The sequence below is a fragment of the Cyprinodon tularosa genome, unplaced genomic scaffold (assembly GCF_016077235.1).
Source record: "Cyprinodon tularosa strain WSP-4 unplaced genomic scaffold, ASM1607723v1 ctg139, whole genome shotgun sequence".
NCBI classification, from domain to species: Eukaryota; Metazoa; Chordata; class Actinopteri; order Cyprinodontiformes; family Cyprinodontidae; genus Cyprinodon; species Cyprinodon tularosa.
The window spans coordinates 506625-650803 of record NW_024038210.1 but is presented as its reverse complement, the minus strand read 5'-3'; the positions used below and the strand labels follow the sequence as shown (position 1 = coordinate 650803).

Here is a 144179-nt window from a genome sequence, read left to right as displayed (position 1 = left end):
TCCTCCATTATTTGAATGTCAGCAGACAGCAAGAAGCCTCCCAGATCTCCAGATGCATTTGAGATATCAAAAAAGTACTCCAGAGTGTTGTTCAGCATGGGGGTGAGTAGAAAATGAAGGCTAATCATGTTTTGGGTGTACTATTCCTTTAAGGACTGAAAGTTGCACTCAGAGCATCAGTTTTCCACAGTACTTCCGGGGCCGCGTGAGCAGTCAGCCTGTTCCAACGGCTCCCCGCCCAATCTGTTTTATTCACACGGCAGCTAGAAAGCTACAGATAAACCCAATTAAATTTGTTGTTTTAACATTTTCCCAGGGTTTACAGCCACATTATAAATCGATGTGAATTAAACTGTAATCTTATGATTATGTATATTTTTTCCTTTAACTTGTATGTAAAAAACACTGACACCATAGCAGTTACCTTTAAACATCCTTTTTTGAAGATGCCGAGCTATTTTCAGTTTTAAAAACCACATGACACCTACAGCATTCTGAGTTTGGCTAGGGAACACCCACACATCACTGAATTCAAAAAGGCAGGAAACTTTTGCCATGTGAAGATCACTTTCTAACTTTCGTAACAGTGGTATGCAGTGACTTTATGTGATCTATGTTTTTTTTTTTTTACCTCTCTGTAGCTTCACTCAGCTGCTGTTATCTGTGTTGATCGATGCTTCCTTTTCTGGACTGGGATTCATCTGAGCTACTTTAGCTTTACAATCTCTATTTTCTCTATAGACTTACGCCTCCCCGGGTCATTATTTGTTAAAACTCATCTCTCTCATACACAAAGCCACCTCTGCAGCTGGTGCTGACATTATCTCTGTTAACCTCTTTGCTTTTCAACCCACAGTCTGAGTATTGATAAACTCCATATCCAAAGGTCCAATACTGATATATAGACAAGGTTAAAGGTGAGAAACAACTAGTAAAGATTCAGTCCCCTTTAACAGAAATGCTAAGAGTTTAGTTGGTGTTTTATACCTCTGACAGATTGTTTGCCGTCCTAAACTGCTCTATTTCTTAAAGTCTATAATGCTCTAACAATGAAGGTCAGCAAACTTTTTTGTTTTATAAAAAAAGTTTTACATAAAACTTGATTAGCTTCATTTGTTTTCATGAGTGTGAAAATAATTGGTGTTTCTATCAGCATAAGATAGAATATTACAAATAAACTGACGTGCAAAAGGAAGATAAAAAGATTGAAAAAAAATTATCTTTCTCCTTTCCAATAGTTCCTTTTAAACATCTTTTTAAATCATATTAAAACGTATATTTTGCTTAATCAAATCCTCGTTTTTATAACCTAAACACAATATTTAAGATTTCAAAAACATCTGCTCTTGTTGGTTATAAAAGCTACTAAAATTAAAATAGAAACGTTGTTCAAATCTAGCGGTCAGTTATCTACAGTATCTTTCTAATCAAATAGAACATTTTTTAAATATATAAATAAATAAAGCTTTATGTAAAAGGAAAAAGTCAGCTCTTAATCTACTATTATTCAATGTTTATCTAAGCAAAATTTTACTCTGCTGTGGTTTATGTTTTTGGAATCAGAATTGAAATATAAACTAATTGAAATATATTGAATGAGCTGGCATGATTGGAGCTGAATTCCACATTTCTGCTTATTTCTGATTAAAGAAAATCAATTGGTTGGGGAGTGGTGGCCTTAGGGTTAGAGCATCACATCCACTGGTTTGAATGCTACAGACAGACACTCAGGGTGCCAGAGTAAAACCCTGAACCCCAGAAGGCTGCCATGGCAACGGGTGTGTTGCAAGCACACAAAAACAGCTTCACTGTAATGTGCAATGTGGCAAAAAAAATGGAGATTACCGGTATTGTAAATCTTTGAATAGATAATGATCTGAAAGTGCCTTGTGATGCCATGTGTTGTACTAAAGCAAATTTTTATAAAATGAAATTAAGCTTTCCTATATTTTATTATAAATGAGGAAAAGATGGATGCACAGTGAAGGCATCCAGGCAGATGACCTCAACATAGCGCTCACAGATAAGGGGAAGAACTTCATACACAGCAGATAAGCTTCACTGTGAAGGACACAGAGCACCTCCTCAGGTCAAAACAGGAGATAGGCACGACAAGGCCCACTTTATACGGGCCAAGCAAGCATCTACGTCTCTGGTTTGTATTCACAGAAGCTGGAAGGTCTTCCCCTAAGTGTATGCTGAGTGCCAGGGGAGAAGGATAAGAGCTTTAAAGGTTTCTGACTGATGGAAACTCACCTTTATCTAATCAGTTCTAAGACTGTCAACAGTGGCATTTTGTAACTGAATGGGATTCAGCCTAACGTGACAGACAAGCTATGATAACGTTAGAGGTCATTCAATGAGTGTGTGCGCACATTCTCATCAGGACAGCCTCATAATGACTGTTTAACAACTGGAGTAGTGCTCACCTGTGTCAACGTGTTGAGTGAGTTAATTATTGGCCTCCAGACGTCTGCAATCCTCAGAGAGAAAAAGAGATTACAGAAGACAAACCGAGGAGGAGATAAACAGAGAAGCTACCTCTCAGGCTGACAGCGGCTCTCTGGTCACCAGTAACATTGGTGCTACCATCCACACTCTTTTAAAAAGAGTCCTTTTCAGCGATGCCAGATGTGTGCCCCTGTTGTTGGGGAGGCAGATGATTACCCCCTCCCCTACCAACAACAACACTCCAGTGTTGGACTAACCTCATGGTGATTTTACCGCAGCATCTGGCAAATGTTAGGCTTCACCTGAACCTGCAGTTTATGCTGTAACCTGAGCAGGGCGCTTACAGATGCGGCTTTACTTCGACAGGCTGTGTGTGACGGTGGATGTCCTCTTGCAAGGTTCTGCTGTCTGCTTTCGAAGAGCATTGAGAGACAATCGCTCAGTTCAGGCAGGGAACCAGAGAAGTTGGAGCGTGCTCAGCGGGGAAGCCCTTTTCACACAGGGCACAATAACCACCCAGCCCTGGAGAACACAGTGCCTGGCGAGCACACAGCGCTGACAGTGTGCCGTGCACGTGGTTCCTACAGGCCTATGTGTCTTTTTGTTAGCAAAGGAGATAAGAAGAAAAAAAAAGCAAAAACAGAGAAGATCTAAAAGACAATAATCCCACACTCTCTGCACAGCTGGCATATTTTCTGAGAAGCTATTTCCTGTAAAAATTCTGACACAGGAATAATGATGGCTTTGATTGGGCCCCAGTTAACGGGAGGCACTTCCTGTCCCTTTGTATTGGTTTCATTGTGAGACGATGGAGTGGGAGGGAGGGGGGGGTGAGGCAGGGTTAGAGGGAAACAGCTGCTGGAGATGACATAGTCAAGAACATCCCTGTGACCTCCTACCCCTGCACACACACAGTCACACACTGCCACCTCTTACACGGGGAGATCAGTTCATTTTAATGGGAAATATTAACTACTGCCCCTACTTCATTTCCATGTGAAAGAAAAAAAGTCAATTAGACTCTGTAAAAGGTCAGGCTATGGTTGTCAGCAATCAGTTTTTAAGAAAGATGATTTCAGACTATAAGAAGACTTAGTACCAGGATCAAATATCAGAAAAGATTTTTTTTTAAGCACATTCAAGTTAACTTTTAAACAGGTTGTTCCTTATGCTGATGCCAAAAAGGATGGCCTCTCACCGTATCTCAGGATATTTCAGAATATTTGTGGTTCTGGTGATAAGCTAAAGTGTTTCCTGTGATTGTTCTAACACTAGAGAACACGCTGCACAGTCTCAGATGGCACCGGTTTGTCTTTTAAGAAAAGTTAAAAACAAAAACTGAAATCTAGATCTGAATGAAAGGTTTTGACAGCTGTGACGATTCTTTTTATTGTTGCTGTGGCTTGAAAAAATGATTCAATGAAAACAACTAAAAAAAAAAAAAAAAAAAAAGTGTAGCCTTGATAAGCATCGGGAACCCCTGATTTAATAAACCTTATAGCTGCAAGTCTCCTTCTTTGCAAAATCACTCAAGCACAGTACATGGCCCTAAGTAAAGACCTAATACTACATAAGTTTCTATCTATCTATCTATCCATCCATCCATCCATCCATCCATCCATCCATCCATCCATCCATCCATCCATATATATATATATATATATATATATATATATATATATATATATATATATATATATATATATATATATATATATATATATATATATATATATATATATATATATATATATACATATATATATATATATATATATTTTTTTTTTTTATTATTTTAATAATGGCATAAAATTTAAATATTTTTTTTTATATATCTCAAGCTGTATCCTGTCAAGGTTAAAAAGTGTAATATGCTTTTTTTCCCCTCTCTTTCCCAATGTGACTCCTATCTTACCACAGAGACAAAGGCAGCGCTATAGGTAACTGCCATAAGATTGCGCCACTGGCAGCGTTCTGCAGCATGCATGGCCTCAGTAAATCCATTCCCCCTCTCAGCCCCCCCACCCGAATGTATGTGATGTATTGTGATGAACGGTTTGTATTGAGGCTGAAATTTCAATTCCAATGTAAATTGCAATTGACGATAAAGATTGATTGATTCTTCTTCTGCTTCTGTCATATTAAGTCAGGTTTAAGTTTTTATCTATTAAATCTTATGTGTCCATTGGTGCAAATGGCTTACTTAATATTTGAAATATTGCCCTGGTTTTTTTATTTAATTTATTTTTTTGTTTGTTTAGTGCCCCCATGAAAAAAATACTGGCCCTATCTTGGCTCCTCGAGTAAATCTGGTCTAGAACCGCCACTTCTTCTATGTTTGGATTTCTTTAATAATGCTGCCGCTCTTCCACAGAGATGTTTTACATTGAACAACTGTTGATCTGTCAAAGATCCCTCCTGAGCAGTGGATGTCTACAGTCCCTCCAGAATTACCGTGGGCCTTTTAAAAGCTGTTTTTCCTTTATAGTGCATTTGTCTGTTCTATCAGACTGTTGAACTGATTTAGTTTGAAGGATCTCTGTGCAACAATTTAAGTTTGTGTTTTTATTTTATTTTAAACCTTAAAGGACATGGCAGCGCCTCGTGGCAGTGGCCAGGAACAGCTCTGTGGAAATGTCATGAGAGCTGTACAAAACGAAATTCTGTTTGTATACACTTCGTGTATGACAATAAAGTTTGTCTAAGTGTTTCAGAATGTAACCCTGCTTTGAAGGTCTCCACAACTTTTTTCTTGACATGATTTGATATTTTCTCTTCTGATTCGGCATGGTTAATTGTGTTAATTGAACAACGCTATTAGTCTTTTTTTTTTCACATCCAACTTAAATGTTATTTAAAGGTTAGGGTTTGCAACCAAGCCTGTGCTGTTTGCAAAGCTTGACTTGTTATCTGAAAAGGAAAGACTGTGGTTCACACATGAAATGCTGCCAAAGCAGCCTGATTTTTGTTTCCAGTGTTATATTGGAAAGCCTAAGAAAACCTTGGTCATTTCAGGATTTAAGATATTTATATATGCATATATGTTTTGTTTAGTTTTCTTTAGAAATCTGTGTCTACCTGCCAAGTGTTACAATCATCCATCATTACTCTTTAAAGAAACTTAGATAATGAAAGCTTCCACATCTAATTTCTCTGAAGGATTAATTTAGGTTTATTTGAATGAATTTAGTTGTATTTTTGAAGCGCATTCATTTTAGCACACGCCTTTGTTGAAATGCGTGCAGAAACACACTCTCTCTCTTTTAAACACACTGGTGTTTTCTGTGTGAGCGAGGTTTTCCATTAGCATTTTTTTTGTTTGTTTTTTTGCAGAGATCACAGGTTGTTCTGTTTCCTGCCATGCTGCGTGTTTCACCACAAAAGTTAACCAGCCTTCGGTTGCTCTTTGCTCTGCAGTGAAGCTGATCACTGGAAAATCATCAGCACAACAAACACATTGCAGCTGCATGAGCACAGACACAGTTACTGTTCAGCCTGGTTTGAAATTTAATCTTTATTTGCAAAGTTACATTTATTTTTGGACAAAAAAATTGAATCTGGAATAAGAACAATATTAATTCACTTTTTTTTTTCAGTTTATTGTTTAGAGTGTTCTGCTGCTTTTATTTTGGTTCTCATATTCTTGGCTCCAGCAGTGCCAGTCTCCAAAGAGAACTGATGTGAGCTCCAGATGTTGGAGTAGACTATCTGGAGACAGAGAGGGCACAGGGTGCTTGCAAGGATACTCCTTTCCCTTATGTGTAAATAATATATCACTGTTTTACAGGGTCAGCTGCTGTTTTTGGCTTTAGTTATGCTCGACATCTTTGATCAGTTATTAACTTTAATTCTGCTTCTTAAAAACAATTGAGCTGTTTTTACATGAAATCTATTTGCAAACTACTTGATATTTGAGATAAAATGGCTGCAGATATTATGTATTTTAACACTTTTGAAATGGTTTGTGTATAGTGATAAAAGGTTATAAAATTATACCTAGAAAAATCCTGGTAATGCAATTTTCTAATCTCTACATCTGCTTTTTTGCCTGAATCATTGCCAGGCAACAAGCGTATATATTCCTGGCAACAGAGAAATCATTACTGATTAACTAGCCATTCCATCAATTAATGTAATCCAGGAACAGCACACTACTGTGAATGGGTGAATCTTAGATACTGAAAACAATAAAGAAATGCCAATCAATTCGATTTGTCTAATTTAACATGATAATGAAAAATCTTCGTTATGCTCCAGGGTGATCGGTGGAATACCGCAAGGATCAGTGCTAGGACCAATTCTCTTTACTATGTATATGCTCCCAATTGGTAGAATTATTAGACATTGTGGGATTCATTTCCACTGATCCTGATGATACTCAGCTATATCTGTCAATACATCCAGATTAAACTAACCCATTACATAGACTACAATCATGTCTTGAAGACGCGGATGACTCTTAACTCTGCTTCTGAATGCAGACCATACAGAAGTTGCTGCAGGTTTATTAATGTTTCAAAAAAATTTTAAAAGTAGAATGGGAGGCAGATCTTTTATTTATGAGGCTCCTCTCTTGTGGAACCAACTACCAGTTTTAGTCTGTGAGACAGACACCCTGTCTACTTTTATTGGTAGGCTTAAAACTTTCTTTTTTGATAAAGCTTATAGTTAGAGTGAATCACGTTATCCTGAGCTATCTCTATAGTTAAGAGCTTGGTGTGAGGGATTGTCTTCAATCCAATCAAATAGTTTTACTTAGATAGAAAACTTGAACCAATCTGACTGTATGATGATCTTGTCGAATTGTCTCAACTGCGTTGAGATGACATGTGTTGTAATTGGTGCTATATAAATAAACTGAATTGAATTGAACTAATTTGAGAAATAATAAATCTGGATAAATATTTTAACTGTTTTAAGTTGGGATGACATGTACATTTATTCATGTTGCGCCGATGCCATTTTTGGCCCCAATACCGATGCCCAATACCTAGCTGTCCGGTATTGTCCGACACTGATTCCATTGATACCAGTGTTGTGCCTGAATGCATTCATTGAACTAATTTTCCAGGATTCCAGTATTCCTTTTTAGTATGTACTGAAATGGGATTTCAAATGGAAAAAAAATTATTAAAATTAAAAAAACATTTGCACCTTAAAGACTACTTTCCTGTTTTTCTTTTAATAATTCCTCATAAAAAAAGACCATTCAAGCAGCACATTTTTCCTGATGTTTTTGAGAATATACTGTAGGGGTGAAAGCTGCAGCTGCTACTAGTGTGAAGTGAATGGACAGCAACAAAGCATTAAAGCAACAATGGGGAAATGCTGTCCCCTCAATGCTAATGTAAACCCTGGTTGGATAAGGATTCAAAACTGGATATGAAGATGAAATCTGACGCACAGTTTCAGTGTTACAACTGATAAAATAATTGCTGTCTGTGGTTCTTCAGTAGGCTATGGTGTAATTGAGCAATATATGAAAAAAAAGAACTATGAACTAGTTCATTTTTTGGAACTGTGAACTTAGTTCAAAATTTTGAATTATGAACTGAACTAGTTAATTTTAAAATGTGTGAACTGAACTTTGAACTAGTTCACGTAGAAAGAGAACTTTCCCAACACTGATTAATACCATCTGTTTGAAATTGATGTGTGTGTTTATATATGAAGAACTGCATACTATTTGGATGTAAAATAATTGCCATCATGGCTTTGTCAAGCTGCTGCCTACCTTTGTGAAGCAGGAAAAAAAGACTAATACAAAGTGAATCCAGTATAACTTTTTATTGCCTACCTGGAATGGGTGACAATTGACTCTCAAAATGGTATTGGTGCCCTATTTGTCAGTACTCTAATATACCGACACCACCATTTTAGTGCTGGATTGGGGCCCTCTATAATATTGTATCGGTATAGGTGCAACACTGACATTTATTTAAATAAATCTATATCATCTAGCAGAATAAAGGAAAAAAGAATAGTCACAAAACAGAGAAACTTCTCTAAACTAAAGAAAATGTATTTAGTTTGGATTAAATGTTACATAAATGTTTGAGATTAACAGCATGTCTGTTTTATATTATACGGGACTGCTTAGAATCAACTGATTTCCGTAATCAGCTCTGATATAAAATCTGTGGACATTTGTTTTCCATCAATTATCAAATGCATCGACTAAAAAGTCACAAAAGTTTCAAAACAGGAATGCATTAAACAACAGAATGCACATTATTATATTTTTCTGAGAAAAAAATCAAAGGACATAAATAGGGAATAATGTAATTCCTTCATATTCAGTTTTATTACTGCTCATAACAGTCTCTTTTAGGGTCTTTCATGCGTTAATATGTAAAAAAAAAAAAGGAATAAGTGAGTCAAACAAACCCAAATATCAGTGCAGTCTGGAAATAAACAAACAATAAAACTTGTAAAGCCACCCTAATGGTGAAACGCCAACACTTAAAATGTATTTCTGTTGTTCTTTTACTATATTAACCGATTCATATGCTAGATTTATTTCCACCTGGTTTTCTTGGATATTTTATAACATAATTAATACATAAGTCTTTTATACTGGAATCAAAAACAATACATTTCTCAGTATAAGATAACTGTCATGTAATATTTAAGCTGTATTTGACTGTTTAGACAGAGACAATTACAGCAGCTCGAACTGCATCATGCTCATGTATTTGGTAAAAAAAATAGATTGGAGCTTTCTTTAGCTCCTCTTTAAACTTTCACCCTTAACGCCCCCCTTTCTTATTTCAAAAGCAAATGCGGAAGTTGCTGTGCTCATGTAATACAGGCAATTATTGATGGGTAAGAGGTCATTAGCCTCCAAAGATACCATCTCTAAATCTCTGTATCCATCCATCACTTCGGCAACAGTGTCCCCTTCCTCACATCTCGTTTCACGCTCTTCCTCCTCTCCCTAACTCTGTTAGACCTCCTCGCCTTGGAGCCTCAATCTCCTGACTGGTGTTACCTCTAATTAAAATACTGTGGTGGAGACAAACAAAGTTTGTGGATTTTTGTCCTGGTTTTCCCGCACAAATCATTGCTGCAACAGGGAAGCTGGGATGATGCCAGCTGAACGCAGGGTCATCAACATGCATCGCTGCCCATGCATGAGAGTTAGCATATTCTAAAGCACTGATAAGACCTCTTGTGTACTTTGCAGCTAATTTGAAGTCAACTGACAAACTGACCAGGGAGTACAAAAAAATGTCAATGACGGTAGGTGTTACTGATTTAGATTACAGGAAAAGATCTTATCTGGTGCAGCTCAGGTCATTTTCACAGTTTGCTGCTATAAAAATCGCTGAAACATGTTGATTTCACTAATGTCAACAAATCTTTCAGTGCTTGGTAACAGTTGGTAACAACACAGCAGGCTGGAGATGGGATGCCGTGACCTACAGGCTGCCAGTGTCAGTTTGACCTCTAGTTCCTTAAATGTTGAAACTTTAATTTTCAGTAATCAGATTTGGTCTCCGTCTAAGAATAGATTGCCAAAATTATTTGAGTTGGGCCAGTAACAAGAGAGCTCACACATGCAAATGTATACTTAAAGGTCATACTGGGTAGGATATTTGGAAATAGCACACTGAATCCACTTTGCTTTAATTAGAGCTCTAATGAGAACATCAGCTTGTAACACATTAGTCTGGTCACTTCTTTGTAATTAAGTCGTACAGCTTCCTCTGCTGGATATCGCTCTGTTGCTATGAGAGGCTCGGGTCAAGAGTTTAGGCTCTCGCATTGCTTTGTGGATACAACAGTTTAGCTTTTTCCACAGAAGGGGCCTTAGCTGCAAGTGAAAATAATCTAAAACAGTGGTGTCCAATATCCGACCCTGAGGCCGTTTTAACCCTCAGATGATTGTTTTTGGCCTCTGAAAGCAATTCAACAGCGGTATAAATTTTTTGGCCCCCTAGAAATGATAGAAATATTTTCAAATCTGAGGGCAAAACTTCTACTGACAAAAAAATAAAATAAAAAAAGCAGCAAAACACAAAATATTAACGTTATTTTGCTTTCATTTCATTTACAAAGTAAACAAGACATTAATTCAACATGTTTGGTAAAGAACACATCTACCAACATCTGTTCATATTCAAGAGCTTTTCTGTATTTGATCTACAAAGATTTATGGATTTGTTTTCTTCATAGCTTGTTTTATTAGATTATGCATGTTTAGCCTATCATTAAGTGGATACATAAGAAAGTTCACTACTAAGTTACTATGTGCTTCCAGTTGAGAATAAAAATCTAATTTTTGTGGCCCTCAAGTAATTTCAACTAGTCAAAAAAATTCTGGATTAGCGATCCAGAAAAATGACAAGTAAAAATTATAGTTTGTGTGTTTTAAAGTAATATAATGTTATGGTAATAATGTTTGTTATTTTAGCAGATTTATAACCCTTTAAAAAATGTAACCTAAAATGTTGTTAAAGTCATTCACAGTATTCCTCAAAGCCTCCAGGATTTCTGTAAAGATACAGAGCAAAGGATAGTTTTGAAGTATAAAGAAAATATACATTGTTTTCTAAATTCTGATGCCTGCATACTCTGATACCCCTAAATAAAATCCATATAAACCAACTGAATTTCAGAAGATATGAAGACCCAAGAGCTTTAATGAACAAACAGTATGATGAGGTGATCTGACAGGTCTGGTGAGGAGAGCGTGAGTCAGACAAGCAGCCAAGGGGCCACTGACTCTGGAGGAGCTGCAGAGATCCGCATCTCAAGTGGAAAGATCTCATAACAGGAAAAACTATTTGTCATATACTAAAAAAATCTAATCTTCATCAAGAAATAAATGAAAGATGTTCAAAGTGAAAGCCAAAAGTGGAAGAAGGAAGCTCTCTTTTGATGAGATCAAAAGTTAAGTACAAATATGAAATGCTTTGCTTACCGTCACTGCACATACTAATGGTGTGTTAGCCCTGAAAATATAATTTATACTTGCAGTGAAGTTCTGTAAAGTCCTCAATCAAAAGGATCTGGCTAGTTTTAGTTCAATCAGACCTGTGAACCTTTTTATGACATGTTTTGTTTTTTTAGTGAGGCGTATAAAAAGAGCAAAAGGAGTTTAATAATTCAGGCTTTACAGATTTGTATTAGTAACTTTTTTAGAAAATCATCTATTATTTTCGTCACACTTCACACCATTTGGTCTTCCACATGAAATTCCAATAAAACCCACAGGAGTGAATGGTTTTAATGTGATGAAATGTGAAAATTAATGAGTTTGTAATGTTTCTACCAACAGCACATATTTCAAAATATGGCAAATTGACTCCAAACCATTTTCACTGTTTATAAAAGGCAACACACACACTCTGACATCTGGCTGCTGCTGCACAGTGCAACCGTTTTTTAACCAGACCACAGTGATGTAATGGCTCTATGCGATCAGCACTGATTGGAACACACTTTAGTCCATATGCTTTTTTTCAGTGAGGTGCTTGAAAGAGTAAGCATCAATTTCTTTTTTCTTCACTTAAACTTCCAACCATTTTTAACATCTGGACAGAAGGAGACATGATTGTTTTGACTGACTTTTAATTCATTTTTGTGGCTAAATTTGATTGCCCGACTATTCAGTGATTGAGTCAAGGCATTGTTGTATTCCCTCGTTGATGCACTAAATTGTCATTTTATAACTTATTATATTGCATGTATTCAGGTTATCATTCAAGTTTGTAAAAAAAGAGAGAAATATTTAAGAGTGAAATACATTTTCACTGCACTGTGCAGGAACACCCTATCAGAAACAGAAAACTAAAAAAAATCCACAATTCAATAGTACAAAACTATAGCATGCAATTGTAAATATTATGTGCACTTGAATAGGGTCAGCGTGGATTCTCTGCATTCTTTTCCCATCTGGATTGAGAGGTCAGGAGTTGCAATCGTGTTGACAAAAACATCTGTAAGACGTGTCTGGATGCATATCAGCGTACCATGATCTTGATACCCTTGTGCTCCTCTTTCCTCTGTTGCTGCTTTCTGTGGTTTGACCTTTGACTTGGCCATTTGGCTTTTCCACTGCTCAGGGCTCGCTGGTCATCCAGCTGCGAAACAGTCTCTCTGAACTCACCAGCACATCTGTTCTCTTAATGAGTCCTGAAGAAGAACGGTGGCCTTTGAATTAAACTTAAATCAAAATCTAATTAAACACACTTGTTTGTTTTCCTATTGCAATGCTTCTTTAGCAGTTTCCTCTTGTACTACTGGCCTATTTTTTTCTGGCTTTCAGTCTGCAAGGTGAAATCTCCATAGTTTCCCTTCAGATTCTTTGCTCCCTCTGCAGAGATTCAGAGGAACTGCAATTTTGTAGATGTAGCTTGATTTAACTTACTTGATACAAGGACAAAATCAATCATTTCTTTAAGCAAACTGCAGTTTCAGTTTTTTTTTTTAACAAAATTAATTATTAATTGTGAATCCCTGCTGGCAGAAAACTGCTTTATTTTCTAGTTAAATTATGTCTTTCTATCTATATACTAGTGTATTTAATGTCACGCTTCATTCATTTTATGTCACGCTTATCCCAAACGGGGTCGCGAGGGCACAGGGGAGACCCTGGACATGTCGCCAGTCCATCGCATGGCTATATTTAATGTATAAAAGTTAATTCATTTAAGTGACATAATTCATTAATTCAAATTTAAGTTGATTATAGAGTGGCAGAGATTTTAAAGCTTTTATTTATTTTAATCATAATGATCTCCTGATTACATCTGATTTAGGATGACAGTGTTTCTTTAGACCAATAAAAAAAAAAATTCTAATAGAAAAAAAAAGTGTAATACTACATTAAAGGATGTTATTTTTATGAGCTTCTTATGACTTGGCAATAGAGGCTCATCAGATTAGGTGTTCTCATTAATAAATACACCTGTGCATAAATAGACATGTATGATTTGGTGTTGTGTGAGATGATACAGAGGAAAATCAAAAAATTTAGACCTTATTCATAAAAATATAGGAGTCCATTTCAGAATTGGTTAAAAGTGTGAAAGGCTTTGTGTCAAAATCATGGCCCCAGCTTTAAAACCCTCCAATTTCTCCCACCACCCTTGATTCTTTTTGAACTTGTCGGGTCCCCACTACAGCACACAGGGCCCCAGTTTTTGATTTCCTCCCATCCCTCCTTTTTTTCTCTCTCCTTCCTCTATCTCTCTCTCTCTCTGTCTCCCCCCTGCTAGGATCCCCACAGCTGCGTGGACCAGGTGCGTTCCGCCCCGACACACTCACACATACACACAACGAGCAAATCGACACACATGTACACACACACCAACACACACCCTTACACTCGCCAACGGACGCAGCAGGAAATGCCTAATACCAGTTTTAGAATGATGCCACTATGCCAGCTTGACAGGGAGGCTGCAGGATCTGTCACAAGAGAAGGCGACAAAGACCAAGTGAGAAAGCGAGACAGATGGAGAGTAGTGTCTCGCCAAAAACTGGGAAACTCAAGGAATACGATTAAATATTTGAGTACTTTTAAGTCCAAAGACTCTGTAACATGTTCACCGTTTTACTCTCTATCCCAAAAGGTGTTCACATGAGGACAGTTTCTCTTCTGTCCAGCATCCTTCAGCTCTAGTGGCTCGGCCAGAGTACATTCAGCTACATGTATCTCCTGAGACCATTACCAAAAGGGACGTCTGTGCGCGTAAGTGTCTGTCTGAAGCAGGCCACGCATGTGTGACTTTATGTGTGGGTGGATGTACGTGTGTTTTACAAAAAAAAAAAAAGTACCAGTTATTTTGGTCTGTGGCTCACCACAGCTCACACTCTCCTCTCTTTTGTACTGAGCTCACACGGCCCTGAGAGCACAAAGGGGAAAAGTATGTGAAAGAAAGAAGTCAATGAACAGGGCCAAGAAAGAACCCAATACTTAAAAGAGATAAAGAGCAGCTGAAGGACGGGGCAAATTTTCAATCAAGATTTCAAACAAATCTAAATTGGTCCCATTCATGCTTTATCTCCTTTATTTGTTGTCTTTTAACCCTCAGGGACATTTCTTTATAGGTTAATAGGTTGAAGTGTTGGTGCAAAGAGACAGGTTTTGTTTAGCGGGATTTATTTGAATATTTTACAATTATTCCAAGTCTTTCATTTGATATGTATTACTGTAGATATATTAAAATTCTGCCTTTGGCGCTGCAGAGCATTATTATTGTTAGCGATATTCCAACTCTTTTGGCAATCAGGCTCTTTCAAAACAAGACTCAAAAAGGTCTGGGACATATATTTTGGCTAAAAAAAGTAACTTCGTCTTAATTTTGGTCCAAAATAATCGTGCTCTACATCCCAGGAACGCCTTTTGATCGGAGAAAGTGAGCGTGATGCTTCTTGGGCATCTATGTTCAAGGTGGGAGCTTTCTTTAATCATAAAACAATATAAGGACCAATTGTTTTTCAGGGACAGGAAGGCGCTGCTGAATTCATGAGGTTTACAAAGACATGCATGAAACAAGATAAAACCACTTTAGACAGGACTTTGGTGAGGCATTAATACATTATAACTTCGTTAAAAGATCAAGTTGAGGTCACTCAACTTTTTCTTTTTTTCTTTTTAACAGTGTCCTCTCTGGTGATGTGGCAATAAGAATAATTGTCTTGATGCCAAAAAAGAGCCTAACAGATTTTACTTTTACAAGTGGAGCAGTACGGCTATCGCCATAGTGTTCTGCTTAATTCATGCATATAAATTGCTTTATTATAATTATGCAGGGAGTTTTACAAATTATATGGACACTGCAATGTAGGTCGAGGTCACTTAACTTTTAAACTCAGTATAGGTCTGAATTCTGATACATGAGATCTCTACGGTAATCCTTAAAATAAAATTAATTATTACAATATTTCCCATATTAACTCAATTTATTTCAATTCTAATTAAAGTTTTTTGTAAAGAAAAAAAACATAAAGAGATTGCTCAGTCCCCATTGAAATCATCGTAAAGAGTATTAAAGTCTTACTTCTTGCTTAAAGTCTTGCTTCTGACTGCTGTGAGACGTATTTATTTATTTAAACTTGCGTTCGCTGGGGGAAACAGTCTTTAAAAGTTTGGTCTCAGTTGATGGAAAAACAACACTTACGTCAATACACATGTTTTAAATGCTGATGTTCAATGATATGAAATTCTCACAAGATGTTAGATCTACAAAGCTTAACCCTTTAAAGCCCGATCCAAGAATAAAACAAAACAGAAAATTACTTTTTTTGGTTTGAAGTCCTTATTTTGCCTTTTAACAAAATATGTAAAAAGAAAAAACAGAAATAAATTTTTGATATTAATAATTTATTACTATGCGATAAGTCAAGATTATCAAGATTATTTTTTGTGTAGTATTTTGCCCTCTGTTATCAGGTATCTCTGATTGTCTACAATAGGATTTTGAGCAAAGTTTTTACCATTAAATTATGCAAAAGGTGTCAGACGCAAAAACATTTCAGAAACCGTATGTATCAAATATGATACATTTGGCATTATAGGGTTAAGTCCTGCAAATTCTTATAATAAAACGACTGGAGTCATAATCTCCTAAAACTAAACACATCTAACTTACCCAGTTAATAAATAACAGCATCTTTGTCTTTGCATAATATAGTTGAAATAACAGAAGGAAAGCAAACTATGAGGAAACTAAAATTATCAACATATTTCAATCTCTAGAGACAAATAGAGCAACAGTTCATTATGTTTAAATCAGCTTTTCATTCAAATAACCAGGATATTTATTACTGTAAGATAAAGAAAAGCTTCTAAGGTACGGCTCAGATAATAGAGCTATAATATCAGCACTAACCAAATCAGGCTCATAACGCCTGAAGCATGAATCCTTTCCATTCCAATTGAATGATTTTTATTACATCTTTATTACATTTTAAAAGAGAATTAAGAGGATTTTGGGGACCGTTTCATAAAAAAATTAACTTTGCAAATGGTTATTAATTAATACTGTCAGTAATTTTTAAAGTTATCCACATTTTAGATCCAAGTATTGAACAGCTATTGTGCAAGAGCAGGAGGAAAGATCATCAGTGTCTTTAATACCATTGTCCAAATTGCAAGTAATTTTTTTAATCTTCTAGTTTATTATCTGTGGCTTACATTGAACATTTTTCTTACATATTTAGCATAATGGAGTTTTGTAAATATATTAGGTTACTGATTGTTATCAAAATACAATGATGAAGATGTAAAAAATACGTTAAAAATGAAATAAAAGATTGAAATATGAAAGGATAACAACAAATTAATCCAACAAAGTTTTTGAAAATGTCTGAATGTTTAAAATGATGAAATGTGTTAAATGTTGTAGCCATAGTTTACTAGAGGCACAAAATATCAATGATGTTTCCCTCTTGAATTCTGTGTTCAGTCCCGTTCAGATCTGCTATCTGAAATATTACTGAATATAAAACATGTGGCTGAGCTTCTTAAAACAAGCAGAAGTTTAAAATGATGGATTTCAGAATGTTTGGGCTTATACGTTCATTAAATGTGTATAAAATGATTTGATTTGATCCTGCAGGATTAAAAAAGGGCTATGTTTGATTAAAATATTTTATTTTTCTTTGCCTTTCCATGGCCCCTGGAGGTGTGCTGGGCTGGCTGGGGCCCAGAAATGCTGCGATGGGCTCTGGTGGGCACCCCTGCTCCCTCTGTGTTCCAGCTGCATGTTTGGGGCTCTGAGGGGGTCACCTTTGGTTGGTGTCGGCTGGTCTTGCTGCAGGAGTGGTGGTTCCCAGGCTTGGCCTGCCCGTCTGGGTGGGGTTCTCGCTGTGTGCCTCTCAGGCCTGCAGGCTGCTGCTCGCTGGTGACCTACTTCTGTGCAGTGCATATGACCGCCCTCAGGTCATGCTTTGTGTCTGGCTCCCTGCAGCCTTTCAGAGCTGAGTTTATCTATCTCTTACTGCTCTTAGATGGCAGGAATCAGGGATTTGATGATGTCCTCACTACAATTAGAAATATACACCTCCAAACACACACTAAGTAAACATAAACTCTACAGATATGCTCACGCACCCACACTGAAAAAAACAATGCAACCACTTTTGGTATTTACTTAAAGGGGAACACCATTTTTTTTTTTACATTGGGCCCTTGATTTTACTTTATCACATCATGTTCTACTCACCCATATAAGTTTTGTGTCATTTGGAGCCGTTCTGAAGATATTCCGTTAGGTTATATCCAAGTAACGTCTTTCTATGGGCAACGAGTTGAAGGCACAAAATAAACTGTTCATAATCTGTCATTATCATTTGACGTTACTTGGATATAACAAAACCGAATATCTTCGGAACAGCTCCAAATGACACAAAACTTATATGGGTGAGTAAAACATGATGTAATAATGTAAAATCAAGGGCCCAATGTAAAAAAAAATGGTGTTCCCCTTTAAGCCTATTTAGTTACTTTAACGCAATTGTTTCATTTCCTACCCTACCTCAACACAGATACTTAGAAGCTTGAGCATCATAACAACAGGTTACTCTCTTATTCATGCTTCCGTTCTGCTTTGATGCTGAACTGAATCAGGATATCAAATGTTCAGACATCCTGCAAGTAGACAAGAACTGCCCTGACAACTGTAGGCAAACTTCTCTATTCTGTATGCCTGAAACGGCACAAGACACCCACTTTTATTCATTAATCTCTTAATTCTATTTCAAAAACTTACAATTTTACATTTCTATGTTTTGACAAGAAGCTTTATTGTCTTGCATTGTGTTTAAGACCCCATCCGAACACACTTTGTTATAGATCTGTAAAGTGCCTTGAGATGACTTGTGTTGTGAATTGGCGATTGAATAGAATAGAATAGACCAAGCCTATAAATGCTGCAGCAGTGAGATTATGAGTAGCTGTATATTATCAGCCATAAGAAACCTACTAGAAGGTAGAGGAGGTGCAGTCTGAAGCCGTTGTATAGGACTGATGAACTCTAAAAACTGGCATTTAATGGTTGATAACATCAGAAACAGGTAGATTACTACATGATTCTATATGTACGACTTTAAAGTTCATCTTCGAGGATGCATGAAGAACAATCAGACCCACGAACATTAAAGATTTCCTCCATTTTTTACACTAGAAAACTGGTACTCAAGGCACAATGACCACATCATGTAACTAACTCACCAATCCCTTGGAAGAGTTCTGCTACACAACAAACACAATTCCTGCTCTTCTCTTTAGATGTGGTTCAAAACCATACTTTTCTCAATACTTTTCCCATGTAAAATGTCAAGTTTTCACAATAGAGACAGTTTTTCAAAATTTTAAAAGCAATTTTCCCGACTTTGCAAACGTCACGTAGTTTTACATTCAGCACTCAAGTTTGACCAGAAAATGGCGACAGGTGATTTTTGTGCAATGGAGGCAAATTTTGTAGTGCATAAAAGAAAGAAATCATAGTGTATTTATTGTTTACAATAAAACCACATGCATAATCCATTTCAGGGTTTTTGTGTACCACCTTGTATAACTTTATTCTTTCATGATAAAATTTAGTTTTATCATGCAATAAAATTTTATAAGATATACTTAATAGTGAGTTCTGAGTTTAAGTCAATAAAAAGATGATGTAAAAATTCTTCCAACACACTTATGTTCTATCTGCACCAAGTGTAACACTAAAGAGAAAAAGAACATAGTCATGACTTGTGATTTCCATTCATCAGTGTTTAATACTGAGCTCATCAGTGTTTAAATTGTTCTTATAAATTTGTGATGGTTTGCGTTAGTCATTTGCAAAACAAAATCGGCTCTGAAAGGAATTCATATCGTTTGGAAAACAAAGTTTGATTTTGTAGGAGAATTGAAGGATTTTTGTGTGTAGAGTTCTGAGAATATGGGGCACATTTTCTAAGAATGTTCTTAAATGTTCAAAAAAAAACTTGAATAACCTGTGAGTATTTGTTTACTCAATATATGTTTATCTCATAGATAATGATGACCTTTCAATTTACAGTCAATGCACATTTCACTGACCTCTTCAAGGTGAAGATGAATTACAGGTTGTAATGAAAATGGTTGTCAACTAAATATATTTTAACAGAAAATGTGAATGAATGATCAACCAACATCCTGATATTTTATCTAATGGGTTCAAATGTGCTTAGATAATAGCCTTATTTTGGCTGATGAGTTAACATTTTCAAACTATTGCATGTTACAATCTCTTTTGGCAAAAAGCTCCAGGTACTCATTGCAACACAAGAGAAAGGCGTTTGATTTAAAGAGGTCCTACACTTTGGGAGGATGGATAGTTATGTTCTCTTTGGCTTTAAGACCTGTTTATATTGCTATGTTAAGTGTTATATCAGCCTGCTGAAAACATGCCTCATATTCTCTAAACCCTACTCGCAATTCAAGAAACACAAATACAATATTTTTTTATCTATTTATTCTCCTGCACAATCCAATTTTACTTTCAAACAAAATTAATTAATCTCTGAATCCTAAAAAAAACATGAAATAAAGATGTATAAGAGCCAATTGTTTCAGTGTTAAAAAAACTAGGATGAATGAAAACACAAATCATGACTTTTTCCTTCAGTGTTAGACTGCTGCAGACAGAATTTAAGAGTGTGGCAAAATATTGACAATAATTTATACTATTCAACTGCTCAGTATTTTTTATTTTTCCCTTAAAGAAATCACATTCAACCAACACAAAAACATACAAGCAAGCTGAATTCTCTGTACATTTTATCACTGCAAAAAAAAAAAACCCACCAAACTATGAAGCCTCCCTACATGCATTCCAATGTTGGCCTCCATTGCAGCAAAACAGAAGGTCTTACCTGCTGCCTTTTTCTGCTCCAGCTCGTATATCTAATAGTATTTGCCCATGCGAGAAAAATATACAGTCAAGCGAATTACATTTAGTGCATTCTTTGTGAAAACTGGATTTTTCCTGATTAAAATTTAGCCAAATCCATCAGAATTGTGTCTGGTGTTAAAAAGTGTTTTAGAAATAGATCTAAAAAGACCAAAAATTATGTTTATAGTTCAGCATTACTGGTTGAAAGGGTTTGTGTGTGAGTTACATGCAGCGGCCATTGTGCCTCATGTGCTAATGCTTGTGTGTAAACAGTCGATGCTGTGACTTCCTCACATTTAACACCTGTCTCTTTATTTTACCTCAACTTTATGTAACAGACACATGCAAAGTATCGCTAAAATGTGAATCAGAAGAAAAACGACTTAGGCTTTAAAGGTACAGTGTGTAATCATTACAGGGATTTACCAACATAAATATATTATCTATATGCATGTTATTTACTATTATTACCTATGAACAAAAAGTCCCACTCTTTATGTTTTTCTTGCTTTAAAAATTGCTATATATAATTACACAGGAGTGAGTTTTGCAAAAAATCTAAATCTAGATAAGTCATTTTTTTCTTTAAAGAAATGCAGTTCTTGAATTTAGAAGGTAAAAGAAACATTTTGCTAAAGAAACAAGACGATTTACATTTAAAATAAGAATACAGGATTGCATTGTCTTATTTCAAGTGCTTTTTATGTAGATATCTTATTTTTAAAGTAAAAATAGTCCTTCCATTGGCAGATCATCTAATTTACCTACTCAATTAATGGTAAATACACTTAATTTAAGACATTTTTGATAGCTTCTAGATGGTTTTTGCAGTGTACAGCTAACAAACTAGTGAAAGTAGAGATCCCCATTACACTGGAATGGGACTGAAGCAAGTTAGGCTTATATGCAATCCATTTTTTTTATCTTGCATCTTTCTTCTGCACCCGGTCCATGTTTGTTTTGGTCAGAGTGCCCAAAACTGGGGGACGACTCACCTGCACAACAGAAGTAAGGGGAGATGGCTTCATGTCGTTGCAGTGTGCATGTTTAACAATTAAGGTCTCTAAAAATCTGTGGTAAATTTGGCATCTAAACAACATCCAGTGTCACCAACAGCCTTCAGATGCAACCAAATTAGGAAACATAGAGTCCAATAGTGAAAAAAGTTATCTTAATTAAAATCCAGCTGACCTCAGAGGTTTGTTGAAAACAAACAGCATCATGAAGATGAAACCCAGCAGACAGATCAGGGACAAAGTCTGGGAGAAGTTTAAAAAGGCTCTTTTACCCCAAGCTTTGAACATCTTTTGAAAACAGTAACACCATTACACAAATGCAAACCTACCAAGGCAGAGAAGTTCACAGAAATGGGCAACCTTGGCAAGGAAATGGTTGATGGAAATTCTGGAGGAGCAACAGAAATTCACACCTGAAGTAACTGTACTGTTAGTCATAATGATGTTGAAAAAAATGCTGGTTTCCGAAAAGTCATTTAGAGAAACATTGTAGTGACACCATTATGGTGTGGGATTTTTCATCAAAGATGAGGTCAGAGTTGAAAAATATTGATGGAGCTAAATTAATGGACATCCTGGAGGAAAACCTTCCGCTGGGGCTCTAAGGAGAGAAATATCAGCCGTGCTGCTGCCATCAATGCCTTTGTTCATAGATGTTGGAGCTCAGCCTGTTTTTCCAGTGTAGTCCTGTTTCTCTGACTGTAACTAACTGGATGTGCTCTCTTTCATTCTCTGACATGGGAGCTTGCTTGGAGCTCCACTTCCTGGCTGTTTGTTTCCTGTGGAGCTGGTTGAAAGTCACCTTTTTTATCTCTGCTTCTTTTGCTTAGAAAACCAAGTTGACGTCAGCTCACACTGAGCCTCGTTCTACTGGAGGTTTCTTCCTGTTAAAAGGGAGTTTTTCCTCTCCACTGTCGCTACAAGCATGCTTGGTTTGAGGGGTTGCCTTGGAGTCGTGAGTCAATGCAATCAACTGGTTTTCCTTACCTTCAAAGAAAACTTTGAATCAGTTTGACAGTAAGATCTGGTTGAATTGTCTCTCTAAAGTGCCTCAAAATGATGTGTTGTGAATTGGTGCTATATAAATAAACTGAATAGAAAATTTAAACTGCATCCATTTAAAACAATGTCCTGCTTTAATAAATAAATGATAGAGTGTTTTAAATTTGGGTACAGCAGCAGCAGAAAAGAGGCCAGATCTAAGCTTGGCCCAATATAACAGCCAATCACACCTTTTAGTACTGAACATGTGTGGCGTGAAGCAGATACATACATGTCTGTGTCCAGCTTCAGCGTCATGTTAAAAAAGTCCCACTACACAACGCTGTTACTCAGTTTCTGTTCAACTTTTTATCTACCAGCTAGATCTTCACATGCTTAGACAAACAACAGTTGTTTCTTTATCACTAAAAATCTTCACTTCATGTTAGTAAAAAACAAAGCCTTCTCTCTTACAAGCAGCTGAAGCTGGTCTTATGACTTCAAAACTAAATTAGGAATTACCTTTAACTTATTATTGGCTGGAAATACTTTATTGTATACCACAAACCTGGTTATTAAGAATGCACAATGTTTAACATATTTAAGCCTTTTTATTGATAATTTTTCTGAATTAATGACGTTCTCCAACTTTATTTTAAATCCTAATTTATTGATCAAACATATTAAAAAAGTACATTAATTAACATTATGCAAAAAAATGTGAAAACAGCCATTTGGAGGCAACTTTCAGAGGTCAGTGGGAACAATGGTGCAACAAACCCACTGGTTAGCTGCAGCATTAATGCAGCCCACAAATGACGTCTCCCCATCACTTTGTGTTCGAAACTTAGAAAGACTGCCACACATACGCAGTCGACGGATACCCAATCATACACCCTGCTCACACCTCAGTGTGGCCACACTCTCACCTCAAACCTTTCCATTCACTGAGTGACAGGCCAAATTTTCCACCAGCGGATGTTTTTTGAGGCCAGCTATTGTTTGAAGAAACAGAAGACCTCGGTCGGGCCGAAGAAAGGCGCGTTTTCTGAAGGATGCCTCATGCTTTGTTTGTAAGGTGCAAAAATTGCACTGCTTTATATAGAAATTCAGGCTTTATCTCTGAAAAAAGTGTGAAATTTAAGATTTATCTGGCATAAAGTCATAACTTCTATTTGGTAGGAACAACACAGCTTTGTCTTTGCATATATGGGTATAAAACATCAAATCTTTATACCAAATTGTATTTTTTTTTTTTTGCTCTTGCTCAGATGCACACACTCCAACAGGAAGAGTGTGGGTGTTTGGGAACAGCTGCATGGAGAGGCATCAGACCCAGCTTCCTCCTGGTGCAGCGATCACCATCTCTCCTCCCTTTTTCTCTTTCACTCCCTCCATCTTCTCATTTCCTTGATGTTTAATTATTCTCTTTTAAAAAAGATATCTATTTCTCTCCCACACAGCAAGAAACGGAAAGTATCACACCACCATCTCATGTTGGCCTAACTTGAGATTCAATCTGCACCGTTGGCAGAAATTAGCAAGCTTTGGCACCCGCGCAGAGAACAGTTTGTGCATGTTGCAACGCAAACACCATGTGCATACGTGTGTGTCCTGTTTTTGTCCTCTTTCTACGTAATGGTGAAACATCAGCACATCGCCACTTGAAAGCCTGAATATTGCACAACATTTTCCTGTCTCGGGTTCTAATCGCGGCGCTTGCTGGCAACGTTAGAACTTTCCTCCACTTGCACAGCTGTGTGAGGTGAGGCTGAGATGACTCAAGAGGCAGATGGACGGAGCAGATAAAGATTCAAGATGTTTTGGAAATTTGACTGTTACATCAGCGTCTCGGCTGTAAAATGTCAATGGTTGCCATCATCTTTGATGCCGATTATCAAAATGATGAACGGATGCTGCTTGTGTTGGCAAATTTCTGCACCATATGAAGGTTTCAGCTCCAGTTTGAATCAAGGCCAGAAGGATCTTCATGCACAGGTGCAAAAGGTTGAGCATCTCTGTGTTTCACTTTCTTTTCTGGTTTTCTATACCTAACTCCCAAACTCTAACACTCTGCACCATTCCAGCCAGTCTTCCTGTCTTTAACATCCCTTTAAAGCCTCTTTCAGACACTTTCTGTAAGCAGCACGCCCCCAGTGCACAGTGACAGCACTGAAGACACTCAGCAGTTATTTCTGGGTTTCCTGTGTGTCATGCGGTGGTAGCTTGAGTTAGCTAGCATGGCTGACAACACACAGGCTCACAGGTGCAGCATGTCACACAATGGGCCATCAGCCAGAAAGCCTGTGGGCCAGTTAGTAGTCAACTGAGCCCTGCAGCACGTGCTGCCCTCCACCCTCTGCAGCTCCACTCCCAGAGGGAGAGAGAAACAACTTTTTTACATTTCCTGAGTGGATTTACTATTGTGTGTATGAACGTGTGTGAGCTCACCACAAGAACCTGCTTTTAGAAAGCTTTTTATTCAAAGTTTGTACCAAACTTTGACATAGCTAACTACAGAGCGTTAGCTTTTCCTTACTCCCACTGAGTTAAATCTTCACCAACAGATCAGAGCTCCAGTGATCCAGCTTGCAGAGGAACCAGGGTTTGCCTTCTCTCCCCAGCTTGCCCCCTAAACCACAGATGCAGGAGCCCAGACAAGGCTGCACTTCTCTGGGCCGCACAGAGACACTGCTGTGCTCTGGTTCCTGGAGCCCCGATGCTCTGATTGAGACCGTGTGCCTCTGCAGGAACCAGAGGGAGGGGATGGGAGAGTATGGGAGGGGACGCAAACACATCTGGCATCTTAAAAAACCCCACATATAGCTTTACATACCATCATGAAATAAATGTATGAGTAATTAAATATGAAAGCTACAAAAAACATGTACAATCGACCTGCTAGAGCTGACCAGTTTGGATGAAACAATTATGTGAGGAGCAGAACAAGAAGGCTGAGCTGTTCGCCAGCTGGTAAGAGAGCACTACTATTGTTCTGTTATACATCCAACCAAACAATGCTGTGTTAGTGTCTTTGCCTGCAAATTACGTTGTGCAAAACACATAAAGAGGAAAAGCCAAAAGAATAAATAGAAAGATGTATATAAATACTGCATATAAATAACTTGAGATCTATTGATGCTGTCAAAGATGAGTTAAATAGAAAAGGCTGTGAAAAGGAGGACACAATAGAGAGCATATCAGTGCAAGAAATTTGCGTGGGTGCACGCCTGTGCAAGGTGTCTTTTTGGTGTCTTTGCTTGTTTTGCGTGGGCGCTCCCTTTTGCATTAGGCGTCGGTACAGGACGACGTTCGAGGTGGTGGTTGAGACGTGTGTTTACATGACTGCATGTGCACGTGTGGGTAAAAGTGCAGAGAACGTCTGATAAACAACCAACACCTTAGTGTCTGAGTGTAGGCCCGATTTTTCCACAGCACCACCTGTTTTCACCAAAATGTTCTTTCTTTCAGACCATTGGGAGGATTATTTCCAACCTATTACCTAAGGAGAGAGTCATTTGAAAATGCTTCTCTTCGCAGGATGATTTAGGGACTGAGGAGCAAGCCGGAGAGGGACACTTTGTAGCCAGCTGTGGGGCCATTATAATCCCATCTGCAGACAATAGGCTCTGTTTGATGGGCATACACAGCCTGGTTCCTGTCCTGCCTTTGCTCACTGTGTCTGTGTATAGATGCCTATATGTTTGTACCATGCATTTCCAAGCCCCTTTCGAACCTATCACAAAGAAGCCCCACACTCCTGCAGCTACTTTTAAATGTGACTCGTTTTTGCATGATATTCTCCCTGCATATCTCTACTCATTCTGAACACTGTGTGGTGGAAATAAACAGTGGCTCACTGAGGCCACTGAAGCAGGTGGCAGAGAAACTGATCCAAGAGTATGATTAGAGCTCTCACCATCAAACCCAAGGAGCTCAAGCTCATCTTATTAAAAGGTTATCTCTAGTGTTAAAAAAAGAAAAAAAAAATCAAACTGAAATGCAAAGTATAAGCAGGCTCTGGAAAACAGCTTGTTGGCCAAACCACACACCACTTAGAGCAGTTCGATCAAGCAAGCCGCAGCTCCACATGCCTCGACACACACAAGCACGCGCACACGCACGACTCCTGCATGCAGACACATGCAAAAATATCTGCCCCAATACTAAAATAGGCCCGGGGAGGTTGCACCTGCACCTGTGCCCGGGTCCACACCTACACACAGGTGTCAGGATGTGACACATACACACAGACAGAGAGATAGCAGAGAGGGAGGGGGAAAACAAGAGCGGGGTGAATCACACTACTGCGGTCGACCAGAAAGCCTTTTCTAGATATCATCTCTGTATTTTGGATTCTAACCATGAGTGTGATTTCATTTTTAACTGCACTTTCACAGCAGTGTTTAATTTTAAAAAACACGCCGCACAGAACGGCTTCCGGGATTTCTTGCTTGTCTTCTGAATGATAATAACGATAAGAGAATTTTTTTTTAATCCTAATTGTGGTTTTGCAAGAACGTTTCAGCAAAAACTGTACCAGACAGAGAACATACGGGCTCGGAGTTTCTCATTCCGCTTTCCAGAATGAGTCCAATTTAAACGTGTTTCTGAGTCACGGCCATGTGTCCCTCGCTGCTGTGGCGCGTCCCTTCTCAGTTGGGGCAGAACAGTTTACAAATATAGCAAAATACTGTGGGCAGGCGTGTGCATAAATTAGCGGCAAACAGATGCAACATACAAATGAATGAAAATATTGGTTTTATTATTTTCTAAATTGAAATGGGAAAAGATGGTTTACATTTTTTTATTCAAATTTTTACAAAATGTAAAAAAAATACAAATGAAAAATGAATAAAAAACAATTATTCTCTTTTAATAAAAAAGTATAATTTTAACAGTAATTATAAATCTACCAAATTCAAAGCACAGAATTTTTCCTCCAATTTTTCTTTTCTTTTTTTTTTTAGTTTCTTAACTTTCAAAATAAAGTATTTTGTTTTAAATGATTTTAAACATGAAAAAGGCAACTGGAAGTTACTCATGTTTAAGAAATACCACCACCTTGTGGACACTGACTGGAACTGCAAAGCCCATTTTTTCCCCTTTTTACCCTTAATGAGTTCACTTTTTCTTTTATGCAATTTTTTAATCCTTGAATCAATTTTTTTGTGTGATAACTTTTAAGCTACATATGTCTATAAAATCCTTTGCTGCTTATTCTTATGTTATGGCTAAAGCACTAAATATGTCTTTGCAGGTTTATTAATTGAGTTATTACATGAATAACAACACAGTTATGTAAAAGAAACATTTGACAGTACACATTATGGCCATTTTATTAGGTACACCTGTTAAGTAGCTGGTAAAAAAGGCAGAGACTCTGTAACTTATTACATTTACTCATCCAGATGTGACGGTTTGCTGGAGCACAAGTTAAGCATCAGAATGGGGGGAAATACCTAACCACAGGTACTTTCATGGGTGAAACTGTTTTTTTGATGTTAGACGATAATAACAGAAAGGCAAAGGTAGCGCAAATAAGCACTCTATGCAACCAAGGTATGCAGAATACCATATTTGAAGACGAAACATGTTGAATGTTTGAGGCTACAGCTGCCAAGACCGGAGCTGCCGCCACTTCTGTCAGCTGAAAACAGAAAACTGAGAAGATATTTCTCTCAGGATCACAAAGATTGGACAACATTGAACAATAACTTCTTGGAAAAACGTTCCGTCTTCAGTTGAATCTCAATAACAGCTTCAAAAATGCAGATGGTATGATCAGAATCTGAGCTCAGAACAGGAAATAATAGATCTAGCCTCTCTTTAATCAATGGTTCAGTTTGGCTGTGTTAACTTAATGCAGTGGGAGATAATCTCCTCAAAGTTGAGCCTGTTAGTAACCCTAACCCTCCAGCAGGATAGCAACATGCCATAAAGGTGAGATCATTTCTAACTGGTTTCTTCAATATAAAAAAAGTTTGTTACGTCTCAAATTTTTTTTATATTTTAACCAATTTTGTGATTTTTTGCAATAATCACAATAATGTAGATGATTAATTCAAGGGTTGAATGGTTTTCTTGACCCTGAAAGCATGCTTTGTTGCAGGACTTTACTGTTACTGTTAAAAAAGAAAAAAAAAACCCAACATATTCATGCATGAATCTGCACTCTGTCTTCAACCTTCTCTTCCCTTTATGACCATCTAAAGGACCGGAGTGAGAAAGTAAATGTCTGGCTCTTGCTAAATTTAATGTCACCAAAATTCAGTGTCTCTGCGATTATAAAAACTGTGATGAAATATTCGCCCGGCTCTATTTCAAGTTACTGCAATGGCCTCCAATGTCACAAAATCTTAGTCCAGTAGAGCCTCTTTGCAATCTTTAGTTCATGGATGTGCAGCAAACACATCTGCAGCAACAGGGTGAAGTCAAGTCATCTCAATATGAACCAAAATCCCAGAGGAATGTTTCTGACACCAGATGAATTTATTAAACAGTGAAAAAGGCCAGTTCCACAGATATAAAGAGTTAAACCAGCAAGGTGTACCTAATAAGTTGGACGATAACGTATAATTTTAAGGTTTATGCAGCTATGAATAAATGTGAGTAATGCTGAATGGTTAGACAACAAAAATACTGCAATTAGGCGTGGGAGATATGAAGATTTTGTATATTTAAGGCTCAGAATATGCTGAAGATCTGCCAAAGCAGAGAGATGATTTCATTTTTAAAATGAAAATGTAAAACAAGGAAAACTCTTGGATTAAGTGGTTTTCAAGTCTTGGAAAAGATCTGAATGTGGTTTCTTGTATAGTCTGTAGAAGATGAAGTGAACGTTGGTCCCCTACACACCAGCGTGGTCCGCTTCAAGGGGGATAGTGAACTTCAGGATCTACGAACATCTTTTCGGTCTGAAAGTGTTTAAATCTTTACAATACCTCTTAGTGTCTGTAAACCTAAAAAAGCAGGCCGTAGTCTCTAACTCCTCCCTGTCTTCTTCTGTGCACAGAGCAACAGGCTATAGGCCAGCTGCCTCATCTGCTGCTCTCAATAGACAGCCTCTTGTGATAGCATCCATAATGAACAGCTATGCAGGCTGCACGATGTTGGTTATGTCTGTTATCTTTTTTTGTTGTTTTTAAATACAACATGAAATTGAACGAGGATGAATAAAGGAACATAGTTTTTGGGGGAATCCTTACTCAAAAGAACTAAGTCCCCTGTACTCTCCTGGTGAAAGTACTCTTAAATACAGTGTTCATACCTCTATTAAAATGTCACTATTTGTAAATAAGAAAAAAATTAGACCATGATAAATCTTATTAAAAGCTTTTCCTACTTTGATGTGACAAATATCCTGTCCATTTTAAATAAAAAAAGGGAATCTATGGATGAAGAAACAGAAAACCAAAAAATACTGCATTAGTTCCTTTGTACACACCCTTAAAGTAATGCTGGACAGAACCACCATTTGATGGAGTGTTAGGATTCAGACTCAGGTTCACACCAGTCGTCAAATCAGCAAGTCTGAAGGAAACAAGAATTTACACCAAACAAAACTTCTAGGCCTTTAAATATGTAATGTTTGGTGTGAAGAAACCAAACTGGACCACCGCTCCAAAAGCTACAAAGAGCATAGAGGTGGTAGCATCATGATCCGGGGTTGCTTTTGTTTATATGAAGCTGAAGTTTTAGTCAAATTGGTATTATGAACAATTCTAAATTAGATAAGCAAACTTTAGATTCTGCCAGAAAGCTAAGGACGACGATGCATTTAATCTCTCAGCATCATCATTTATCTAATCATATATCCAAGGTAGCAGCTTAACAGCAAAATATTAAAGCTAAGGCGAGTTAAAGGAGTTCAGAACTAGGTCAGACAAGTTGTGTGGGTCAAAATAAAGAGACTCGAGAAGGACAGATGCTGTCACAATCTGAGGGATTGTCCAAATATGAGATGCAGATAAAAGCCTAAATAAACTGTTACATCAAAGCTGTAAGTTTTATCTTAAAGATGTAAACACTGATGGTACAGCAACTCTTTTATGGCTTCCTTTGTTTTGAGTTCAGTTTGGTTATGTCAAATATCAAATTAGATGTGGGAAAACCGCAGAAATGTTTGCATCATGAAAAGATTCTTTTCAATCACAGAAAGCTGATGTTTTATCAGAGCGTGTTTCTTTCTGAGATCTGCTGCATGTTAACTAAATGTCAGTTATATTTGGTCCCAAATGGCAAAATATTGATCCCTTGGTTTATTACTTAGGCTTAAATGCACTTTGACTTTTTTTTTCTTTACTGTTTTGTGCAATTGTAATAAAATTGGGATTTTGACTTCAATGTAAAAAAAAAAAGTGACAAAAACAAAAAATATTATAATCTGAATTGCTTTTCATATCACCCACTCCTAACAGAAATTATAGGTTTTTACAGTTTAACATATAGTTTTCCATGTAATAAAGAGCAAATAAGCATTAATATTAGTTGTCATTATTTGTTTCGTAGATTAACTCTCTGATCCATTGCACATATTTTCCTTTCTTGTAAATATCTGTCTGTATAAATGAAGATAGACATTATTATTATTGTTTAATATTCATCCTCAGTTGCACATTTCTGTAATCTGAGTTGACTTTTCCCTCTGTTGTAAATGTGCCCTTGCTATAAAGCCTTTTATTTGATGTCAGATCTGCGTTCTCCTTTCACTTTGCTGCTGGTCTACTTCAATTTCCCCCCTTATTGGATAAGAAAGTATATTTCCATTCTTTTGTATCACTGGTTTCTATTGACATGTTAATTATGTCACTATGTAGACTTCCTTCTTGTTTACAAAGAGCTATTTTATGTATTTAGTGTTTTAAATGTGAAAATATTTATGATTGATAAAGTTTGCATTTCTGCTCCATATTACTTATCATTAAGAAAATACTTTTTAAGGATGTTTTTTCAGTTAATAGATTTTGTTGCTGTGAAATTTCCCCTTTTTTGTATTCATAGTTTTAATCGTCTGCCTGTGTTTGTCATCATTCACCTCCTCACAGCTCGTCTTTGCTGCCTTCAATAGGGCAACCAACCCCGGTGCCTTTCAGGCCACAGTAGCCTTTGGGCACCTTCTTCAGGTACTGCTGATGGTAATCCTCAGCGTAGAAAAACTCCTGTCCCTCCAGGATCTCGGTGGTGATTGGACCGTAGCCTTTCTTGTCCAGCTCCTGAAGATAAAACAAACAAGCAAAAAAAAACATGAAACTGAATCCATGCTGCCGAAAAATGTATTTTTTACTGAAACAATTTAAATAGGTGATGGAAAACTCTTAACATGTAGCAGTTTATTCCCTGTGGTTTCCTTCCAAACAAGCAGGATTTCTAAAGTCTTCTCTGCCTTCATTGCCTTCCATTTGAGATAAATAAATAAGAAAATTGGTAAAAATGCTGAAAAGAAAGACTGAAAAAATGAAGTATCAATACTTAAAATCAATCATTTATCTAATTAATAAACACATAGTCAAATAATTTTTAAATTTATATAATTGTGTAAGAAAGTGTGTTTCTTTAAATTCTTTCTAATTTCTTCTTTATTCAAAGGCCAAAAGCATAATGATCCCATGAATGAACAATTTGCAAAATAAACTTTTACATGTGGACTAAAAAAACATTAGAAACACTGCATAAATTAAAAAACATAGATTAAAAAAATCCCATATGTCTTTGTTTATTTATTATTTGTTAAATATATAATGACATAATCAAATATCCAAGTCATTAAAAACACTTTGTTTTCAGTTTTTATTTCATTCATAAATTATTTCATGGTTTAAAGGATCACTAAGGTTGTCACAGACTTTAAAATAATCAAATAAATAAATACAGAAATAATTACAAAGCTCTTTATGGTTGTTGCTTATATTTGAATTTAATCAATTATCCAAGCAATGATTAATCTATTATCTTTAATGCTTGTATTGATAGTTGTATAGAAGTTACGCAAAAATACTGTATAAGTAACTTTATGTATTGAATTTTTGGCACATTTGGCTCATGCTGGTGAATTTCCAACACTCCTGATGATACAGTAAAGAGTTTTTGCTCCGCAGTCAGACTGCAGAGTGACTGAGTGACACTAGAAAGGAATATCGGCTTCTTCTTCTAGTGCAGCATGCCTTCTGTGGCTCTCTCTGTAGGACAAAGCATCAAAGGGTATCCGTTGGCTTTGAGAACTCCTGAAGACATTTTTCACACTTACCCTTTTCTAAACATGATGAGAGAAACCTTCAAACGCTCTAAAACCCGCTTTCTTCCACACACTGAGCCCTCTTACAGAAATATCAAAGCTAGACCTGCTGCGCTGAGTGGTTTTCTCCATCTAATAATACAAGCGCTCAGTCCTCTATAGATCACTGCTGCTGGAGCTGACGAAACAAGTCCAAGGTGCGTTGAGACTGTTTGTGGGCAACAAGTAGCTCTCTACACCTCAGAACAGTTTGCAGCACTCTGGAGGTTTGTTTTGCTTTGCGGGGGAGTACACTGAGTTCAGCAGGCACCGTGAAAAAGAAGCTGAGCGTTTTCAATATGGGCTCAAGTTGCTCTCATCAGCCTACGTGCTTCATCTCTTCAGGACTTTTAGTAGAATTTAAATGTTTTGCTTCTGATCAGTTGAGATCTGAAACGTCGGTAATGTTTGTCAGCGAGCAAGATTAAACATATTTGATGTAAGGATGGATTCCCAAAGGGGTTCACTATAAGGCTGTTGAAGGTTTGCTTAAAGACACGTACAGAATTTGCCACAGAGATGTGGTTTGAAATAAAGAGCTTATATAAGAAGGGTGAAGTTCAGCAGTAAAACCGAAAACCATGTTTCTGCTCGTCTTCATATAGCAGCTGGGATTTATAACTGAAAAATAAGCCACACTCTGTTTAACCACAGTAATTACATTTTTTTTGTTATTGTTCAAATAATTTTACTAACTTCTAAGGAAACAATAAAATGTTGAATTAAGATGAAAATAAAAAATTTTTTTCGTAATTACAACAGGCTCTCTAAATCATATATATTCTGTTGAAACATCAAACTTAATAATATTATTAATAATAATAATTGAACTATATTGATCTCACAATATAGATTCATTTAACCCTTTCCTTGGGGAGCAGTGGGCTGCCATTGTGCAGCACCAGGGGAGCAGTGTGGGGTTAGGGGTCTTGCTCAGAGACCCATAGTAGTGCAGGCTGTGGGGATCGAACCGGGGACTTGCACACCTAAAGGCTTGTGATAATTTATCATGATGAATCATTTATTTTGGGCTTTTAAAGAATCGTTTACGCTTTTCTCTATTAAAGCAGGGTAATTTTACAATAATTTAATTGAAAACAAGATGTATGAAAATTTCATACCAAAGGCATTAAAATGTTTAGGCATAAATCTTACTGGATAATTGACTGATTGGTAAGCATTATTTGAACTGGTGGAGATCTAGCACAGCTTTTAGTCATAGCCAAATTCAGAGGATTAGTCTTATCCTTTTTTTTCTTGCTCCTTAAACCAGTTTAGATGTTTTTTTTTAACCATCTCACCAAGCTATCTATATCTATGAACAGTAGACTTCTGGAACTGCAGTGTAATGGCCAACAGGTGAAGAGTTAAAAAGTTGGCCCAGCACATTATTCTAGGTGGATGATCAACCCTAAATGAGGTAGACTGATACTTTGGCTGGACAATATTTTTGGTTGAGATAACACTTTTTATTTGGGGCATTAGCTGATGCATGCATCACCAGATTCATCATTCATCAGCAGCCATGACTTGAGATCACATGAAATCACATTGTCCCTCCCTCCATTTGCTATCTATTGTTAATGCTTTGTTGAATTTGTTAATTATGATTCCTTTTTGTTTTTAATGAGAGTTGAAAAACGTTTATTATTATTGTGCTATTTAATCATGTACATGGAGGAAGAACAAGAGATATCAGCTTCAAAAATCTGTCCCCAAAAATCAACAGCATATCAGGGATCATTAAGGCTAATGTCAAAATAATCTGACTTAACCAGCCTTAAATAGACTTTATCCATGGAATAAAGCTGGGTCTAATTAGGCTTCTAGATATATCTGCTCTGAAACTCTACAGCACATATTTGAACACCGTCTCTGCCAAGAGGAGATTCCCTCCACTAATCCTTATTTCAAATAATCATATAGGAAATCAACTGTTTTAAATAAATAATCAAGTTTATGTTTATGCTGTGAGTAAAAGTATTTAAACTTAGATTTTTATTCCAATAAATATACCAGGAGATGAAAAGAATGAGATTAGAACTATTCTACCCATTTTGTATCTAATAGTTTTGTAATTAGAGGCGATTTAAAAGGAAAAAAATGCTCAAAAGTGTTTGTATTGTTTTGATGGTTGGGATGTTAAGCTCAGATAAAAAGAGGTGCCATTTAAAGACTCACAGAAGTCTTACTGTCACAGTGCAATTCAGTAAACGGAATATTCATTTGAAAAGCATTAAGATCAGATTATGGAGGAAAAGGTCAGACAGCTTGTTGGAATCTGTGCCGTGGGCAATGTCGGACCTTTCGGCGAGATAACCATCAGAAACATGACGCCAAAGTGGACAAAAGCGGATGAAAATGAAACATTTATGAAGAGTTCTGAGAAATATGGAACTTAGAATCATCTTAACATAGATATAAAAATAACACATTTGAATCCCAAAACTAAAATATCTCCATAAAATTGTTATTACAGTCCAACTTAGATCCGTTACACAAAAAGTTATATAATTTAGGCATTTATTATAGGTAATAGCTATTGAAAAATCAAAATTCTGGTTTTCTAGAAATTCAATATGACATGAAAGCATACAAGAAGATTTGAAAACTGAATTGTATGTCAATGCACAGCATTATATCTGCCTTTAATAGTTACTCAGGCTTCTTTTGCATGACTTACGCAGCATAGAGGTAATCAGGTTTCTTAAATAATGGCCTTCAGCTCATCTGCATTGTTGGCTGTGGTGAGGAGCTTCAGGTGGGACCTTTTTACTGGCCACTCTAGCACAGAGACGCCATGGCTATTAAGTGTGGTCAGCTAAAAAGCCATGTTGGAAAACGATATTTTTTAAGGTCCACATTTGTGTGACACAATAATTTCCCCATTGTGGGACAGCAAAGGGATTTTCTATTCTATTCTATTCTATTCTATTCTATTCTATTCTATTCTATTCTATTCTATTCTATTCTATTCTATTCTATTCTAATTGGGTCCCTGAATCATCACAACCCTAAATTCTTCACATTGTTCTTTAAGCAATGTGATCTTTCCATTAACGTGCTTTGACACTTTTATCTGTGAACATCTAGCCTTCATAAAAAGGACCTTTCGTTGCGAACTGTACTTGTTGATGAAGCGATTGCTTACGTTTACGAGGACAGAGGTAATTAAAATAAACGGCCGGCCGGACTAAGATGTGACATCTAAATATTGTTGGAATATTCTTATCAGATTTGGTGTAATCAGAATGAAATAGTAATCCAGCTAATACATTTTAACAATCTGATCGGCAGATCAAGGCTAGATGCTATACCAATAATCCAATATAAATGATTACATGACACAGGTTTAGTCAGATCTGCCATCTTATTCTCATTTTTGGGCTTGTTTTCTTTAATGTAAAAAAAGCTGATTATTTTTTTATTTAAACACATTAGAAACTAGTCATTAGCTTTGTGCTTGTAAACATAGCTAGTGACCGCTTGACAACTGTAACACCAGCAGGCTTCCTTAATGATCTTCCTCAACTGGTGATCTTCATCTTTATGCGCGTCTCTGGTTCCAAATACCTTGATCAATTGGCTGGATTATCTCCTCAGTATGCAGTCAAGGACTCTACCAAATACCTCAAATCAGTAAATCAGTAGTCCAGTCCAGTCCAGTACTCCAGTCGTCCTTAGCGGCCAATAGAGCTGTGCAGTTTCTCACAATCTTTTACTGTATGTGACCAGACATAAAGGCACAGCCAGCCCCAAGGAGTCGAACAAAAATCCATGCTTTTTTTTAAAGTACTCCGAGTGAAACATGCTAATAATTTAAAGCAACCATGAAGAATCTAGTGATGGAGATATGTGCTTGTTTTTCTTGAGATGCTCAATGTGTTTTAACATACTACTCTGATTTTATTTTATTTTTTTTATTATGAAAAATGTAATATGTTGTAAATACCTGTATGAACTTCCTGTGGTTTGGCTGCTACCTTGGCCAGGTCTCTCTTGAAAAAGAGATTCTGAATCTCAATGGGACTTCCTGGTTAAATAAAGGTTCAATAAAAAATAAATAAAATACACTCCCCTTTATATATTCTGTGTTTTATAGCAGAAAGCTTTAACTGTGTGCCACATTTATGTTTTTTGTATTTTCTTTTTTCTGGAAGGCAGTAGCTGTTGGGATCCTGAGGCTTGCCCACCAGAGGGCGCCGAGGATCCTCTTCTGTTTTTTGTTTTCAGGGACTGGGGTTACTGTTGGGATCTGAGGATGTACCACCTTTCTCCAGCAGAGTGCGCCGTGGGTCTCCTGGGCTGGAGCCCTCCAGCACACCTGGAGCTCGTCTGCTCATCAGGAACCCTCCCTACATAAGCAGCTGCCAGACCGCCGCAGTGTTGACCTTAGTTTGGTTAGCAACCTGAGCCTCTGTTACCAGAAAGAATCTTAGTCATCTCAAGGGAGAAACTGATTCTAATCCACCTCTGTCTTTGCTCACAGGAAACATGTCTCAAGTCTGAAGCTCTGGATGAGCTTAACCTGCCTTCCAGCCCTGGTGAGCCAAACCTGAAGATTCCAGTCTGGATTCATCCTGCTGCTCTCAGAGAAGAGCTGGAAACTCTGATCAAGGTCTGCCTTTCAAAGTCAGAAGCTAGACGCTGCTGCTGCTTGTGCACTCTGCTGAACCAACAGTCTCTGGACCCAACGGTTCCCTCTCTCACAAGTAAAGCCTGGACTTCTTCAAGGTAGACTGAAATATCTTAAAGACTCAATTAATCATCAGACTGCCTGGCTAATCAAACTGTCGATCTCTGCAGACATCAGTGAACCCAACCCGGACCGGTACCTGTTCCAGTTCTTGTCTTTGTGTCTAACATATTCAATAAACTCTGTTAAACTTTTACTCAGCCTCCGTTTGTGTTCTGCATGTGGGTTTAACCTAGAACCAATCATGACAGTAGCCCCGATTTTTTTTGTTACAATAAATATATATATATATATATATTAGACGTGGAACAGTTCACAAAATCCACGGTTCGGTTCGATTCACGGTTTCGTGGTCATGGTTTTCGGTTCAGTTCGCCATATGTTGATCCCATAAAAATTAATGAAATTAATTAAAAAATCCAAAAAAAATTTAAGGATTCTAATTATTTTTAATGATCCGCGGAAACCCTGGATCATTTCCGTATGTTTTGATGCTTTGAATTTAATCGTCTCGTGCATGCTCTCTGCCATCTTCAAGGGACTCGGAGCGGACGGGAGCCACAGCAGAGGCTGTAGGCTTTGCTTTGTGCAGGCGGCCTGGAGCGCAGCGGGGTGGAGCGCTGATGGAGTATGAGGGATTTCGGGGTTAGCATGACATGTTGGTCATGTTGCTGTTAGCATAAACAAAACGTGTTGCACAATGCTTGCACACGGTTGCACTTTTATCCACAACTTTCTTTCCGCCGTCATCGTAGGTCACTCTAAATGCAAAGTGGTCCCATACAGCAGACTTATAAAGTGCTGCTGGCGCGTCTTCCAACTCCTGTTCTTTCCCACTCGCCATACCCACACAATTCTCCACAACTACTGATTTTTTTCTGCTACACCCGGCTAAGCTGCTTCGCTTCTTCTTCTTGTTTACTACTGGTGGTTGGCTTTGGTCGCAGTACCGCCACCTTCTGCTCTGGAGTGTACAGGAGTTGCCTATGAGAAAAAGGAGCAGCGCATGAACTGAACACAACACACGCGAACCGAACCGAGACAGTTGAACCCAACGGTTCGGACGGTTTTCATAATCCATTCCATCCCTAATATATATATACATACATACATGTCTATCTCCGTCGCGTAATGAGGTCCGTAAAGTTGAAGGCTGTCCTGATTCAGTACAGCAGTCAGGAGCTCCTTTCCTACCCTGGATAATGTTCTGTTGATCTTATGACATCTGGAGGGATAGGATCTATAGCAGGGGTGCTCAAGTCCAGTCCTCAAGAGCTACTATCCTGCAACTGTTATATGCAACCATTTTTAACACACCTGAATCAAATGAGTGGCTCGTTACCACACCTCTGCTGAGCAAAATGACGGGATTGAGGCTTTAGATTCAGGTGTGCTAGAGAGGAGATGCACCTAAAAGTTACAGGATGGTAGCTCTTGAGGACTGGACTTGAGCCCCGCTTATCTAGAAGAACAGCAGATGGGAGCGCCAATTTGAGGTGTTCGGATTGAGCCAAGTTCTTGTAAGTCCAGCTAGTTGCCTGATTATCTGACTCAGGTGTGTTGAAGCAGAGGAACGTCTAAATGACACTGGGACGATGACAAAATGACCAGAATTGAGGATTTCTAGTGTAGGGCATGAGATTTTAAAATGAAAAATGCTTTTTTTATCACCACTCCTATAGAAATGTAATTCTCTAAGGAACCTGATTTAAAAATTGGAAAATGTTATCTAGCTGCATATTAGTTAATTTACTTTATCTGTAACAAATGTATGAGTGATTTTCTTATTAATTAGAATGACTGAAATAAATGTATCTTTTAATTACCTTTAAATGATTTAATCAAGTGTGCTGATAAATGAGGCAAACTTTTACAGTTCAGCATGGCGGCACCAATGGTTGAGAATACCATATCAGACAACAACAGCCATGCTGTGTGTGTATTCGTCCACACGGAGGCAGTGTAGCACCAGCTGAGAGTGACACAGCTGGAACTGATGCAGAGGAGTCCGTAAATCAAAGCTCTGTGCCCCACAGAGAGGCTGAGGCAGCAGCTGACCTCTAACTCCTCGGTGGCTGCTGCTTCAGCGGGAGGGCTCCAATCTCCCTGCACCAACGAGGCCAGCCGTCAACACATACGTAGACAAACTTATGCAGACCAGGCAGGAATGATCCTATTTTCTTGCTTTCTTGCAGCAACATCTTGGTAATCCAGTCAACACCAGCACAGAGCCGCGCACTGTGGCCTAATTAATCAGTTATCACCAACAAACCACAGCGCCGTAGAACCCTCTGGGGCGTTCTAAGCGAGCAGGACGGCCAAGGAAAGGTCTGCTCTTCCGAGCCAAATGCACACTTCTCCACCCTGACACCCCCGCACCACTCCCTCGCTCTCCATCCAAGCCTCTACAGCAGTCACAACACGGCAGCCATTTTAGATCCATAAATCAGAATGCATGGCGTCATGCCACTGTGTATAACCTTACGTGGCTTCGCCTTCTCTCTCTTTCTCACTGCAGCAGCAGAGGAATGGAGGGAAGAATACTGAGGGTGAAAACATCAACCATGGAGGGAAGGAGAGCTTTAACTAGAAATCTTCAGTTTTAACATGTTAATCAGGACATTTGGGCTGAAGTTGGCATACTGGTGCAGGTTTAGGGTGGTAGCCTGTAAGCAGGGCTAAAAAGCAATATGTTAGGAACAACTCAAATAATGAAATCATACAGTGGAATCATTCAACATACCAAATATTAGGTTGTGAATCCTGATTTTAAACTAGAGGCTTATCTCTGGCTCAGCCACGGGTTAGCGGGAGGTTTCAGGATACAGCTGGTTTCAGATGTGAACCAAATGTGGTTAAATTTGATGTTAAATTCTGAGTTAAAAATCCATAAGTCTTCCTAAGTGAGAAAAACATGCCTGACTGTGTGTGTGACCAGAGCTGAGCTCACTCAGCCCAGTCAGCCCTTCCTTTCTTCACGCCTGTCGGAAACATTCCCATGTCAAAGACATGGCTGAATGGGTGCATCTTCCTCCTCCTCCTCCTCCTCTTCGACTCTCTCCATCTCCTGATGGATTTTGATTCTCTTGCTTTCTCTCTCCCTCCAATGCGGGCTCAGATCACCACTCTGTGCTACCGATGTCCTCCCCGCTTGCCAGCCAAGCGAGAGAGCCCCCAGCGACGTCGGCGTTGCCACAGAGGCGACCCCGGGACACAAATAGGACGTGACACTCCGAGAGAGGGGCAGAGGTGGAGGAGGAGGAGGAAGAGCATGTACTCTTCCTTCTTCTCTTCTTTACCCACAGCCTTGTCTTCTTCCCTCTGAGGGCCTTCGGCAGCAGAGCAGTGGGGAAGACAAGTGTACTGATGTAGACTTTGTGACACTCGATGACTCACAGTGAAGACATTTGAAGATGGATATGTCCTCAATTTGGGGATTTATGTATTCAACCCTGAATCTAAGGCAGCTTTCTTATTTCTAACTTAAATATATTTCCCTTATACGCAAACAATGTGACAAGCAACATTTAAAAGTAAACTCCTGAGTAATAAGTCAAACAGTTTTCACCAGAATAACTCTAGAAACTGCAGAGACCTTTCTACAGTTTGATAAACACTCTAGCATAGAGTATTGATTTGATGTGACGCCTCTGTCACTCCTAACACCCCTAATTACAATCCAAAACATACAAAGAGAAAAGGCTCTGGTCAGACTGAATAAAAACTTCAGGCTTACATGCAAAAAATCTGAAAACTACAAAATAAAGGGTTGATGGGAGGATGGCTGGAAATTAACAAAGGACGAAAACCTGTTGGACGCTGCAAATTCTCTCCAAAGTCAGGCTGAGGTTTACCTTCCAGCAGGACAACAACCCTAAACATGCAGTCACCGCTACGAGGAAATAGTTTCACTCAAAGCATTATGTGTTTATTAGGATGGCTAAGAGCTAAATGTAACCAGACAGACAAGGTCCAAAGCTGTAGCTGCAGCTGTAGTCACAGTAAAAGGATGTTTTACATTTTTTATCACCTCACAATGATGAGCTACTTCATGCTGAAATAACATGGATATTCTGTAGTCTGTGGTTTTATTGGGACCAAAATGTGAACAAGTTGAAAAGGTTTGAAGGGTTGTAGGAACTGCAAAAGGTTTATATTGTAGAAACACTTTCAGGGTCGAAAGCAGATATAAGTGGAGTAAGATTTGTGCATAACTTGAATTTGGTTTTAGAAGCATTTTAGAAGCAGAAACTATTGGCGGGAAGATTACCAACAAACAAAATGTGTTATTTTACTTAAGGGAAACAGTAAAAAAATATTCTTTTCACTTGTGTTATTCTAGCCCTCAAAATCTTTAGAAACCAATTTTATCTTTAAACCAAAAACCAGAGACAGAATTGTGACAATATGACAGAAACATGTTTTCTGGGAGCAAATTAAAAAATATAACTTGATTTTTTTTCATCAACTCTGGCTTTGGTTCAGGAACAATTCCAGCAATTTTCTACCTGATCCCACGGCTGTGATTTCTCAGCTCTAAAATGCACTTAAAATACTTTATAACTGAGCATTAAGCATTTTTTTCAATTAAGTTTTTAAATGATCAACCTGCAGTGCCAAATAAAAATTAACATTCACTGCAAATGTCTAAATGGAAACAAACATAGATGAGCTAATTTAAATAAATCTAAGAGTTAAAAAGACAAGAGATGAAGGTATTTGCATTCCTGCTCTGGATCCTCTTCTCTCTGATCTAAAACTGGAGAAGCGTCGACTGCTACTGCACACCTGAACTCTGGAGTTCACAAAAATCCCTTCAGCATCTTAAAAATGTAGATACACTTTTGAGCACGCACTGCATCAAAGCTGTGCTATGTTGGAGCGGCCTGGAAATACATGAAAAAAAGCCTGACATGGAGCGAGCGGACGAGCATGCCGCACCCTTAGGGTTGCCCTTGATGACCTCAGACAGCCAGAGATGGCAGGACGCAGAGAAACAGATGAAAGAAAGGGAGATAATAAGAAAGGGAGAGAGTAAATAAAATGCATTTAGTTGTTGAAAAACGAATGAGGAAAGAAGAACCGCTGCTAAGAAGGCTTTGTGAAATGTGCCCAACGGACGCAGAGGTTTTTATTTCCCGCCCTTCTCTCCTCATCCATCCTCCCCTCCTGCAGCGCTGGTCAGGCATCCATTTTAGTCGGGCTCTAATCTTCACCGAGCCCTCCTACATTTTGTGAGCGAGGACGCCAACTCTCCTACATCCTGGGAGCAGAGGGGGATGCATATGCTTCCATATTTTGAAGCGAGAAGATGCCTCCTCAAACTTCTTTCATTGTTGTTTTTTTTCAAGCCAGATGTAAAGCGACAGATTCTCTTAAAAAGGAAATCTCAGAAGATCCGTCCTGCTTTGCTACTTAAAACTGTGGCAGAATCAGCAGCATCGCAACGCTGAAAGAAGTTACTGATAAAGAATAAAACCACACATTAACCAGATCTAGTCGCATTGCTATTTTAAGGCTATATGCATAAATGTCTCAGTAACACTAGTAAACAGCAACAACCTTTAATACAACCTAAAACCAGAAGAACTGGGAACATTTGGAATGGCAAAAGTCATTTTTAAAAACACTTTCCAAACTAGATAATCAAGGAAAGCTTGTGTGACATGAAGTCACATTACAAAACCTGCTGATACTGTGCCCTGTTTTACCAAGCCTCAGGCTTCTCCCCATCACTTCTAACCTCAAATGCCTTTTTTCCCTCCACCCATCCTCAGAACTTCAACATCCCTCCCCTCTTCATCCCGCTTTCAAGCTCATTAAGTTGGGATGCTTTATCAGAGGGCACACTCACTCCTCCAAGGCCCGGCACACATGCACACAATATTCAAAGCCGTCTTGATAAACCCTATTGTTCATACATGCACACACATGTGTCTATCCAAACCCCTAACCCATCTCTAAGCCCCCCCCCCCCCCCCCCCCCCCCCCCCACCCGGGCTCCTCCTAATCAACTATTCCCATCCGTTTTCTCTCACCCTCTGCTAAACCCCACGCCCCTCACCCAACTCTGGGGAGACACTTGCAGCAGAGAGGGAGGGATGCAGGGAGATGGGAAGAAGGGGAAGAACAGAGATCGGAGAGACGGAGAAAGAGAAGCACTCCTCCTCTTTGCTCTTCTGCCACAGCGGCTGGGCTACAGAAGCCTTTGATGTTCCGCAAATTTCAAATTTCATTACAGAGAACCCCCTTCTCCCCTCTGCTTCCCCTCTACCCTCCCTTCCTCTTGGCTCTTGCGCTTAAACAAGCTTTTCTGCCTCACGCTCTTACCCCACCAAACCTCCCCCTCAACGCTGAAGTTAAGGAACTGAAAGCCCTGCAGAGGAGACTCCTCATATGGGTTAATTATTCATTGGGCTGCGCCTCTATGTGCCAAATGTATGCTTTTGTGTGCGTGTGACTCACGGCCCAGCAGTGGGCTGGAATCTGGATTTTGCAATGCCTGTCTTAAATCTGGTCATCATGGATCGCCTTCGCCCACTCTCCTTTAGCGAACACTGCTTCATTTCTGCTGATGTTCTCCCAGACTTTTAGGATACAAGATGCAGATCTGAATGCATCTGTGGCCCAGGAAGCATGTCTCTATCTAGATTTGTTCACGGGAACCATTTGCGTGGAAGGATGCTGCCATCTTAGCTTAAAGTGTGTCAGCTGCTTTAGGAAGAAAGGGGCCCCAGTGGCCCTCTGACGGAAGTCATTGACAGAGTGATTGTGTCAGCAGCGTTGGTGAGGAGATGGAAGTCTGTATGCTTTAAAAAGCTAAATTCATATAAACATTCCATATAAATAATAAAACTGAATAATGCAACAGTTTCCCTATACGCTGATTTTAAGATATGAAACTTCATATTTTTTCTTTTTCACTTTTTTTTCAAGGCTGCACTTTTAAAAAAAGATGAAATTGTCCCGAAAAATTAGGAAAACAGGAAAAATTAAAACACTTAAATGATATCATCTTTACAAGTTACATAACATAGATTCCAAATGAGTGTAATTATCAGAATCAGAAATACTTTAATAATCCCAGAGGGAAATTACTTTTTTACTAATTCATGATCAGTATAAATCCAGCTGTTCTGTAAAGGCCACGGGATTATTTAAAAAACATGATCCTTTTGTCCAAGAAGCCTTACAATGAGAAAACCTCAATAGGTTTTCACTGTATAATGAAGGATTTTCGTGAATTTTTGAAAAGACCCGCCCTATCCACTTTTTAAAAAGAAATGCACATGCACAACAATGTACCCGCGCCCCACAGAGGATGCTTATTAATGTCACAGAGCGTGCACAAGCCCATATGTCCTTGTGCATGCTCTGCTTAAAAGTTTTTGTTTGCATCGCTCATACAACTTAACTTTCCAAAAGAAGATTTGCGATTTTTCCACTATGTCAGACTCACCACCGGTAAGTGAAAATGGGGAGGAGCACGTATGACGGCCTTACGTGAACAAATCACCAGAATAATTAACAACTGACCACTTATTTTGATGATTAATCTGGAAAAAGAACATTCTTCACTATATCTTAGACAAATTTATTTTATCATTTTGTATACACAAGTTTAAACCAAACAAAATTGCATTTAGAAAAGCAATTTCATTTTTTTAAAAGTGCAGCCTTGATAAGGTAAGCAGCAGTTGTTGTTGAGCTGCTACTACTGCCTCCAGCTCCTGAAGCACGGGAGGAAGAGGACGATGATGACGATGCTGTGAGGGTGGTAGCCCCCTGGGTTGAAAAGGCTGCGGTGGATGAAGCAACAGTGGTTTCATCGGCAGGTTTAGCAGCGACAGACGAAGCCAGAGAAAGTGTGGAAGCTGGAGCGGGCCGGGAGGAGCCGGCTGGGGATGTTTCAGCATCAGGTGAAAATTAGGCTGAAGATTGCCTGGGAACATTCTCAGAGGAGCCTCCATTAACGCAGAGTTCTTTGTTTCTATTGACGGTACAGCATCAACCCCCTCAGGCCAACAGCACAGTCCGGTACTGCCGGACACAGCAAAGACCCCGTCAGAATGATGACGTAGCAGTTACATATCTCCTTTTTGAAGAAAGTTTGAGTCGGAAATTATCCATTCTTTTTCCAACGAGCTGACGTTGGAGAACAGGATTGATGGAAGCGATGGTCTGTGGGGATCTTTCTTTAGCTTCGCAGTTAGCCCCCCTCTGCAGCCCCCCTCTGCAGCCCCGCTTACTCCGTCTCTCGCATCTCTTCCTTCGCCTGTTATTTTCCACTGTTGATTGTTGACATCCGTCCGTAGCATTCTTCAGCTTTTTAAACGGTCAAAAATGTCAGTATTTAAAACATTTTGTGACCTTAGCTCCAGCAGGCATTGGCGATCATAGATGCGGGTTTGATGTGTAGTTTGTATCGTTTTAAAGGAATAGTACACCCAAAACATGATTAGCTTCCGTAGCGTCGTGAACGCGCATGTGCGCGCTTTCAGGAAATCCTATACACTACTGTTTATGCTCTAAAAACATTCTAAATAACTTCGTTTCGAGTAAATTCTGGATGCTACCCACTCAGGACACTTGGAATACACTGGACGAGCAGTATGGAGGAATATTGACACGTTTTTTGTGGACTTTTATGGACCTTTCTGTCTCGGTCACCATAGACCTCCATTATTTGAATGTCAGCAGACAGCAAGAAGCCTCCCAGATCTCCAGATGCATTTGAGATATCAAAAAAGTACTCCAGAGTGTTGTTCAGCATGGGGGTGAGTAGAAAATGAAGGCTAATCATGTTTTGGGTGTACTATTCCTTTAAGGGGCATATTTCGTAAATTTGTCAAGAGGAGCTGCTCTTGGCCACTGCCTTGGAATCGCCGCCATCTTTAATAAATATATACAATTAGAGAACATCCAGTATCATGAAGACCAAGCAACTCAGCTGGCGAGTCTGACAGAAAGCTGTGGAGATATTTAAAGCAGGGTTGTTCTAAACTTTGAGATCTTTCAGATAGTTCACTGTTCATTCTACCATGTAAGACTGGAATTAGTACCATGTAAGAATGGAATAAGTATATTAATCAGAGGAGCCATGCATTATACCTTCTGAGGATCTAGGAATATATATATTCCTATATCCTAGGTTAGATGTGGTTAAACCTTTTAACAATAATGACCGAGGAATACAGGTTCTCTGTGCTTTTATCTGGGATAAACTTGCTGTTAAGAAAGAGCCACCCCTTCTCTGCCCTCATTTCATTTCCTAATCTCTTTTATGTAGATAAAGAACGTGATAATTGTATAACCAGGACAGAATAACAGTCCTAATTAGATAAAACATTAGATTTAACACATAACAGGCAGGTATTATTTGGGTTTAAGATGAACACATCATCAATTAAATTAAACCTAACACCTTTGACTTTTTAACAGTGCATACCGACCAGGTATATCATCCTCAAACACAGTGGTGGTAGAATAAAGCTTTGGTGATGTAGAATCAAAGAAACTGTTAAGAAATAATTTAAACAAGTTTTTATCATGATCACAGAAACTAAATCAATGCCAAAGGATCATTTTCTGTTTTTATTATAGGCTAAATATCTGGGAGTGTCAAAAACTGGCAGAAATATTGGTTGCATATAAAATTGTTAAGCAGTAAATAGCTCCACTGGCACTAAAACTATAATCATGGTGATATTATTAGGTTCTATTAACATTATTTGGGATAATCGTGACTGGAAATGGATGGATGGAAGGAAAATTATCATTATGAAAGAAAAAAAATTAAACAGTCAGTTGAAGCAGATTATACTATAGAATAATAGTATTTTCCTCGACTAAACATAAAAATAATAACAAACATATATGACTGTATACTAGAAGCAAAGTGTTAACTTACCAGTCTAATAATAAAGTTTAGAAAACAGAATTGGTTTTACATCAGGCTTCTTCTTTCAGCCTGCGCCAACCAATAAACTCCTTTCCAAGGTCGACTCTTGTTTTTCCTCGCACATGATGCCTTTCATGTTTTCTCTTTATAGCCTCCTCAGAAGGTTTAAACTTTTTCCTTGCCTCAGCCATGACCAGTAGTCAAGCAGGTGGAAAAACAGTAGAGCAAAAGCTTAAGGTCTTTAGCTATATAAGAGCCTGTAGCCGTGAAACGATATATTTTTCCAGGTCACATGACCTGGCCAGTGACAGTGCATCTTCTCCCAACTTATATAGGTGGTATTTCAAGAGGGGAGCCCCGCTTGTAGCATTGATAGTGTCAATATACAAGTATTCTGGCCTGAAGAATCATTTAAAATAACTCATGCGTCAACTCTTTAGGTCACAAAGTCTGCGGTGTGCCTTTAATGAAACTATAAAAAAGTAAGCTTAATCTAAATATTGTTCAAATCTAATTTTGCCTCATTCAGGTAAATCTAGTCTCTCCTCCAGCTGCGTGTTTTGTTATAGACCTATTGTAAAAGTCATTATCCTTAATTGGGGCTTATTTAATCACGTGTTAACAAAGTTCAACACATATAAGATTACAACCTCTTTAATGTGGTTTATGTGTTACTGTGGGAAATCAGATGTAGAGAAACAGATAAATGTCTCCTCAGGTATTGTAAAAAATTTTCTGTTTTGTACACTGTCAGCCCGTCCCACAGCCTCATGATGCTGACTGGTTTTCTCCTGCATGGCTTATAAACATCCACACCCACATCCTGTGGGTGTGGATGTATTTCAGTTGACAGCCTGTCAGCAGTGACGCCTCCATGACATGGCCTCTTCCCTCCTTAGCTTTTCTGCCTTGCCTCCACGCCTCCCGTTGCCTCTAGTCCCATCTGCCAAAGCTCCCCTAACCCCTGACCCCAGCTCAAGGCCAAGGTTGGGAGGTTGTTGCCAGGACAACGTAACAGCCTTCTGGTCCTTGACTGCTGACCCAGAGCCCCCAACATAACCAGGAAGATGATAATTTGCTCCCCTCTGCCCCCCGTCAGCTACTCCATGAAAGGCATTTAGGACTGAGGAGGTGATTGAGCCAAAAAGATGCAGGGATCAATTTTAAATGATGGATGGAGGGATAGACAGATGGACAGAAAGAACAAAAGGGGGACGCGTGTGCTGCTGAAAGGAAATCAGTTAGAATGACCTACTGACCCTCCTCCCCTTATAGAGATGGAGATGAGTTTGGTCCAAATAGAGCTCCTTCTTTCAATAGTAAAAAAACAAAACAGAAAATGACTAAAGACTCAACTACATGACCCGTCGCTTTCATCTAGCAAAATGTAGCTTAGTTAAAGAAAGTACAGACATAATTAGACATTATTCAGATTTTTTATTAAAGTGTCCACCATGTTTGTTTTATTTCACCTGTTCCCTGATGCAAATTTCCATTTCTTATCCACACCTTGCCATTTTGAACATACATAGCTCTGTTTGGTTTCTCTTAACAAAACAGCTTCAAACTATGTAATTAACTAATCCGTTTGAGTTTATTCTACTAGAAGGTAAGTATGACAATCAATTTAGAGGATAAACTTGAATACAATGCTCAAGCATCATATATAATTGAATCTGTTTGTTTTTATTAGACTTTATTTCCATTTATTTTGGTTCTGATCTGTGTTTAGTTTAAATGAGCTAAATGGTAAACATTGATAAAAAAGCATGCATGAATAAATAATACCCATATAAAACCCGACCTTTACACATTGGGACATCACGTAAAGAAAACGAACTGAAATAGGGGCCCAAGAAGAGACTGTGCATCGATCTATGGCCCCATATTAATTCCATTGAAAGGTTTGGTTAAGGACAACTTTGAATGAAAAGTAGGGTACGATACGGGTCCTTTATGTATCGTCTAATTTAAGCAGATTCTCTAATATCCACTGGACACCCAGCTAGGATGCCTAAGTGGGTTTACCAATATAGTTGCAGTGTACCTACAGTCCTCTTACCCCAGTGAGTCCCATTCATAGATTGTGACCATCTAGTACTCCACCAGATGGAGCAAAACGTATGTGCGGCCCCCATACAATCATTGGGTGGTGTGCTTGTGTTTGTGTGTGGTCACCTTCTGGAAGGCCTCTTTGCTCTTCAATGCAGCCTCCCGTTGAGCAGCAGTGGATGTGTAGATGGCCGAACGATACTGAGTGCCTTGATCGTTGTGCTGCTTCATACCTGCATAAAACAAGAACAAGCAATGATAATATAAGCCATATGATGGGAGGTGCATTCAACCTTAATTAAATAAAAATTCTTCAAATTTACGTCAAACTGAATCCTTTGTTTAATGAAATAAAAACTGTAAGAAAGGGCTGCTCAGTGGCGCAGTGGGCAGCAAGAAGGTTTCAGGTTCAATTCCCAGCCCAGGGTCTTCCTGCATGGAATTTGCATGTTCTTGCTGAGCATGCGTGGGTTCTCTCTGAGTACTCTGGCTTCCTCCCACAGTCCAAAAAAAAAACAAAAAAAAAAACATAGCTGTTAGCTGCTTCTTTAAATTCTACTTAAGTGTTAGTGTGTGCATGAATGGTTGTCTGTCCAGGGTGTACCCCGCCTCTCGCCTGTAGACAGCTTGAGGTAGGCACCAGCACACCTCGTGACCCTGCTTGGAATATGCGTGGTGGAAGATGGATGGATGGATGGAACTGCAAAGATCAGATCTGTTTTGGACTTTCAGTGAAAGGTGGCCTGATACATCAAGGTATTAGGTAAAAAAAAAACTGTGAAAAAGTATTTGCATCCCTTACAGTTGGTTTCATTTCACCTAGGCCCAATTAGTGTGAAATCTTTAAAATAAATTCCATAAAAATTCAAAAAAATATCCACTGGACTTGGTTTTCAAGATTTGAAGATGTTTTGCCACCTCTCCAGGAAGCTTTCTCAATTCAAATGTCTGGATCCACAGTGAGTTTGAGTCTTATATAGACAAAGCCTTGTATTGCTTGGAAACATGCAAATGGTAACCGATGAATGGGTCGTTTAGTTCCATCGCTAGCCTGTAATATCTGAACCTGTCTATGATTCTAAGGGTCGGTCGTTAAAGGGGGGGATTGCCGTTAAAATAAAAAAATAAAGAGAGTAAGGCCCCGTACACACGAAGTCAAAACGAACACGAAACGCTAATATTTTCCAGAACGTTTGTCGTAAAGACGGAGACGTAAAATAAATGTAATCGACCACACGAATACATGAAAACGCTGCAAAATGTATGCCAGGCCTGTAAGTGGTGCTGTGGTGCCAAAGCAAAAATAGGCGAAAACAGGCAACGAAATGTTGGGCATGCGCAGTAATATTTAAACAACAACCAAACCGGAAAATGGCCCTGCAGGTCCATTTTCGTGGTTCAGTCAAATTGAGGTAATGAACTATGTCGTCTATATTGCTCTGTTCTTCCTGGAGATATTCCAGAAGAAGAAGATTCTGTTGTAAGCCCGACAGCAGGGTGAGTAGCATGAGCAGCAACCATTCAACACAGTACGGCGCCATTTTTGTTGTGATACTGTGTTGCGCATGCGTGTTTAGAGGCGACGCTATGACGCATGTGCGTAAAAAAAAAATGCGGTTAGAGCTTAAAGATGGAAACGCGAAAACGGCGTTTCAAAATCTTCCCACTCTGAAGGCTTAATAAAAAAAAGATCGTTTACAGACCCCCGAAACGCCGGCTTCGTATGGATGAGAGGCTGGTTTGGTGAAAAATGTGTGCGTTTAGGCCAGGGTTTGACTTCGTGTGGCCTAAAACTTCAACACGAGTTAGGCCGAATTAAAACATAGACCACTGAGTACCCAGCTCAAAAGAAATCCAAGAATAGTTTAGAGAAAAAGCCCCCAATGTCCTCTTGAAAAATAAAACTAACCAAACCCAACTGCCATTGTTTGAACAAATAATTGCTCTCTAATAACACGTTTTTCCACCACTGATACCATCAAAGACCGTTAAGTGTTAGCAACAACAAGAACTGAGTCTATTAAAATACCTTGACACATTCTTAATTATAAACTGTTTGATTTAAGATGCAAGGAAAGGTTTTAGAGCAAAGACAGCATGACCTCAGTTTAATTTTGATCCAAACTGCTTCTCAGTCAGCAGTAGCTGTTGCCCTGTAATGCTCACTAAAAGGCCGTTCTTTCCCCAGTGCTTTAGATGTTCTCCTGGGATCTTTTATAACAGCCTGGATGAGGCTGAAGAGCTCTTGGATTAATTTTGACAGGATGGTCTCCCTTTAAGATTCACATCTGCTCCATCATTTTCTCCATTTGTAACTAAAGACTCTTACTGAGCTTCACTTTGTCCCCAAAGTTAAAGGGATAGATTTGTGACATTTGAAGGATGGTGTATCTCTATGACTTTGGTTTTCTTTTCCACATGCCAGCTTAGTTTGCTTAAATTCTCCTTCAATAAAATGAGTCATCTATTAAACTTAGTTATCTTTTCCTAGTCTACGTTTTTTTGCCAGTTTGAGCATTTATATGTAGGAAATAAAGACCAAACAGAATAAATTTGTAAGGGTCTTTTTGAATATATTAAAGAAAGATAAAACAAAGTATCCAGATCTTGTAGAGGTCATTTAGCTGATCTGTTTTTTATTTCTTTTACTGGAGAAGAAGCACTTTTAAGATGTTATCTTGTTATATTTGACTACTACTTTGCTAAAACCTTTGAATGTGAAGTGCAAACATAAAATCTATACAGAGTAAAGTACCTTTTTAAAGCAGCATTTTCTTCTATCATCTGTGAGACAATCAACATTTTCATCAGCTTTACATCAGTAGGTTTTGAAGCCAGCCAGGCCTAAAGCACCGTGATTAGAGGAATAAACAGCTTCTATCACTCCTAAGGTTTTAGTTCTGCAGCTCCTGCATCGATGTGCAGCTCCCTACTGACTCCAGTATTTGCTTTTGGTGTGAAAGGCTATTCTTTTTCTCATCCATAACTAGAAATGCTCTAGTTTCTCAATTTCTAGCAGCTGTTATGAGCTGCAGCCAGTTAAGGCTATGTGCTCCTTTGAGGCAGAAACAGATATGTCTCCAATAGACTGATAGTGCCATGAACTCAGCTCACTTGAACTTGAGGTTTTTCTCCTTTGGAGGCTAATTCAGTCTTGACTTTCCACTGGTTGACACATAGTTTATATCCAGTTGTATCTGCATTTGTCTTCTTTTGATTTCAGGACTTTTTTCATGTTTCTTATTGAGTAAGGAAATATTCTGGCAGTAAATTGGGGAGAAACTATAGCTGAAAGCCCGACAGTGATTGCTAATCACCTTGTAAAGTTGATTTGAGAACATGTTGGCAAACAGCTTCTTGGTTGTACATCAAACATGCACTGGTGCTGGCATCCATGAGGCGTCTGAACTCATCCAACAAAACTGAGTTTCAACACTCTGTTTTGTTTATGAAAAAACAGGCAACTCCTGAGGGGGATCATTGGCTTTTCAGTAACTAAATGCTAAACTGTGTTCAATAAATATTAACTCAGAGTTTCTATCTTGTGTTCGGTGCTTGGCAGGTTAGGCGACAGTTTCCTTTGCTGCCATATGCTGCGGCTACAAATGAACTGGGTATCACCAGTCAAACCAATTGTTATTCTGAGGTAACCCAATTATTACAATCTGAAAGTGCAAGATGCTTGAGAAAGCTATTAAAGAACATAACATACCATCTATAACAATCATAATATAGAAAATAATTAATGCATTTTCAGACTGCTTATAAATTCTGCATATTTTGTCTCATAATTTCACCCAATTGTAAAAGACAGAGGTACTGTAATTCTGATATTGAACTGATACGCTATCATCATGATTTATAAATACAATTATTACTTATTTTGTAGTCTGGAATGTTAGAAAAGGTTTGATTAATTAATATAACTCAAATAAGATAAAATAGTCAAAAACAATTGTAATGAGAGTAACTGAACCAGGTATTATTATCCAAGATTTTACATAAACTTTAAACAGAATTGGAGTCTTTCTATCAGCTTATTTTCATCGTGGAGTTTGGATAAAGGCCGACATATTCCTATATTCATGTTTTGGCCGATATTACACTGATTTCCGACAGATTTGAAACCTGCTCCCAAAGTGGGAAAGACAGAAGCCATTCCCCATGGTGGCTCCTCCTGGACTCGCCTAACCAGCTACAAACTAGCAGATTATGTGCGTCTGACTAATATAGGCCTTTCTCTGTGAACCCACATGAGCGAAACTAACCACAACAAAAAGTCAGACTATGGAGTTGTGTTTGTTCCAGAAAGTATTTCATTTATTGTGGATTTTAAGCCAGCCTGTTTTGCTTTACTATGACGACCTCTTTTCTTATGCTACGATTTGTTGTTTTACCCTGCTCTTTTTCCTTCTCCTACCTTCTGTGGCAGCATCACCGTGGCAGTGTTGCAGTGCCCCTTAATGGCACGGCATTTGTTCACTTTCGTCTTTACTCTCAAACGTTTCTGTGCAGAAACTGTTTCAGTTGAGGATGTAGCCTAAATTGAATGGATGAGAGGTTCATAAAACAGAGGGAGTAGTCAGATGTTTTCTATTAAAGCACTTGTGTTTGTCATGTCCTGGATGACTTGGAATCTACACGGCCGGCATATCAAATATAAGCATTTGCACAATTTAATACAATGACTGCATTGGCACGGACCTTCCTGTGATTTATGTGGAGCCTTAAAATCAGGAATTACATTTGGCAGGGCTGAGAATTACCCAGAGGATGCATTAAGCACTTTAAGTTAGATGTGTGTTACCTCTGGCTGCATTAAGCCAAGATATTCATGGCTGAATAATGAAATTTAGGCCTCAGAGAAGCACCTCAGATTGAGATTAAAATTATGTCACTTATCTTTATCCCTTATAGTGATCAGTTTTGACCATCACAGTATTAACATACAGTTTAGTTAGTTAACCTTGCTGTAGTACAGTAGCAGTACTGCTGCGGGATCTTTCTGGGTACACTACGGGAGAGGAACAATCTCCAGTGACACAGAAAATATCTCTTTGACACAGTAATCTGCATATCTTGTTGTCTTTAGATTAAATGCTACCTTACATCATGGAGTGTCACAACCTATCTGCCACATGGGGAGTTCAAGCGGAACGGCCATAAGTATGAATCTGGTCGTCATTCAAATCAAAGCAGACAAGCAACCAGCGGCTGCTCTGTGACACACACTGAATAAACTCACAATAAGTGAAGTTTGCTGCGCCAGAGAATCTGTTTACTGAATGTTCCTCGATAAAAGTCAGTGGGTGCATGGGTCAAAGATGATGTAAGGAACGGGAAAGCTGAGCTGCATAAACATTTGTTCTCAAGATTCAATTGAATATTGTTAAAACACAAATATTTTAGTTATTTAAATAAATTAATAATGAACACAAACAGAACCTGCAAGTTATGATGATTTTTCATGCTTTGGTCCTGTAAATAATTAAACAGCCAGTGACTCCACCAATTTCTTTAGGTACCGGTAACTTGCAGAATTTTGCAAATATAAAGAAATACTTCATTTAAATGTTGATTTCTGTCAATCTTTTTAAGTTGTAAAGCATTAAGTGAATGAGAAAAAAAAGATTTTTCCTCACATTTTACCAACAAACAATGTCTGGGTGGTCTTCAGAAACACCAGTTCCTACATTTACATAAGAGCAGCAGCTGCTGCAGCATAATGCAGAATTTTCTCACCCTTCCGACACATTAATGGAGACGTTTTTAGGACTGCAGCACACCTAGTTCTGGATATTTCAGCAAGAAATTTTCACTTATAGATCTGCAAACCTAGTAGAAATATTCCCAAACAGAACTCCCGCTTTAACTGGAGTTCTGATCCGGAGTTTTTTTTTCTTTGGTAACAATTGTTTAATGAAGAATGTCAGTAGGTGGTTTTCACAAGAGCATAAGAGAGACCACAACTATCAGACCCAACATCAGTTAAAAATAGAAGGTTATCAGAGTATGTCTGTAAGTCTCAGTTACCTTCTTGTGCCTTAAAATGAATATTTATTTATTTTCGCCCTTTCCAACAACAAACATGACTGGATTTCACCCAACTTCATGTGACAATAAATTACTGAACTTTATTGATCTCACGTTAGAGAAATTTACCGTTGCATTTAACCCATTCTCTTGGGGATGGGTGGGCTGCCACTGTGGGGCGCCCGGGGAGCAATCGGGGGTTAAGCGTCTTGCTCAGAGAGTGAGAGTAGCAGTCAGTGGGAGTGGGTTTCAAACTCACAATCTCAGGATTCCAAGCCCTAACCTAGGCTGCCACTCCCCTCCACAAACCAACATAACGATCATGAAGTGGAAGGAAAAGTCACCCTGACTTTAAAAAAAATTGAAAAGTATAGCACTTACATATTCCCTTTACTCTGAAACCCCTAAATAAAACAGAATGATGGTAACTTTTGCAAAGAAGGCAGTTTTCACAGTTTTTTCAGGCAGCATTAGGGAACAATAAGTTAAAAAATTAGAAACAATGATGGATGTTTTGATGTTTTTAAGCAGGAATCAGAAAAAAATCTAATTCAAAAATACTTTATTAATCCCAAAGGGAGACTAAACTCATAAATTATTTTTGTATTATAAAAGCAGCAACGCATACCTTATAAAAGCAGCATTTGTCAGTATTCCTTAAAATCACTATTTGCTGCCCTCACAGTGAAACGTATGGTTCGTCTCCACCATCTCCTGCTTCTAGAGGTGATTTTGCTCATTTCTCTTTAAAAGATCAATAATGCTCAGTCTGATTTAATGGAACGTGTTTGACTGCATCCATTTATTTTTTCCCCCCAAAGATTCCTAAAAAAAATAGGGCTGGGCTTTTTCTAAAACAGGGAGATATATTTTTTATCAAAGCCATTGAACTGCAGCTCAGTCTGTATGTTTACAGTCTTTTAATACTGGAGAATAAACACCCGTCCGAGTCTCCATCCATTTCTGTAAAACAGTGATGAAAACCAACACCAACCACAGCACCATGCTGCCACCACCACCTTTAGGAAATGAGTTTCACCTGACCAGAACACCGCCTAAATGGCTGCTGCATTATGAGTCCATTGACTTTTGCCTGAAAATGTTTGCTGCCAATTTTACATAGGTAGGTCAGAGAAAAGGGACAGAATGCAGATAACATTTACGGTTTTGTTTTGTAATGTGAAAACATCTACTCTTCTTTTCGTTCCTGTGTGCCAGATGCATGTTTACATCTTTATCAAGCAAAAACTGAGAAACAAAATCCCTGGGAGCTAAAATCTGCAATTTTAAATGATTCTTATCTATATAGAAACAAATGGTTTACTTAAATCATGAACTTCTGCAGAAAATAAACCTTTTGTTTAATATATCTTGTCCATGAGATCCTAGTCTCCTTTACCAAAAATGAAACAAACTGCCCGATAAAAAAACAAAAACACAAACCTCCCACCATTGCCTCACTCTCTCCATTTTTAACAGCCCCTTCGTTATTTTCTACATCCATCAAAGGCGGCAGTAATTATTAATGAGAACCTCCCTGTTCTCTCTGCATTATGCATGAGAGCCTTGCCTCTGAAAGCAGAGGGTAATGGGGGTGGACAGAAGAGGAGGGGCAAGAGGTCACACATGTGCACACAAACACACATCCACACAACGCCTTAAGGGGTCACTGACCTACGCCCGCAAAGCTAAAAATATTAATTAATAGCCCCTTCCAAAAAAAGGAGAATTTTAACATGGCTCCTTTAACTTTGATGGAACCAAAATTTAAAGGAAGTGGGAGGGAGAAGGAAGGGGGAGTCTCTGAGGGAGTGACAATGCTCTCTTGGAGACAGTCATGCACAAATGTACACGCAAACACTTTTGCTTTTGTTCAAACCCACTGAGAGTTGTTGCAACTCTGTAAAATCTCTCACAGCGTTTTTGCTGAAAAGAAAAAAAAATGGCTCCACTCAGGTTGTCCCTGCTGGCTGCTGGGAATAAAAGCCCGTCATTTTTCCCCACTTCCAACTTTCCCTTCAGGTCTTGGCATCTAGATTTTGCTTTAATTCTCTGTTCTCTTCCAGCTTGTGGCTTAAAGCAGATCCTTCTTCACTCTGTTTGTAACCATCTGAATGAATGTGTCCGTAGATCAAGTGCATTTGGGGATTTGAGAGGGATTGTCTTGTAGAAAGCAAAGCTAGATCATCACTTAATTTCAGTTTTAGTAGAAAAAAGGTCCAACAATAAGAGTCAATCTGTGTGAAAAAGATGCAGATATCTATGAGAAGGGGGTGGAGGCTAGAAGCAGAAAAAAACAAGATTAATTGCTTTGCTACTTTCTATCTTTTTTCTTAAGTCTCTGATTATCAAAGTGTTTTGTATAACCTGCTAGTTTTTTTTCCCCTGAATGATTACACTATGCATACCAATAAGACTGTGGAGGAGTGAGCTCTAATGGATAATCTAATGAATTTTCTTTTGTCTTTTACCCCTTTTTTTTATCCCCACCCCTCTACCCTTTCATCATCCTCCCCCTAAATGCTATATCAACCAAATAGGCTCTATAAAAACTGTAACCCTGCCCTGCATTCATGCCAACATCAAAAGGAGATTACTTAATGCTGACGGGGGTTTTGTTTTTGCTATTAGTAAAATGCACAAAAGACATATAATTCCCGATAGCTGCAGTGTTCCCCGTGCATGTGCGATAGTACTAGCGTTTGTGTCATGCCCTGCAGGCCCATTCCAACTGTGTGCGTGCCAGCAGAGCTCTCTCCTCCTCCTCTCTCCTCTCGACTTCTATTTTTGCCCTGTTCTTATGTAAGCCGCTGCTAACGCGCTGGAGACAGAGGCAGACAGAGACAGTACAGAGTTAGGATGGTGAGAGCCTCCTCAATGGACACACACACCTGCACACATGTCCACACGGGTTGCGTATGCATGCAAACGTACAGAATGGAAATAGAAAGTAATGCACTGCTTGCTGTCAGATGGTGACAGAGCACATACAGAGGCGATATTAAATCATAACTGTGACTCTGCACATGACACATCATGCACATTACCACAGTTATTTTCTAGAAAGGGGAGCACATCTCGCTTGGTCATTATCTGATTGCAGGAGAATATGTGTAGAGACAACAGCCGACTGAGTTTACACTCTGCAGATATTTCACGCTTTAAAAAGTGCTTTGATTTTTGTTCTAGTGGAGCGGCGCCCTATAACATGATCACTTCATGGTTCCGGGCACGCTGTCAGAACACTGTAACTCTGGCCCTTATCTGTTTATTTTTAGCTGCTTCTGCATGTAATGAGTGAAACTTGCCCCCACTGTTCAACAAATATCAGTCTGCAGGAGATCAAAATTTGGACAACATTAGGTGGTATTTGGATCAGAAGTTTATTTTTAGTGGCAGATTTTCATGAAAAACTGACTCTAAATGAATCAAGAACTTCTAAAGACTAAAAAGCTTAAAATATTTTAACTATGGAATAAAACTGACATATTTGCTGTTATTCTAGAAAAGATTACAATAAGAGAGGGGACTGATCTGATCTCATTAGACCTAATGATAGTGTCATGATCAGGTTTTAGACATTTCTTCCTTTGATTAAAAGAGTAAGATCCTGTATTGCTGCAGGTTCTACTGTGACACATTTCTAGGTTTTAACTATAACCTTACGCATATTTTTATAAAACACATTTGTTTCCAATTGCATTAAAGCTACAGTGTGTATTTTTTAGCGACATCTAACGTCCAGACTGCAGACTGTAGCAACATGAACATCTCCCCCCCAACAGTACGGCGAGCGTTACGGGACAAAATGTCTTCCACGACGTCCGCATCACCTACCTTCTCAAGTGATGAGGTTTGTTTACATAGATAATTTTACAGATAGTATTCTCAGGCATAATACTGCCATCTATTGTTCAGTACCGTCTCAGTTCATCTCTCTCAACTTGCTGTAGTTACTTTCGAGCGTAATGGGCGATCTCGCAATCGCTAGTTTGTTGGCTCTGCGCTGCCGTAGCGCAAAGATGTCTGCCTCCATGGCTGCGAGACCCGCTCCTATGTAATTATAAATAACAAATTCTAAGGCAATGCAAATATTAAGGTTAAGAGGCTGAGCTCGTAGATGATGATAAATAACATAGTTATGTATAATATATTACATTTCTGACTGTATATCCCTGTAATTATTACACACTGTAGCTTTAATAGATGCATTTTGCAGATATAACCTGTTTAGACCCAAAGTTCAGACATACAGATGGAGCCTGTTATGGAAGCCCATTGTTAACCTGCTGCCGTAGGCTGGGTGCTCTAAAGGAAACTCTTTCATTTTTAGAGATATTTTATTTTGTATCAAAATAAAAATGAAACAAAAGATAGATCATTTTAATTTGCTTTTTTTTCCAAACATTTAGAGTGATGGGAATTCTTTACCTTGCAAGCAAGATGTTGCGAGTTTTGTTATTTCACAAAATCCCCCCAAAATACATGTTGCCAGAAGGCAATAGATGCATCAACCTTGAATACAGATATGTTTGAACCAATGAAATACAGTGACGTGTATGAGGACAACCAGAAAAGCAGGCTGAAGAAACACAAACATGGCAGTGCTTGTGGACGTACCTTCTGACTCCGCTATTAAGTCTATTTTAGCTGGAATATCTTTTATTTCTTTCTTAAAAAATGAAAAAAATGACTGTGTGTTGCGGATAGGAACGATGTTTGGATTAGAGTCTTGCACGGGTCGAGTTTTACCAACCCGCACCCTCCCGAACCCATTAGGATGACTACCGAACCCGACCCGTCACCCGCAGATATCTTCATTCAAATCCAAACCCGACCCGACCCGTTGATATTTAACCCGCAACCCGACCCGTTGACACATCAAGTAATAGGCTATAGTACGCTGCGCTGCAGAACAGCGCCATTAACACTGCAGCAGACGTATATGCACTGACTGTGGCCTTTTTGGAGGGAAGCCCACACTGCCGGCAGGGCTTTAAGCTACAGCAAGGGTGACCCCAGTGCCTAATTAATATAACATTTCTGATGTCCATAACAACACACACGCATAAAAAAAAAAAATCACCAACTACCCGCCTGCACTAAAAAAATATCCGCCCGACCCCCGACCCGTTTATTTTTATTCATGTATTTTTCACCCGCAAAAGAGCATTTTAGCGGGTGACCCGTCGGGGACCAGCGAGTACCCGACCCGTTGCAGGACTCTAGTTTGGATCTTCTTTCTGTCCGGATTTGTAAAGAGTTTGATTTATAAGTTAACTCCACTAGTTGTGAAACAAATCAAGAATGTGATATGTCATATGCTGCTACCGCTGCTGATCAGCTCAATATTGGGAGCAGGTGATTTACCTAAACAGATGGAAGAATTGTACTCAACATCCCTCACTTTTGCAAACACTTTCCACAGGAGGCTTTCCAGGTGGATATGGTGCTGAATTTAAATTAAACTACAATCTGGTTTATGAAATTTTAATTATCAGACTAGCTTGACCACAACCCTGTAGATAATCTGTGGAGTAATGTCAAGATGACATTTAATGAACAATTAAAGCAACCTGGGGTTCCTAAATACCTTTTATATATAAATGTGACACAAGATGTTTTATCTGAGAGATTACATGTTTCAAAGTTGAGAATGCATATGACAGAATCACAGTTTTGGAGCAATGCAATTACAAACCACAGGTTTACAATATGGATCTACAAATGTGAAGAAGCTGTTACACTCCTTACCAGTCTGTGGCTGTAATGCAACTGAAAAGTCTTATCAGATATCAGCCTTTGAAACACGACAAAGAGGGAAAAAAACAGAAACATCGATTGAATGTTCAACAAACGTTGAAAACAACATTTGAGCAAAGATATAACGCTAGATGCAGGATTCTGTTTACGTAATCATCCTCTGAACTGCAGTGGGTAAACAACATTCAGGAGCATTACGGACACCAACTGGTAAGGACAGTAACGACTTCATTTGGCATGTAGATCTGCAGCTGGCCTTGTAGATTTGTGGTTTCTACGTGCATTGTTGCATGTTAGAATTTGTAACTTATATACTTGTATTCTCACAGATAAAGCATCTGATGCTACACGTATGAGTTGAAACAAAGAACAAATGTAGATCTTAGATTTATTCATATTCCACTAACTTTTATGCACATGCTATTATTGATAGTTATCTTACCCCCCCCAAAAAAAATGTTTTATCATAATTTTGTAGTGTTATTTTCTATAAAGACATCCAACAAGCCATCTAAAATCACTATATGACAGATATTTGCATATATATGATAGATATATATGATAGATATTGAAATATACTACATTCTTGCAAACATAAAACTTTAAAAATATTTCACAAAATGTATTTTATCACAGTTAAGTAAGATTTCAAACTCAACCCCCACAATGCATTGAGTTCTGCTGCAATCGCCGCAAATTAAGGTTGCGGCACGTGTGCGGATATAATGACTGACGCCTCGTAATGAGCAGGCCATCATCAGCCAACCAGACGGGAGAAGCAGGGTTAGATTAGAAGAGTGTGGGGGTGGCTGGGTTCACAGGTCAGAGGTCAAGGTCTCCTCATGGGAGCAGGGTTTGGTTTAGATGGCAGGGGCAGCCCTAATATTAGGGGATGGGGTGACACAGGGGAATACAGGGGGGTACCCCAAAAGGGAATTGGCGTGTGTCGCAGCCAGCTGGGGTTAAGATATTATATAAAGGAATATTCATGCTCATTTCGGCTGTCAGAGAGAAACTGCCGCCAGATGGAAGACAGCTTGATTTATCTCCATTTGGTTGTTTGACCCTCTAACTGTGATGAGCTGCAAGGATATTACTTCAAATTCAGCACTGCACAATTTACAGGAAAATCCAAAACGCAGCTTTTAATAAAAAGTAAAAACAAAACGTGAACGACCTCATCATTTATAAAAGGCATTAGAGAGATCCGCAAAATATCTGTTTTTCTGATGTTCCCACTCCACAAACGTTTCAAAACAAGTGTTGAGCGTGCATGTACGTGCAGACGTTATCAAATGAGGACAGCTGCGTCGGCCATTTTAGCTGTGCATTTGTGTTTTGGTGTCTATCGGCACACGCCTGAGTTGCCCGTTCACTGACGCAGCATCAGCAAGCCCACAGCATAAATACTGCATGGCCTCAAAAAATAGAGAGGATGAAGGCACTGAGGGAAGAGGAAGTACAGGGGAGGAAAAGGGATCAGGAGGTAACAACAAGGAGGGTAGGAAAGCATAGGTTGTTAAGATGAAGGGTGGCTGGGAGGGGGTGGGGTGTTGAAGAGAGGGATGGAGGAGCAGGGAAGATGGGGGGAAAGGAGGACGAAGACCAGGAGGAGATAGTGACTAAGAGATAAAAGAGGAGTGGATGTGAGCGTGTTCGTGTGATGAGCGGATGGCCTGAGGGAGCGGCCGAGTCAGCGTGCCGCTCTGCGGATGTACCGAAGGGGCTCCGGGCCGTTTGCTTATTCAGTCGCCCCTTTCACTCTGTTCGCTGCAAAGAGGACAAGGGTGGAGGGGGTGCAGGTGAACCCGACAAGGTGGGGGAGGATGGAAAATGTGCAAACATAATGAGAACAAAAAAACTGAGAACCAAAAAAGAAGAAAGCCAGGAAAAAAAGGGTGAGATACAAGACTATATGTGAAGCATTATAGAAGAGCAAAAGGGCAACAGAGAAAGGGAGAAGGGTTGCAACTGATGCAAAGATGCAATGACAGGATGACAGAGAGAAACTGTACAAAATGAACCATTTTCAGATGCTTATTCGCAAACTTTAAGAAAAACACTGAGGGAAACAGAATTTACATGCATCTAGATGTGAATTTTTGCAGAGAAAATGTGTAGAAGTCCAAAAAAATATAAAGTAAGCCTATTAATCGGCCTTTTACTCACGTTTCTGTGCATGTGCATGAATAAGTTGGTTTAAGTGTAGCAATATACGTATGCTTTTCTAAATCAAATAATCTTTTATGCCATGATGACAAAAACTGGACTGATGTGACCCTCTGACACAAAAAAGCTTTGTTGAACATTTGTTTGTGCCTGAGAAGTGTGCATGAGCCCATGTGAAGGTACGCTGCTGAGGGCTTGTCAAAACAGACATAAGAAACTTATGATATGGAAGTGTGTAGAAGCGGGGAGTGGGGGTGGGGGTGTTTAGTGTCGGGTGGGGTGTGGGGGGTTTATGCAACATCCCAGGGAAGCCAGCGGATTGAGACTAGCGTTGCTGAATATGAAAAGAGGGCACACAGCAAAGGCTGCTGGGAGTTTCTGATTGGTTGCTAATGTTGCTATCCAGGCCGGGATTGGTGGAGCTGACGCAGACCGACATCACGTTGTCAGGACTAAACCCTTTTGAACTAAGGCAAAGCAGCAGAGGCACAGATATCAAAACACATATACCCACGCCCACGTGCACATGCATGCACACATTTGCAGCTACACATATAACATGCATCTAAATAAGTACCTATGCACAGTTTCAATCGCATGCCAACACTGATTATTAAATAAGCTTGGCCTCCGTGTTGATGCACATCAGGAGAAAACAGAATTCCTGATGCTCTTCAGCTTTTCCCCACATACCATCTCAACTGAATCTTCTCAGGTCAAAGCGGAAACTTCTTTAATTTCTTCATTCTCTTTTAAGCCCGGCTCTAAGGTGGACAGAATAAATTGGAGCTTAAGCATGCATGAAGGCACAGCCAGAGGGCCGCTTCCCACCACTCCACGCTACATTTGTCAAATCAGAAGAATTTCTACTGCACGTGAACCCCTGGATCTGAGAGCAGAGGAACGGCACGGATTCCTATTTAAGTCACGCATGAGGAGCTGAGCTTCTAGAAAAAATATTAGTACTTTTCGGAGTCTGTGGTGATTTTGCAATATGTCGGCTGGTTTTAACTGTGACCAACAAAACAGAATTAGCTGCCTGCTATTAATAAAACATGATATAAGGCAGGGCAGTGTGATGTGTGAAATGTCTGCTTACTTTGGCCCCGCTGCCTCTGCCCCGTGGCATGTCAGCTCAACTCTGTCTGCGACTTTGCCTGTGAAAAGACGTGTCTCTTCCCTCGGCTACTGGGAACAGGGGACTAATCTCTTCTAATCAGGAGAATGTGGGTCTCAGATAAATGGAAAAAAAAACTTTACATCTTCCCCTGCCTTTCGTCATAAACATACTTAACAACTGGTTAACTTAAATGTGATGATGCAAAAAACACCCAAATGATTATTTCTATTTATTTCTGTAGAACCTAGAAGATATCAGATCACATGAACTTCTCTCATAATTGAACCACAATGAGGTTTGAGAGACTAAGTTGAAGGAAAAAGATTGAGGGTTTTATAGTTTCTGTACAAATAAAACACCTAAAAGGTGAGGCGAGCATTTTATTTAACTCCCTCTGAGCGGTTTGAGTATGTTTCTACTAACTTCTCTCTCCTGAGACCAAACATTTATACAGAAATGCTCTGGCTCATTTTAACCGGATGCAGAACGACTGTAAACATCAGGTTTGCCACAGATTTTCAGTTTGATTCAAATCTGGAATTTGACAGGGCCATTTTAACACAAAATTACGCTTTGATCTAAACAGGTGGTAGAGTTGAGATCAGTGCTGGTTTTTACAGGGAACTGTAACAGAATGTTTGGACTGAAATGTTAAAAATCAGTGACCTCTGATCTAGTTTTGAATCTTTTCAGTTTAAACTGTGACAACCAACACTGATCTCTTGTATTCTATGCCCTGTATTCCTGCAATAACTGAAACAAAACAAGACGGCGGTAAGTCAGCTAAGAGCAACATATATGTCAGTGATGTGCAGACAGCCTGTAATAGACTCCATCGGACATTACTGCTGCGGCACAAAGAGGCACGTTTTAACTGTGACGTTTCGCTGTTAATTCCTTGGCAGCGGGAACCAAGGCTGGATGAAAATGGTGCTCCGAATTTACCACAAAAGGAAAAATAAACTGTAAAAAAAAAAGGACAATTACCGTATTTTCACGACTAAGGTGCACTTAAACGTCTTTTTTTTCCCTCAAAATGTGCGGTGCGCCCTTTGGTGCGGTGCGCCCTATGTGTTTTGCAACTGCGACTTTTGAGACCACCTCATTGAGGAGATGATGAAAGAGTGGCTGAATGTAAGGAGACCAGGTGTTTTTTTTTCCACTCATCACCATCGCTGTTAATATGTAACTCCATGCGTGCCCATCTCACAGCTGATGTGAAAAACATGGGGAAACAAATTAACGCTGTGCTCGCTGTTCAAGCGCTCGACATTGGTGTGAACCAGACCCAGCAGGTGCAGCAGAAGCAGCGAGTTTACATGCAAAGTCAATGGTTGACGCGTGTATAGGTGCAGCAAAAGGTCTCGCAGCAGCAGGTGCAGCACGTCGGGAGCGTTTAAGCATCTGATGCACCGCCAACGCGCTGCTGCTGCTCGAGATGGAAAAATTGAAGTTTTGCTGCTGGACGCGCCGCATCAACCAATCAGAGAAGCTGATCTGTGAGCTGACAGCGAGACAGACACAGCGCTCTGATGACATATGATATTAAATGAAAAAGGCTGGATGGATGAGATGATGAAAGCGTGGCAGAGGCAGGTGTATGTGAGGAGAACAGGTGTTTTTTTCCACGCATCACCATCGCAGTTAATCTGTGACTCCATAAGTGCCCATCTCACAGCTGATGAGAAAAACATGGTGAATCGAATGAACGCTGTGCTCGCCGTTATCCCGGGGGGTCTGACAAAGGAACTTCAACCGCTCGACATCGGTGTGAAGCGGCCGTTCAAAGTAAGGCTGCGAGCGGCGTGGGAGCGATGGATGACAGACGGAGACCACAGTTTCAGGATAAGTGGAAGGCAGCGCCGGGCAAGTTACGCCACCGTTTGCAGATGGATTGCAGATGCTTGGACTAACGTGTCTGCTGGCTCTGCTGTTCAAGCTTTTGCAAAAGCCGGCATTACTTCTGAGGAGCTGCGCTGCACGGAAAGTGACTCTGACAGCGAAGAAGGGGAAACTGGCATGTCTGATTTAGCGCAGCTGTTTAATTCAGAAACAGAGGATAATGACTTTGATGGGTTTGATTAATACTTTGTAATAAATACATGAATAAAGCACAATCATACTCAGTTTTGCTCCCGCTCTATTTTTCTACCTGAAAACTTAATTCAACAGCAGCCTCTGGGCGGGTCTCCTCTTCTTCACCGCGGTGGCTGGCAGGTGTTTTTTCATCTAAATAATCTAAATCTTGCAGCTATATTTGCTGTGATCAGTGGGAATAAAGTAGTTTTAATATATTTTTAAGTGAGAAAGGCCACCTGAAAACTTAATAATTGCAGTCAGTTCATCCAGATTATCTATTTCTGTCGGAGGCGCTCAGACCCCCACATACCAGCGGTACGCCGACAGTAGAAATCCCTTCAACAGCAGCCTCTAGGCTGGGCAGCCTCCAGGTTCACCGCGGCTGCTGGCAGGTGTTTTTCATCTAAATAATTTAAACTGCAGGCACCAGGATACCGGTAATAAAAGCGAACATATTCCGTCGGAAGGTTTCAGGATTTTAAGTTAATTTAGGAGTGATCACAGCGCTGTGTCATCTGCGATGTGTCTGTCTCACGGCCAGCTGCCAGGTTTGATTAATACTTTTTAATAAATACATGAATAAAGCACAGTCATACTCAGTTTTGCCCCCGCTGTATTTTTAAATACGCAGTAGAGGTATTTAAAGGTAGTAGAGGACATGTACCTGTATATAAAAAACGCGCCCTATAGTCCGGTGCGCCTTATGTGTGTGTTAAATACAGAAATGGGACACATAACTGAGACTGCGCCTTTTAGTACGGTGCGCCTTATGGTCGTGAAAATACGGTAGATGAAAAATAGACAGAGCGATGTGTTAAATCTCCCTCCAACCAGATCCACAGCAATGTCGTCAATCTCAAATTGTAAAATCAGAGCAAGTGTAAGGGTTATGAAATGACTTAATTTTAATTCTGAATTAAAACAAAAATAAATAAGATCTTCTTTTGAAGCTGCCAGCAGAATTTCCTTTGCATTACTGGTCTCACCTGACCTATGTACCTTCTTTTATGTGTTTGCTGTAGTCCCAACATGGCTTGTGGAAAACTCTATGGATTTTTCAAACAACAGCTTTGTTCTTGCCAAGAATTAGAGTTCTCCTGCTGACACATTCTTCGCCTGGGCTCTCTTGCTCCTCCTGACTTACCACTGGATGCATCTCTGACTTGTAAAGCTGCTTTTCAGTAATGTTCTCTAAAATAAATCCTCTGAATCTGCACAGATAACATTATAAATATATACATCTTGAAATCCACGCATCATTGTAGCTGAGTTTTACAGTCATGAACTGCTTTGTGGTGTTTTCTCATGAGAGCTTGAAGAAATAAATTGAATTTTGAGGTTGCAACATGATAAAATGTGCTAAAAGGTTTAAGAGACATGATTCCAAGGCGTTTCATGACAGGATCGGATCCGCGTCACCGAATGAGGCGCGTGCTTCTCTTAAGGCTGAAGGTCGGTCCTATGAATCTTTGATCCGTCTCTCCTTGTCCCACCCCTCCCTACATTCAATATGAGTGAGCAGAGTGCCACTTTGCTCGTTCCTGCCATCTCACACATGCACGCATGTATACACCCTCCATGTGTCCTCCTGGTGCATTAATGTTCTTACATCACCTCCTTCAGTGAGCACAGAAAACAAGAGAGCACCAGAGTCGAAGAGATGGAGAGATGGCTTTTAGTGGGGGATGGGTATGCTGTGCACGTGTGGGTGGCAAATATGTGGCAGGCTTCATAATAATGCAGCAATATGTATCATGAGTCAAACACTGAAATAAGGGAAAATATGCCTAAAAAGGTGAAGTTTTTTTTACATCAGTTTGCCTCCTGGGACAAACAGACAAATCTAAGAGATTTTTCTGTTTGATTTGACTGATCCCTTTGACATCTTAGTATAATTTATTAACTAGCTTTTTTTTAAATAAAGTGCAGGCTGTGTAAATGCTAAGAAATACTTTAAAATGTTTTGCTTTAACGTGCACCACAGTGGCATGAACCACCATGGATGGCTGGGTCTCAGACACATTAACACTGTCTGGCATTGACTTACACCCATGAGACCTTCCCCCCCACCGCAACATGCACGAGCGCATGCCTGGGCATCATCCTTCCGCTCTAATACACTTTGTGCCCCCTTGGGATGAGTCCTTTTTGAGGGTGACTGGGGTTTGTTTGCCTGTGTGCTCCTACCTTGTGTAGGATCGTGGTTCTCCCAAAACTGTCTGAGGAGCTCCCCAAGGCTGATGTCTTGAGGGGAGAACACCACCCTCACCACCTCAGTGTGGCCTGTCAGACCTGAAAGGGAATTGGTAATATGAATAGCTAAAAAAAATAAAGTGGTACTAATCTCAAACACAACTCAAACTGCACTGTTCTCTTATCTTCAAACATTGAATGTATTTGATAAATGCTAGAAATCTAAGAAACGTTCAGGTTTAAAACCAGAAAGCAGAGACTAGGAAGATGCAGGGTGTATGGGTCAGTGAGTGCATGCACCACAGGTAGAAAACATTCAGGCTGAATCTACTATGAGCTGTGTTATTTCTCATGGCACCAGAGGAGAAACAGAGGGAGGTATATAGAGAGAGAGAACAAGAAGGAAAAGTAAAAGATGGAGCTTATGGTGGAGGTTGCCAAAAGCTCCCAGATACTCATTCCTGTTTGCAGCTGCCAGGATACTGAAGCTTCAGCGAGCTGCCTGCAGGCGTTTTCTAACTGAGGGATGCTTTAGGTATCATATGTTTTCTACGTGAATCTGTGCATATTTACGGCTGAATGGGTATTTTTACATTTCTTGACATAAACATATTTGATTAGTATACGAAGCATCAGTTCAAATCTTCTACTATTGTTCAGACCAGAGTAGATAATAAAATTCTATCGCAATGCAGAATGATACAGTGCAGTTCCTAGGAGATTGTTAAACCTACATACAAAACCAATTTCTGCATTGTTTATCTTCCATTTGCTAACAACCCCGCAGGAAAAAAAATCAATGACATGAAAATGAAAGAAATTAAGAAGACAATCTACATGTAATCGTCAAAAAAAAGGTAAAACAGATGCCTGCAAACAATTTAAATTTATTGGAAGCGTTAGTGCATTTTTGCACCGAAATAGCAGCATGTTTGCATGAAATAAAGCAACAAACTGCACAGGAGTGAGCTGATAACAGACTGTATAGCTGCAGAGACATCATCCGAAAGTAAAAAATTTTATTTGGTGAAAGAGCTGCTGTCAAGATCTTTTGAGGAAAAGGTGAGTGTGTGGCGACACTCTCGAAGCTTGTCGAACATGAAGGGGGGTGAAAGGCTGGGAAGCGACAGGGATCAGGACCACTAAAGCTGCCAGAGCTGCAGTGTTCTGTTAAAGGGCCATTCAACGCGTTAACAAATCAACAAATCAGCCTGTTCACCCTCTTCTCTTTTCACCTTAACTGCTCTCTTCCGCCAAAAATATGCAACACACCTCTGGACACAAATTAAAACCTGTAAAATCGACTTTGTTGAAACTGTTCTATTTTTTAAGGAAGGTGTAGAACTTTTACATCTTTTTCATATTCTGATTAAGTGGCCAGTTCATATATTCTGGCATAGAGTAGCTCTCTAAAGTGTGTGTGGGGGGGGTGGGGGGCTGTTGAAGAAGTTGCAATTGCTTATGTTTATGACCCACCCCTACAAAGTGTAAACTAAAAGAATGAAATGCTTCATATGCAATCAGCCATCCTCTCCTGTCTCATGCTCATGTGAGCGTATCAGTCAGTGACTCAACAGCACTGCCTTGGTTTTCCTAGAAAGATTTTTTAACACTCGCTGTGATAAACTGAACATTATTGAATTAGGTTTGAACATTGATTGAATAGGAATATATTTATTTAAAAGGAATTTGTTTAATTTAATATGAATCTGTGCTTCTATATCTATATTTTTGCAATAAATGGGATTTGTTTGTCGTTTAAAATGGTTTAAATGGCGCCGGTGAGTTGTCACTATGGAATCATACAGAAAAGGAGTTTGCTTATATATGCTTATATATGTAAACTGGTTCATGCTTTCACACCTAAAATATGTCTTAATTCAGTCAACTGGCGGCTCCAAAAACAAAAAAAGCTTCTATCACAGTTTATTTAATATCAAAGTCAGAAACTTCTTAATAACTGATACATTCCTTAACTCTATGTGTTATTTAGGAGTTTTAATGTGAACATTTTAATTAATGTAAATATTCACCTAATCAAAATGTGGTTAAAAAGAGATCAAGTTAAATTAACTCTGCAAAGATTAACTGGGAAATTGTCAGGCAGGCAGCTATGCAAATAAGCAGAGGGAAAAATGTGCTGACAGAAAAATATTCAACCTCAAATGTATTTAGTAGTTTTAACATGTCAAAAGTGTACAGAAGTTTTTCTGTTTGTTTTTTTAGTTGCTCATCCACAGCTCCTGGGTCTGCCTCTTCGGCTGCTCACGCATGTCGCTTATAAAGCTGCAGTTTATGAAAAAATATATAGATTTAAGAGGAGCAAAAGTTACTGTTAGCTTACTTAAATTACTTCCATATAAAGATCAACCAGATTATTTATTTAGTCTGTTCATTTAAAAACAGTGCAAACAATTTCAGCTGATGTCCCAAGTTTCTCTTCTGCCTTTACTCTTTCTTTTTGTGAAATTCATTTTGTCCTTAGTTTATCTACTGTTCTGCAACAAAAAGATTAAAAACATTCACATAATGCTGATAAAAAAGTTTTATTCTGATTTATTTATTTATTTTCTCTGTTCAGTTACTAAGCTAAGAAAGGTCGAAAAATATTTTCCTGAATATTAAAAAATGTTAATACCATAAACCTTTTCTGATCATTCATTATGTTTAATCTCATGCTGTTCTTTTACTGGGAATTTAAATGCATCTTTATGCATAATTTGTGCAACTTCTTTTATACAACCAGTTTCTGTGTAATTAACACAGAGGTTCCTTTTCTATCAGGCAGTGAATTGTCTTCGCAGCTGCAGATGTAAAATAGTCTACGGTGCCTCCAACATGTTTAACTGCTCAATGATTTTCAAAAAACAGTTAAAAACCTAGATGATATAAAACACTACAGTTAAGAGAAGGAACTTTGAACTCAGTGCAGAGTTCAGCTCTGGTCATGTGACGATACTTCCTGTGCAGTTTAAATATACTAAAAACAGCCTTATCGTTGGCTCTATCATGTCACTCAGGTTCTTGGTAAAATCCTTTTTTTTCCTGCCACAGTTTTGCTTTCTGTATTACAAATATTTGGTGCATTAGACTGTGCTAGTCTTGTAAATTAGGTAAATTATTCTAATTTATAATAACAGCCCCTCCCTCTCTGACTGCACCTCAGCCTCCCCAGCTCCTGTCGGTCAGACCATCCATCTATCCCCTTGTCCTTCCTCTTCTTCCCCATCTATTCTGACAGTTCCATCAGCCCTCTCTTTCTGTCTGTCCTACCATGGCTGCTCTGACAGCTCCTCGGCCGCATGCAGTCGCAGTGTTCTGCTCCGTCATGGCCACTGGAGCGACACCTGCACGCTCAGCCGATGGACAGGACCAACACTTTTTTCTCCCTTCTTCCTCCCTTAGAAAGTTTTGTTTGTTTATTCCTTCACCTGCTGTATCACTTAGCTGCTGGTTTTTACTCATCCATCTCCACGTCTCTCCACAGATGACCATCTTGTTTTTGAAAAGCTGGTTAAAGCGGCAACAGGGTTCTGCTACTGGTCTTCATGCACCCCATGTTGTTTCTGCACCTTGATTCCATGCCTGTCTGCAGAGCAGACCCCCCCCAAAAAATGTCCCACACTAAAAGCTTGAGCATCACATGAGTCGAACGTCTTCATCTGCGGTACACGTCCACTTCCTACATAAATCTATTTGATTTTTGGGATAACAAAGTAGGACATCTTTAACAATACATTTAAAAAAACGTAATCTGTTTCTGCAAATCACATTCTCTGGGAAAGAAGCCTGCGTATGGCGCCTTCAACACAGAAACCTCCGTTACTAAAAAAAACACCGCAATACAGCACAGCAGAGAGCAAAATCCTCACAAGTAGGTCATGTGGGGGTGGGGATGCTGGGGGGGTACAGCCCATCTGGAGCAGTGCATTTTGAGTAGTTGACTGCAGATGAAGGCAAGAACTGCGATGAGGGGGCTTTATTTAAAACAATCTTCCTCTGTATCCGTTTCCTTTTTCTTTAAATTGTCTTTAACCTTGACGTTCGCAGCGTCAAATGTTCTGCCAACCTGTTTCCCTTCCTCGCAGGAAGGTAGAACGATCTGTTAACAGGAATCGCAGAGTGGGAGGTAATCGTAAGTGAAAAATGTGCAAAATAGAATACCTGTGCAGACTTCATTGTAGGTCGGGTTGGGTGTAAAGCCCCCGGCGAAGCCCACCTGGGTGGAGAAGACTCCTGGAAGCCGCCAGAACAGTTTCTCAGCTCCCCAGAAACAACCCATTCCTGCAAAGAGATGCATGCATAGTTAAGTCTTTCGCATTGTGTCAAACAGAGATCTTATTAATGCGGCAACAGATCTTCTTGCAGGGAAGTTTCAGATTTTAAATGCTGGTGATTGTGCCCCCTCACCAAACATGATGGTTTCCATGCCTTCTGGAAAAGGCTCCACAGTGGGATTCCCATTAACTGCATGCTTATCTGTAAGGCAAGACAGTGGAAAATATGGTATAAGATCACAATAATAAGGAAAACACAATACGTTTCATCATGCAAGTAAATTAGTTTTGAATGCAGCTTGGAGTCGGCCTCACAGGCTCTCATTTAGTCACATCCTAACCCAAGCCATAGGATTGGAATCAGAGGCTTCTGTGCAGGATCACATTGAAGAAACTCACCATTGAGCTCCTCCCTGATTCTCCCTGCCGTCCTCTCTTTGGTATCTTTAACTTCTTATATTAAAGTGGTTGTCTTTAGTCTCTGTAGATGGCTGAAGCGCCCAGTCAAAGACGACACAGCTGGTTGTTCCCATTGAAACTCCTAACAACAGCTTAACGATGAAGCACAGCACGAAAGTATTCATACTCCTTAAGGTTGATTTTATTTTATTTTTTGCATAACAACCACAAACAGATTCATAAGATTGGTTTTGCAAAATTGTTGAGCTGGAAAGAAAATCATGTTCAGTTTGGATTTGTGTAATAAATAACATCTGGAATATGTGGATCCCTTTGCTCTGAGCCCCTTTTGATTCTGAGACTGCCTAAATGAAATCTAGTTTAACTATTAAATATTGAGTTTATCTAAAGTTGTTTGAGATCACTGAATGAATAACAATTAATAGATAAGTGGCAATTTTCTTAAAAAATTATTTTTTTTGTTTGTATCAAGAAAGTCCTTTAATAACACATTTAAATTAGATACTGATACAAAAAAATAGCACATCATAATTCAACTGAAATATATATAAAAAATAATAATATTTGGTTTTGTAACCATCAAATTTATAAATATACATATACATTAATAAAAAAATAGACCAATAGAATTGAATATAGAAACAAAATATAATCAACCATGAACAGAAAGGTTAAAATCATAATTTTGGTAAAAACCATGAATTATAACAGAAATATTACTTTTTTAATATTTTAAAGAGGGAAGTGTGTTGTATTTGTATAATTTTTTAAAAATTATTGTCAACCTATTAAATGTTTTTTATTCTCTCTGCAAGTTTTTTTTCCCTCACTCCAAAATCTAAAATCTGAAATAGAACAGTGCTTATTTAAAAAGGAGAAATCTCCTGTGGTAGCTACTTTTTTAACATGTTATTCTTGCTAAAAAAAGGTTAGCTGAATGTTTGCCACTCTAAAATAGTTTTATCAACTGGAATTAAGTCAAAAACAGCCCTTTGGATTGTGACGGTTGCAGAACCCGGGTCTAAGAGGTCATGATCACATAATCAGATGAAACCATTTTTAATCTAATCAACCATTATTTGATAATAAATTGCTAATTTCTTTACAGAAATAATTCTCCTCTGCCGTTTCCCACAATCCATGTAGAGGATTAAAAAAACTTGTGCTGTGATGAGACTAAAACAGACTTGTAGGCCTACATATGAAATACGACATGGGGAGCAAATAAACACAGAAGCAAGGACAGGATGGTTAATCTGAGCTCTTGGGAGGAGGTTAAAAGCTAAATATAGCACAATCCTGGAGAGCCTGTTAGAAACGACAAAATATTTGAGGCTTTCATCTTTAAGCAGGACAATGACCCCAAAGATCAAGGCCGAGCAATGGAATAGCTTCAATCAAGGCATAGTCAAAGTTCATTTGGATAATTACCTTTGGAAGGCATTATTATGAAGCTGTAATCTAATGGACAGAAGACACGCATAATGGTGTCTCAGTTTCACCACTGTCAGGGTGGAAACAGCCAACAAGTGAAACAAAACAAAGAGCAGAAAGATTGCACTCCAGGGCCAACAGTGCAGCCTGAAATTAGAATGCTAAAGAGCAAGCGTGTGTGTGTGGATGTGTAGTCCTCAGATATGTCAGGAGGATTAAGGTTTAAGAAGACTGAGGTGACTTACTGTAGCATGCAAATCTCCACTAAGCAAGACTGGTTTGTACTGCAACCACTAATAGTTGTCTCCAGATAAACAGGCCACAGCGTACACTAAGAGCTTAGCTATGTATCGGTAATGGATGCTTACTCCAAGTTCCATGAGGTGATCGCTTCCTGTCCGATTAAGTTGGGTTATGCGTGACACTGACCTGAACACTAACAATCACAAATCTGATATGGACAGAATAGTCCATTTCCTATAGGGCTGGGATGATCCTTTACTGCAAGAACAGGCCAAAGACCATTAGCTCCCTGTGGTTTCCTTCAGACTTAAAGGAGATTATGATAAAGACGAACTGTATAGAAGCACTGAAAAGAAAATGTTTTCCCATGCTGGGACTCTAAAGATAAGGTCTTGTAAAGAAAAAGGGAAACAAGGGGATTCCGCAAGGCTTGAGCAGATAATACAGTTTTGTTGTATTGAGGTATTTTTTTTATATTTTATGAAATAGTTTCGTTTCCTGTGCACATAAAGGACTAAAATGTCACGGAGGCCTGGATGGCCCCAGGCAGCAGCTTCGTGGCCTCCTATTGAGCAGCAGTTCTTTTTTTTTTTTTTTTTAGAAGCAGGTTGTTTGGCGCTGCCAGGTCACGATCACAGGCACAGTCGGCTGCAGAATCAAAGCATTTCCATGTGACGGACATGTTAAATCCTCTAAGTCTCGTTAGATGGCTTAAAACAGAGGAAGAACAGAAGAAATCTCTATCTTCTTCTACTATTCTCAACGTCTCCAAGCTCTTGCCCCCTGGAGTTGCCAAATGACTTTGAAAGGTAAAATGAGAGAGTGAGAGGGAGTTAAGTGTGAAATAAAAGAGTAGGAGAAGAAGAAAAAAAGAGTCGGAGGAGGAGGTACCTGTCTGCCAAAACAATAAGAGGAATAAATCGCCATTTAGAAGAAACAGATTCGAGATACAGTAAGGAAGTGAAAGACTCCCCTGGCTTTTAGAAAGCCAAACCTTCGGGCGTTTTATAAAAAAAACAAGCAATAAAGAAATGATAAGTTAGCCAAGAACCTGTTGACATCACTTCCTCTCTCTTAAGCTCCCCTCCATCTTCACTTTTTCTCACACTACCTCACTTCACACGGTGTGCAATCTGCTGCACAACTGTTGGTGCACCGACTGCTGTACTAGGTTTTCTCCTATGGAGCAGCTGGCTGAGGTCAAGGTACCAGGTTAGTTTCTGTTATTGTGCTTGGTACAGCACACCTTCCCTTACATCAGACGAGCACCGACGTCCTTTTCTGCAATAATTACCCCATATGCATCAAGAAAAACACAGCTAAAGACCCTTACTACTCTGCCTTACTATGCCAGAAAAGACAAGAAAAGGAATTATTTAAAAACAGGCAGGGAGGGGGATGCCTGAGCTTACAAAAGAAGTTAACAGGCTGAAAATGTGGGAAGGGCTCATGAAAAGAATTTTTTTCCACTTTGAAAGGGATCCAGGCATAAGTTCTTTAGCACACCTTTGTTTTTGCAGATATCTGAAAAGGACAGATCACATTTTAAGCCATGTAAGGAATGAAGGAAAATCCTCCTGAGCCTAGCTGCAGTAGGCAGTTGGACCAGAACCAAAGCGTTGGACTGGAAGCCCTGCTCTTCTGTTTGAATTCAGGTGACTATTGTGCAGGGGCACAACTGTCTGGTGCTCAGCGTATACCAAACAACAAGTGCTGATTCTTTTGTCTGATCTTTTAGCCTTTGAAACCTTTGGTCCTGTATTTCTCACCCATACGACTGAAGTCGAATCGCTGCTGCCTCTTCACACAGAGACACAGGAGAGGTACCATCCCAGCATGCCAGAACCTGGTGATGTTAGGTCGATTTCCAGACTGCTCTGTTTTTTTCATTCCAAAATTCCTCTCTTCTTCTTACTCTTCCCCTTTCCTCCCTCTTGCCATTCCTCTTTTTAGTTGCGCAGAGGTTGGCAGGGAGTCAGGCACGAGTCGTCAGAGGCTGATGCTTTATACTGCTGCCAACTACCCTCTGCTGGATGGTAGGAAGGGTATGGGCAAGAAAAGACGGGGGAGGGGGGCAAGAGTGAAGGAAGACTGGGAATTTGTTTTCATAGGACAAAAAAAAATGTAAATTAATGAATCAATTGGAGTGGCCAAGAAAACTTTGGGAAGCACTCAGACATATACCTACTGGCCTCTTTATTTGATACACCTTGCGTGTAATAGGCTCGACCCATTTTGCCATTAGAACTCCCTTAATTCTTAGTTGCATATTTCAGCAATGTTTCAGAAACATTCCACAATATGTCCTCAATATTGAAATGACAGCAACACAAAGGTTTCTTAGCTCTATATCAATTATGCAAATCGTCCATTCCTCCAAAAACCAAAAGGTGCTCTGTATGACAGGGATCTGGTGATTGTGGAGTCCACTGATTACAGTGAAGACACCATATTGTTCAAGTAGCCAGTTTTGGTAAAAAGGTGTTTTATCGTTCTCAAAGTAGCTTTAAGAGGATGGCTACGCTCTGGCCTTAAATAAGGCTCTGCGATTTTGCCAAGAATCAAAATTGTGATTTTCTTTTTAGCAAAATTGCGATCTCAATTCATTCTGACTTTCCTCTTCACTAACTGGCATATACTATATGTAGGAAATGTGCAGGAAATGTGCTTAATTCTTGTTCACATGCACGGATTTGCACATTAACTGCAACTCTCTCTTCCCTTCTGTGTGGTGGCAAACCCGCTTTTAGTGTATAACTGCCTCCTAAAGTGCTAACGTGAGGAAGATAGTGTCCCTAATGTAGCCTGACGTAGTCCTACTCAATTCTAGTCAGAATATGAGTCTGATGCTGCTCCATAGAGCTGTGATTATGGGGCATGTTTTGAACGGACCAGGAAAAAAAAAGCCTCTGCACTCAATTGGATAGACCTACAACCAATAAGAGCAACGGAGTGCGTGACGTATGTAAAGCCAGGCATAGTTGTTGTCAACAAAAATCAAAGCGTGCAGTTGCGCGCCTAGAATAAGAAGATGAGCCGTGATCGCGTTTCTGTTCCTCTTTTAAAATTAATTTGCTGTCGATATCTTCTAGAACAGACCTAATAGCAGAATCTACTCATCTCAACTCTCCAGCGGCAGCCATTGTTGTTGTCGCCCAAGCGCGCTTTGGTCACGTGGTTGATGACGTTATGTTGATCATCTGTCCATCATCGTATAAAGCCCGTCCTGACAATTTGATTGGATCGCCAGAGGGTGGGCGATCATACTCGCGCTACTATGAAGCAGAGCCAGACCGAACTTCCCGACCTCAAACCTTGTGGGCGGGACTAAGTTCGGAATGGCACCCAGGCTATCCCTAATGTACCATTTAACCTAAAACTCAAAGGTGTTTTTTGAAAATTACATTTCTTAGAATTGCAAACATATTGCAAATAGGGGTGTGCAAAATAATCGTCATGACGATGCATTGCGATTCTAATTTTTGTGTTCTGCTGCATCGATTCTTGATGCCAAGTATCAATTCTTCATTAACAAAAAGGAATAAATAAAATACATGAATGGTTGGCACACATCAGACAAAAACAAGTGGAATACAACTTTCAGTCCAGTAGATGTCATTGCGGATACTGCGAGAAGTCATTCATAAACAAAACATGGAGACTGAGAACATTCGCCCAGCCCTATCACATTCCAAGTCAGATGTTTGGATGCATTTTGGCTTTAAAAACAAAGAAGGTAAAAACTAAACTGATATGATGCATGTGATTTACAAAAGGGGAAATGTCAAACATTTGAATGTTTCCTTTTCATTGATTTAAAGGACCACTGAGGCCATGTAAACAGCACTGTTATTTTAAATTTTATAAATCCTAAGCACTTTTTGTCAGTGTGTCCAATCCAGTAATAGTAATATTTGTGTCCGGTATTTGTTTTCATGGCAATACTTTCAAAAGTTGTTTCAATAAATACAACTATGTATGAATTCAGGTGCGCTCAGTTATGTATCAATTGAAGACACTATCCATATCATACACAGCCACTGGTAATAGGTGTATTTTTTTCATACAGTGTTCAGTGACAATATCGCAATACATCGCAATATTTCAAGTATCGCGATGCATCGTGATAGAATCGCATCGTGGCATGTGAACCGTGATTCGGATCGAATCGTGATATCTTTGGCAATACCCACCCCTAATTTCAAATAAAAATGATTGTCCCACCCTGATTTTTAATGCATGGGCACAGCAAGCCACAACGCTCAGGTTGTGGAGGCTATGAAGTTGAATTTAAGCTGAACTGGTACTAAGAACTTGTTGGCTCTCGTTGGGGTCTTTTGTATTTTCATCCATATAACAGCAGCTCACAGAGTATTTTCTCTTTTTCATGCTACTATCAATAAACCATAAAGAGGGTTACACTCAAACCTCTTTTTGTCATTCCGATAATTAGTTGGAACTTCAGCAAATCATTTGCACCACATCTAGATCCCAAAGTCATTGAATAGCAGCCAGGTGACTTTGCTAATACTTGTAATAACCGATTCAACCATCAAATCAAATAAAGCGACTGCTGGGTATATTACTGCAACACATTCATCTAGTTTCTTAACCACTTCTGTCCAAAAGGTAACAGAAGTTCCAGCTGCAGATTGCTTTCTCACTACTTCCATTAGAAATGCATTAAACAAGACACCATAAGACTTCTCAAACAGGAAAACTACTTGATATTAAAAATCTCTAACAAGAGTCCTGGCAAAGACAGCATCACAAAATGTAACCATTTTCATAAGAAAAGATATTTACATACAAAACAAACAGATGACTGTGTAATGTATTATGATATAAGCATTCCATATCAGTCCATATCATTCATTATTGAATAATGTTTTGCTAACCTATTTGAAATAAGGCCCATGAAAAAAGAAAAAATTCAAACTGTAGCCCTATTTAAGTTTAACCTCTAAAAGTAGGTCAGCCCTACCCACCTTATTTAGTTTGGCCATGAGAGGTTGAGATCAAGCTCTGAAAAAAAGGCAAAACATCTGCAAACAGATGTGCCTGGCTCTAATCCATGCAGTATTTTCTCTAAAAAATGTCCTAATAGATCATGTCATAAGGTTTTAAGACTTTTAAAGTTTATTCTATGCAAAGGGAGCATCATACAATGAAGTTGTTTTCCCATCTCAGGATGTTTTGTGAACTAAGACTATAGGATTATAGAGCCACAAATTCTTCAGATGGAGGACGTTTGAGAAGTAAGGTGGAAGTAGACAAAGAACAGCCTCGTAAATAACGAAGACAGTCCAAGACATTTAGGTTGTGGTTGGTGAGGGAGTAAAAATGGCCATCTTTATGATTATGCTCCATTAACACATTCATTTTATTGTGATGAATTTGTATATGTTATATTACCGGTACATGATTTAGAGACTTCGTTGACTTCATAATGACTATGCAATGTGATGTGCCTATTTTTTGTTATTCTAAGTTAAAATAATCTAATTACGCAATGAAACAGCAAGTGTGTGTCAAAGTGACTAATTTATCTTTATTTTAAGTCTTAAGTCCCCCTGAAAATGAGAACATCATCGTTGTTCGATGCTGTAGCGCACATATTGTTTACATTGTGACCAATGTAACTAGGGAGTACCAATATGGCGGACGGTGGCTTCACTTCAACCCCGTACTACCAACGGGCAATCAGCAATCCAGTGAATAAACAGAGACTTTATTGATTTAAATAATAAATCAGTGGACCGTATTGCCTTGTAAAAAAGACAAAGACGGAACTGGTTGGAGGATGATGGTGCCCACTAGAGTCATGGCTGAAATTTGGAAATATCTTGTGTTTACATCTGCTGCTGCCATATTGTTTTCAGAGCTCATTCAAGAGGAGCATGTCTTGCAAGTCAATGATTGGTTTTCTTGATAGAAATTTATAACCAATCTTACTGTATTGTCTCTGTAAATTGCCTTAAGATGACGTGTGCTGTAATTTGGCGCTAAATAAAAACAATAGATTGAAATGAATTGAACATATTCAGATGTTTATATTTGTTATTGAATGGAAATACTGCAATCACAAAACTTTGCATTTTAGAATTTAGCAAAGTATTGACATGGTTTTGTGCACGTTTGCAATGGAAACAGCTACTGACTGCAGGTGAATTGGGGAATCAGGGGATTAGGAACACCTTTAAAAGAGATCAAATGAGGAGACTGTAAGAAGATGGGGAAAAAACAAAAAAAAAATGCACAAAAAGCCAGGTCAGATTAATAAATAATGAAACTAAACAAATAACTTAACTAACAGGGCATCACCTCCCCAGGAAAAGTAAACAAATAGCATACAGATGAGCATATGTAAAATTATGAGAACAGCAAATTAAAGTAAAAACTAAAAAGAGTTCACCATGAATTTCTCAATTTCAATGCTTTCTTACTTTTCACCACAATACCCATAAGATCAAGAATCTGAATTATCCCTAATTGAGTTATCACCAAAGCACAGTCAGATCCTCCTCACTACAGTATCTGTCAACTCCTTATGAACTTGCCTTGACCTATTTGTGAGTTAGTGTTTTCAGAATCAATGTCAGTAGAAAAAGGAAACCTGAACTTGAGGCAATAAACCAAAAAAAGAAATCAAACAGAGTTATACGGATACCTGTCTCCACTCAGGGCAAATCCTCTTTTTTCTATTTAGCTTATGGTTGCTTATCTAATTGACAATCAGTTTGTCAATATGCTTTAGACTATTGTAAAAAGTGAATTAAAAACAGAAAGGGCATCCATTGAGAGCTGTGAAAAAATACTGCCAATATATCCTTTTCATGTATCTGATTTTAACAGTTAAGAGTGAAACATGTAGCAGAAATTGATTTCAGACAGCTCCCCCCTCCCCATCCTGTTAAGAAGAAATATTGGCAGTATATCCTGCACTGACTCAAAATAATAGCTTCTGTGCCCCTACCATGTAGCAGTCTGCCATTGGATCATTCTCGCCAAGGTCAGAGAATTAATCACAAAGACCACAGCGAGGGAGGCAATGCAGGGCAACGGGAAACCGAACCAGAGAGTAGGAGCTTCTTTAACAGGGCACCAGGACAACAGGCTCATTTGAAAACGACCGATGTTCATAACATAGAGGAATTACTACGGTGTCCACTCGCAGGCGTGCAAGGCCGGGACTGCACTGTGCACCTGTGGAGACACTCCTGCAATCATTTACGATTGCAAGGCCACCGTGGCAAAACACAAACACTAAAGACAGAAAAAACTCAACCTCATCTAAACTGCCACCCCCATGGTGAACGGGGAGGAACAGACTTCTGCCATGCCGTGTCTCCGAGCTGCTTCGACAGACGGAGAGGCAACTTATGACGGGGTGGAGCCTTCATGCGCATAATGCCCAGATGGGCCCCTGGATACTGTGGTACCTCTTCCTCCTACGCACTCACGCCTAGCTCCCACAATGCACTGGTGACAAATGGAAGAACTCAGCTCAAATTATTTCCTGTTTCTTATTTGGAGCATAACTGGAGATTATGTTTCACAAGAGAAATACAATCAAGTGAGTGAAAGCGTCACAGACTGTTCAGTGAAGTAATAAAACAGTTGACAGAGAAAACCAAACAAGCTTTTAACACCACTACAACTCACAGGTTTACTTACTGTCAGACTGCTTGAATCACTTAAATAAATGTTTAAAATCTTTGGAACACATGTTTCTTTAGCTCCCAAACTTAAGTTTGACTAATTACTGTTGATTCAGAGATGATTGGAGTGTTCCTGCTGAATATCACTGTGTACAAAATCTAAATGAAAGTATTTAAAGTGCCTTTAGTAATGATAGACTAGTTGGATTTGCTGTTATTTAGCAGCAGCAGAGTAAAGAGGCCAGAATACAAATGGATAGCCAGTTTTGGGGGTTTTAGATTTCTATAAGCTTTTGAAAACCACCACCAAGTGTAAATAAATAGAAAATATTTCATTATATGGGCCACAGTTAAATATATTGATTTCTTTTTGAGAGGTCAGTATAATTATTTCATGTTCTTCCTGCAGTGAAGCACACCATGGATTAATTTAAACTGTCACCCATATATCAAAGTAAAGGAGGCGGGACTTGGAAAGCTTCCATTGAAAGTCTGCCGTCTGATTGGCTGCTTTATACTTTTTTTTTTCTTTACCCTAAAGTTAATATAATCAATGAAATAGATGGAAACAACTTCAAAAACAGGTCAGAATGTATAAACAGCTCATTGGGTGCATAATTCCAGCCTCAATATCCATAGTTTGGTCTGAAATAGATGCTAAATGATTTCATAATCTTTTTTCAAGTCTGAAGATTTGACCAAAGCACTTTACAATGAATTCTCACACACACTAATGGTAGTAAGCTAAATTGTGGCCACTGCAGCTCAGGAACAATGGCATTGAAGCCCCAATGGTTGGGGCTTGAACTGACAACCCTCTGGCTGCAAGGCAAACTCCTGCATCCAACGCCACTGTTGCTCCAGATTTGTATTAAATCTCATATGAGAGGCCCATATAATTAATCATATATATTTATAAAGATTATGTATCTATTTCCAGTTATAATCATTTAAAGGCATATTTAAAGAATTATTTCAGTAGGTACGTATTGTACTGTGGCACTCTTCACCCTCCACAGCTTTGTAGCAGTTTAAATTCCTGTTTATATTATGGGTGGAACGGTTCACAAAATCCACGGTTCGGTTCGGTTCACGGTTTCGTGGTCACGGTTTTCAGTTCGGTTTGGTAAATGTTGATTGTTAGCCTGACATGTTGGTCATGTTGCTGTTAGCATAAACAAAACGTCTTGCACAATGCTTGCACACTGTTGCACTTTTATGCACAACTTTCTTTCCGCCGTCATCGTAGGTCACTCTAAATGCAAAGCGGTTCCATACAGCAGACCTATAAAGTGCTGCTGGCGCGTCTTCCAACTCCTGTTCTTTCCCACTCGCCATACCCACACAATTCTCCACAACAACTGATTTTTTTCTGCTACACCCGGCTAAGCTGCTTCGCTTCTTCTTCTTGTTTACTACTGGTGGTTGGCTTTGGTCGCAGTACCGCCACCTTCTGCTCTGGAGTGTACACGCTTCGCCTATGAGAAAAAGGAGCAGCGCATGAACCGAAAGCAACACACGTGAATCGAACCAAGACAGTCGAACCGAACAGTTCGGACGGTTTACATAAACCATTCCATCCCTAGTTTATATGTAATCACATCCAAAATGACATATTGTGCACATCTCTTCCCACACTTTTTTTTCATCCTCTATAAAACTTAACCTTACATGAGCATAGGGATGTTTTATTATATTTTACTTTTGTTCAAAGTGTTTTGAACGGCTATGAAATGCACTATGAAAGTCATCTAGTATAATCAGTATTTCAGTTTAATAATTATTATTATTTCCCCCATCTACATAGCTTTGAACCTCATTCTTCTTTTACAGCCACTGTAAAACTGTCAGCAATCAGCTAATTATCATGGGTGGAACCAAATCATTTTGCTGCTTTAACATTTGTGCAGCAATCTTTGTAGTTTACTCGAAACACTCCCACATATTACACATACTAAAAATTATTATGCAATTAACCCCTCTTATCTGGAATCTTTGAATATCAGGCCAAAAGTGTGTTTGCATCCTAACTTTATTTTCTTAAGGATGGAAGACAGAGCAAAAACCACAAAGAAGCTGTCGCTGCATTCTGTTTCAGGTTAGTAGCCCAAATAACTTTAATGGTGGACAGCTTTATCAGCTAATATGTGTAAATCAGGATTTTATTTAAGAGGAACTGAGTGGTGTTAAATCTCTTAAGACCAAATTTACATACAGGTGCCCCGGATTTATTTTATATTTAAGGGCTCCAGAATATTTTCAAACCACGACTTAGTGACAGTTTCTGCCCCCTTTTCCAAGACAATGTCAACACTTAAGTTGTTTATGTGCAGGATTACTATGTTCTTGACTATGCAATAACAACTTAAAGGCCCAAAAAAATCTATTGCTCTTTTTACCCAGGTCTACCAAATTCACAATGGGAATATGAGCATAGAAAAATGTGCTCTGGGCGGATTTATAACCACTCTTTTACATGTGAAGGTTGTGTGTTTTGGGGGGTTGGGGTAGGGGCATGAATCTTTTATCTGGGGAACACATAGCAACAAGATGTCATGTGGGAGGAAGGCAGCCTTGTACAAGTAATGATATTGTGATACTCTATAGAGGTAGTGATATGTTTTAGGAAATGGGCAAACCCAGTGCTGCTGCCTATTAGCAAGAAGGTTTCAGGTTTGGGTTTTGTCTGGGTTTTCTTTGGCACCTTTTTAGTGTTTAAAACATGTTTAGTTCATTTGCCTCTCAAACCTGTCCTTAACAAAGTACAGTGATTTTGTTGTTGTTTTAATTGTCTGTGTTTCAGTGGGATGGATGGCTGGATGGATGGTTTTCTAGCAGGATTATTAAGGACAACCATTGCATCTTCCAAGGATCCACTTCCAACATCTGGGTGCCAAATACAGCAGCCTACCTTCACGGAGGAGTCCTTGCCATAAGAGCTCAGGCAAAAAAAAAGATTCAACAAACTACGTGGTATTATGAGTGGTTTCACCTCATGATGTCATATTTACCTCTCATTCATATATATATAAATACACTATATTGCCAAAAGTATTTGCTCACCTGCCTTGACTCACATATGAGCTTAAGTGACATCCCGTTCCTAATCCATAGGGTTCAATATGACGTCGGTCCACCCTTTGCAGCTAGAACAGCTTCAACTCTTCTGGGAAGGCTGTCCACAAGGTTTAGGAGTGTGTTTATGGGAATTTTTGACCATTCTTCCAGAAGCGCATTTGTGAGGTCGCACACTGATGTTGGACGAGAAGGCCTGGCTCTCAGTCTCCGCTCTAATTCATCCCAAAGGTGTTCTATCGGGTTGAGGTCAGGACTCTGTGCAGGCCAGTCAAGTTCATCCACACCAGACTCTGTCATCCATGTCTTTATGGACCTTGCTTTGTGCACTGGTGCACAGTCATGTTGGAAGAGGAAGGGGCCAGCTCCAAACTGTTCCCACAAAGTTGGGAGCATGGAATTGTCCAAAATGTCTTGGTATGCTGAAGCATTCAGAGTTCCTTTCACTGGAACTAAGGGGCCAAGCCCAGCTCCTGAAAAACAACCCCACACCATAATCCCCCCTCCACCAAACTTTACACTTGGCACAATGCAGTCAGACAAGTACCGTTCTCCTGGCAGCCGCCAGACCCGTCCATCAGATTTCCAGATGGAGAAGCGCGATTCGTCACTCCAGAGAACGCGTCTCCACTGCTCTAGAGTCCAGTGGCGGCGTGCTTTACACCACCGCATCCGACGCTTTGCATTGCACTTGGTGATGTATGGCTTGGATGCAGCTGCTCGACCATGGAAACCCATTCCATGAAGCTCTCTGCGCACTGTTCTTGAGCTAATCTGAAGGCCACATGAAGTTTGGAGGTCTGTAGTGATTGACTCTGCAGAAAGTTGGCGACCTCTTCGCACTATGCGCGTCAGCATCCGCTGACCCCGCTCCGTCAGTTTACGTGGCCTACCACTTCGTGGCTGAGTTGCTGTCGTTCCCAAACACTTCCATTTTCTTATAATACAGCTGACAGTTGACTGTGGAATATTTAGGAGCGAGGAAATTTCACGACTGGATTTGTTGCACAGGTGGCATCCTATCACAGTTCCACGCTGGAATTCACTGAGCTCCTGAGAGCGACCCATTCTTTCACAAATGTTTGTAAAAACAGTCTGCATGCCTAGGTGCTTGAATTTATACACCTGTGGCCATGGAAGTGATTGGAACACCTGATTCCAATAATTTGGATGGGTGAGCAAATACTTTTGGCAATATAGTGTATTTGACTGAATGAGAGGTAAATATCACATCATATATACATGTGTGCAAATACATACATATACATATATATGCATGCATATATGTGTATATATGCATATAAATATATATATATATATATATATATATATATATATATATATATATATATATATATATATATATACATATATATATATATATATATATATATATATATATATATATATATATATATATATATATATATATATATATGCATGCATATATGTGTATATATGCATACATATATACACACATATATATATATATATATGCCACCATATATGCCATATAATACCACGTAGTTTGTTGAATCTTCAGCCTACCTTCACTCCTCCGTGAAGGTAGGCTGCTGTATTTGGCACCCAGATGGGGGAAGTAGATCCTTAGAAGATGCAATGGTTGTCCTTAATAATCCTTAATAATCCTGCTAGAAAACCATTGTGTATATATATATATATATATATATATATATATATATATACACACAAAGCTCAGGCCTGGGATGCCAGCAACAAACTACTATGGCAAGCGGTCATACATAATGCTGTGCCTGGTTTATGAATTCTAGTTCTGATTTTATATTTATTGAGAGAAATGTTGTAATCCATATCCAGGTGGAATTGTGAGTGGTTTCACCTCATGATATATATATATATATATATATATATATATATATATATATATATATATATATATATATATATATATATATATATATATATATATATATATATATATATATATATATATATGAGAATGAATGAGAGGTAAATATGATATCATATATACATATGTGCAAATACATACATATACATATATATGCATGCATACATGCATATATACATGCATATATATATATATATATATATATATATATATATATACGTATATATTTTTATATAAAATTATAATACAGACAGAAAAATATTGTTATAGATGTTTTCTTGCATTATTTTGTACATCAGCTCTGCTGAAGTCGCAGTGTGTTTGTGTTTTTCCACGTTACGCAACAAGCTTTAAAAGTTCCAGCAGACTGGGCTCCAAAAAAAAAAATCCTACACCACAATCTTATAAAGTTGTTATACTCTTTATTTACCTGCTACGACCATTCTCTCCTCCCTTCCCTTCAGAGCCCGCTCTCTGCTCGGCAGCACGGTCTTATCTGTCATTGTTTCAGCGGCGAGCAGCGACACGTACACCAGGAGCAGGCCAGCGCACTTTCTGAGAGTTTGTGGAAAGCAGCCCGACTGCGGAGCCTTCCGGGAAGCTTTCATAACGGCAGCAGTTAAAGGGTTACGTTAAACGGCAAGGACAGGAGGGAGCGGATAGCAGCCCAGACGACACCGGAAAAAAACCCGCCATCAATATGAATATTCATGGCACGTGGGCCACGTCGTGCGGTGCATATTAACTAGTCAAGGGGTTAATATGACTTTGGCACAAAAGCCTGCAGAGCAGCGTGTGCGGGAACGAAATTAAATTTAAATAAATATCCACTGCATTCAGCATGCAAATGAGCACTCACCAATTATACGGTCCCGTTTTGTGGGAGGTGCTTCTGGTGGAGCGGGTTCAAGTAAAGATGTATAGATGCTCTGGACCTTTGGTGACATGAAAATGTATGGAGCTGCTGAGCCCACTTCTAATGGGCTATAAAAGTCCACGATTTTTTTTATCTCCAAAATTCAAACTTTTAATTTTCCTTTTATGTCTGAAATCAACAAGTTCCCCTCTCGCTGGCATCAAAATATAGAAGTCTGTATGGACTTTCCTACTTCTAATTCACTGCCATTAAGAAATAAGTGTTAGACATATTTTTTAATATCCTTATTCAAACTCATCAAGAAGTCTTATTTTTTGTTAAGTGAATGAAGTTTATGTTTCTCTACATCCTTTTTGCAAAACATACGCAGCACAATTGATTGAATTCAGTTTATTTCTATAGTGCCAATTCACAACACAAGTCATCTCAAGGCACTTTATAGTTCACCAGATCATTCAGTCAAATTGATTCAAAGTTCTCTATCTTAGGAAAACCAGTTGATTGCATCGACTCATTGACTCTTCAACAATCCCTCACACTAAGCATGCTTGTAGCGACAGTGGAGAGGAAGAACTCCCTTTTAACAGGGAGAAACCTCCAGCAGAACCAGGCCCAGTGTGAGCGGCCATCTGCCTAGGGGACTGGGGTTCAAGGAGACAAAAGCAGAGATACAAAAAGCAATTGCAAAAGGCGGGCCCCATCCAGGAAACACACAGCCAGGCACACAAGCTCCACCCAACTCCCATGTCAGAGAATGAAGAGAGCACATCCAGCCAGTCATAGTCAGAGAAACAGGACTACACTGAGAAACAGACAGATCTCCAACATCTATAAATAAAGGTGTTGATGGAAGCAGCACAGCTGATATTTCTCTCCAGGATGGAGTCACAGCCAAACAGGAACAGATGAAAGAAGCACAGAGAGCATAATGTTAGAGATTGAACTAACAGATTCCGCAGATTGGGAGAATAGAGATAGAATGAAGTAGAATAATGAAAAAGGGGTCCCTATGTCCTCCAGAATTCTAAATCAATAGCAGCATAATAACCAGGATAACCTGAGCCACTCTAACTATAAGCTTTATCAAGGTGTCTGCCTCACGGACTAAAACTGGTAGTTGGTTCCACAGGAGAGGAGCCTGATAACTAAAATATCTGTCTACCATTCTATCTTAAGAAATTCTAGGAACCACTAGTAAACGTGTAGATTGAGAGCGAAATGCTCTGTTAGGACCATAAGGAACGATCATATCTCTGATATCAGATGGAGCTTGGCCATTTAAGGCTCTATATGTGAGAAGGAGGATTTTAAATTCTATTCTCGATTTAACAGGAAACCAATGAAGAGAAGCCAGGATAGGAGAGATATGATTTTTCTTTTTCTTTGCCAGAGTTCTGAAAAGATCAGCTGAAGGCTTTTAACTACAATTTGTGGACTTCCTGATAGTAAAGAATTACATTAGTCCAGTCTTGAAGTAACAAATGCATGGACTAGTTTCTCGGCATCACCCCAGGACAGGATATTTCTAATTTTAGCAATATTAAGCAGATAAAAGAAGGAAATTCTAGAAACCTCTTTGATATCCATTCAAATCAAGTGACCAACTAATCAGCTTCTTTTTTAAAGACTCTGGTCAGGAGCAAAAAGCTAAGAGTCGTTCATATACAGTGCTGCTTGAAAGTTTGTGAACCATCCAAACATGGCCATTGTTTTCTAAAGAAAAGTTATAATAATCATGTAAAATGTACATCCAAAGCTCAAATTGTAATGCGGACCTTCCAGATAAGGAACACAAAGACAAAAAAGATGCATCTTTTTATTATTTATTCAACAAAAGTATTTTATCTGTCAAAGACAGAAAATATGCCAAGTGCAAAAGTATGTGAACTCTTTCAGTTAGTACCTTGTGGCACCGCCTTTTGCAGCCATTACTTCGACTAAACGTCTTCTGTAACCACAAACAAGTGTCTCACATCTGCTTTTTGGGATTTTTGTCAACTCCTCCTTGCAGAACTCTGCCAGTTGAGAGATGTTGGAGGGACATCTGGCATGTACTGCCCGTTTCAGATCTTGCCACAGCATTTCTATGGGATTGAGGTCTGGACTTTGACTGGGCCAATCCAGAGTGCAAATCTTCTTTCTCTTAAGCCCTTCTTTGGTACTTTTGCTGGAATGCTTTGGGTCATTGTCTTGTTGCATAATCCATTTCCGTCCCAGCTTCAACTCCCTGACTGATGGCAAGAGATTCTGATCAAGAATTTGTTGATAGCCCTGGGAATTGACGGTTCCCTGGATAATATGGAGTCGTCCAGGTCCAGAGGCAGAAAAGCAGGCCCAGACTTTCACATTTCCACCACCGTGCTTCACTGTTGGGAGGAGGTTCTTCTCTTTAAAGTCAGTGTTTACTTTTCTCCAAACATGGCGCCTGTGATTGTGGCCAAATAATTCAATTTTGGACTCATCTGTCCAGAGAATGGACTTCCAGAAAGCCTCTGGTTTGTCCAAGTGTTCTCTGGCAAACTTTAAATGTGCAGTTTTGTTCTTTCTTGAGAGCAGAGGCTTCCTTCTAGCAACTCTCCCATGAATGCCATGTCTATTGATATTTCGCCTGATTGTAGACGCATGTACATTTATCCCAGACGCTGACAGAGAGGTCTGCAATTCTCTGGAGGTAATGCGTGGGTTGGCCTTTACCTGCATCATTATTTTTCTGGTGCTTCTTTGTGAAAGTTTTGACGGCCGTCCACATCTGGGCAGAGTTGTAGTGATGCCTAGTGCCCTCCATTTGTAAATGATTTGTCTTACAGTGGATGGATGAAGCTGGAATCTTTTGGAGATGGTCTTATAGCTTTCCCCAGTCTGATGGGCTGTCACCACCTTCTTCCTGACGTCCTCAGATGTCTCCCTTCGTCTCGGCATTGTTGATCTGGTCTTTATGCCTTGACACAACAGTGGTTTGTTTGGTTTCGTCTCCCTTTTAACCAGTGCACCTCCAAACTTTTCCCAAGGACGTCTCATTTGATTGGTCTGCTTAATTGATTACTCAAGCACTAACATGTGCTTCACCTGAGTCTTTTACCTGATTGTCTTTACCAGTGCAGCTGTGGTTCATTTACTTTTGCAGATGCTCTGATTCTGTTTTTCATTTAGTTTGCTTTCAACTCCCACATTTTCCTCAAAACAAATGAATGGAATTGATGAACATAAACCTGACATTTCATATACAAAAACTGGTGATGAAAAAATAAGAAAATCAGGGTAAAAAAAAAAAAAAATCTAAACTACTCAACTAGTTCACAAACTTTCAAGCAGCACTGTATATATATAGGTATATAGATACTGTATATATATCTGCAGATGATGGTTCATTGGAGTCTAGAATTTGCTGGATTAAGAGAAAACTGACAGATTTCTTATTGTACTTCTTTCTTTAAATGAAAAATAACTGGTGCAGAAATAAGATTTTATTTTATTTTTTATTTTGGGGGGAGGGGGTGGGGCGGATAACATTTCATATAAAAAATGTTTTCAATTCATAACTCAAAAATCCCAGTGGAACTTGGATGTAAGGAGACTTTCAGGTTAAAGAACAAGAAATTAGCACATTTTAATAAAAACTAATTGCCCTTAATTCCATTTTGTAAATAAAATTTAATGGAATGTGAACTGCGTGTTAACAAATTTTGATTTGTGTTGCCAATATCAGTCTATTTTCTAATAGAATGTATTTTGGTTTTCATGCTTGCATAAATGTCCAATTAGGAAAAGCAGGGAAAATATATTTGATTACTTTTTAATGAAAACATTTAGTTCCTTCATTATCTGATTGTATATAAAGGTTTGTATTTTAAGGATTAGTGCCGGTTTGACTAATCTAAGTATTTTCAATCAAAGTACTGCAATTTTTAAAGAACTGGGAAATAGCACTATAACTCAGTAGAGAAGAGTTTAGTCAGAGAAATTAGAGCATTTTCTTATCAGCCACTCCTGGTATAGTAGGTGTTCCACACAGAATAATCCTTGGTTCTACACTTTTCTCCATCTAGATCACTCACATAGCAAACTGTAAATGTATTTTTTGCATTTATTTATACACCGATAAACATTCCTTTACTCTATTGGTCCCTGCCCAGACATACAGTCATATTCAATAAAGTAGAGTATTACTCAACTTCAATTATTTCAGTAGCTCAATTCAGTAAGTGAAACACATTATATAGATGAATTACACACAGAGAAGTATTCAAGCCATATTTATTTTATGATCACAGACCGCCTGCAGAAATGAAGACATACTAAAATATTCCATTAAACAAAAAAAGTACATTACATATATATGAACATAATGAAAGTAAGTTTATTACCAACTTTGAAGATGTTATTTTAAAAGGCACTTTTAATCTGATAAATGAGTCTAATAGGGCAGCCTTTTTTTTTTTTTACTTTCTTTAGGTCTTTGGTAATATGTTTATTACTGCAGGGTTTATAATATTTTTGTTTGCCTTCGGTTCAGATAGTTTTCATTATAGCCTTTTAGCCCATGTTCACCAAAGAGTCCCTGCCTTTTGCAATGCTGTTGATGTAAATAAGAAATGTAAATGAGAAAATAGAGGGAAAAAAATCAAACAGTTATGGTTTCCTTTATTAATACATTTGCCACACCTGCAGGAAGCAACTCCTCTACATAAATCAAGTTGCACGTTCACAATCATTCAGTTCATAGTGTTGAATTCTCCAGACTTTAAAGGTGGAAAAACAAGTAAAGTTGTACTTAAGTCAATAGCCACAAAAAATCTCAATATTATTTCTTCCTTTGTTATAAAGTTCTAGTTTTCACTAATTAGACTGAAAAATATCAGTGTTTGGTGGTGGAAGAACTTGAAAAACTTCAATGCCTGTCAAAGGAAAGTAGATTTATTGCACTCACTCTGCTTACAAATGATCTCTTTGATGTGATATCATTAATAATCATATAAAACTGAATCTCACTAAGTTAAATATTCTAACAAAGTCTCTCAGAGCTACAGTTCTCCATTGCTTTTAACTTGAATTGAAGGCCAAATGATAGGACAGTAATGACAGTAAAGGGTTGTCATCGAGAACATAAAATATTCTCCCATGTTCTCTGATCCAGACAATGAAAACAAAACAAAAAAAGACGAGTACTCAGGGCATTGTTCCCACAGTCTGCAAGCCAAAATAACATCACACCATCCTACAATCCTTCCCTCTTACCTGTCTTCCTTTTCCCCTCTCTTATCTGCCAGGGAAATGAAGCTCAGTCACCTGTGGAGGAGCTGAATGCAGCACGGGGGGACTTTGCAATGCAAATGCCAGGTAATTACCCGAAAGCTAGGAGAGTGGAAGCACACAGATGAAAACAGAGCAGGCAGAGAGTAAAGAGCGGAAGGCAGAGGGAGAGATGAACCAAGCGCTAGGTTCACATGCCTGTTGATGCAGGATGATTGGGGTGTAGCTGTGTGTGGGGTGGGGGCGGAGTGGGGGGGTGTCAGAAGAGGAAAAAGGAAAAGAGAAGGATGAGGAAAAGACGGCTAAAGGGTTGTGAAGGAACTATATAAATACAGTAGACACAAGCTGTGTTTATTTACCCCCATTCTTGTCTGCATCTATACATGTTCTTTCCTCTTATAAAATCAATAAATATAGAATTACCGTAAACTCTACAGAGTTGTGATTTTGCAAAGATATAATTTAATTTAAAACAATGTCTGTGATTGATTGAATGTAGGAGCAGTTTGTGCAAGAAAGAATATGTTTCTGCTTGAGTGCTTTTGTGCACATTTTATTATGGGTAGGCCTATGTGCAAACTTTCTAACAAGCATTTGTCTCTAAATGCATGCATGCCCTGGTCTCATGCATACATTTGTGTGCATAGCTGGTTTGTTGTCGCAGATGATTTAGCAAGCATGCCAGCTTGCAGCTGTTTGATTGTCAGAGAGAGAATCCGCAGAGATGTGCAGATGCGATTATCAAAAAGATTATGAAATGACCTGGAATTAAACACTGCGGCAGACTTTAACAGGGTATCACTCCATGTTAAGCTCCATGTTTGATGGGAGGCAGTTGGTAAGCCAGGTCACAAACCTGGTATATGGAATTTTATTTGAGTTTTTTTTTTTTTTATCACTTTATGAGGTAAACAATTACTTGTTTGCGAGGATATAAAGCATCTGTCAGATCAAAATGCCACTTTATACATGTTCTTATACATCAGATGTTTCTATCCACTCATCATGGGCACAAACTGAATTAAATGAGGACTTGAATAATTTATTTGAACCGTACTTGTTTAATGTTTTTAAAACTGAAAACAGATTAATTTAAAGCAAGTTAAGAATTTATTGAGAGAATTTTGACTCGGAATTATAAATACATGATCAAATAAGATAAACTAAAATTAATTGTAGTTAAAAGTGTTTTAGCAAAAGGAATCCAAACACTTTCTGTAGGATTAAACACATTTCTGGCATTAGTCTTGTTAGATTTTTTTTGCTACTCTCGTTTTGTCCGGTTGTGTGGAGGCTTTTAGAGGACCCAAATGCAGAGATGGAAGCTTTAATAACTAATGGTGGCAACTGAAGCGTAAATCCAAAAATAACTGAACAAAGTACACAGGAACCAGAACAGAGGGGAACACATGAGTTAAAGAAGGAATGAAGAAAAACCATCACCGAATAACTGCAGAAGAGGGGTATGAATGCCAAACAAAACAAAGAATTAAGTAATCAACTGATTGGGAGCAGGTGTGCACAGAAGGATCTAGAAGGGAGCTAGCACAAGAGAGCAACAGAGAATAAACAACAAATATATAAGAACTCAAATAAAACCACAAAACAACTAAAATGACACAAAATGGAAACGAAACCAATGACCTACAAAACACAGAATGACAATAAATTAAAGTGTAACTGAAAATTGAAAAAGGAAACTTAAAAAAAAAACAAAAGGTGCAGAATCATGACATGTTTTAAGAAATGACAGACCCAGCTAAATTGATTGACTCCATTTTTTCTAAACAGGTTTGAATTTGGATGTAGTTTTGAAATAATCTTTTTGTTAGATTATCCAAAGTGTTTTAAACTACAGAGTGGCAACACTCTGAATGCATTATGCTACTTTCAGACCACATGCTGCTGAAGCAGCAGAAAAAGCTGGTTTACATGCAAAGTCAATGGTTAACGTAGCATCAAAGGCTACGTTCAGGCCGCAGCCTGAAGTGACCCAAATCCGATTTTTTTGCCCACATCCGACCTGGATCTGATATTTCCATGGCAGTCTGAACAACACAGATCCGATTTTTTCAAACCCGACCCAGGCCAATTGGCTATGTGGTCCTGAATCCGATACGAATCTGATCTTTTCAAATGCGACCTGTGTCTGGAAGGCCAGGTCGAATTCATCCGACCTGAACACCATTAATACCCGACAAAGGTCACTATTCTGCGTCTTGCTACACAGAAGCGGAAAGAAAAACAATCGCTATGATGGACGATGATGCGGAGAGTAGTAGTTAGTAGTAGTAGTAGTTAGTAGTAGCCCTCCCGCGCTACCATCCATGTTTACATGTTTAAATGTAAACATAGAGCACGCTGGCTTGCGTCTTCTACTGCGCATGCGGGACACTTAAGTTGAATTAATGCAGTTCACACAGGAGATCACATACAAGTCGTATATATTTGGAAATTTGAACGGCAACGCAAAAAATCAGATTTCACAAAAAATAATCGGAATTGAGTATTAAGGCCTACGGTGTGAACATAGCCAAAATGTCCTGCAGCGCGTTTTGAGCAGCAGGAGCAGCACATCTTGACTTATCTGAGAAGCTGAAGCAGCTCCACCTGAGCGTCTGAGCATCTGACGCGTGTTACTCGCTTCACAAGCAGCAGCTGCTGGAGCTGAAAAAATTAAACTTTTGCTACTCGACTCACCACATCAACCAATCGGAGGAGCTAATTGATTGAATGATTTGAGCTGGCAGGGAGACAGACAGCACTGCTGATGCAGGGAGCTATTAACCCTTATCTGAAACAGTTTATTAACGCCTAAATTAACTTGAAACGTTGAAACCTGCCTGCAAAATAGGCTGCTTTTATTATTACTATGCCTTCAATTTGGATTATGTACATAAAAACCTCTAACATCTTCTTCCGGAAAACCCTCAAGAGGTGACCAGGCCAGAGGCAGCTGTTGAAGGGAATTTCCAGTGACAGTGGACAGCCAGTGTACTGGGGTTTCGTGCTGGTCCGACAGCGAAAAATATTTGAAGGCAGGATCGTTATTGTAATAATTGACTGCACAGATTAAGTTTTCAGGTAGACTTTCTCACTTAAAAATATATTAAAACTACTTTATACCCACTAATCACAGCAAATATAGCAAAGTCACTCTGTGCAATTGAACACAGGAACAGTACAAGCATCAGACGCATCTGGACAATCTTTACTGGATGCGGTTCAGGAGTGTCAAAGATGCACTTGAGGTACGTCGGACCTTAATGTGTACAAACATCAAAAATGAAGCAGCAGGTGCTTTTTTGCTGCTTCCAGATCTTGCGGTCTGAACCTAGCATAAGTGTCATGTGGGTCATGGAGCTGAGAATGGTTACAAACAACAGCATCTCCAGCATTAGTTTATTTTCTATGTGTCTGTATATTTTCTCCAGTAAGTAGCTGAAACATATTTTTCCTTTGTGAAACATCAGCTTGACACCCCATATCAAAATATAACAACAATATCTCCTGTCATTGAATAAAGTTAAGTAATTGCATAAACCAGCTATTTGTGTTGAAGTTGCAGCTAGCTAATTGTTCGCAGGGTGGTTGGTTTTTGTGTTTAAATGTGTCTGATTGGGTGTCTAAAAATAAGCTTAAAAAATTTGATGCACATATTTAAAATTTTAAGATAATAATTTTCTAAAATATGGATTATATATGGGCTTATGTGAATGACAGATAATGTGCACAGAAGGGAGGCAAAAGATTTTTATAATTGTGGTCTCCACAATCTTTTACCAATTTTATTTCCAGTAACTAAACTATTAGAAACTACTACAAAACATGTTTAACTTTTGTTCTGCAAGAGCCAAATGGTTATCTTCATTCAAATTATAGATGCTCTTACAGACCATACAGAAGCAGGCTATAGATGCTTTATCAGACGTTAGACAACATGTCACATGTAAGCAAAAATAATAATAGTGATGATATCATTGAAGAAAATGTGATCGTGAAGATAAGTATTTATTTTATTTTTATTAAAGCAACCAGACTAACCTAAATGAACTACATATGTGTTGCATAGGCCATTATAATAAAAGCTAAATTATGATGTTTTGACAAAAGTTATTTAACACCAGAACTGTCACTAAGTTGATTCTGTGGAACATAAAATAGCATAGGTTTGAATTATTCAGCATTTTTAATCATCCAGTCAAATTCAGATTAGAATCCCTAATCTAAGACAGAACAATACATTAAGAATTCTAAACAGTAATATATCAGGATAGAAAATAATAAAAGTACAGTAACTAAAAAAAAAAACATATCATAGGGACCACACTGCTGCCTTTGCATCCATGTCCCTCTCCATGCTTTTAGGAGGATCAGTGAGTGGTGAGCTAAAAAAATTACCAGGTCGGTCAGTGATGGAATTATGGATATGTGGAAACATGTTCTTATTTCAATTTCTTAAGATAAACCCTACTTTTTGATCCCTCTTAGACTGGTTGATGCATTCAAACCATCCCAGTTTGCCACTCTAGTGTAATAAACCTATAAAGGCTTTATTGAAATATACATTTTTAACTTTCTTCAAATTATTTTCTTTAAAACATCACATTTACATTGTGTATTTCCAGTTTGACATTACAGCCATGATCATGTTTATTTCTAAGGCATCTCAACTGTTGCTACATTGTTGTTTTCAGGGAGTCCAACATATGTATTGCCCAGGATTACCTGGAATACTACCTGGAATATGTTAAAAGATTATATTAAATGCCTTATTTGTCATAATACATACAGGGCCGGATCTATCAAAGGTTTGCGTGTATAAAAACGTGAGCTATTTCACTGCGCACGCTAAAAAATGTACAAACTGATCTATCAACAGCGTGCTAAAAGGATTTGGTCTTTAAAACGTGCTAAATAGCGCCTCTTATCCATTTAGTACTTTTTCTGCAATGAATATGCAATGTGGGGCGTTAAACACGCAAAAGTGCGTCTTGTGGGAGGAGAACATGTAAATATATTAATTTAGCACTCGCAAAGTGATTTATTAAACCTGAAAGCAATTTTGCTAACGGTGTCTGACTCTATATTTAACACGTTTCAAAAGAAGGTGCAAATGGTCTGTATGCGTAATTGCGCACACATGGCAGCGGTTATAGTCACAAGAAGGAGACATGGAAATGAAGCAAGGAGACGCAGAGAACGCATTTTTTCACTCCGTGTGAATATTTTTGCAATGAAGGAGGAAACGATCTTTAAAACATATCGTTTATCCTGCATTGCCATTTTGGAGCTGTTGGGGGAACTCAGAATGGATTTGGAGCCAGCCACAAGGAGGACCCACGCAATACCAGATATCACAAAACTCCTTGCAACATGGCACTTTTTTGCATCTGGGTCATTACAGCGTACGGTTGCAGCGAGAGCTGGGATCTCCCAATCTCGTTTTTTCAGAAGTGCTGTCCGAAATGCTGTCCGACGGGGTCGGGGTTCTCCCCCTGCGCCTGTGGAGCAACGTGCCAAATGCTGCGGGTATGCGTACGCGCAGCACACATATTAAGCCACATACCACCTTAGGGAATAAAGGTTGCCAAAGTTTTATATATATATATATATATATATATATATATATATATATATATATATATATATATATATATATATATATATATATATAATTTTTTATTTTTTTGTTGTTGGGGGTCACTGTAAGATTTAAATTTCTTAATGCACTAGTTTGTACAAACTACTTTGCCGCAAACCACAAAATGCGCAAAACCATCATTTAAATATGGCGTCTCCAACAGTTTTGCACCTGCCACCAGTTACGCAATCACTCTTGTTAAATCACCCGCAAACCATGGTTCAGCCACTCGCGCAAAATTCCAGTTTGCGAGCGCAAATTACTGCACGCAAAATTGGATCTTGATAAATCCGGCCCACAGAGTACATACAATGAAATTAGGTAGATTAAATGGAAGGTTAACCTGAACCGCTGGAACTGAGCTAAAGGCCGACTTGACCAGCATGTTTTTAAGCACCCATGTCACTGTCTATAGGGAATACTAACATCACCAAAGACTATGATTGTAGTGACTAAAGCTGCTTTCCGAATATAAAACCTGTTTTGTTTTTTTTCCAATTTAACCGAAAAGGTGAGTCTGACCCACTGCTGGTAAGCTGCTTGGCCACTGTCCCCCTATGCTGTCCCCCACCACTGCATGTCTGATGACGTCATCATGCTGGGTAAGCGTTGATGATGTTGACAGTGCAACAGAAATCAGGGAAGTAAATAATGGAGAACAACATATACTGGAGCCAGGGCATAGTCAGTATTCTTTATTATTCCGCTCTTTTATCTATAATGCTAGAGGGACAATCACAAACTAGCTGTGGATTTAGATGCGGCCGAGGCAGTGAGGAAGTGGGGACAAGTTTGTCCAACAATGGAGGGACATGACGGCGAAAAAGAGCGGGGATCCAGGTGCAAAAAGGGTCCCAGCATTCTCGCGCATGTCGGTCTTTGGGTTCATCATTCTGAGTCGTTTTACACAACGGCAGAAAGACTACATCTAAATTAGTTTAGATGTAGATGCACCATGTCTTAATTTCAAATCAGCAGCTAGAAGGTTTAAACTTGAACACTGCTTGGTGTTCCAATGGAACATCAACAAAACCTACATCAACTCTGGTTTTGGAACATAAAGCTAAACTTACGTCTGTCCCTGACATAAACCCCATTTAAAATGAATGGACTATGGATAAAAACTGGGTGCATACTAAGGGTTTCATGATAAATAAAAACTGAATTGGTACGTACCAAAAGTGGCATAGGCTCGTTACACCTCTTTAAATTTCTAGAACAGCTCACTTGGTTGCATAGAGACTTTTTCTGTAAAAAAAACTGTGTCCTGTTGGCATTCTAATTGTTATTTTTGTATTTTACATTTGCTTAATTTGTTTATATTTAAGCAAGCTTTCCTTCAAAATTATATTCATACATCAATAAATTCCCACAGACAGACGTGTGTTTCTATCATCGGTCACCGGACAGAGTGCAAATCATCTACAGTTGGTAGGGCAGTTAAAGAAATAAAAGGCAGTTTCAACAGAAATTAATGGCCTTGGGGCTCTAAAAAACTTGTCCTTGCAGGTAAAAAAACTAACAAAAAAAAACACATACAAAGGCTTCTGTGGGGATGATGGTGAGTTCCTAGGGACAGCAGTTAACACCAAATAAAAGAAAAAAAATATAAACATATATTCATCTACTCATTCACAAGAATAGTAAAGGAAGAAATATCCAGGTTAAGGCATTTGAGGAGTGGATATTATTAACATGGAAACAGTCAAGGAGACAGGCATAGCAACACAGCTGGAAGATGGACAGTATTCAGGCTATCAGGTAAGCTATGGATCAGTATTATCCTAGAGTTAATTCTCTTTAAATAGACTCTATTTAACCTTATTTTTTTATTTCTTATTTAATTAAAGATAATTATAACCTTGAACTTGAAGTTAATCTAAAAGGCTAAAATACAGTGATAATTTGGGCATATTTGGTATCAACCAGATTCCATTGCTGATTTCTGAAGCTTACATATTGTTTCTGTATAAAAAAAGGGAGGCTGGTAAGGTCTATTCGGGGTCCTGGAGGGGAGAGATTATCGGATAGTCAGACCTTCTGTCTTGGCCTTGGAAAACTGAACCAGATCTATAACATCAGCAGGGTCCTGAAGGACGAATGGGAATTTGCTCAACCAATATACATTGTTTTGTGGACTTGGAGATTGCGTTCAACCTTTTTTATAGGGGTATCCTGTGAGAATACTCCAGTAAGATAGAGAACCAGGCCCTTAGATATGGACTGTAAGGTCCCCTGTATGACCAGTGTCAGAGCTTGGTCCGCACTGCCAGCAGTAATTCGGACTTGTTTTCAATGAGAGCTGGACAAGTTTCCTCTTTGTCACTGATTTTGTTTCTAACATTTATGGACAAAGTTCTCAGACGCAGGCAAAGGGCAGAGGTGGCCTTTGGATTACATATCTGCTTTTTACAGATTACTTGGTCCTGTTGGCCTCATGAGGTCATGATCTAAAGCTTTCTCTGGAGCAGTTAACAGCTGGGTGTTAAGCAGCTGGGATGAGGATCATTGCCATCAAATCAGAGGTCATGGTCTTGAGCCAGAATGGTGTACAGTGCCTCCTGGAGCAGGATATCTATAGGCTGATTGGTGTTGTGTCTTCATTGAAATTGTTGATGTACCAGTCTGTCCTAGTGAAGAGAGCTGAGTCAAAAGGCAGAGTTCTAAGTTTACCGGTCAATCTACGTTCTTACCCCGATCTATGGTCATTAACTTTTGGTCGTGACTAAAAGAACAAGATTGGGAATACAAGTGAGTGAAATTAGTTTTTACCCCAGGATCTCTGGGCTCTCACTTAGAGGTAGGATGAGAAGTTCGACCATCCAGGAGGGATTCCGTGTGGAGGCGCTGCTTTCTCACATCAAGAGGAGCCAGTTGGGGTGGCACTGACATCTGGTAAGGATGCCTCCTGGAACGAACTGGACGGTGAAGCAATCTGAGCATGTTCCAGCAGGAAGAGACCCAGAGGAAGACCCAGGGAATGCTGGATACACTATGTTTCTCAGGTGGCCTGGAAACGCCTTGGGATTCGACTGCAGGAGATGGCACAATTTGCTAGTGAGAGGGAAGTCTGGGTCTCCCTACTTAGGCTGCTATATACCTATGACTCAACCCTGAATTAGCGTTAAAAAAAAAATCTAATTCAATGCAGTTTATTCGTATAGCACCAATTCACAACGCATGTCTTCTCAAGGCACATTACAGAGACAATTCATCAAATCGTACAGTCAAAAACTTGTTAAAGTTTTTTTATCAAAGAAAACCTAGCTAATTACTTTAAGCCCTTTTTCCTTAATGTTCTGATAAGAGGCTCTGGGGTGGGATTCAATAGAACTTGGAGCTGTTGCAGTTTTTGACTATGTTCAGCTAACGCTTTACCGTGAGCCATTGTGGCCTATTATGTAGCCATGTCAAATGTTGTCATCTGGGATAGTAGTAGTTTCCCAGTACTGCCTGCAGATGGCACACACATCGATTTATATCTTCTCATGGAGTTCAGCGCAGCAATTCTATTTAGGCTAAAAAAGAACCATATTAACGTCAGGTTTTGGTCTTTTTCATATAAGCATACAACATGACTATTCGCCTTTAAAGTCCAAGTTCCTTAAATTTGTTAGTTTGCTTCAATCAAGAGAAAGAAATTAAATATCGACAAACATAAAATATATATATTTTTTATATATATATATATATATATATATATATATATATATATATATATATTCTGACACAAAAAAGAGAAGTTAATCCAAATAATTTAAAATTAGCATGACTTTAATAATGCTCAAGAGTGGATGCAAGCTTCTGACCAATCCTGCACCTGTCATTAAATCTGACCAGAGGAGGGAGTTGTCATCCAGGCAACTACTTTGGCTGTTTAGTGTAATTGTGGCTTTTTTAAAGTCTCACTTTGCCTAATTAGAATAATAAATCAAACCGCCTCTGTGTTTTCAAAGGACCCTCTTTCCTCAATCCAAAGCAGATAGGACTGTGAAATGGTGAGAAAAAAAAAACGAAAGCTCAATTGCTCTGCTAAAGCAGTTAGAGGCAATTTTGAGCTCTCTGGGAGAATTCAGACTGGAGTTGGAAAAGCAAATTTGACAAAGTTTGATTCATATTCTGGCCTGTGCTTAACTTGACTTGACATAATTAGAATAGCTTAGTGGAGAATGGGAAGAGATGAGAGGTGAGGCTTGTTTGAATGAAGAGTGAGAGATCACTGGACATTGCAGCCTTTCCAACAGGGTTTTGTACTTTCTAGCTTTTTCAGTTATCAGCCATATAGACTCTGTATACTGTATTGTCTGATTCAGTTATAGGGGTGGACTTTGTCTTTGTACAATGTATGAAATAAAACCAGGATGCAGAAAACAGTGACATGTTGAATATTTCAAACCTCTCTTTTACATACAATAACAACATTTCTTTTTTCCTATTATAAATATAAACAATCAAAGACTTGGACAAAGACAAAACATATTTACCAAATATACAATCACCAACAAAATTATGAACACATTAAATGCTTTCCCAACAAAAATTAGTTTATTGATTTAGAATTGTGAAGAGAAGAGTGGATAGAAACCTTGAAATGGTTTATCACTTTGTTGGAGGGAAATAGATCTAAAGTGCGCCGTCTAGAGTAAACTAAAGTGCAGGGTTTAAAAGTTTCAGCTCATCATATGTAGATCCTAATAAGCTTTTAACCAGTGGCAATTTCTCATTGAGTGCTAGGGGGGCTAAACCACCTCTGTAAGTTTCGTAAAATTACTGGTAAAATATGCATTATTAAACTTCATTGATATCATAAAAGGCATTAAATATGTGCTAAAATGTACCTGATTCATAAGTATGTTGTGCAATAATCAGCCACTATCAGATGCAATCTCCCCTCCATGCTGGAGAAGCAGGACAGTTATGCTAAACCTCTTAGGGGGTCTATGGAGCAGGGGTGGGGCATGAAGCTAGCTGCTCAATGCTGATTGGCAAAGATACTTAAGGATGTCTGACTGACAATGGGCGGACAGCGAGGAGGTTTTCCTCGTGAGTCGAGAGGGAAAAGCGATCATTCAGTCAGAGCAGTCATCTTGGGCTGAACTCTTTCCTATATTTCTAGAGTTTATTATTTCCGAGCGCTTCACTACAGCTTCATGGGAGCACAGAAAAGCATGAAATAAAAAACGGGATTCAAATACATTGAGATAATTGCATGAAGTGAAATTTCTATTCAATTAGGTTTAATTATAATTTTATGTCACAATTTACATATTTTTGACTTAATTTAAGTTGAAATTACCATTATCTTTCAAATCTGAATTAGAACTCAAGAAAAACTGATAAATTCAGCTGTAAAAATGTTAGTATTTTTTAAAAAAATTTTGAAAAAAACATTTAGAAAACTGGGATCCTATCTCAATACCACTGAATATATCACCTTATTGTTTTTAAATAATTAGTAAAACTGAATTTGTAAAGGAAAAAAATGAAATAGATCCAAAGGACCTATCAGTAACCATTGTGTTCCAGCGCATATCATCGTTAGATTTTCTTTGAGTATTATTTCTTCAGTACAGGGGCCATAACAGGGGCCATGATCTACAGGGGCACCAGCCCCTGTAGATCATGGCCCCTGTCTAGAACCGCCCATGAATGAGAAACCTGACACAACTGCAAAAAGCTCATCCATGCATGGTGGGTGTGAGTTGAAACTGGGGAGGCTAACTACTTTGATTCAAACCAAGTTCCTTCTGATGTATTATCAAATTGCTTTAAACGCAGCACCAACACACAGGACCTCAGACATGTTTGTATTTAGAGGTGAGTTTTTGTTGTATAAAAATAGTAAAAATTTGTTGTGGAATTGTCAGTTTCCCAGAGTCTCTAGGTATATTCTTATATGTTGCTTCCCCGATTAACTGCTAAACCATGACAAGAATTAAATGACACAGCAAGGATAATAAAAAGGAAGATAGTAGTATTGCTAAACCTGAAATATTATTAAAAGTACCATAAGGCCTAAGTTGAGTGTAATAATATCGGTTCTGAAATGTTTCCACTCTGAAGAAGAAAGCTGTCACAACCGTTTTTGTTTGAAAATGATTACATGCTGCATGCGCTCCTAGTTTTTGTGTGCATTCCTCTCATTTGACAGTTACTGACTCTATGCAGTGTATACTTAGCTTGCCTGTGGTTCTGAGGACAGACTCCCAATTAGTTCTTCACTTTAGACTCATGTAGCATATCGTTTTAGGCTTGGTTTTATGCCAGCGGTTCAAATAATTAATTCCATTTATGAAGCAACTCTTGGTTTGTTGTCAACATTTACAGTCGAGCTCCAATCTCTAGTGCTCTCATAACTTAATACCATGAGGATTATCAAGGTCTGAAGTTCACTCAATGAGCACACTCCATGGAAATGGTAGATTTCTCAACATATTTACCAAAGAAAAAACACGTGCAAGGTGTGCATATATTAGGCTCCTATGAGGAGCCAGTTAGAAGCTCTTTACTGTGAGTGTAGCGTGGTTTTTGAGTGTACTAGGTTTGTTGAAGAAAAGGTTAGTTTAAAATACTTGCAAAATGTATATTAAAAAGATTTACAAAGATGGCTTATACATACAGAATGTTTCCAATATTTATTGGTGTCTCATTAATAGAGACCTTGATTAAATTAAACTCCTGATAACCTGTTGCAGGTCGATTCTCTGTTATTTTAACATTTGCGCTCTAAGAAAGAAGTGCAATATGAACCTTTGTTGTAAGGTAGCAATTCTGGGATTTCTCAAACAATCAAGTTTTTCATTTTTATTTTTTACCCTTACCATTGACCTTCAAACAGAAAGTGAACTGCCTGCTTCATTGGTTTCTGTGATTTTACTTGCTCCATGGGCAGCTAATGGGGTAGAGAGAGAGCTGCACTTAGAGCAGCTAAAAAAAAGTCTCTAAATGTACAGCAAGAACTCAAATGCAAAAATCTAAGAACTTTTTTTGACAATTTCTGAGGTTCAACACATGATGAACTGGAAGTGTTTTTTCAGGTGCTTTTAAATGAATAATAATATAAACTTTTAGTTTCCCAAATTTCATGAAGCATTAATCGTGAAATTTTAATTAAATTCAGAAATGATAAATATGATATAAATACCGTCCCTATTACAAATATTATCTGGTTACATGCTCTTGATATGTGTGTCATGTCATATTTACATATTGAAACAAATGATAAAGAGACGTACATCCAGACGTAGCTTTGTCAGAACAAAGAAAAAATCAGAAAGTCCATTTTGGACAAACATCTATTATTGGTTACAGGAAATGCTGCGTCTTGAACAACAAATGGGTGCAAGCGTAATTACTGATGAAATTTGGTGTCATGTGGCTATTTTATTGCACTTTAATAATACATTTTGAAATCCCATATATTTAATTCAAAATTAATGTATTAATTCCAAATGGAAATATTGTAGCAACTCATTGGCTCTTTTTCCGGGTGTTAAAAGCTGTAGGCAGGAAGGATCCTCTGTAGCAGTCAATCTCGCAGCAGATCTGGAGAAGCCTCTGACTGAAGACACTGTTTAAGAATCTGATGAGGATGATGCTCACAGTTGTCCATAATATTATAATTATTATAATTTCTTTTAGTGAAATCATCTCAAGAGGTTCAAGAAAAGTTCCTAGAACAAAGCCTCCTTTATTGAGTTTTTTTAAAAGTCATTTTGCTGGGACCCTGTAATCTTTGCAGATGATGGTAGAAGAGATGACCCTTTGATTTCATGCTGAAGGCCCTAAGCTTCCTTTGGAAGTACAATCTGTTCTGTCCCTTCTTGCAGACGGCTTCACGATGCGTCTCCAGTCAAGTTTGTAGTCCACCAAGATATTTGAACAACTCCACTATCGCCAATTCTTCCCCCATGATTGGCCTAGCATCGGACTGTTCTTCTGAAATCCACAGCCATCTTCATCATAATCAGAATTAGATGATTGTTTCTGAATCCTATATTTATTGGTCCACAGCTTCTTCCACCTCAGCTGTGGCTCTCTGCAGCTCCTCCAATTTAGGCCTTCTGGTGGCTTCTCTTATTAATCCTCTCCATATCAGCATTAGGTGGTCAACCACAGCTTTTTTTTTTACTTTTTACGGCCCTAGTGGCCTATTTTTCTGACAGTAGGCTGACAGGAAAGAGTATATGAAAGAGGTGGGAGAGACGTGCAGCACAGGACGAGAGGTCGGACTCGAACCCTGACCGGCCGCTTCGAAGACTAAGGCCTCCGTATATGGGTTGTGCACGCTAACCACTGCGCCACCTGCATGCCCCAAGTGGTCGGCCACATTTGCAGTGTCATACTGTTTAATGCTGCTTTAATCTTCTCCAGAAACACTCCCTGGCCTTTCTGCTGTGGTCCTTAATCTTGATGATGATTTCCTTTATTTAGTCATTTTTTATAACAAACCTCTGAGGCCTTCACAGAACAGCTCAATTAATACAGAGATTTAATGACATGGGTGGAATATATTTATTAAATAGGCAACATTAGAAAGAAGTCGTTTAATGTGGATTTTATTTGTGGGGATCGGAGTAAAATGGGTCTCAATATGCATGTAATCCTTTTAATATTTTTATTCACAGAAAGACTATTCCAACAATAAAGTGGTGGGGTTGATAGATAGGTGGACCATTGTTAAACCGCACAGAAGCTTCAGAATTAAAATAATGATGGCATGCAGCTGAAGCATCTTCTCTTGCCCACATTAAATCAATAAAGAACCTCAGGGTGCTGGTTATCCAGTTTTATTTCTACAACTAGATAACCTGTTATACCTGTTTGTAATAAAATACTACAAACAGGTATAATTTTCCTTCCACTTCATGTTTACGCCCTTTATCTTGTGTCCGTCTATCGAATAACATCCCATATTGATACTGAGGGATGGTGGCTATATTATGAGCTGATGTAAAATGTTCAGGTGGCACAAATACCTCCACACTTTAAATCATGAGCAGCAAGCAGGCAGACAGACAGAGAACGGGGGATAAAACCAGAAAAGGAAAAAAAAAAAACTGATGGGCGATTTGAGTGAGCTGAGTGGTGTTCCATAACGCCGGTCCACTTCCTCTCCCTCTTGCTCCAGCCTTGCTAAGAGCGGCTGGGCTAAGCTACTCTTGCCCTACATACAGCCTAAAGAGCAGATTACCGACTGTCCCTCTAATCCCATGCACCGGGGCATGTGGCACTGTCATCATGTACGAAGCCCCCAATCACCCTACCGCCCCCCCCCCCCCCCCCCCCCCCAATTGCTCTGTTACTAGAACCCACCACCAAACCAAAAAAAGACTGTCGTTCTGTTTCAGTCACTTATATGGAGGTTTACCTCAATCTGCTAAAACGCAATCTAAAAGCAAAGATATCAAATTGACTCGATCTACTTCTTCTTCCTCAGCAACACCATCACCCACCTCTCCAATCCCACATCCCCTCCCAATTTTAACCTCCTCATGACCACCTGGCACCGTTGAACGGCTTCCTTCAGTCCCTCGGCCTTACCTAAACCAGCAGACCCAAGATTAGGGTTAATCTGGACCTTGTGTCATCCTGTATCCATCCACCTCCCCCCACAGCCCTATTCTTTCCACCCTACCTCCCTTCCTCTGCTTTACCAAAGAGGCTTTGGTTTAAAATCCTTTATTGCAAACCCCCACTCCCTTTGCAGTGTCTTCCAGCATGCTGCCAACCGCAACTTTTCCTCCTGCACCACGTCCCTAGCCAATCCTCTTCTCCCAGATTAATTGTGAAAATAGTCTAAATTCTTTTGCAGAAATGTGCTAAAATAAAACAACAAATCTGTTGATTTTCAGATGTTTAAACATAGAATATCATGCTTGAAGGCATGTCTTTCTATGTATTTTAATTTACATTTACCAGACAGGTATAATTAAAGAGTTTATCCCTGCAATTTTCCTCCTAACTAAATCCCCTTGTAAAGTAATGAGCTAAATCAGACAACCAGGTTTGAATCCCGGTTGCGGCAGGAAGGGCATCGGAGTTAAAAACTGGCAGTCTGTTTGCTGTGGCGACTGCAGAAGGGAGCAGACAAAAAGACTCACATCTTCGCTCCAAATCAATGCTAGCCTGATACATTTAGGGGTTTATCCTCCAGCCGGAGAACTGAGTTTAAACCTGAAGGCCGGAGTTGGATGAAGGCTTTTAAAATAGGTGGAGAACGTGAAAGAAAAGAAGCACAAAAAGAAGGAAAAGAAACAAAGTGATAGTACTCTTATTCTTTATCTTGTCTTTTTTTTTTTCTTTCGGTGGAAGCAAATGGCAAATTCCCCCTCTAGCAAATTCTCCCATCTCGAGTTGAAAGGCCAAACAAAAAAGCCCCCCCACCCCAAATTATTTGGCTGACGGATGCTGGTAGAAAAGGAGAATTAAAGTTGAAGCGGAAAATGTACGTCAGTAAGGATGAATAAGGGAACTTAAATGTAAAGGAAAAAGCAAAACAAAAAGGCCCTTGAGCGTAAGAACCTGAATGAAATGATGCTTTTGTGATAAAACAGAATGCAGAATTTCATGGAATGATGCAAAGATTATAATGGGAATGCCAAATTCCTTGTATAGTTGTAGTTAATTCCCTTAGCAGGGTTTAATTTATTCTGATTTTCACCGGGTCTGTGTGTTAAATCAAAAAGAATGAATGTACACTTTAAAATACCCATAAAACTTGAAAAGGTTTTATAAAGAAATGAAAATAAAATAAAACATGAACCACAACACAAAGACATGGAACAGACATTATATATCGCACCCTTCTCATGTAGAGGTCTGAATGGGATGCTGTAGGACTCTATAATACCTGAAGGAATGTGGATCCCTAAGAGTGACTGGCGAGGGATGGAAAAGGAAAAAGGGCTAAAGAGGAAAAATGAAAAGCGTTTGAACTGGTTGCACAAAAAAACGTCCTCAGAGAGTAAGAAGGAGAGAGCAGGCAATGTGGTTAATGGACGTAAATTAATTGCTGTCATGTGGATTCTGATCCCAATAAATCAGGGTCAGTGTGGTCTCTGGTGCCATCGCTCCATCACTGGGATCCTGTAGTAGGAAACCTTGATCTGACACTCTGAGCTGCACAATTCACAGCTGTATGACTGCAGAGGTGGTAAAATATTTGGCTTTTTAAGGGAAATTTCAACCAAACATACAAACAAAAACAATATATATACATATATATATATATATATATAAAATAAAATAGATAAAATGACTGTGGCACTTCACGTGCGTCATGATATTTTGGATGCCGAGTTGTCTTATCATAGGGGGCTTTTTAAAAATGCACCACGAGTCAAGGCAGAACGCTGGATGCCAACTGGTGCAGACCTAACTGGGCTGTAAAATGCAACGTGCCTCAATAAATTAGCAATGCTTATTATTAAAAATTACCAGCGTGCTTTCTGCTTAGCTAGGCTGCAAAATTGATTTTACCTTATTTTCTCTGTCTATGACCACCACAAAGACATCCTGTTATGAAGAAGGCTTTGAGAAATACTGCATGTGTTAATCAGAAAATATGCGAACCATGTATTTTAATTACAAACCATACAAGAAAAAAAAAAACTTTTTATTAGAGGCTGCAGCACAGATCAAATTCTGAACAAAAAGTTGGAATTTTTTCTATATTTATTTCACTCAAAGTACACTATGCCTTATTATGTATACCATACAATGTGCCTACTTTGACACTGTATGCCCCAAAGCAAATCATTCATGTTCAAACAATAATATCTGAATGCGGGTGAAATGGTGCAAAATGGGAAGTAGGTCACATAGCAATTTATTTGACAAAAAAGGCGATGGGGGTTGGGAACTGGGACAGGGTGTATGCAGAGGCGGCAGCAACATCAGGGAAGGACTTTGGGACCACAGATCAGATTTTAAGAGGTTGAGAGTGCAGGAGAAAGTGATCAATCCTGGAAAAAAAAAAGTTAAACGTCATTAGATGTGTGTTTGGGCTGGTGTGAAACTGAAACAATAAGGTTGGCATGAAGTCTCCCACAAACACACACATACACACCACAAAAAGGATGCTCACGTATCAAAGGCTTCATCGTCTGTTCTTGTTAAATTTGACCAAATTTTGCAATGTTGGAACCATATTGTACATCAGCACAACTGGCAGAGAGAAACAGCAGCATTGATCTGCTATTAATGAACAGCCTAACGATCCCTGCCTTGAATATAACAAAACACACACACACACATTTACATAGAGTTTCTCTTCATATATTTACAAAAGCTACGTAAAAAAAAGAACATACACACTCCTAATCTGAACCCATTCAAATTCACATCATATATGTATCATTTATTTAGAGCCAACGCATTTGTGCAATGCTAAACCCTCCTTTTTAATGAGAAATAATCTAGCATGTATTTGTAATTTCTCAAAAATTAGGGGATTTGGGAATATCAGATTTTTTTATTATGAAAGGTGGAAAAAAATCTAAATTAACATGATTGCATTATGGCAATTTCTTAGAAATATAATTGTAGTTTTTTTTTTAAATAGCACATCGACTAATGTCTTTAATTTTATATTTGCAGAAAACAATATAAAACAAATCTTATGAGGTAAAAAAATAGCATTGGAGGTAAATTAGATACAAAGAAATATCTCTCTTTTTTTTTTTTTTTTTTTTTAAGAAAATAAAATTCCAATTCATGGATATAGAATTACGAACACAAGGTCTGCGGGGTATTAGGGTGATGTGGTCCTCTTTGCATGTTTAGAGACGATGTAATGTACATCCTCTCGACAATCTGCACAGACAGCGCTCAGGACCTGTAAAGCCACATTAACACATGAGAGAGGCTCTGGAGCACCAGTCTTTTCTAATGACCCGATAATCCGACCCAAATGCTGCCTGTTTGCTAATCTCCCCATCAGATTACCAAAGTGGAGATGAGCACTGCCTACTTGTCCCTGCCTGCCGGTCTGTCTTTCTGCCTGTCTGTCTCTGCTGGCTTGTCTCTTTATATAATTGCTCCACTCTTTTCGCCCATGTTTCTCGGTCTGATAAAGAATCTTTTCTTGAGTCTTTCTGATCTTCGTAGCTGCCAGCTACCAGTGCTTCTACGCCTGTTGGCTGCTCTCGAGTTTTAAAAATTAAGGGCGAAGTGCAAAGGCGTAAACACTCTGTTGCAAATATTCGTTCTACTATCTTTCAACATGGACAAGGATCAAGTTGGTGTAGAAACGCTCCATTTATGCTTCAGCGGCATAGCAGAATTACTTGGAAATGTAAAGTTTGATCTTTAACAAAAAAATATGCACAGAGAAATAAAACCAATCTGAATTCAATACATATATGAAAACAGTCCGTCTACATTTTTTACGCCAGAGCTCTACTTTAACGTTCCAGTTTAAAACATCCAAACCAAGCATCATGTTTGTCTCACTTCAGCCATGTATGAATCTACATGTTAGCTATAAGAAATCGCCTTCAAGGCCCTAAAAATGTCACTTTGAATTTAAAGGAAACCCACTCCTTGGGTTTGCGTGCGCTTATATAAATTTTTTTCATTTATTTGACAAACCTAAACATACTGCTTAGACGGAAGATAAGCAGCTGCAAAAAGTTTTTACAGAGACACACAAACAGCAACTGCTGCAGGCTGAACATGCCTTTGAGAAATTGCTGTCTATCTGGAAAACTACGCAGTTAGTGACAGATTAAAGACGTCCATTTTCCATAAGTGTTGCACGTCAGAGCATTTAATTTATTTAAAGCACCTTTTTTAATAAAGATTTGTTTACATGGATTTGATAGTGCATTCCAAAATTTCACAATGGCTGCAAATAACAAATTCAGACATTTATTTTTGCATTTTTTATAAATAAATGTTTTTTTTTTTAACTTCTAATTTCAGCCGTAAGGTTAGATTCATAGGTTTTTAAAAATGTTGGAGACAAAACTGAGGAAGAAAATCCAATTTAACAGGATGAATCAAAGGATGACCAACTGAAAATACACTCCTGTTTCTATGTAGATATGACAGCGGTGTGTGTCGACACATTTTAAAATAACGAGAAAGGTTAGCAGCGGGAATACCGGGATGAGCTAAGTGGTGAAGTGAGGCATGAGAGGGAAAAGAGCAGCGGCGCGCTGGAGGGAGCCGGAGCTGAAAAAGGGCTGCTAATAAAAAAAAAAGAAAAAAAAAGAGCTAAGGTCATCCCTGGTAGGTTCAGCACCGTTAGCGGGCCCGTGTCGGTGCGCGCGTGTGTTTGACAGGGAGAAAGAGGAGGAGGAGGCTGCTGCTGTCCATTTACCAGAATCAGCTGATGGCTGCGGATGATGGAGCGGCGAAGGAGTCAAGGGTCAAAGCCTTGCATTGTCAGCCTAGCTCCACTCTCCCGTGGGGTTCCCTCCCTCTGCACACCGACCCACCCCCCCTTCGGCCTCCTTCAGTTTAACATCCATTCATCAGCTTGGTGCATTGTTGATGGTGTGCAGCAGGAAAAGTGGATGCATACGTCCATTTCAGGTGCAGCTTTCGCATTTGTGGCAAAGTCGGTTTTGTGATGCTGAAGTCGCCCATCGCTGTATGGTGCAAACACTTCATTTGATTCAAGTGTGTTTGTGTGCACACATATGTGTTTCTATGCAGGTGTGTGTGTAGGACAAGACAAGAGCCCCATCCACCCCTCAATATGAGATCTACCATCTCACCCCTCAACTACCCCCCCTTCCCACCACCCAATGCAAACCTCCCCCCACTTTGCCTGTGTAATCCCTGCCAGCTGGCCCTGCTGGCTAATCCCTGTTCACTGATCAGCTGGGCCATGCATCCAGTACGGGACAGGACAGGGACAGGGGCAGATAGGGGCGGGACATTCGATAGATGTGTGTGTGCGTCTGCATGCGCGTGTATGTGAGATGGGGGGTGGTGTCGACCAGAAAGCATAAATTGAAGCCCGTGCCTTCTCCTCAGCGCACTGTGTCTGTGTGTGAGCTAGTCGCCTGTCCTCCTCGTCCGTCCATCCCTTATTTCCCTTTTCTCCTCCTTCTCCCTTGGATCCTCATACATATATACCTACTTGGCTTATATATGTATACTCTACATCGTGGGTTCTTTTTTTTTTTTTTTTGGTTTTGTCTTGAGCAGATCAAAATGGATTTTTTTCCCAATGCCGATGATTGGCTAGAATTTAGCTGAGTCCATTTCTTTTTGTGTTTTTTATTAATTCCTCTTGCAACCTTCTCCTTCTTCCCCCTGACTGCATGCGTGACACCTGCCTGCATCCCGTCCTTTCAGTCCCCCTTGTCTGCTATCCCACCACCCCTTGTGTCTTCCTAAAGCAGAAGAACCCTGACAGGATGGAGATGGAGCAGCGCAGTCACAACTAAAACTACAGCAGCAACAACAACAAAACCAGGACTGAGGACCAGAAGGAGGACAAACTCTCCATCTTCGCTGCCGTTTTTTGCCTCACCTTAGAGAGGAAAGGATGTTGATCAGAGAAATGACAGATTGTGTGTATGGTACTGTAGTATTGGTTAGTATAAAACAGAAAGGGACTGAGTAAGAGTTAAAAAAAGAGTAATTAGAGTCAATGCTTCACCTATTTTGGAGTCATTTGTTTGGTAAAAATTCTTAATTCTATTTTCTTTTTCTTTGAATCACAGTTTAATGCTTGCAAAATGATTTCTGTGTGTTGATATTTAGATCCTGTTTTCTGTTCTGAACATGGCTAGAGATACATGCGCAGAGTGAACCAAGCGAGAGAGAGAACAGTAAAGAGATGGAGAGTAGGAGGGAGGGTAAGAGGGAGATAGCGACACAGCTTTACCAACTGGATTGAAGATCTGCTTGGTCTGGTTAAACCACACCGAGCTCTTAGGAACGGGCACTGTGCAGGTTCTTTGCTTTGCTCATATTAGGACATTGTGGAGCGTCGTAGTGTATCCTCATAAAAAAAAAATCGAGCGTCCGTCCTTTGTTTTTGCTCTCAGGGGAAGATGGTCTGCAGGAATGGTAGCTGTCAGGTAGCCGGGCTGAAGCTTTCTTTATGGTGCAACAAAGGTAGCTACGTTCGCTTGCTCTGCATCTCTCCATGCTTTTCTGTCCTATTGTCTGTTTGTAATGTTTTAACATGAAGATCATCTGAATGCTGTGAACCCTGCTTAGATGAAAACACCCCCCCCCCCCCAAAAAAAGGAAAAAAATTTGTTGCAAATCCAAATTTGCATGCATGCATGTGCGTTCCATATATGTCATTTAGAGGAACTATTGATTTCATTCATTTGTACTGTGTGTTTGTATCTTTTTGTATAAGGTGCACAAAGAAGAAATGTTTTTTTATTGAAAATAACAAAGAAAACCAATCACATGTTTGTGTAGGATTAGCTTGGCTGTTACTCTGACGCGTGAAAGACCTGCAGAGCCGCATCTGAGCCTACAGGGAAGACAGATCACAGGTGAGGAGAGGGGAATGAGAAATTCCAACACGGACAGACTGAGGAAAGACCAAAAATGTTTCAGTTTCACAACAGAAAAGAAGAAATTAAAGAATTCTGTAGAACAGCATCTCAACAGGAGGTTAAATGTGTAGGAAATGATAGATTAGAGGAGGAAATGAAAAGCACTAGCTGCAAACGCTTGGAAGTTTGGGTTTGAGCTCTTTGTGTTCACAGTGGACCTTGATTTAATTTCAATACAATTAAGGCACGCGGTGAATGCCAAGAGAGAAGCCACAGTCGACCCTCGCCACAGCATTCAGGCGGCCGGAAAGGGCTGATAGCTGCACAGATTAATGATCCTCACAATCCAGATTAACGAGAGACGCAGGAGATTGCACGCACAGATCGCTCAGTGCAAACCAAGGAAGAAAACATAAATATTTTAGGACACAGACCCCGCAACCACTGGGCATCGGTCTGTTAACGCACTGGTTTCCATACTGTCCCATCAAACAGAGCCAAAGGCAGTATTCCAGAGTTACTCCTGTAGCCAAATGGACAGAGGGATCACACTAGGGGGATTAGCCCTGTGGAGACAGTGGGAGACTTCAAAGGTCTGTGTGTTTACTCATGAGAATATTCTTCCCACTAAGTTAAAAAAATACCAATGAGATGTAACATACTTAAATCAAGAAATAAATCTGTAAAAAAACAATACAATCGTGATCATTTATCTTGGTTTATTGCTACTACAAACTGGTTTCAACATGTTAGTGTTACAGGATAAGATCCGTTCTCATTTGCGACTTTCAGCATCACAGTTGTGTTTTTTTTCTTTGAAACATGTCAATAAAGTCGTCTATTTTTAAAGTGGACTATTTTTCTATTTGTAGTGTTTCTTTTTAAAGTAAAAAAAATAATCATTTGAATAATGAGCATCAGATCTTATGTTAAATAATGAAAAAAAAGAAAAAAAAAACTCCCAGCTCTACATCAAATGATTCAGGCTGCAAATCGCTGCAGGCAAAGAAGATGTGAGCTGACCTACATCTCAGATTATGGAGGCAGAATATGCAGATGATATGAAAAAAAAAGAGTTTTTCTAATTCATTATTTAAAATATGTTGATGTACATAGTTCTGATCACCATACGGCTTGGTGTACAGCACTTAGAAACTTCATAAACAAATTCACCGAAGAGGAAAAGCGATCTCACCAAAGCTACAGCAGGTCTATATTCGCATATCTATTCATATGCATTCATCTCCTCACAACTGAGGCTGAAGTGTGGAGGGCCTAAGCGTGCCACATATGTAGAGACGGAGGTCATCAACTGATTTCAGGCCCCTCTGCTTGTCTGCACATTATGCGCTTTCACAATGCTCAATGCAATTAGGAGATATAAGGAGGGGGACCCTAAACACATCAAACACCGCAGGACCCCTGGTGCTGGAGAGCAGGTGACCATACACACAGATGGCCCCTCCCCCACCTCTGATGTAATTATCTGCCCTCATGACACCTTTTTGTCTTTATATATACACATATATAAGTAAAAAGAAGCAAGAGTTTGTAATGATTCCAGTTATTAAAAGAAAAACGTAAATGGATCGGATCCAATTCTTAAAGTGGAAAAAATAAACTCAAGTTCCCTAAACTTTCAACGAACAATAAACATTTAAAATAAAATAAATAAACCATAAAAAAAAATATTAAATGATGGCATTTAAAAGATTAAATACATATTTTATTTTGGCAAAATGTAGAAGATAGAGGGAATCCAATTTAGTCATGTAAATAGAGGTCGGGTTGGCGACATGGTGAAGCGTCACTAATGGAAAAAAAGAGACAAATGATTTATGATAATGAGGAGAAAATAAAGCAGAACCATGACCTTGCAATGCAAAATGAACCTTAACCGTATAATATCTGGATTACAAAAGGATGTTATAAGCCAAAAATGTTCTCCTCTTGTTTTTTGTTTTTTCTTACCACCTATATAATATATATTTATATATACCTTCAATCAGGGCTGCAAGATAAATCTTATCATTTTGAAACAGATGTAGATTACAGCTTCATCTCTACACCTAAAGACTATCATAAACTCTCACATCATCCCTGTTAGTTTGCTGCTTCATCTCCAGCTTGCTTTTAGCGTGATGCACTCTGTGGGATGTTCCAGAGCTGACCCTCCTCCTCCTCTTCCAGCTCCAGCAACACTTTCCCTTACTTCCCCGCCGCCCTCTCCGTATGGGGCATCTACATGCAACCCTGCTTTATGGCTGCTCATTTGCATCCCAGGAGGGGCTGAAAGGCGTCCCCAGGGACACGCAGATAAGGGTCACAGGAGAACCCCTTGAGGGCGGCACGCTTGCCACGCACACCCTCCCCCTACAACACACAGACGACACGTGCCGTGGAGCTCCCTTCCAGATGAACTCAACGTTTGCCAGCAGTGGCTCCTTTATCCGGCTGTTGTCACTTAGTGAGATATCCCATTTACCAAAAAATAAAAACTTCCCTCTATGAGGCTAAATCTGTTTTCTGTAGGCTATCCCTCTCTCTGTCTAATATCATTTAATTCAGATTGTGGTTAAAATATCCTGCTAGAAATGGGAGACTCCTTCATTGAGCTGCTTTACCGCCTGAATCATAATAATGAACTGTGAAAAGGTGCTTACTCCATTATAAGTTTCCTTCTGCTTTTACTTTTTGTGGCAACTTGAATTTTTAGATCACTGAAAAAAAAGGAGAGAAATCAAACAAATAAACCTGAGTAAAGACATATTTAAGTTTAATAAAATAACGGTCTCTCCTTATAAACCCAGGGATTAGCTGTATATAGCCACATTTTTTGGTTTAATCTCACTAGCCATATTAGGTTTGACTTCTTGACTCGTAGATAACAGCAATAAATACATAAATATACATAAAATAATACACTTTAACCTCAGTCAAAAGAAAATGAAGAGCAGACAGACATTTGTATCATCAGTCTGATAAAGGGTAACAACAAAGCCATTTCTAAGGCTCCACTTAACATTTAAAAACATAAAAAATATAAAAAACATAGAAAATTGTAGAGCCTTCTAAGGAGTGGCGGCTCTACATGAATACTCTTGTTAAAAATTCTTCTAGGAGGTTACAAAAGAACCTAAGGGGTACTAACCGCTGACATAAAGGTCAAAGTTCACAGTTTATTTCAAAGAAAGAGACGCTGGGCAAATAGGCCTCAATCACTGCTGATCCAAAAGAACACAAAGGCCCTTTTCACATTTGCCAAAAATCATCTTGATGATCATCAAGACTTCTGGAAATTATTCTGTGGACCGATGATGCAAAAATGGCGAATATCCCACCACATATTAAAAAAAGAATATAATTCTGAGTCACACAAACCGGTGGCAGTGTCGTGGTCGGGGAGTAGCTTTGCTGCTTTATGACCGGGATGTATCTCAGCAATTCTTTGAGCCATAAACGATGCTATCAGGTTGTGAGTTTAAGTTCAAAAAAGACAAAGAAGGCACTGATCAACTGTGACAAAAGGAACAGCAACAAAAAGACGCAAAGGTGTTGACTTAATCAAAATCCCCAATCACTTCCAGCTGGGATGCTGTGCCTTTAACCTAACTTAAATCCCTGCTAAGGGCCTCTTCTAAATCAGGGTCTCCCTACTGTGTTAAGATGGAGCAGACTGTGTCAGCATGAATGTAACCGTGGTAAAAATGGCAGGCTTTAAAAAAAAAAAACCTTACAGAAACAGGAATCCTTTACAAGTCAACTGCATTAAAAAAAGGGAAAAATAAAGAATAAAAGAGCGCACCCTTAAAGTATACAGACAAAACCCTTTGATTTAAATCAGCATATGCTTTTGTTTGGTAGGAGGCTGTCGGCATTCACCCTCCAGATCCTGTTAGAGACGCCGTCTTTGGGCACAAAATTCTTTTTTCACATTTATGGAAGATTTTTGCTCTACTTTGGCTAGGCCATCTTCAAATGGTATTTTCTCTGAAGAAAATCATTCTTTGTTTTGACCTGATGCTTGCTTTGACTATGAAAAAAAAAAAACTTTGCTTTTATGCAGAGAAGCATAAAAGCAGAACTAAAATTGGTTTTAATAATAGGGAGCCACACAGGCAAAAAGCCAGTTGCAAATCCGGGGCCACAGCTTGCAGACCCCTGATCTAGCAGATGAAAACTGAGCTTAAGATAAAATACCAACACCTTAAGAAACTGGTGCAGTATTTTGTCTCTAGTATAGGTGCCGTAACCTTTGTTGTGAAGACAATATAATTGTTCTTAAAAGTTTAATCACGGTTATCTATATGAAATGTAAACAATCATGCATGCAACATGAAATATATCTTCTGGGGATAATACATTTACTCAATAATAAAATGAAAACTAAAAATATTGAGGACCTGAAGTTTAAAAATGTTCAAATGATCAAAAAAAACATGAATACATTTGGTCAAAATCAAATCTAAGACAGATCCTAACTTGAAACATGCTTCACTCTTTCTGCACAGACCCAAAATAGCAAGTCTATGCTTTCAATATTTTTTTATATTTTAAGCACGTGAGTTTACTGAACAGGTCATCTTGCTTCCTGTCCTGTTTCCATAATAAACTTCCTTTTAGTTCCTAATGAATTAAGGAGAGTTAATATTTCCCCATGAAACGATTTCTTCTGCATTTAACGTCCAATTATCAGAATAAATGGTTTATATACAGCGATTTTAGCAGCTCTGGTCAATAAAACTGACCTACATCAGTCCAGTTTTTGTTTTCAAAGTAAAATATAAATATGTAGCCTTTTAGATCAAAATACACGTTTAACTTAATTGTAGTGCTGCAAATTAGCATAAATTTCAAAACTCACTACAGGTCTCATCTTTCAGATCACCTCTACATAAAGAAAAAATAAAGCCATTTTCACTATTTTGACCAGTTGACTTAATAAAATTTGCCCAAAAGCATCTTAAACAGTGCTTATCTCTTAACGAAAAGGGTCCAAGTTCAGGAAAATTTCACTGAAACCTGACTAAGGCTTTGCAGCAGTAAACGGTGCTGTGGCGCCACCTTGTGGCTGCTGCGATTACAACCATAATTACCAAGTCAGAAAATGGCGGAATTTGAAAACAAGTGTTGGTTGCAATGATAGAACCCGGATTATGCATTAAACAATTGATTTTCTACCAGTAATTACTCATTTAAATCTTTTAGATCAAGTTGTCTCCAAATTACATGTACATCTTACATTGAACACCATTAGATTAGGAAATAAAAGCAAGTTGACTAGTAAATCAAATCAAGCAATTTTCACATATTTAATGAGTAGGAAGTAAGAGTATGCAAGAACCATTTCACTAGGGCACAGACAAGATATGCCAAAATGGTCAGAGTAACAAAACTATCCAACTAGAGATGGCCAATGGTAAGAAAAACCCATGACTTTTTCTTTTTAAGAGCATCTTTATTATGCCACAAATAAAAGCCAGTAGTTCTCAATGTTTTCTTTATTCCCCTAACCGACAATGACATTAAGCATTGCTGCAACCGGTGCTTTACTCTGAATTTCTGGCTAAGAAATAAGGATTTGGGGGGGGGGGAAGCATGGAGGACAAGGTGGTAAGAAAAAGAGCAGTAAGAAAGGCATAGCAGGGTTAAAGCACAGCCTCCAATAAGTGCAGGCTGGTTATAACTGAGCAGAAAACATAAAAAAAACAAACACCATGTAAAAACAAGCTGAATAAAGAAGCCACTTTCAAGTTGAACATAAGGAATGCACACAACTCTGCTGAATATACCACATTTATTACTTTTGAACTGATTAATAGAAAGAGTGGGGGCAAGGCCACTCGCATCAGTCATAAGAAAACAGAAAAAAAAAAGAAAAGCAGCCCATAGCAACAATGACTTAACTTATTCAAGAAAAAATAAAGTCCAATGAAGATGGCCTCATTTTCCCCCCCCACGTAAAATTATATGGTGAGCAAAGCTCATCAACTTAATATTTTGACCAATTTAAACATTTAACCAATTCCTAACTGGTCCTGTCACCATCCTCTTGACCCCTCCTCCCCGCACTCCAACATATGAAAACGGATGTTTTTTTTTTCCTTTTTTTTTTTAACAAGCAACCTGCAGTCCTCGTTAACAAAAACATGACAAGCAAGGACAAACAGAAATTCTGAGGTGAGAATAGTTGGCACCAGCCATCGGTGAAGAATCCACTGAGGAGGAAGCTGCTCTTGCCTTCTGGTTTGACGCTCAGAGCCGGGTTTGCAGAAAGGCTGTTAAAGATGTCCATCTTTACTTTGGGACACTACATTTTTCTATTGGATCTCTGATCTTTAAGGTTTCTGTGAGAATTACACTCCATCTTGGACCATAAAAACAGATGCAGATCTTTTCCTTTCATTACAAAAAAAGAAAAAAGAGAAAGGAAAAAGCAGCATACAAGGAAAAAGCATATGTAGTGGAATGGGGTAGGGCAGAAAAAAAAAAAAAATCAGCTAAGGACGTTATGCATTTAGTTGCAGTCCTATGAATAATCGTTTCCTTTTTACTACAAGTTCGAAGTAAGTCTTTAAAGTCAAAAGAAATCAAAGTCTTCATTTAGTTTTTTTTTTTCCTTTTGTCCTTTGTTAAATCTTCACCCCTGTTAGAATTTCTTAGAGATCTGAATGTAATAATGTGTCGGGGTGTACAGGGTTTCAGGAGGGACATTTCAGTCTTTTGACCAAAGCACCAACTGTTACTTGACTCGTCCTTGGCGTTCCTAGGAAAAGAAATAAAAAAAAATAAATAAATTAGAAATTATGATAATCACAAAGCAAAGACCAACTTAAGATTTCCCCTCTTTTTGTTTTGTTTATGTTTTCAACAAAGCACCAATGCCTGTGTTACAGAAAGGGATGTAAACAGGATCCTGTGTTCTCCACAGAGGATATCTCTGTATTAAATAACTGACATTATCAATACAGTAAAAAGCACACACATTTTTATTAAAAAGTCAATGTACCAGAGTATAAATAAACACCAGATGTGCATCGAATTACTCTAGAGAAGAAGCAAAGTTACCTGAAGCCTGTAATGACTCCTGTTGCTTGGGTTGCTGGGATATGGCTCGCTGCCTTGGACCTCCACCTGTCAAACAGCAGAGGAAAAATGAGCAGAAAATAAAAATGAGGCAGCGTTTCTCATTACTGGAGGAGTGTTTTATTCATCTAGATTAAAAACAGACAGCAAGATACTAGAAAAACAAAGTTATGTTCCAAAGATAGAGAGAAAAATTACTGTAGGTTTTTAAAATATGTTAATGTTTCCATTGTTTGCTAGAAACATGATGTTACAGTCAAAGCTCTGTATTTGTTGTAGAGTTTTAAGGTGAGGAAAAATGATTTAAAAAATGCAAAACTGAACCTCGTAAAACCAAATTAAATTAGGACCGTGGAAGTATGTCTTCCATAAACATACATTAAATTTAACTTTAAATCTGTCCTGTTAGCAAACAAGCGTAAGATAAGGAATGGAATCAGCTTCTATCAGATCCCCCAACTTGTAAATAATTTTCAATTCTGCATCATTTCATCCTCATATCCTCTACACTGACCCTCCACCATGTAAAGATGAAGTCTGACAACCAAAGATTCCCATAAACACACTACAGATGGAAAGATGTTTTATGCTCTAATCCGATTCACAATAAGACTAGAAGTTATAAAGTAACCTTCCGGAAAATAAAGCCGTCTGAAAATAGTACTACATACATCAACAGTTTCTTCTGACGGCTGCATCACCACCTGTGACCTTTAGCATTTCAGGTTATGTCATCTTTTCCTGGTGTTTGCTTTTATCTGCAGCACTGATCCTCTGTCTACACATTATATTAACCTTTAAAATGCAAGTTCATGATACACGTATAAACTGGCCAGTAATCATTTAACCTTAAATGGTCCTTGACATAGAATATGAACATTGCTGACTAATATTGCAATCATTGCTTATGGTTCCGCCCGAGTACATGCACACAGAATAAAAATCAGCGTGGCAGTTAAACTGAAAAATAATCCACATGAATGCAATATTCACATATCTAGGGTATTCCCAGTTTATAACTTAATTCCTATTTGTTTATGAGATGCACAACACTTTTCTTTATCATTAAGTTTGTTCTTGCATATTAATGGGAAGTATATTTAAAGGATAAATTCGTACCAAAACTCACTCTGCATACAAATAGGATGCGACCTGTTGGATACACAATAGTAGGTACATTTGACACAGATTTCAGGACTAAGGATACCAAAGGTCAGAAAATTGGAAGCATGAGAAGGAAGAAAACTGTGGGTGTATCCAAAATGATATTATAACATCAATATTGCCAGGATTTTCTATTGTTATGCAGCTTACATCTGTTGCTCTGTGACAAGGAAAAAAGGCACAGGCAAATCATTGCAAAAAATAAAGATCAACAGCCAACCTGAGAAAAAAAATAAAACTAGCACAACTTATTAAAATGTTACGCGGCAGAATTTGACAGAAAAATCCAGAATTTAAAACACTCCATTCACCACAGGTTTTTTTTCATTGTGTGGACAAGGATTTAAAGACAAGTTTCAATCAGCTTAGGAATGCTGCATTACCTTTTTCACACACTCCTCCTCCTCTTGACGCTTCTCGTAGTGAGAAAAGTCATCGAAGATGGAAGTGGTGTGTTTGTATCCAGCGATGATCTTTAGCACTTGCCTAGCCTTGTCCAGCGGTACCTCCTGTGTGTCCCGAGAGTTGGTCACCGGCTTATTTTCGTTGTTCTCTAGCCGAATGTGCCTCAGCTGACTGTTGGGAACGTCTTTAACAAAGATCCAGCGCACATCAAAGCGACCCTTCCACTTGTCCTGTGACCACACGCCAGCAGATGTGTTGTAGTCCACCGGTGAGCGCATCTCGGCGACACCACAGAAGTGACCGCTCCCGTTCACGCTGAACAGGAGATAAAGGGGCCCTTTGCTCGCCAACGAACGGTAAGCGCCGTCGAGCCTCTTGTTGCCATGCTCCGTGCTGCACCAAATGTTGTACTTGATGGAGCGGTGGATGTCGTCCTCAGAGTAACTCTTGATGATGAACACGCGGCCCTGCTTGAGGTTCCAGTCAAAGTCCTTGGGGTTATAATTATTAACCATGCGTAACTTCTCCAAAACGGGGTGAGGCTCAGAGGGGACCCCAGGAACCACTCCGGCAGTTGAAGAGGGAGGTGACTGGCCTGTCCCATTTCCACTAGCGTCTCCAAATCCATTGGCCCGGTTTCGTGGAGGGACCCAGCGAGTAGGCTGAGAAGGCTGCTGCTGTTGGCTAGGTGGGGGACCCTGGGAAAGAGGCTGGGGTATCTGAGCCATACCTGGCTGTCCAGTAAGAGGAAGATGATGCTGCCCCAGCTGGGAAATGGGTGGAACCAGCTGTCCATTGCTCAGAGGCATCTGTGGGTTCCCCGCAGCTGTAGCTCCAGGCTGCGGAGAAGCCTGATTAGGCGGCTGCCCGTTGCTGGGAATAGGGGGCACCTGCTGAGGGGTGGCAGCTTTGGGCATGGTGCCCTTGTTGTCCCAAGTACCAATGTCCATGTTGTGTTTAATGGGCGGAGGAGGCAAATTAGCACCTGCCATGCCGCCCTTGGTTTTAAGCTTGGGTTGAGGCTTGGCAGGTTTGCTGGCAATATCAGCCCAGGAGGCTGGCTTGGCTGGAGCAATTGAGACAGGAGGCATGCTGGGAGGTCCGACAGAAGACACGGGCCCCAAGGGGCCCCCACCAGGTAACCCAGAGCCAACCACCTTTGGAGCAATTTCTCCATTCCCACCAGGCGCAGCCCCACTAATTTTAAGGCCTGCCATGCCCTGGTCAAGGCTGTTCATACCTGGGGCCTTGTTGAGGGGTTCGTTGGCAGCAGGTGCAAATGGAGACTGTCCATCAATCATGGCACCCCCAAGTGAGCTGGGAGCATAGGCATAGCTGCTGCTGTAGCCAGAGCTCTGTGGCGTCCCCGACTGTCCCTGAGAGCTGCTATTGCCCCATGCTGAGAAGTCGATGCCACTTGGGAAAAAGTTGAAGCCGTGCTGGCCCAGGAACGGGTTGCTCCCCAGGGGACCCGGTTGGCCAAACATCGCGTCTGGGAGGTAGTGGGGTTCACCATTGCTCAGCTGTCCATAGGAGGCCAGGTAAGGCATAGGAGGGTCCCCACCAGTGGACCAAGCTGCTTCATTTAGGGAGTAGGAAAAGCCAATGGAAGGGCTGTAGTAGCTGGGCATGTACGAGTCCGACATGGCCGTATAGGCATTGCTCTACAACAGAAAAAAAATACAGTTTATATACGGAAAAAAAGATATATACTTCAAATGAATTGTGGGCCATTTGAAATACCCTTTAAGTTCACTATGAAGTTATTGCAGGCATTTTAAAACCTATTGAACTTTAAATTATAAAATGTCAATTAAAATGAAGGATTGGCACAACTTTTACACCGGTGCGTCCCCCAAATATCTGCTTAAAACCAGTAAAAAACGAATGGCTCATAATACCTTCACCTTAAAAGTGGCTTAAAAATCAAAGAAACGAAAAGTGAACCTTGAGCTCCAGGCCTATGTTATTCAAGGCAATAGAACACAATAGGAAGTCAAAACCTTAGGTAGCCAAGATAAAAAAAAAAAGGTTATTTTTGCCATTTTATGCAAGTCAATCTAAAATGGACATTTAGATTCAGTTTCTGAACTCCACTCCCATCATAAGCAAAGAGTTAAGTGTTTATGATCCAACAAAGCCAGAGAAAATGAAGACCCACTCAACACCTTTCCTCAAACGCTCACCTGTCTGGCCTGAGTATTCAGGTAAGGCTCAAACTCATCGTCATTCAAAGTATCCTTTTGGGTCACAGCTCCGTTTTGCACTGAAAAGAAAGTAAACAGGTTTTGTGACAGATGCAAAAATTCTAATTTCTACATTTACAACATACTATAAAATTAAAGATATTAGAGGATAAGGGAGCTAGCATTGGACATTTAACAGAACACAAATGTTTTTATTTTAAGAGACCGACGAAAGAAACTGAAGAAATCAGCAAGAAGAAATATACTTGAAAGCGTAAAATAACGAAACATGAAGAATTAAACTGCCAGCTGATCAGAATTTAGATCCTACATTATCCAGCTACGAGGCCATCAGTGAATCTGGGATTCATTGTTAGAGGAGATACCAGGGGCGTCTCTAGGTTTAAGACACAAGGGTGGCTCAGCCCTTAGAAGATAATGCGCGTGCGTAGCGCGCGCCGAATTTTTTCAGTGCACCTGCTAAGGCGTTGTCTAAGACAAGGGTGTAACTTTGTGTTGAAAGTTGGTGGGGACGGCTCATAAGGAAAGGGAGCTACCTGCGCGACGCCTTTTTTTTTTTGTTGGAAAGGATAAAGCCAAAAAAATGCGAATAACATTTATCAATTTAATGCTTACAGTTGAAAACATAACTGTTACAATATTCACTTATATATTTTGTGCAAAAAATATCACATAAATCTAAACAGACAGTACAAATCAAAGAAATATATCCATTTTGTAGAACATTTATTGACAGTCAATTTTGGGTCACTTTTTAAAATTAATTTACTTTTAAACCAGGACTCGGACAAGATCTTATGGGACCTTAAGCAGAATATGATTAAGCAACTCCGTCTTTCTGTCCAGAACATCCACCAGCAGGGTATCCAGGGGGGGGTTTACCATTAGGCAATACTAGGCAGTTGCCCAGGGCCCCAAGTTCTGGGGGCCCCATAAAACTCTGTTTCCATGTATGGTTAATACAACTAATCCTTATTTGTGCACATTAATTATGTTTTTGATAAAAATCCTTTGGCTAAAATGCCATCAGAACGCTGATAAATAGAGAGGAAAAAGGGACAAGAAGAGAGGGACAAAACCTAGAACAGATAATGGATGTCTATTCTATTAACATTTCTCTATCTGTAGAATGGGTCTGTTTTATGGGTTTTCTTCTCAGGGGGCCCCCTGCCTGTCTTTGCCTAGGGCCCCAAATTTCCTAAATCCGCCCCTGAGGGTATCAATACTGATTTGATAGAATCTGGGAGAGCGGACTATGTTCAACCATCCATTTTCTTTAACCTTATCCCTCAGTGGGATCAGGAGGTGCTGGTGCATATCTCTAGCCACGTTCTGGGTGAGAGGTGGGATCACCCTGGACAGGTCACCAGTCTGTCGCAGTATGTTCAACCAGCTTAAAAGTAATCGGTAATCAGATTTATTATTTGCACTTTTACTAAGTGAACTTTCTAACTCCCTTAAATCTGAAATTCCAATGCCAAAATTGTTTAAATCTTTTATCTTTGGACCCCCTGCAGAGTGACGTCACACCTGCAAGATCCTATCCTTACCTTCCTGCTAGATTGCAAAAAGCAGCTTGCTCATGAGTTGTCAACTTAACACGCTAAATCTTAAATGTACATGTACATATAAAAGAAAAAGGGGCGCAGTGCTTGCTACTGAATGGCAACACTATCAAAGTCAGGAAAAAGTTTTAAGTAAAGCCGGGATTAAAACAGTAGCTACAAGAAGCTTCAAATAAAAGGTGTTCTTTATGTTCAACCTAAACACCAACTCCGATAGACCATCAGTAGAGCAGGTGTTTAAATTAATCAATCACTGCTGCGAAAGCTTATAGCAGTGAAAGCTAATATACCACAGCCATCACTTAATAAACGCAAAATAAACAACCCTCTAAAAACGGAAAACTGTAATGGACTGAAAGTCCTGTTTTTTATGTGGGAAATTATTTGCGTGTGTTTTAGTATAATTCTGATATATTGGCGCTGTTGTCTGTTTCTATGGCAACGATACTGAATGTAGTGTAGCTTAGAGACCTGCATGGGTCGAGTTTTACCAACCCGCACCCGCCCGAACCCGTTAGGATGACTACCGAACCCGACCCGTCACCCGCGGATATCTTCAATTCAAATGTTATGGGGAGAGGGCGGAGGGGGGTGATGGGGAGAAAGCGAGAGGCAACAGATTCTTTTTTCTGAGTTTTTTTGTCGGGGTTTGTGGACGGTGAGCAGCGGGGAGAACTTTTTTTATTTTCTTTATGAGGAGCGGCATGAATGGGGTTTTAATCAGATATACACAGCACCGAAAGCAAAATACGTGTACAAAATATTGGTGGGGACATGTCCACACCAGTCCTTAAGGAGGTTACGCCTATGATTGTTCAGATTAACTTGTCTTCTTTATGGCTTTTATTCGGTGCTTTACTGCATTTGTTTTGGGAAAATATGAGGAAAAAATAAATACAGAAAAAAAAAATATATTTTTTAAAATCGCAAAATAATTATAGGGTGGCTAATGCCAAAGAAAGGGTGGCTGAAGCCACCCTTAAATAGGTCTAACGACGCTTATGGGAGATACATTTGAAGCTGTATTGTCAAATGAATCATCCTATAAAAACTGTAACTTATTTGCCATCACAGGCTGAGTTTTCAGGATCTTTAATGAAAATGTAAAAAAAACTGATTAACAATAAACTTATTTGTAACCAAATTACTTAATTCCATATATATAAAATCAAGGGAAAAAAACGTTCATAAAACGATCTGGTTCAGTGGTTTGTGGGCGAGCTGATTTAAAAAAAAAAACAACCTCAGTCTGTTTTCATGTATTAATAGATTAACTGATCTGATAATCAAAAAACGGATGTATAACCTGTGTGAAAAAAAAAAAATGTTCATGCTGATGCCAGTTTCAGGAAAAGTTAAATTTGTGAACAAGTGTTGGAAATTGTGATGGCAATATCTATTTTTCTGCTCTTAAAATTAGCATCTCAGCCACTAAACATAGATAATGGGTAAAAAGATAAAAGGAGGGGAAAATCCATTTCACTGGTTTAGCATTACTTCTCTATGAAGAGCAAATCAAAGGCACTTTAAAATTTGTATTGTGTCCAACCAAATCTTGCGTCCAGGCAACCCTTTAAAAGTGTGATCACGACTGCTTTAATGTACATCTAATATCTCAAGTGCTCTAATTAGCAGAAGCACAACACTGTTCCCTACAATAGGATATAATATAACTTGCTCTCATCCTGTCCTTTTTAAAATGCATGGCTTTGTTTTGCTTCATAGATATTTTCCATTAATCTCTTTTCAACTACAAAAAGTAAAGTGATGAAGGCCATTTTTTTTTTACTCTAACTCCCAATGCCGCACCGGGATCAACAATTGTCAATAAATAAATGTTTTCTCTTACAAATCAATATACATTTTATACTCCTTTTAAGGGTAGAACACGCTAGAGCTGCAACTATTATCTTGCTAACCGATTACTCTGTAAATAATATTTTTTTTAAGTAATGTCAAAAGATTTCTTAAAGACGACTTTTTACAGAATTAAACCAGTTGAAACTAAAAACTTTCACTTTAAGTTATCTTGCTTGAGCATATTAACAGGCAAACAAGATTTTTTTTTATTTTTTTACCTTAAATGCAACATTATTACAATTAATACTGTTGTTTCCGCCCTACAAACACAAAATTAAGTTTCTCGTTCATATATATTGAGCCAATTTTGTCTTTAGAAAATTGTTCTTTCAACAAGAACGATTCCAGTTTGTCCAAGGGTCCTCAGAAATGCCTAAAACTTGTTACGTGACATTGTAAACCAAGAGAAGATACAATTTAAAAATCATTAATAGCCAGAGGTGTCAAGTAACGAAGTACAAATACTTTGTTACTGTACTTAAGTACACTTTTTAGGCATCTATACTCCATTACTTATTTTCCTCCCTACTATCTGACTTCTACTCAATACATTTTCACACAAGTATCTGTACTTTCTATTCCTTACATTTTTAAAACAAACGTTACTCGTTGCTTCAGTTTAATGTTTATATTTATTTCACGCCATGTGCGCCATCCAATGCAGATCATTGGCACAATCCAGATCTAGTGAAAACTGGTGTAATTGGTCATATAATGCAAACTCTCATTGGTTAGCTATTCATCAAATCTGTGCTGACGCCAAAGGAAATCATCAGAAGCAAGCAGGTGTTCTTCAAAAATGTAACTGAATGGGCTCTATGCACAGCTCCACTACTTCCTGAATTTAAGGCAGCTCCTTTGTTTCCTGTCTTTCATTACTGGACGAACTGATTAATCCAGGTGTGTCTGGCCAGTTACTTAGGTCATACACACCTGGATTAATCAGTGCATCCAATCATGAAAGACAGGAAACAAAGGAGCTGCCTTAAATTCAGGAAGTAGTGGAGCTGTGCATAGAGCCTATTGTCTATGCCATGCTACAACGTTGGATTCAGAAAAAGATGTTGAAATGTGTGAAAGGTCGGACACAGGCGAGATCGGGAGATTGAGACCAACAAGACCTCCCTCATCCTTGGCCCTATCTCAAAGAATTTTTCGAAATAGTCGAAAAACTCCGCTTTCAATTCATATAGTGGCGTCTGGCTGTTTTTTTTGTTTTTTTTTTAAAGGTTACTTTATACTTTATATACTTTAAGTAGTTTTCGAAGCACATACTTTTTCACTTTTACTTAAGTAAAAAGGTCAAGTTGATACTTCAACTTCTACCAGAGTGTTTTTAAACTGCAGTATCTATACTTCTACTTAACAAATGTGTGTACTTTTGACACAATTATTGGCTTTAAATAAGAAAATGTTGCGTTTTAACGCTGAAATTACCCCCAACTCCAAAAGGCTGCCCCACGCATCTAAAACTGCTTTTTAATCCCATTAATATACGTTTTAAACTACTTTAAATTAAACCATGTGTTCAAATATTAATTTCTTCAATGTTGGCAACACACCTGCTGCTAGTTTAGGAAAAGAAATGATCGGAAACGGGGATATACATTATGTAGCGTTAGAAATATAGATAACAGCTATATATTAAATTAGGAAAAAACGTATTTATATAAAATGTAGTATTCCAGTGTTAGCGGTAAGGAGGCGGTAAAGCATGTGTAGGGACGTGTCGTTCTGGGTTAACATAGCAACATGCTAACATTAGCATGCTATCAAGCTAGTCCTTTCAAGTTGACGGGCTCGGCTAACACTAGCCTTGAATAAAGGCACCTGCTGATTAACACAGACAAATTTCATTAAATTTGTGTTGGACACTGAGACTGGACAATAAAGGCCGCATTTATTGTGCTGTCTGGAGACAATAGCGTCCTAGTCTAACCAGGAAAATGCTACCAACGTGAACCATTTAACATTTGCGAGTCAACACTACCTGTGGCGATACCCCGGTTGTAACTTGAGGCTCTAAATTATGATTAAAACCCGTGAAAATGACATTTCAGAGTTGGTTTTAATTAAAATGTTTAAAATAAGAGTTAGAAAGGTTATAAAAATCTCACTTTTGGGATACAGACGGCCCTTTATGCCTATCAAGCTAACATCACTCGCGGACGTAGGATTTTCAGAGCTCACGGCACGAACAGTGCTGTGTATCCACAACCTCAGGCTTTGAGTAGCTCTTACCTTTATTAGCTTGGCCTTTCGGTCTCTGGATTGGGTCCAGGTGATTCATGAAGGTTTGATTTATGAGAAGAGAGGAAGGGGAAAAATAGTTGAAGAGATGTATATTCAGCAGTCAGATTGTTTTGCAGGTGGTCAGGCCTACTGCACTACTGAGCCACAGCCGCTGCCTCGAAGCTAAGCTACCTGCGCTAGCCGTCGCGATGCTGACAAATTTGGCCCTCGCAAACGTTCAGAAAATACCTCTTTTTACCTGTTCAAGAAGGCTGCTGGCTGACATGTCTTTCCCCCCCACGGCCTGTGTAACTGTATTGTCTCCTAATTAATAGTGGCGGGGTGCACAATTTGTCCGGCTACGACGGAGTTTCAGCCAATCACTCTTATCTCTCTAGTGAGCTTGGATTCTACACAATGGCGGGCTGCAGTTTGCTTGACAGACTCCTCAACATGGCTGGGCGGCCCTCTTCAACTCAGAATTACATTTATTCACATCGAACAGACGCCCCCTACTGGCTGGGAGGAACAAGACACCGATCAACTAACCCTGGGCCTACCGGTTTTAGATCTTGATGGTACCATTTCTTATTTAGATATTTAACCAAGAAATATTAGATATTTACAAAGAAATGCGAAGCATTCATATTTTATCAAGAAATATTAGATATTTACAAAGAAATGCGAAGCATTCATATTTTATTAACGTTTTTCAAAAAAAATGTCATACCCTGGTTTTGTCCAAGGAATACACTGCATTAGGTTGGTGTATCCCACGAAACCTTATCAAACTGTCTAGAAATATAAAAGTCGAGTAACCAAATGTGGAAAAGTGCACAGTTTTTAAGCCTATCTTTAATTTCTGTTTTTATTAGCAATTGCTTTTAAAAATGTATTTTTATGGGATTTTTTTTTATTACCTAAAAATTGGATACAATTTATTTTCCATGTTTTTGAGTGAAATCCTATATACCAATTTGCACTATTTAGATAGCAAAAAAAAATGATGTGACTAATAAGTTGGGGATGATATAAAGAAACAAAACAGACTCAGAAGCCTTGATTTTCTATGAGAATATTCGTAAAGTATAACCTACTTACTCATAATAGTCTCACTTAAGATTGCATGATTATTACTGCTTGATTTACAGTACAACAGTTATATCAGCAGGATTATATACCAGAAAGTTTGAATTATTTTTAAACAGGGCTTCTGAGGGAGTCATCTAAGCAAACCTATCCAGTCCACATGTGTTTTAAGGATATGAAGAATGTATTCTGTGGTCGGGGAGCTGGGTGCCATAGAAATCTGGGATACTAGGATTACCATTGAGGCCTATCTGATTCTTGCATAGGAGCAACAGCTGTCTCTGCATGAAGTCAGGCTAGTTATCAGTGAGGGTTAGACCCCATTGGATCACTTCCTTGTATGCAATCCTGTTTATGGTGTTAATGGATAAATCCTTATCAGAACAGTGCTCTTAAAACATTAAGAGAGATCGCTTGGTATGTAATGGCATGCTTCTGCCACTAGATAGAGTGGCAGAGACATTTTACGGATTGAGAGAGCAATCAAGACTTGAATACATGGTTTACATTTCTTATTAATGGTTATTGAATATTTCTTTTCAGTTTGTTTTACTTTTTTCCCCCATGACTCATTATTAAAAATAATTCTTGTACATCTTCATAGGAAATGTGGGGTGAGCTGGGAGCGTGGGGGGGCAACGTAAAATCCTGGCTTTTTTGGCCAAGATGGGGAACCTGTTGCCTGTTCTTAATGAAAAGGTAAGCCAGACAGAAAATAAATGGGATACCTTGTATTTAGAGAAAATTATTCAAACCAAGGACTTGCTTGGGGGCAAACAAGAATCCTTTACAGACTTAACTCTTTAAAGTACCCAAACAGAGCACATCTATCTGTATAGCCCTAATAATTGTTTATTTACTAGAGGCAATTAATTCTCTTTTTTATATCTTAGACTTAGACAAACTGTATTGTCATTTTGTGTGCCCAGATTGCACAAAAAAAATTAAATTTATTTGCATACAGCTCGTGAAAGTGCAATGAGATCGCAACTAAAACAAAACATGACCATATAAAGTGCAGCAGTGACAAGAATGTAACAGCGCAAGGAGTAAAACAGCATCCAAAAAAGTGTGCTGAAAAATGAAAAAAGTTTGCAGGAAAATGACAAAAAAAAAAGAGTGTAGAATGATGTAGTTAGCAGTGCAAAAACATATGGTGCAAGAAGGCCATAAAGTTTATTTCTGCACATGTATGATGCATAGCTCAGTTTAGAGTTTAACAGTTACATTTCTTTCATTAATGTTGTTTCTCTCTTTGAATTCTTTATTTTGGCTCCTTATCATCTGCAGTTATTATTTTTCCCTTAAATACAAGACATCAGGGTATACTGGTGACCCCTCTATCTATTGCAGATGGCCTGTGGCCAACCTCTGATCAAATGACTCAAGGACAGGAATAACCCATGCATGCACCCCCAAACACACGCATGTATAACTACACTTTTTTAAACAAGTAAACATTTTTTTTTCTCCATAATCTAAATTTACAGGCAAAAATGAACAGGTAGTTGCCAATAAGAGATCAAACACAAAGGTTGAAAATCTTAAATCAGTGATCAAAATCAGTGGCAGGAACAATAAGGGATACACAACTGGCTGGACTCATCAGTGTGACAAATTGGGATGGCAGACCGGTAGCCGTGAAAAGACATTTGAGTTGTCAGACATGTTTCAGACAGTAGCATGGCATGCCTATATCATATTCAGCCTTTCAACTCACAATCATTTTTGGGTGCTTGATTCTTTTTTCATTCCCTCCAGGGTCTTGTTCACCGGTGCGGATTGGGCATGTGGCAGTGCACGGAGAGGAGCTGGCCATTTACCATCCAATAAAAATAGCTGCGGTCTCCATGATGTCACCACTGAGTAAATCACAGATCCTCAGTGTGAATAAGGGGATAAAATGATACAGTTTAAAAAGATAAGCCTTTTTTTTTTTGGAAGTTTGTTTTTTCACTTCCATTGTTAAGTCTAAAATGTTTGATTTTTCTTGGTTGTTATCCAAATTTAGATCATTTTATTCCTATCTCTTTACAAATGTTTAATATTTTGTTTGCACGTGTAAAGGTTGGCTTACCTGCAACCTTGAACATGCAAAAGAAGAAGGATTCAAAGTCCTTCCCATTCACTCACAGTGAGACTGCCATTTTCAGCTGCTCACTGCCGCTGTAGCTGCCAGAAGGGGTGAACAAACTAAAGCCGGAGTCTGATCTCACTTCCATACCTGGCATTCTGGAGCCACAACACCATGTTGCTGATGAGGAACCCGATCAGTCGTAAATCTTTACTGTTTGACCATGTGACATGCCAAATTTGTGATTCTGCCCTCAGTCCACCTTCTGTATCTAGTTTCTTTCACCTTTTGCTACCTATGGCGTTCCTCTAACTGTTTAGTCCTCTAACACAGAGAACAGTCCTGCATCCTCTGATCAGTCCTTGTGACTTGGGCTCCCACATTTTTGACGTATGTTTCCTTTATGTCTGCTTTGGGCCATATTCAAACCATAAACTGTGATTGCATGTGCCTAGCTTCAATGAAGCAGGATGTCAGCCATGACAGTGATAGGAATTTAGCACCTGACATCCCTGCCAAGAATGCAGCCTTTTTAGATTTCCTTCTTTTCAGGTAAACCGTTAAAGAAAGGTGAGGCACCTTGAGTCATTGATGAATCATCATACATATACAGATTGACTCAAAATACAAAAGGGAAAGAAAAGCAAAAACCCTTTCTCAGATTCATGGCTTGTTAACATGAAGGAAATCAACCCAATAAACACCAATAATCCTCATTTTATTGGATTTCGTGAAGGTTTTATCAACATGTACGTAGTTTTCATTTTGTATTATTTAACATTTTTCATCAAAAGAAGTGCATTAGGTAAATATTTAGGAAGTTAACTCTAATAGTTAAAATTCATTTGATTATTATGATAACAAAATACTTAAAGAATACCCCTAAACCAGTGCAGGAAAATTCAAATAGAATATACAAATATCAGGAACACAAATAAAAATTTTTTTTGCATTAACACATTTTAGGTTATTATTATAGTAATAGAAATTCAAGATAGTTGCAAAAATAAACAAACTTGAGACATTTTCTAAACATACTCTGACAGGTAAATTGACAAGCTCCAACCATCCCTCTTCTCCAACTTAATCCTTCAGGGTCATGTGGCTGGTGCCTGTCTCCAGCAGTCTATAGACGACAGGCGGGGTAGACCCTGGACAGGTCACCAGCCAAATCCAGAGCAACACAGAGACACAGAAAAGACATGCAACTACACACAAACACAAGGACAATTTATGGATGACATTTAACCTAACAGTCATGGACTGTTGGAGGAAGCCAGAGTACCAGAAGAGAACCCATGCATGGATGAGGAGTCTACTCTAACCACATACAGAGAGATCCTGGGCCAGGAATCAATTTAGGACCTTTGATCTGCAAGACAACAGTGCTACAAACTGCACCACCATGCAGCCAAAGCTCCAACTGTTTATTCATTTGTTCATCATCCTTTAGAAAACCTTAAATTTGTGGTACGCCTCCACAGCTCAGCTAAGCAGTAACAATAAACTTTGAACCTTATAGGCCTAGCCATGTTAAGTCTGTGGGAGTCAAGGTAGCTAAAAGCAAAGGCTTGTTTTTAGTTTGCCCCAAGTCATTAAGAAGACAACCAAGTTGTGGATTCTGGTATTTTGGTCAAATGAGATTAAATGTAACCTTTAGGATAAAACTCCATATAAATTTGGACCTACTGCACATTACCCAGATCCTGCCAACTACACAGTAGCACATTTTGGAGGTAGTATAATGCTGTTATTCAGCAGGAATATTGGGGCTGATGGTTAGATGAAGTAAAGTTAAGCTAAATACACACTTGATCATCTCATAAAACTCCAAAAGACTGGAGATGAGGTAAGAGGTTCACCTATTAGCAGAACAAAGAGTCTAAACATTCAGTCTACAAAGAACTGCTTCAGGTCAAAGCATATTCTTGTGTTAGAATGGCTCATATGTCCAGAACAAAGTACCACCAAGAATTTATGAATATTCTTTAAAAACGAAGAAGAAAAAGCTCAGTTTCTGTATGTGCAAAGTTGGTGAAGTCTTATCTAAAAAGTAAACAAACTTGCAGCTTTGTCACAGTCTTGGTCTTCCAGGTTTTCCATTTGTTGTCCTCTGCTGCCCTCTTGTGTCCTCTTTCCCTAGCTTTGTTTTCTGCTCTGTCCTAACCTGTTTTCAATCCTCTCGTTAGCCCTCTCTTTGTCTCTGTCCCCTTTAAAAGCCCTCCCTCTTCAGTTCCTGTTTGCTGGATCCCCGTCTAACGTCTGTCTGCTTACCTCGTCTCTCCCTGGCTCCTAGAGTTTGGTTTTCTCCTGATGTCTCCTTGGTTCTGGTTCGTTTGTTATTTCTGTTGGATTTTTGATTCCTGTCTCAGTTCCTGTGAACCTCATTAAACCCACCTAAATTCACCTCTGCCTACTTGCCTCTGCATTTGGGTCCTCAATCCAACACCAAATCCTGACAGTTTTACAAACCGAACCAAGCTGGGCTGATTACAAAGGCATGCAACATTTTTCAGATATATATAAAAACAGTTAAAATTGTTCTTTTTTTCCACTTCATAAGTCCAATAAAACAAAGTTTTTTTATGTTAGGTGACAACAAATAGGGGGAATGTTTTTGCAATGATCTGAAAAAGCTGAAAAGCAGTCAAAACATAAAATTTAGACCTCTTAATTTTTTTCAACCATTCAAAATGCATTAAAAATAATGTTACTGTGAAAGGAGATTTACTAGAAGATTAAAAAAGCCCTGATTTGTGTAGATAACTATGTGACGAATTCCCTATTGAAAGTGAAATACAGATATGATTCTCAAAGCTTTTTCCTTATAATTGACTTAAGGGGTGTTGGATCTTGGTGGTATGTGAGGACAATACGTAGGTTGTCTGAGAAAGAAAATAGCTGAACACTTGTTCAGTGTATGACAGAGGATTTATTACCAACATTTGTGTAGAAGGTTGAATGAGCCGGACCTGTCCATATGTGGCCCTTTTGTAAGAGCGCGCCTGTGTGCCAGAGTGTCTTTCCGATGACACCGGGTGATGATTTTCAACAGCTGAGATGAGTTTGTGTGGAAGTGGACAACGGGGCAGCTGTACATCTCTGTCTTGGACGTATACACCCACATTCACACGAACACCAAGGCTTATAAACAACAGTGGAATCCAGATATCCAACCCTCCTGGGACTGCGCCATGCTGAGACCTTAATAAAGTACTTGTTGTTTCAGGAGGCAGCCTATAACGTTTTGGGTTCATATTCCAACCTAAACATCTTTCAAGGCTGTCACGAAATCCCACATATATTCTAAAACATCTGCAATATTTCAGATGTCTAAATATCTTACAAAAATTCAGTTGCAATGCTAATGTTTACTTTTTATTGCACTCAGATATTTCTTGCAAAGTCTATATACTGTTAAAGGGGCTGTTGCAATTTAAATAGAGTGCTAAATAAAACCAAGTTGCTGTTACTACCTCAACTGGCCTGCAACATCCAAGCCAATGAGAAGCTCTGGTGGTCAGACCCTTTTTTAATAGGGGCGGAGCAGCACTGAAGGGTCACAAGGAATGATGTAATCGGTGTTTATTTTCAGCATACACAAGTAAATGTATACGCCACCACAAGAGCTTGCTCACCGATTCACTCTATGACTGACAGATTCATTTTCTGCATTCAAAGTTTCAGGATTTTCATTCTGGTTCACTCCTTTGCTGTTTTTTATTTTTATTTTTTATCTCTTTGGTAACACTGGCTTAAATCTAATATAGAAATCCCATTTCCATGTGTTTTAGATTGGCATTATGAGCAGAAAAACTACCACAAGGGAAGACGAGTGAGAGGCAGAGACAGAAAAAGAGACGGAGACACAGAAATTTAGTCATGGCAGTTAATACTAATAGTGGCCTCCCTTCCATTCCGTCAGCTGCAGCTGTTGATCACGCTGGTGTAACAGTGAGCTTTCTAGCATTGCATCACTCTCTTTCTCCAAAGAGTACTTTGCCATCCAGCATTACCATGCCGGAAGCTAGGAGTCCTTATTGCGTGTCTTTTTCCAACAGCAATAGACAGAAGCATGGAGTAAAATGCTTATTATCATAACTTGACAATCCACATATTTAGTCATAAGTTCATATAAAGGGACGTGGGAATGTACCTCGCTATATTTTAAACTGTCTCATTGATTTAATTATTGGAGTGATTTGAAGACATGTTGCCAAATGTATTTGCTAACCACTCTGAATTGACTTCAGGTGTTCTGATCACTTCCAGTGCCCCCTTAAAACACACACACACACACACACCCACACACACACACACACACACACACACACACACACACACACACACACACACACACACACACACACACACACACACACACACACACACACACACACACACACACACAAACAAGTCATGTAGACTGCAACCATTAGTGCACACAATAGGTCCCTCTCCCTGTTTGTGAATCCAATGCATGATTCTGAGTTTGGCAGTTGCCAGAAAAATAGCTCATGTTAGAAAGCATTGTGTCAAGTATAAGGTCTGATGAAGGGTGGATCAAGTTTTTCTAAGTTGGGCTCAACTCTTGAGTTCCTATGGAGAAACTCCTAAAGCTCCAGTATACCAAGAGACTATTGACAATGTCATAGGCTACTCCCAGCTTGGTAGGAATAGAGAGCTTGGAAGAGTGCAACTCACTTTGGATTAACTTTACTGAACTAACAACAAAAAGTAGTTTGGAGCAGAGATTATGAGCAAATCTAACACCAGTGTTTGACTTGAAAAGGTGGGCCAGGGAAAGATTGGTGGAAAATGGGCGTAAATACATTCTTAGATTTGGAGAAAAAGCATCACCAGAGGAAATGTTATCTATTGGATTAACAATAGGATGAAACTCCAAGTAAAGGCCTGAAAACTCTGGTTGCCTATATAGTGCATTTCTGCAGGTGAATTAGACCATTTTCTCTTGAAAAAAAAAACCTTGATATGACATTTGTTGTAAATTGAAACTGTGTTAATGAATTTAACTGAATCAAGGTTATCAACATAAGAAATACATTTTTTTTTCAATGCAAACGTATTTGTAAAAAGATAGACAATTATGGTTTAGAAATAAAATGTAGTTATTTTCACTAAGTTTGTGACTTTGGTTTCTCCTTGCTCTCCATGAACACATTTTAAATATAAATTCATATCAAGGGAATTAAGCTAAAAGCTTTTTTTTTTTTTTACATGTAAACATACAAAGCCTTAACTTTAGAAGGTTTGCACTTCTTAAAAGATGGAGCAGTGATTTGCATTTTACTACTCAGCATGTGCAAACCTTTTTTGCCCTTTGTGCCTATCAATATGCAGATCATATTCTAGTGACCAAACATCGCAACTTCACAGGTAAGGGATATGCAAAATTTACTACCTGCAAAGCAATTTTTTAAGCTGAAACTAATTTTGGTCAGAGGTGTTAAGTAACAAAGTACAGTTACTTTGTTACTGTACTTAAGTAAACTTTTTTAGGTATTTATACTTTACTCCATTACATTTTTTTCTTCCACCTTCTGACTTCTACTAATTACATTTTCACACAAGTATCTGTACAGTACTTTCTATTCCTTACATTTTACATCCAAAACTAGTGAAAACCACTGTAATTGGATGAGTCATATAACGCAAACACTCCTTGGTTAGCTAAAGGAAATCATCAGAATCAAGCAGGTGTATTTCAAACTGCAAACGTGAATTGTCTATGCCATGCTACAATGTTGAATTCAGAAAAAGATGTAGAAATGTCTGAAAGGTCGGACAAAGGCGAGAGCGTATCGGGAGATGGAGACGGAGACCAACAAGACGTCCCTCACCCATGGCCCTATCTCAAAGAATCTTTCCAAATAGTCGAAAAATTTAGCTTTCAATTCATATAGTGGCATCTGGCTGTTTTTTTTTTAAAGGTTACTTTATACTTTTATACTTTAAGTAGTTTTTGGAGCACATACTTTTTCACTTTTACTTGAGTAAAGAGGTCAAGTTGATGCTTCAACTTTTACCTCTACTTACCGGTAATTAACAAATGTGTATACTTTTGACACCACTGGTTGTGGTAGCAGTTTTTGCATCTTTTTTAGCACTTCTTAAATTCAGCTGAAAACATGCAAATATTTCTCTGATCATTGTGGCCACAAGGGAGACATTTGTAGACAAGGCCGAGAGATCCTCTGTGCATGTAAAAATATTTGCATCATCAGAGATAACAATGATGTAATAATGTTAATATAGAAAAAACATCTACAGAGGATGGCACAAAATAATGCAGCCAGAGAGCAGAGATTCTTTATACAATGTAACTAGAATGAAAAAAAAGACTAAGCTTATTATTGGCACATGTTATAAATAAATAAATAAATAAATAAATAAATAAATAAATAAATACATTATTTATTTCACCCTTGGATCTATTGACCTGTGGTGGAATGCAAAGAACATCCAAAACAAGCTGGGAGAATTTACTTAGTAGATAAAAAGGTTTGCTCTCTATAAAGAAGGACTGCAGGTGAGGAATACATCTCTTCTGCATGTCTGTTACATCAGTAAATGCAGCAGATCACTTCTCCCCCTTTTTACCCTGAGAGGTGAGGTTCCCTGCATTCTCTGTATTCTGTGAGCTAGGGAGCAAACATTTCACAGGCATGGCTGCTGCTTTTATCTGCATCTCCAGTGACTGGCATAAAGAGCTGCTGCTCGGTCAACCAGGATCCCAGTGAAGCTGGGGTCCATGAAAATTTGAAAGAAATTATCTGGAGAGTACTATTTGATGCTTAAGATTTATTTTCTGCAGAAAGTGATCACAGAATGATGGTAGAAATGTGTTGCAAAGAGGTGCAACCTGGGATGTCCAATAGCTAAATAAAACTAATTGAGTCTGAAACATTTTTCCAAATTAATTACTTAGTTCTTCTTTCAGTGATTACTACAGTCTAAAAATGTTTTTAATTCAGTAGAACATTGTGTTACAAGCATGCATATGCACTCTGCACCATAAATTGCTTTACATGACATGACATGTTTTACAGTGAAACATGGAGGGGGCTAAGTGATGCTCAGGGACTCCTTTTCTTTCTCTGGGAATAGAATCTTGCAGGAACTGATGGTAGATTCAATTAAGTTAAAGAAAATTTTGTATTTTTAGTAAATAGGCTGGTGCTTTGGACAAATTGTTCTTTCAAACAATGAACCAAAGCCTTCAATAAAGTTCAAAACTTGGTTTCATAAGACACCTTAGAATGGGGATAGAGTTAGTGCATATAGCTTGGTATCCTGATGTTCTGACTTTGAGCCCCGCAGGTTGCCACTCAGGGTCTTTAAGCCAGACCCTTAACCCCAGACTGCTCCCCTGGTACCGCACAATGGCTGGCAGCCTTAAAAAATGTATAAAGGGGCAAAATTTAGGGCATACAGCTTGGAATCCTGAGGTTGTGAGTTTGAAATCCACGCCCACAGCCTGCCACTCTGGCTCTCTGAACAAGACCTTTATCTCCCCTCTGCTCCCGGTGTTGCCGCACGATGGCAGCCCACTGCTCCCCAAGGGGATGCATTAAATGCAGAAGTAAATTTCTCCAATTTGAGTAAAACAAAGTTCCATTATTTAGTATTAAAAAGTTAATAAAGAGACTAACAAAGTTGCTTGACTTAAACTCACAAATCCCCTCGTGGGGTTTAAAAAATAGGTTTACAGAATGCAAGCCAACAAAATTAATCAACTGAAGGATTTTGCCCTGCGTGGTGCCTGTGCCATCTTTGTTATTAGTCGCCGCTGTTGAGTAGTGACAGCCTATGGCGACAGTGGGCCGCTGTGACAGCAAATCCCATAATGCTTTGCGAGGAGAGTTCTCCATGCAAAGCACGAAAATGGACTGGACTTTTCTTCTCATACACTTCGTAGATACTTTTTCTCTTACAACACTCGGCCATTTTCAAAGAACCGCGGTGAGAAAGTTAAGCTTCAATAACTGTCTGAAACCGTCGCACACCACAAATATATGACCAAAAGTGCACATGCACAGAAAAACATAGCTAACGAGAAGAGCACATAGGACGACCTTGCATAAACATAGGGTGACCATATTTTCATTTGGGAAAACCAGGACACCTTGGAGCGGGGGTGGGGGGGGGTTGATTGAAAGAACAAATGTCTCATCATCGGGATTTGCTCCGTGATGAGAGGAAATGTTACTTGTTACTAGTTGTTTTAATGGTTATAGAGTCAGATATGTGGCGGTAATGTTTGATTTATCTAAAGGTTTTTATCTGTTACAATGTAAATGGGTTTGGCTGTAATTTAAGGACAGATTCTAAGAAATCTGCAGAGTGGGGACTATAAATCTGATAGGAGTTAAATTTTTTTATTGTTGTTTTGCACAATATGCTTAACTAAGTATTTTTTGTTGTTGAATATTAGAGATTTTGTAGATACAATTTGTAGATACATTGTTTAGATTTACTTATATCTCTCTACCCCTTTTATAGAATAGAATAGAAAATCCCTTTATTGTCCCACAATGGGCAAATTTACAGCAGCAGAAAGATTATTGAAAATGGTCACACAAATGAGAACCTTAGAAAAATGTATAAGAATAACATAATAGGGAAG

The 144179-nt window shown here is 38.9% G+C and overlaps 2 protein-coding genes and 1 long non-coding RNA gene across 3 annotated transcripts in view; all 3 read right to left on the bottom strand.

Annotated features, from left to right (window-relative positions):
• The window catches only part of LOC119778804, a 10743-nt gene extending 9905 nt beyond the window's left edge, over positions 1-838 (bottom strand). Inside the window, exon 1 of the long non-coding RNA XR_005280132.1 lies at positions 632-838. This is a non-coding gene — a long non-coding RNA (uncharacterized LOC119778804). The remainder of the gene's footprint in view (positions 1-631) is intronic.
• Positions 839-27247: 26409 nt separating this feature from the next.
• On the bottom strand, positions 27248-88420 carry si:ch1073-358c10.1 (peptide methionine sulfoxide reductase MsrA 1). Its single transcript, XM_038278150.1, has 6 exons — positions 88032-88420; positions 73011-73079; positions 72765-72884; positions 68595-68699; positions 49370-49476; positions 27248-31536 (listed from the first exon to the last, which is right to left on the bottom strand). Exons 1-6 carry the CDS (start codon positions 88207-88209, stop codon positions 31363-31365), a joined length of 753 nt encoding a protein of 250 aa, XP_038134078.1. The 5' UTR covers positions 88210-88420; the 3' UTR covers positions 27248-31362.
• Positions 88421-121910: 33490 nt separating this feature from the next.
• Positions 121911-132838, bottom strand: ythdf2 (YTH N(6)-methyladenosine RNA binding protein 2). Its single transcript, XM_038278149.1, has 6 exons — positions 132629-132838; positions 132379-132403; positions 126692-126771; positions 124484-126169; positions 122919-122984; positions 121911-122616 (listed from the first exon to the last, which is right to left on the bottom strand). Exons 1-6 carry the CDS (start codon positions 132653-132655, stop codon positions 122593-122595), a joined length of 1908 nt encoding a protein of 635 aa, XP_038134077.1. The 5' UTR covers positions 132656-132838; the 3' UTR covers positions 121911-122592.
• Between the last annotated feature and the right edge of the window lie 11341 nt (positions 132839-144179).

Bases quoted from the DNA above. Each gene is read 5' to 3' on its own strand.
- si:ch1073-358c10.1 (XM_038278150.1), bottom strand. From the start codon at position 88,209: ATGAAAGCTTCCCGGAAGGCTCCGCAGTCGGGCTGCTTTCCACAAACT. The intron at 73,080-88,031 runs GTAAATAAAGAG...CTTGCCTTACAG, and splicing joins GGAGAGAATGGTCGTAGCAG to ATAAGCATGCAGTTAATGGG. The intron at 31,537-49,369 runs GTGACCACACAC...TTTTATCTTCAG, and splicing joins GCAAAGAGGCCTTCCAGAAG to GAGCTGGACAAGAAAGGCTA.
- ythdf2 (XM_038278149.1), bottom strand. From the start codon at position 132,655: ATGTCAGCCAGCAGCCTTCTTGAACAG. The intron at 126,170-126,691 runs GTGAGCGTTTGA...TTTCTGTTGTAG, and splicing joins TGAATACTCAGGCCAGACAG to AGCAATGCCTATACGGCCAT. The intron at 122,985-124,483 runs GTAATGCAGCAT...GCTGTTTGACAG, and splicing joins AGGAGGAGTGTGTGAAAAAG to GTGGAGGTCCAAGGCAGCGA.